Below are 144179 nucleotides of genomic sequence, written 5' to 3'. Positions count from 1 at the left end.
ATATGCCTGTTTGTTTACATTAGCCCATGTTTTTTTTAACAGAAAAAACAAAAAAACTAAATATTTTCCAAAAAACACATTTGAACCACCATGTGATTATTATTATTATTATACCCTGAGATGGGTCAAAGATTGGTAGCAACATTGATTTTCATGCATTGTTATTTTTTGAACAGGGTCAGATTTTATAAAAAACTTCCTTAAGTGTTCCTAAGGCCACAAAATGACACCTTCCCAAAAACGGCTCTAAAAATATCATACGTCAATATTTTTTTTCATTTTAAACGATGCAGTCTTTTAGAACTACTTCTGCCTGAAACATACATATCAAATATTAATATAATTTGTGAAAATTTTAACCCTTTATATGCCTGTTTGTTTACATTAGCCCATGTTTTTTTAACATAAAAAAACAAAAAAACTAAATATTTTCCAAAAAACACATTTGAACCACCATGTGATTATTATTATTATTATACCCCGAGATGGGTCAAAGATTGGTAGCAACATTGATTTTCATGCATTGTTATTTTTTGAACAGGGTCAGATTTTATAAAAAACTTCCTTAAGTGATCCTAAGGCCACAAAATGACACCTTCCCAAAAACGGCTCTAAAAATATCATACGTCAATATTTTTTTTCATTTTAAACGATGCAGTCTTTTAGAACTACTTCTGCCTGAAACATACATATCAAATATTAATATAATTTGTGGAAATTTTAACCCATTATATGCCTGTTTGTTTACATTAGCCCATGTTTTTTTAACATAAAAAAACAAAAAACTAAATATTTTCCAAAAAACACATTTGAACCACCATGTGATTATTATTATTATTATACCCTGAGATGGGTCAAAGATTGGTAGCAACATTGATTTTCATGCATTGTTATTTTTTGAACAGGGTCAGATTTTATAAAAAACTTCCTTTAGTGTTCCTAAGGCCACAAAATGACACCTTCCCAAAAACTGCTCTAAAAATATCATACGTGAATATTTTCTTTCATTTTAAACAATGCAGTCTTTTAGAACTACTTCTGCCTGAAACATACATATCAAATATTAATATAATTTGTGGAAATTTTAACCCTTTATATGCCTGTTTGTTTACATTAGTCCATGTTTTTTTAACAGAAAAAACAAAAAACTAAAAATTTTCCCACAAAAAAACATTTGAACTACCATTTGATTATAATTATTATTATACCCTGGGATGGGTCAAAGATTGGTAGCAACATTGATTTTGATGCATTGTTATTTTTTGAACAGGGTCAGATTTTATACAAAACTCACACTTGTGATCCTAAGGCCAAAATGACACCTTCCCAAAACCTGCTCTAAAAATATCATACATCAATATTTTTTTCCACTTTAAACTATTAAATCTTTTAACACTACTTCTTCCTGAAACATACATGTCAAATATTAATTAAATTTGTGGAAATTTTAACCCTTTAAATGGCCAATATGTTAACGTTAATCGAACCACAGTGTTCAGCTGATGTCGTAAAACCTTTTGTGGGACATCGTAGCCCAAATAGTGACCTGTCCTGATTTCTCACTCCAGAGACTGAGAGCTAATTAATTTTTTATCTGTAAACACCAGTCAGAATGAGCAGCCCCACATAAGCCTGCAGTTTCTCTGTCTCAAGATCTCTCCAGTCTGTGACTGTCTCCCATGTAGGTTTGTCATGGCCCCAATATGCTGCAGGATTTCATGCATCAGCATCAATGAAAAGCTTGAAGTCAGGGCTGATTTGGGGAGTGGCATTGTGTGCGAGCCCTGGGATCAAATCTCTGGCTGCTGGAAAGTAGCAGAGCGTCTCCATGTTTGTGGGAGACCAGAAGATTTTTCAATTTTTGACGTCCATCCTGCCGCCACTTCATCCATCTCCTCTCCGCTCTCACCTTCTGACAAGTCTTCTGAAGATCTCTCTAATGAATTAGACTCCAGCTGGTCTACTTCTACCACTGAGGCCTCCGTGTCGACCTCAGAATCCTCGGAGGAAGATGAGGAGCCATCCTCGCTCTTGAAGTGCATGATTATTTCAGGAGCCTTATGTGTGCTGTAATGCCTTGCCATTTTCACTACTTCTGCTATACTGTTCATACTTATAGCAGTGTATTTGTATAAACAACATGAGCGAGAAACAAAATGAAGATTGATTTTGTTTCGGTTCTGGCCTCTCATCGTTTTTATTACTGAATTAGTTTATAACGCAGAATGTGCCTTTCAAAGAGAGAAGAATTTGGATATGTTGAATATGCCCCCCTGCCCCACTCATCACCGACCCCACCCCGACATCACCCCACCCCCTTACCACTCAGACACACTTTTTTTACACCCACACCAATTTTCAACATTAAAGGTTTATCTTTTCAGCAGCTATGCGGTCCGCAGAAAACAGCAAAAATTGTGACATTTTGATGAATGCATGAAATGGTAAAAAGTAGCGCCACCTGGTGGACAAGTATAAAAATTAAAACTTCAAGGCCAGTAGTTTAAAATGATATATTGACATAAAGGTATGTATTAGTTTATGTTAAGATAAATGGGGGGTCAAAATGGTAGTTATAATGGTTTTCAATGGGGCATTTTTTGTCCGAAGGAACACATTAGTCGGTTTTTGCGTAGCTTAGCCATTTTAAGCTAATTTAAAAAACTGAAACCAATATTCTAAAATGTATCAAAAATGATTAACCTTTGGCAAGTTTGGGCAATATTCAATCATCACAGTCAAGATGGTTTAAAAATCAAAATCAAAATGGCACAAAATGTCCCTAGGAACTCTTAAGGGTTAATAAAGATCCTTTTTTGAAATGCAGTTTGTAATCTGTTTGTGTGCATTTGAACTGAATTGTTATATACAGTTTTTTACAATCACTTTGCTACTATTTTCAGAACCTTGATGTCATTTTTCACAACTCTAGATACAAAACTCAAAACGGTAATCACTTGTAACACAGGCTGTCTAGTGTTCAAAACATTGCATTGTGCATTCACATCTTTAAAGACATCTTGCACTTGCACAATCATTGTTTCAAAACACAAATTTACTGTGAAATACCATGGAAACATAACTATAGATCCAGTGTCGGCGCCAGAGAATACAGAATGAGGGGGCCTCCTATTTTACTGGTGGGGCACCTGGTTCATCTTATTATTTTATTATTATTATTACTACATGGCACTGTAAAATGCTTGGTACTGATTGGCCACTGGCCAGTCGCAACATTAAAAGGTATTTTATTCCTTGAACAACCGCCTGAAACACAGCCTCACCCGGGTACTGCGAGTGCGAGCGAGTCACGTTAACAGGGACAGTTTAATACCTACGAATTAATACAGAATAAATATGCATAATTAATAACGTATATGAGATTGTATTTACAATGATTAAACCAATTGTTCCTCTTTTGACTTTTAACTTGTTTTAACGCGTCTGGAAACGTTTTGCCAGAAGGTTTGCATTTCTTAAAAATAAGCTAATAAAAGACATCAAATCAAAATGTAGGGCCCTATAAAATCCGTTTTATTTTTTCCCAAATTCCGTTTTATTTTTTCCCAAATTCCGTTTTCTCCGTTTTAATTTTTGCAAATTCCGTTTTAATTTTTGGCAATTATATTTTTTACCCTTTACTTTTATTTTAGTCATAAAAAGAGTGTGCCTTTAATGTTAATGATTAAAATGTAAATGATTTGGGGGAAAAACTGGATAACAGGATTACTTAATGACTATAAAAGATGCATTTACACAAGCACATACACACCCGCGCGCACACACAACTCAATTCAATGCATTGTTTTTTTTTTAGTGTTGTTGCAGGAGGCTACAACACGGTGTTAAAGCAGTGGTGCCTTCAGAAGTGCCTTAAACACATCAATCCAGCGGAACGCGATCCATATTTTATACACAATCGCTTGAAATGCATATAACTTTACAAACATACACAGGATAGTGATCTGACTTAGGACAGCATGAGCACGCAGCTCTTTGCACGTGCGAGCGAAAGAGAGACAGAGAGCGGCGCCATGATGCAGATGATTATATTTTAAATGCGAGGGATAGTTAGTTTGCCTCAGCTCGATTGAAATGCATAAAACTGAACAAATACATGAGGATTTGTGTTCGCACTTCGGACAGATGCCTGAGCGCGTGCACGTGAGAGGTACAGTGAGACAGACATGGATGAGAGAGTGCATGTATCTTTGCGCTCACCGTGAACAGAGTGTTGACTAAACTTCCAAACTAACAGTTCTCCGGTCACATAAAAGTCATGTGAGACCTGCTCGGAACTAAGTGCTTAGCGTCGAATTTTTTAATTTTTCGCTGACGAAAGCAGAGTCGTGGAGAGCCGCTTCGCCATGGTTTCAGTGTTTTGGAGGAGGTCTGAAACGACGGGAGGGGGCGTGTCGCCCAGATTTACTTCCCCCGGTCTGCATTTCCCCCAGTCATACGTTCGTCTCCCACACAAAAACATAATTTTATTCAAAATATGTCCAATTCCGCGAAATTCCGCGTTTATACTAGATTCCGTGTTAATTTGCCAATTCCGCGATTCCGTCCGCGATTCCGTGATCGCGGAAATTATAGGGCCCTAAAAATGTTATGTCTATATATTTACTCATATAGCAACTAGCCGTGAAATTAGCAGGATTGATACAGCCAGCCAAGTTGTTGTCGCAAATAAATCCCTCACTATAGTAAAACCATAACTTATAATGACGTTAAAGTGCAAGACTGGATAACTCACGCAAATAATAAAGACCAGTACATAACCAAATAACAGCAAAAGAAAACAATGTTACTGACCGTACTGACATATCTAACACCAGAATGAACTATGCGTTTACCTTCAGAAGAGCTGCAGGCGACGAGAGGACTTTTTAAAACTTTTTATGAAGGTCCTTTTATTTGTCGCGAAATTTCTTTGTCTTGCTCAAATGCCAAGACTTACAAGTATACATTATTTAGACAGAAAATGAGTTGGCGATTGAGCCCCCGAACGTGACAGTAACTTTCAGTGCAGACCAAACACTGGGGATACCTTTAAGAATTTGTGTTGTTCAAATGTAGTGGCTGCGTGTTTGTAACTGGCTGACTATGTTAGCATTTGTTACCTTTTTATCATCCGCCTGGGCTATCGTGACGGTAGTTGTAACAGTTCACTTGGGTTTGTTTACACGCAGTGATGAGCAGACAATGTGGTTCCGAAGCACATTTTTTTTATTTTTAACGAAACAGTCTCCATCGCTTTCTTATCAGGTTTACATCATCTGAACACCCGGGTGGGAGGGCAAAACTTGCAAATAAACTTGAGATAAACATGAAAACAGCTCGTATTTCCTTCTGTGTGTATCACTAATAACAACGCACATGCGAACACAGCGCTCCTCGACTACATTACCCAGAGTTCAGCACGGTCTGCACTACAAGCCCCACATTCTTAAACATTGTGGGTTAGTATTTTAATTATTATTTTTTATTAATTATACTCCGAATTTTATTCAGTATTCATTGTATAACCAAGTGTATTTGCAGCACATTTTTTAAATTATTAAGTTCATTGTTATTTTGAGAAGTAAGGGGGCACAGTGACTCAAGTGGCCGGGCCATGCCCCCTAGGGCCCGCTCGTGGCGCCGACACTGTATAGATCACCCACACACAAGCAACTGATAGTTTCACTAAGTCATTGCAGGGAGCTACACTGCGACCAAAATGGTCGCATATGCGACCTTTTGAACTGCCGTTGCGACCCTAATTTTTAATGGGTCGCAAATGTGCTACCTAATGTTTTAGACAATATGCTATGATTTACTATGAGCATTTATTAAAACAGAAATGTGGATTTTAAGAATACGTTTTATAACGTGCTCTGAGCCATCAACACGTTGGCTTCATTTTGCGTAAAAGCACGTCGTGTCTCTCCCTATCAGTGTGCGTTTGCGTGCTCAGCTGTTTCTCAATGAATTAGGTGCGACGCGACGCAAGCGCAGTCTTCCATGTTTCTGAACTTGAGCAGAGGTCTTTCTTCACTGAGGACGCGGGACCCGTATGGTTCCGGGTTTATATTTTAAGTGGTCTGTCGGGTCCGGTTAGGTCCTAGTTTAATTACTTTGGGTCCCAAGTCTGATTAATGTTGTGTTTATAACCCGAGTCGATCGGAAAACGGCCATGAGCGCTACCGCGCTAAAGCTCGAGTGCATTTTCAGCGTGCCTTCGGTTTCTATGGCGATGGTTCTTTTTACGACCACGCGCTGCATTTGCTTTCTCACATTTTTTTTAATAATCTTATTATTAATAAACCATATCTTTTCTAAAACCATATCCATATTAAGTTTGGACAGAGATTGTAGCAAAGAGCAATGCTAATGTCAAGCCAATTGCACTGAACGAGCAAAGCAATGTAAAGTCTGTCACCGGGACAGCAAGTAGACTTTTAAATCTGAAAAAATGAGTGGATTAAGTTTTTTAAATCGGCAAGAGAGAAATAGAAAGATAGAGCAGAAGCAGTAAAAGTGCCTATCTAATAGTAATTATTACCATTATAACATCAGTCATAACATCAGTCACATTTATAATCTATAGACCTGCACTGTCTATTAATATACTATACATCGTATTGTATTATATTGAGTTTGATAAAAGGGGTCTAATTGCTTCATATATCAGTGCAAAAACAGTAAGTGTTTTCGTGGTGCTTTGACAAACAGTGTCAGCTTTGTTAATGGCAAAGAAAGTTTGGGGTGGTTAGATTAATGAAATATAATGTGAAATTAATATTAATTTTCAATAAATCAAAGTATTGTGTTGTGTCACACATTAGTTCTACGTCACATGTATAGTAGACCATTATTTGTCAGTGGGTAATAATTGCCCTTTTCACCACCAAGTACATTTCAGGTCTGTGGGAAACACGACTGCAACGTTTAAGAAAACAAGAAGGCATGTGGTTTAAAAGATGGCAAGTAAAATAAAAAGCATATCTGTATGCAATACAGTTTCATTATTGTTCATTATTATCCAGACCACCTTAATATAACTTGAAAAAAATATGTGCGACCAAATCATATTTTGCGCCAGTAACTGAAAAAGTTGGTAGCGCAAGTGCCACCAGTGGAAAAGGTTAGTGTAGTTCCCTGCATTGTTTGTACAATCATTAAATATTGTAGAACAAAATTGGTGATACAGATTTCATTATGGTACATGTAGAGCAAATACATATCTGTAAAAGTTCTGCAGTAGTAGAGAGAATACGACAGACACATTGGAATCATTGAACAAAGTTTGTAATGTATTGATGAAAACACTACAGTACAATCACAACATAGGTCACATCATTTCACAATCTGCACTCAATCATCAGTAACAAGTTGGCAGAATTGGACAAGCAATTACAAGGGCCTGCATCTATACAGTACAGTGATAATTGGTTCATGCTCCATGCTTATTGGTTACAATGAACCTCATTATCTTGAAACTTTCATGATTTTCAGTAAACATGGAAGATTCTTTGTCTGTTTCCATACAACTATTACGAATAATGCAACAGTTACTTATCATTTTGGGCAGTTGTATTGATTGATAGTTAGATCATTGTAAGAAAATGAATAGACACTTATTTGAAATGTGATGTGTGAATAGCCTTTTGAAACAGTAGTACTTTGATGTTAAGTTGTGTCATATTGAACATGTGATTTTGGTTGAATGAACAAATGATCCAAGTTTTATGTGTATTGTATCCAAGCAATTGAGAAAAGAGTTAAGAGTTTTGAAAAATGTGCATTTTGATCTTTGGTTGTGAGTTTTGTGTCGGGAGTTGTGAGGAGTGGCATCGATGTTCTGGGGGTGGTGGCAAAGTGATTGTAAAAAACTGTAATACACTTGTAGTGTAACAGCAATATTCATGCTTAAGTATAACAAAATGGGGATAAAAGTACAAATTAAATATACTTAAAATATAAAAAATACACTATAATAATATTGCATTGAAAGTACGTGTCTATGATGTTTAGGTTATAATTGAAATTCACTTTAAAAACATTATTATTGTCATAGTGGGACACTTTAAAAGCACTAAAAATAGTTAGGAAGTGCATTTGTAGAGCACTTGAAATATTACAGAGGCATACTAAATTAACATAGTTTATACTAATTATAAGTATGATAGCAGTATGCACAAAATGTACTTACCTGATAACCTGCGCGAGGGCGTGGATGTACTGAAGAGCTATTTATTTACATAATTTAAATTAATGTTAGTTTAAATGTACTTACATTAAACAACTATACATCATTAAAAAGTGTTTTGATTTAAGATTTAGTTTTTGACCTTTATTTTAATCTGAGAATCCTAGTAACAGTAATTTCTTCATTTTTGTCAGGCGTTATGAAAATGAAAAACGGTACATACCTTTAATTTGAAATATAACCCTCAGCCGCACTCATTGATAAAAATACTCCTCCGTGATCGTCATGAAAGCACTCGATAAAACAACATCTATCGGGGCTTTTAATTCAAAGTATGCATATTTGGAGAAATATTACTTCAATTTTATATGTTTACTTCAAATTTCTGCAGTGGGGCTAATATTTCACCCATTTTTATTGCAAACATGGCGATATGAGCAAGCTGGGGCCCGTTTCAATAAGGAGGTTCAACCAACTCTGAGTTTAAACTTGAACTCTGAGTTGATTTACTCTGAGATAGTAAACTCCGAGCTTTCGGCCACAGAAAAGCTGATCTGAGTTAGTTCAATCGACTCTGAGTAGGCTGACTCTGAGTTAAGCGCGTGCACAGCCACAATGAAAAGCCATCATCAATGGAGCTCAGATATTACGATTTACCATGGCAACAGCACATGACAAAGAGGTCTTAATCATTTTTACTACTAAAACTGAAAGTGTTACTGCAAGTGTGCAGCAACTACGAGCATATATTTTAAAGAAAAGAGTTGTTTTTGTAAATTGCTACTCTAGTAAATGCGTACATTTAATTTTTCATCACAGTTAAAATATCCGAAGTAAATAAACTGAGGACTGTACGTTATTATATTAATTTACATACACATGCAATCCCATGGACAAAAAGATGACAGCAGCTCAGCTAAAATAAAATTAAGCATAAAACTTTGTCATATAAGGCTACGAACTCTACAAATGTTTGTCATGAATAAAACAAAAACTCGCCCAGCCGGGATTCGAACTCCGATCGCCGACGGTACGTCTGGCCCAACTACTACACACAGCACTACCCACTAGACCAGCGATAATGACGAGTGGATTCGTAAGAAATGTCAAGGCAACTGTGTAAATGTAAGAGCACCAAGACTGATATTAGTCATATAATGATATTTATATATCTAAAATGACTGCAAAAAATAATTATTTCGCTCACATAAATGTAAGCGGATATGACAAAAAACACTCGGGGTCTCAAAATCCTCTCGCGACATAAATCTAACTTTCTACAAATGAATGCAACATCATCATCTACAAGATTCTCTATAAAAGTACATGACATTTTAGTCACTAAGACGATCTATGCACCTAAGTATATCATATTAGCTTTACAAGTCATTTCAATTTACTGTTTTAATTTTTTTGTTGTTGAAAGTTTAGTGTAATATATAAAAATATAAAGTCGTAAGTTAAAATGGTTTGCACTGGCAATTTAATTATAACTTAAAGACAGCTAAACATTTTTTTACAGTGTACATGATAAAAATGTGCACAATGAATGAATGTTCTAAAGCAACTAACAAGATTAAACACCGCTACTCCTTTAAAAATGGGGAGGAGACCACAAGAAACTCAGAGTTTACAGGATAAAACCTGCTCCCGACCAGGTAAGGTTCAGAGAGTATGTTACTCCGGAAACTGACTCTGAGTATAAGTTACCTCTCCTTCTGAAACAGGCTTGACTTACCCCGCTGTCTCAGGTTTAACCTACCTCCCTTTTTGAAACGGAAAACTCAGAGTTTCCCTTATTTCAGGGTTAACAAACTCAGAGTTTTCACTTAACCACCTTTTTGAAACGGGCCCCTGGAGTCTCTCGGAGTCTGCAGTCATTCACACTCATGCTGCGTCCGAAACCGCCTACTACATACTATATAGTACGCGAAAAGCAGTAGGCGAGGCGAGTAGTATGTCCGAAAACATAGTATTCGAAAAACAGTATGCGAAAAGTACCCGGATGACCTACTACTTCCGGTTAGATTTTGCAGTGTGCATACGATGGACGCTGCACTATCCCATGATGCCCCGGACGAGGAGTTATCCAACGAAGAAGAAGAGGCACGCGGCTGTTTTCGCGCTGAAATGACATGACGTGATGACGACGTATGTCACGTGATGTAGAAACATGGCGGATGTAGTACGTCCGAATCTCATTCATACTACCAGGATTCATACTATACATTACCTACTGTTTTAACGACAAGTAAGTAGGTACTTCATCTAATTCAGAACCTACTATACAGTATTCGGATTCTGACGCAGCCTCAGTTTGTTTCATTCTTACGTGAAGCCGGAGGGCGCTAAAGTCTGAAACTCTTTCATAAACTTTCATAGAAAGAATAAGACGTCAGTCAGCTCAGCAGCAGCTGTCAGTCAGACGTGAACTTGAACAGTGACCTGCAACGAGCGATCGCTGTTTTTATAATAACATGTAAATAAAGATGTTTTGATGTTTTAAAACCATGGAGACAATAAACACGATTAAGATTATATATGGTTTGTCTGTATTTTTAACGCTATGTCTATTATTTTTATAACAGTACTGTATATTATAATGCTATGCTAAGCTAACAGCATAAATAACATAAAATTGTTTATTTTCGGTCTTATTTTATGATCCAAAGCCACATCAGATCACGCATGATTGTTTAAGCACTCGACTTTTGATGTTATAAAGTGAGTTTTATTATAAATGCTTTTATTTGTCGTGTTTTGATGGTATGCTAAGCTAACGTACTAGCTGTTCTGTAAACATCTGCTGTCTGGAGATATGAGATATGTGTTTCTAGGAATAATTTTGACTGGTAAAGCTTCTTTAAGGTAAGTTTCTTTTTGTAAGAAAGGACTTTAATAAAAAGAAAGTGAACTGAGACAAAAGGAGGAAATAAAACACTAAATAGAAATTATGAGCAATTATTATATTGTTTATAATAATAAAATAAACATTTAGACAGCAATATCTCGGATTAAAAGTTGTTAATGACTCATCCGGATGCTTATTTAATGAGTCTGTTTAAAACACGGAGCAATAGGACAATAAACTGAAAGGATGTTGTGAGATATAATAAACAAACATTAGCTTAGCATTTTTGCTGTTTTCTCTAAATAAATTTACATGACATGGGTCTAAAAAACATAAACATTTAATAAAATACAGAGTTTTAGAGGTATCATCTTCAGATTTAAAACAGAACATGGTCATACCTGTGGCTTTAACTGCAGAGCATTTCTAGATTGCTCCAAGGCCAATTTCATTTAGATTTTCATAACAATATTTCATACATGTTTGGTGGAGTTTATAAAAAAGTATAATTTAAGCTCTCTATAACAACTTTTTTCATTATGACAGTAACTAATGTTCACCTCTTAATAAACTTCCAAGTGTCTGCTTTCAAATGAGACCAAACTTATGCTTTTAGTGCAAAGACTTCATAAACTGTATCTATTTTAGTTTGGCTATGACAGTTTTTGTGGGGGGGTTCAGAAAATGGAATGAGGGCTAACACAACTATAATTTGTGCTGCAATGGCTTTTTAAGTGTATTTCCATTAAAATTGCTATACAATGCAATTGTACTGTAAGTGTGCTTAATTACTTATAAATCTTGATTTTCAAGAGTGTATTTTAGTGCACTTGAAGTTTAAAAAAAGTTGTTCCATTTTAGCATACTATTTACACTTGAAGTGTAATCAAATAGGTGTTAAGTTGAAGTTAATACATAATTGAGTACACTTAACTATACTTGGATTTGACGAAAATAGTACAAAATCTAGAAAATATACTTAGTACACTTTTTTAAAGTATATTTTTAATATAATTTTTTTTCACCTGGGTCTAGCAAAACGATTGTCATTTTTGACAATAAAATAACAAAGATACACTTTTAAACCACAATTTCTCATCTAGGTGAAAGCGTCAGCGTGACCTCACGCAATACGTCATCACGTCAAGAGGTCACAGAGGACGAATGCGAAACTCCGCCCCAGTGTTTACAAGTTTGTTGAAAAAGGACCGTTCCGACGTTGTTGTATGTGGAATGATACTAAGTAATGACTTTGTGTCAGTTTATTGTTTACAATGTTCCGTAAATGTGCGTTTTATATATGTAACACGTGACCTCTCTACGTCACTACGCATTTGCGTAAGGTAGCGCTGGAACTGACCAAGACGAAAAGTTGTGGTTTAATAGTGTATATTTTTATTTATCTTGTCAAAAATGACAATTGTTTCGCTAGATAAGACCCTTATGCCTCGTTTGGGATCATTCATAGTCCTTTGAAACTCCGTTGAAAAAAAACTGTTAAGTGTTGAGTTAAGTGTTAAGTGTTGGTGTCCATTAAAGTCCAATAAAATTAGAAAAATCCTGGAATGTTTTCCTCAAAAAACATAATTTCTTCTTGACTGAACAAAGAAAGACATCAACATTTTGGATGACATGGTGGTGAGTAAATTATCTGGATTTTTCTTTTAAGAAAATGGACTAATCCTTTAAGAAGCACTATACCTTAAAGGGATAGTTCAAAAAAATATGATGGAAAGGAACAGTTTTTGGCTGTATGGTTCCATAAAAAACCCTTAACATCTGAAAAAAACTTTCATGGCAATTCATATGTATTTTACGAGATGATTAATTCATATTAATTTGTACGAAAACAACCATATGTTTTTATGCTTTAGCCCCTGTGACGTTGTTGTTTAGGAGTGTGGTTTCATGATTATTGTTTATAAGCAGCATACGTTTTTGTACAATTCACTTTGTACAAATTTATAATAATCAGTTAACACCTTGAGATCAGGCAAGGTGTTCCCAGCAGGTATTTTCACAATTTTATCCAGCAAGACTTTCTTGGTCACCAAAAAGATCTACATCACCAACCAAGTTTTGCTGTTCCACCTCTTATAATAAAATTATTTTATTGCAGCAGTGCCATAATAGCGCCACGTTTCGTTTCTTGGTCAAAGGTTTTTACAAAAACTTAGTTTTTACCCTTTTTAGATTGTAGAACCTTAATAAAAAACTTTTATGCAACTAAAAGGGTCTGTGATGTTAAAGGATCTTTATAGAAACAAAAAAAAAACTTTTAGGAACCTTTTAGTCTAATAAAAGAGTGTAATAAAAACCAGACCAGAATAATAAATCACACTGAACTAAACTGGCCTTTTCATCAAGGGTCAAATAAGGTAGATATACTGCATTTGTATAAGAATGACACATGCATACATAATACAGACCTTTAAAACTCTCAGTACAATCGGTATTGAGATTTAAAACAATTTCAAATATCCATTTAAAATCCAAAGCCAGGGGCTTTTTACATAGAAAAGGTCCAGTTTAACAGCCACCTTTATTAGACCCTCAGAGCCTTTTCAAGTTAATAGAGGAAATAAATGAGGACAAGTACATTTTAAAGCTAGTCTCAGGTTTTGCCCTGGTACTGTGGAGTATTTTAGTTCAATTAAATCGTGACAGCTCCAGTACAAAGAATTAATTTGTGAAACTGCAAAATGTCCCTGGGCAAAAGCTATCATTGCCAATATTGTGTCAATGAGGGTAATGGCATAATTTTTTTGGGACGTTCCAGAGACACAGATCTAGTTTGTGTAAGTTTTTGGTAGATAAAAACTTTTTTCCTGTTGTCTTCACGATAAACTATGAATGTTAAAAATCTCGCTATCTGTCCTATAAGAACACCGTGAAGCAACTAACATGGGTTAAACTCTAATTATAAGACACAAGCTATTAATCATGTGATACTTTAGACCTGCATTAAGTCTGAAATGATTTTTGTTTTGCATTTAGATTTTATCACTCTTTTTAACTGTCAACTTTTATCGTGGCCTAAAACAAATGTACCAGTGCATGTCCTCAATAAAGTTTTATACTGCTATTAATTTCTGTGGCATAGTTTAAAAGCAGGCAGCGTCCAGGGGCAGGGGAATTCTTAAAATCATGTCAGTTGTTGTTTGCACTAATGTTGCTTCAGAGGATGGTCTAGTGTAAATATATACAAATTTTATTTTTGTGAGTGGACTTTATTTTAACAACTTTGACCCTTATGACTTGTTATGTCACACATATAGTTATATGTGTTATGTCCAATTGTTGTATTTTGTTCAGCAAGTCAGTGAACTTACTGACAAAATCTAATATTTAAATGTCTGTCAGAAATAAAGGTAAAAATGGTCCCAAGCTGTCACTGGGGCAGCACCATTTAAAAAGATCCTAATATGTACTATTTAGGTAAAGTATACATTGTGGCGGTCGGTGACTTCTTTTTTCGAGGGCGCCCGATGCGAAGTTGTCACAACATGTATGTAGCCCATCATGTGTGTGGTTCGTAATTTCTAAATATGTGTTCTGCGCGTCGAGTTAACTTATGTGCATCACGTGTTTTGTCAAAATAAGCGCCCGCTGCAGACGCGTCCAAAGGGTTCATGATGAAGTGTTTGCCAGATACTCACTTAATCTCATGCGTAAACAGAGTTTAATGTTAAAGGAGTGTCTTGCGTGTATTTTGTGAACTTGAGCCTCTCTTTTATCATAAACGATTTTGACGCGTTTGCAGCAGGCACTTATTTTGACAAAACACGTGATGCACATGGTTCACATGGCGCAACAAACACATATTTTGAATTTGCGCCCCTCGGCTGAGCAGTCACGAGCCGCCACTGCATTATGTGCAGCTCTAAGGTACTTATATTAACTTTTAGGTGCAAAGTACTTTTTGAAAGGGTATAGCCCAGTGACAGCTAGGGATCATTTTCTGTGACAGTGTAGATAGATAAATCACAGATAGACCGATTTAATATTTTGTGAGCAAATGTCAACTTTTGTTCAAGTCTACAAACGTCTAAAAAATGAGTATCAAAACAGAAATCCGATGAGCAATAAAAGAATAACATTTGCACAATAACATTTCATCTGTGTTTAAATGTAAACCTCACTTAATGTATTTTTGCTATTTCTTACCTGTACTTCTACCAGACATTACAATGTAAAACAGAAAAAACAAACAGGGCTTATTTTACTTCTGCCATTTTTTTAATAGTTGGGTGGTGGCCCATTACTGAAACCCCCCAACAAGCCCCACCCGGCACCCCTAATAAATGGCCCAATTCTGCTTTGTGATGCTGACAGGAGAAGAACACTTAATTGAAAGGAAGTCCCTCTTCATTTTCGGTTTAATTGTCTCTTGCTCTCCTGTTCCAAATATTTGTACTTCATATTACACTTAAGTGTTCCGGAGGGACCGTTTGAGCCACTGACTCAACCCTCCCCCCCAAACATACCCAATGTCTTCAGCATATAGACAGGATGCTAGTTTTGACTGTCTGCCTGCAATTAAAGTGGCTATGGAGGATAGTGATGTTAAATTAGCCTGTGTTTATAGCTGTTGGTGTAGGCTGGAATGTTGAGCAACAACACTGAGGGACTCATTAGGTAATGATGTAATATATTGCAGCCTCTCTCTCTCTTTCTCTCTCTCTCTCTCTCTCTCTCTCTCTCAGCAAGCAAGAGAGAATTATGCATTGTATATACCTGTATATATAACCGAAACAAAACAAGCAATTTGTAAGCACTATTCAAGATTTCATTTCTCACACACAAGGTAAGTTTACAACTTATAATGAAATTATAGTATTAAAACACAGACAGTGGCAAGTGTTTAGTGTGACCTCCATATACACTTGATCAATAGCAAGAACCTGCAAGCTCTCTTGCACCTAACGAAAAACAATTTTTTAATGACTTCAGGACTTAAAGGAACAGTATGTAGGATTGTGGCCAAAACTGGTATTGCAATCACACAACTGGTGGCCAATACACAAAATGACAACATAAACATCAGTTGAGGGCTGCAACTCCACTTTTTAAATGACAATATCCTGGCCGGATCACTGTTGTCAGTGAAATTAGTATTTAAAATGAAAATAATTTCTTAATGTCTAGTGACATATCAGGGCCATTTTATGATTGATTGATATAAATTTCTTACATACTGTTCCTTTAAGACTCTTCATGTGTTTTCTCTTAAAATTAAACCCACACTCTTTGTGTTGCTATTGCAATGCTCTATAGTAATTCTTGCTTGCTGTTCATGTTATATAATAAATCAACATACAGTGCAAAACATATACAGTATGTATACACACGCACGCATGCACGCACACACTTTAAGGACTTTCCAGGTCTAATACCCTCAAATTCAAGGACTAAATGTGGGGACACATTTCAAGTGAGAGCAAGGTTACATCGTGTAAGCTTTTAAGATACATTGTTGTTACAGTTCCCTTTCAAGGGAACTCGCTGCGTCACTGCGGTGACACTTTGGGGATGCCTCCAATAGTAAGTCTGAATGTGTATATCAAATTCAGCCAATAGTGAGGCTTAACAACAAAGACATGGTGACGCGGGGGCAAGGAAGTAAATCGCTATCTGAAATATTGCCAAAGACGGCGTTACAGGGACGCAGGAAGTATGGCAAGAGAGACGCAGCGTCCCATTCCCTTCTCACGGAACAACACAGTTACATACGTAACCCGAGACGTTTTCATATGTCAGACTCAACTATGCAAAAAGCATTTTATTATGAATCAACATACAGAAGATATAAGCATTTAAAGCGAACATTTTAGCATGTGTGCTTAAAAAGTCTAGAATTTTTATGATATTATCCTATGCTACACAGGGAATTATATAGATTTTTTTTCAAGAAAACTTCTTGCATAAAATAGATTCAAGCACTTTAAATGACCTGTATCTATGTATGTATATTTTTTTAATAACTTCCCAGGGCCTTAATTTCCCTCCCCCCAGATTTACAAACGTTCAAGGATTTCAAGGACCTGTGAGACCATACAAACTGTATATTCTATTCCCTTCCCCTAAACCAAACCCTATCCCCAACCATCACAGAAAACTTTCTACTACTTCAGATTTTCAAGAAACATCATTCTGTTTGATTTATAAGCTTGTTTCCTCATGGAGACCTCAACATGTCCCCACAAGGTCACTAATTTACTGGTATTCCTAACTTTCTGGGGACAATTGGTCCCCACAATGTGATAATTACCAGGTACACACACACACACACACACACACACATATATTTATTTATTTATTACTATCTTACTTTCGCTGTCATCATGAATGCATTTATGTCTCTTGTAATGGCTCAGTTATTTTGATTGTGTAAAGGTACGAGAGTTCTGTCGCTCTTAATTTCCCCGTTCGGTGTAGGCAGTGAGGAGAGGCTGCTGAGCTCTATTAAGAACCGAATGAACGTAAACAGAAGGCAGATGCTTAAAGAGTCGACACCATTACCTCCATCACACTGTGAGCGTGTGCCTCATTGACTTTTAGAGGCTCTCTTTTGTAGCTGTATTATCCTTAATACCAGCAAAGCTGTCAGTAAGATGTGAGGAATGGCCCGGGTGAAAAAAAAATTAGCCCCCGTTTATGGTTTACGCATTTATGATGTCATTATCGCAGCCTGTCGGCAGGGTGGATTAACGTAAATGGTGGTTATTATATTAGTGACTGAACGTCAGCGGAGAAGAGATTGTAACCCCTTAGTTGAATGGCCCTCTATCCTGCTACAACAAACAATAACTCACATTACAGCGCTCTCTTTCTCTCTCTTGTTGTGGTACGGATGATTAGTGCTTTGTGAATGCTGTTAATGAACATATTTTAGATTTGAATATATCTCCAAGAACATGTTTACTGCTCACAATAAAGCCCTTGAGTATGAGGAACAGCCCGAGCACAACAGACAGACGAGTTCAAACCTAATGAGGATTAATTGGCAGAAACATTTTTATATCCGTTTGGAATATGTTCATAGTGATAAGGAAATCCAATACAAAAGACTATGATACTAATAATGTCCGTAATAAATAGATATTTGACAACATGTTTTCATAATTCTAAGTTCTGACATCTTAGACTAAGACTACAGCAAAGTAAGAAATCATAAATAAACTGGACTTTAAGATAATAACTAAGTCTGATTGAAAATTATTCATTGACTCCAATGTTTTTTTAGTTAACAGATTACTAAAAGGGAAATTTACCAGAAATATGGTCAACAATGGTACCTACAGCGGGGAAAATCTCACTAATTTCACTTATTATGACTCAACTTGTATATTTAAATGTTCTGATTTCTTTGTATGAATTCACTATTTGGCTTGATGGTTACATCTGGTGGAAATTTTGTGTCAATAGCCCACTTAGAAATCCCCTTACTGATTTGTGTCAAATACTTATTTTCCCCGCTGTAGCTGTCAATAGGGCAGTACACATTTACACCTGAAGAATTTATTTTAGTACCCCAGGTATAGATTAGAACATCAAAGGTAAATTTTAGTACCAAATGTTAACATATCTGTACCCAAATGGTACATACAGTATTAGGATCTATTTTAAGCAATTTGATCTCAGAGAAAGTCATGTTAAAGCAGTAACAACATAAACAAGCGGCTGTCGTGGTCCGCACGTAACTTCCGGTAAACTCTGCTAAGAATAAATAACAACAAAGTTCTTTAAATGTAGTATATTTATATAACAAGCAAAAAACAACACATAGATTACCTAGGAAACCAAAATATTTGTTATTTCAACAAGGCATTTGTTCAAGAGATCAGTTCAGCAACAAGTCAGACCATTAAAAAAACAAAACCGGAAGTGAAGTTCGGATCTAGACGTGTATCACGTCAGCGCACGTGCGTCCGATGAAACAGTCTATAGTCATGAAAAGTTTGATAAATTTATTTGTGTCCATGGCACGAAATTCAGCTTTTTCATGCCTTGCAAAAAATTGTCTTTTTCCTGCCACTCGCACAAATTTCTACAAATAGTTTTCGATTCCGTGGCACGACTTTCTTTTTCATGTCATTTTATGTATTGTTTTCTCATTTTCCCCAATTTTTAAATCATTGTCCTTGGGGTTGGGGTTAGATTTGAGGTTTGGGTTAGGATGTACTTTTATGTTTTGGTTTCTACATATTTTTCTTTTGCTTTTAAAACTATTCTCGCCTGGAGTTGGGGTTTAAGTTGGGGTTTGGGTTAGGCTGTCTAAAAATGAAAACAGAAAGTGATTCTAACCCCAACCCCAGTGGCGGCTTGTGACTGCTCTTCGGGCGCAAACTAAAAATATGTGTTCGGAGTATCATGTGTGTTTTCCAAATATGTGTTTGTTGCGTCATGTGAACCATGTGCATCACGTGTTTTGTCAAAATAAGCACCTGCTGCACATGCGTCAAAACCGTTTATGATAAAAGAGATGCTCACGTTCACAAAATACACGCAAGACACTCCCTTAACAGTAAACTCTGATTACGCATAAGATTATGCGAGTATCTGGCAAACGCGAGCGTCTTTTTTATCATAAAACCTTTAGATGTGTCTGCAGCAGGCACTTATTTTGACAAGACACGTGATGCACATAGGTTCACTCAACGCGATGAACACATATTTTGAAATTACGAACCACCCACATGATGGGCTACATACATGTTGTGACGAACTTCGCAGTGTTCTCGAAAAAAGAAGTCACTGGCTGCCAATGTAAAAAAGGAAAAAAACATTGAGAAAACAACACATAAAATGAAATGTAAAAGAAAGTCGTGCAGCAGACTCGAAAAACTATAGAAATTTATAGAGTGACACAAAAAAGACATTCGTGCTCTAGGCACAAAAAAGCTGAACTTCGTGCCATCGACACAAATAAATTAATCACATTTTGCGTGACTATGACACAACCTTCCATGAGATCAGTCTGTTTTAAAGGGTACTGCATTTTTGTTTACCAATTTTTCTGACAGTGAATGATGACTCTTGGTCTGTTTCTTACTCATATTCATCTCATGTCATATAGACTGGTTTTCTGATACCTGCTGCTTTCTTAGTCCCTATTTGCTGTACAGCAATGGCACGGCAACCAGGTCATTCTTTAAAATATGATCACATGAGTACAATATTATAAATGATGACAGAATATTCAGTTTCAGTCCAGCTATCCCTTTAAATTTACATGTGAGATATGAACACAGTGTTGAGTTTAGTCATGACTTATGAATGGTGATTGTGAGGATGCCGGGCGAGCACAATATGAGGAAAATGAAATGATGTGTAACAAAATGTGATGGCGGTGACAGAAGCGCCCTCCTATGCTTAATAATGTCCATTTAATGAGAAATCTGTCTTCATGAAAATTGCAGCACTTCTCACACAGGGAGTTTATTAATGGATTCATTATGGTGTCAGTATCACCATGCTGTTTGCAAAAAATACAATTTTCTGGTCCAAAAACAGGTCTGTGACACTATGGCACATTTAACAAAATAATGATACAACTAAACATTATTATTATTCAGCACTACATTCATCCAAAACAATCTCTAACTATTTCTTAAACAGAACCACTCAGTATACATGTTTCAGCCATTTAGTTATATTGAATAGGTTGTATTTGAATCCATTTATAACCATTTGTGGTGACAAAAAGAGAGAGATTTTTAAAGTACACATTTCGCCCAGTGTATCCCCACACAAAAGTGACCTCATTTTAAAGTACTATTATCAATGTGAAATCTCTATAATTGCATATTGCCATTTACCTGTGAAAGGAGTCAAAGATGAGTGCTTTATCATAGCATCAGACACCCCCTCAAATACATTTCAGTCAAAAAAATTTAAAGCCTCTCAATTGTTCATTTTTTCCCTTTGATCACCTGCTGCTGTAGGGAAGTTGACACTGTACACTGGTTAGACCAATGTGGTGCAAACCTCACTACTATAACATTAGATGTACAAGTTCTCAATAATGGTTCATTGAACAAGGGTTTTTCGTTTTTTTTTTCTTCACTGAACTGCCTTCTTCCCAGAGTTCTGCTATCTCTCCTCCAGGTATATGGCACACATACACCTACCCATCCACCGGTATACTGGTTGTCCTTCCTTGCAGCACTTTTAGGTGCCAACCACTCTATATCAAGAACACCCACAAGACTCTGAACCAGTCGTCTAGTCAGTTATTTGGCCCTTGTCAAAGTCAAACATATCAGATGTGTCTGCTTCCAACAAAAAAGTGACTGTTCATGGACAGGTGCCATTGAAATGACATACAGTATTCACTTCACCTGTCAGTGTTGTGAGTAAACAATGCACACCGATGCATTCAAATGTAATCATTTGTCTACTAAGTCAGTTGGCCTAATAAAAATATTACTGCAGGTAGTGTCTGACCCACCTATGTTTGCCTGGCCTGTAGGGATAGTAACAGAGCTCCATCTCACGTAATGTTCTCTTCCCAGCATGCTTTGCGCTCAAGGCCTAACCCTGCCCCACATACTGTATGTAGAGCTGATAACACTATTTTCTTTTTTACACTTTACTTTCATTTCTCTCTGTCTCTCTTTACCCTCACAGGACGTTACTTGATCTATTGTGTTTATTAAACCGTCTTTCTCATGGGGACAGTTGGTTGGTCCCCACAATGAAGGGGATTTCACTGCCCTCATAGGAAAAACTGCACGTACCTCACAGATACGATCATAAATACATAAATACATAATATTTGGTCTGGCTGACCAACTTTGTGACATCTTTAAAACGATGCTATTAACAAACCTACTTAAATGGCGACTACAGTACTTTTATATTCAAATCCTAGTAGACAAAATTCTCATAAAAACACTAAAATCCTTTACCTCATAAATATTTCAGACGCTCTCTATGGAGAGAGAAACTCTTCTGAATGTGGATTGTTCACGAACCCAGCAATTCTAAAATGTATGAATCAATGGAACAAGAAAGCAAAATGCTAACAAACTGCGCAAAAGGAAAGAGAGACGAGTAGGATTGTGTACTGATCAATAAGGATTGTAATAGCGATTACAGGGCCTTCAAAATTCAGCAGTCGATTTTCATGTGTCTACCTTGCACTTGCAGCATGGAGCGTTTTTTTTCCAGATGCCTGGAGGGTCAGAGGTTTGAAGCGATGAAGGAAGCCCTCCATTAAAACCTCCAGCCCAGACTCTGTCTGATCCCTATCAAATAATTTATCACATCACTATGATGGATGCAAGGGAAAATACCACCCAAATCAATAAATGGGGTGGTGCTGATAAGCATAGGGATGGACTGCTGCTCACTGATATGACAGGTCATGGGAGGAAATCTAAATATAGTACGCCCGCATATGTGTTTTAAAGGGCCACTATTATGCCCATTTTACAATGTGTAATTTCTCGCGAAATTAGACTTATGAGGTGTTATGAAACATTTTGATAAAAAAGTAAATGCTATCAAAATAAGAAGCATACAGTTACAAACATCTGTTCATGTACTATTTTGCACATGGTTTCAAATTACCGCAACGTGTCCATGAGTGGATTTGGGTTCTTTGATATGGAAATATTTATAATTAAAAAATCTAAAAAATAAAAAGCTTCAGTGCATGTTATACTATAAACATTTACAGTAAAGAAACATGTGGTATTTGGTGATCATTGGTAAGTGTAGAGACAGTAATAAGGAATATAAATGTGCCCAAAACCAATTTTCTCATTCTCCGCAACAATTTTCAATCATTGTTTTAAGCCCTCAAGGAACTAACATTTTCAAAAAAAAAATTGTTGGAAGGGACATAAGGGGGGACATAATTGACTGTGATGTCACATTGATAAGAAAATCCAAACGGCATGTTTAAAGCTACACTGTGTAATTACTTCTACCCACTTATCAAAGTATTCTCGTAAGTGTAGAATCTGCTATTTAAAATACATACGGTCGAGTCGCTCGACTGGCTGAATCCATGTTGTGCCTCCATCTTTGAAATACATTCGCCGACGAGGGACATTACTGAAATTCAAGCTCCGCCTTTCGCGCTTTCAGACTACACTCACGCTGGTCGCTAGCTGAAGCCTCCCGAGGTTGCATGTGTAGACGGTATACGTCATCAAGACAGCCTTATTTCAGAATATTAACAATTATAAAGCTGACAATTATTCTTAGTTAATTGTAAATTGATGCAATATGCTTATGACTTGCGAATGTAATGCTCAGTTAATCTGAATAAACCAGGCTTGATAACGTATGCAGCCCGCATATGCGACCTATGAATCCTTAGGATTCAACAACAGCTGCACGTACCGTGATGATCCCGCGATCTAATGCTTTGATTTGAGGCAGATTTGAAAGCCTGTTGAAGACCTATATTCGAGGACATTAAAACACGTCGCCAAGGAAGCAAAAAGGGGATTTAAAACGACAACGCGACAGGAAAAACAACAAGACCAAAGTCAATATTGGAGTAATGTTAGTTTTCCAAGATGGGGCTCAAGGGACACCGAAGTTGCCTACTTCTATCTTCTTCACAGGTAATTCAGTATATTTGTTTACATCTATACAGCCTATGTTGTAAACTTGAAGTATTATAGTTCCTTGGCTAACTATAGCATGGTTATGCATAACACTTGTTAGTGTAAACTCCGCTGATCTGCGCGTCTTTCGTTTCATTTTACAAGCGTGTGAAAGTTGAGCTATCTTATGATCTCAAGGATGTCGGTTAGTAGACACGCTCCTTACTGCTGATTGGCTATAAGTGTGTTTTGGTAGTCTCCTTTTCCAAAGCGTTTTTCAAACATTGTGCACTCCGCCTTTAAGTGAATTTAAGCATTAAGCATCCAGTGTTTTTTTTTGTAGTAGTCAATTTTTTAAATAGCACTATTAGCACTATTATGTAAAACACTTGTAATTGTACCATAGACTGTAAAAAAGATGGACTTAGTGTCTGTGACGTCACCCATAGGTTTCTGAAGATCATTTTTGAAGCTTAAAGGCCGGGGTATACCTTTTTTCTGCGTCCGCTTTCTGAGTATACTCCCCGCGGCTACACGCGGATGGCCGCGTTCGACACTATACGCAATACAAATGATTTCTTATTCAAATTATTACTCTAGTGCAGCACTGATTTGGAGACATTTACAGTACATTAAAACATTAGGATAGGTGAAGAAAAGAAACTGATCCACCATTGCAAACACAGTTTAAGGCAAGGCAAGTTTATTTGTATAGCACATTTCATACACAGAGGTCATTCAAAGTGCTTTACATAGAAATGAGAAAACAAAAAAATCAAATATACATGAATTTTAAATATCAATTAAAAGAAAATAAATGTGATTTTAATAAAAACTGTTTAAATGTATGAAAAAGAATAAAACAGGAATACAAGTATAAAACTGTTAAAAATAAAAATAAGAATAAAAACAAGAGAAATAAAAATAATTAAAATAGTGCATATAAAATATAGTGCAATCAGTTCGGACGCAGCATAGTGCTCATTCAGCAAATGCATAGCTATTGTTTAGAACAAACAACAAGACAACAAAGAACAAGAATCAAACAATATGGTAACAAACATGCTCCACAACTTTCTGTTCTTGGAGGAAATAAAAATTAAAGAAGAAAAACGATAGTATGTGTGCAAATGCTGTCTATTTCCTTTGTATAATTGTTTGTAGTGGAGTGTCCTGTCTAAATATTTTCACGCGCATGCGCTGTTGTACGCGGACTGTACGCGCACTGTCCGACGAAAATGACGTCATGCGGATGGGGCGCATACGCGGACGTCCCTATACTTTCGGCTTAAAGTAGGCGATGCCTCCCGTCACCATCTTGGCCGCGCATCACTTGCGGATATCCGAAAATGGTTAAAAAGGCGTGGGTGAAACTGAGGTGACTGGTTGCTGAAACCACGCCCGCCTAGCTCGATCCTAGTGACAGGAGTTGCTGTTCAACCATCACTCAAGTGGCCACGCCCTTAATTATGCAGAACTTTAAGGATTCATATAATTTAAACGGATGAGTTACAAAAAAATTGTTGTCATGAAGGGCAAAATTAGCTATACTAACAAGAAACACTTTTTTGTACCAGGCTGTAAACATATTACTTTTTACTGTAAATTTGGCCATGGAGGTCCATGGGAATTGACTCCCTTTTGAAGCCAACCTTAAGCAGCCCGTCGATGAATTGCAGTTTAAATCACTTCCGTGCTAAGAGATCGGAAGGTTGCCCCTCGAACTGTAGTTGTAATTTGATGGTGTAATTTACTAATTTTGTTTTTGCATATGTTAGACCAGATAGTCTAACAGCCGTGCTGTAAGTGTAAATGAATTAGAAATTCAAACTGTTCCTGGACCTTAAATAGATATTAAATCATCCACATAATCTGTGCTTTCACGTTTACTTATATTTCACCATGGTTGGCAAATCAATTTTTCCATGGTGAGAAGTTTAACAGCCTCCAAACTGAGATATTGCACCTCATTTTAATCACTTTGTGAGGAGAGAATCTTGCCTGTGCTGTGTCAGACTTCTCAGAGAATCTCTCCACGGGTCCTCAGGTACAAGAACGCAAGTGTCAGACACAACAAGATGCACGTCTTTGATTTTATAATCATGAGAATGCAGAGAACAAAGCAAATGTTGAGAGAAACAGAGTCCCCAGTGGCATGCAATGGGAATGAAATGAGTTCATGTCTCTTAGAAAAAAGATCTGATGCAAGAAAGTGCTTCCAAAACTATAAGTTCCTATGCAAAGCCTGTATCTCAAAATGAAAACTCTGTCATCATTTCCTCACACTAATATCATTCCAAACCTGTATTATGCCTTTACTAACAGATTTAGCAGAAATGTACAACAGAAATTGTCATTACCACCACTGTGCTAAGGTACCAAGTCTAACCCTACAAAGAGATTTTTAAAATAATTTTCCCCTCCAATGAGCTGCTCCACTGTGACTGCATTTCCGAGCCAGCTCAAGAACCAGATCAGTCCGATTCATAAACAAATCATTTAGCCTGGTTTTGTGAACTATTTTTTGAGAGTGTGTGCCTTATGAATACTATATACTATATGAATACTGCATGACTTTTTCTAGGCAAAAGTTTGTAGCTTCTGTAAAGAATATCTCTGTATCGCATAATGTCTATTATGATATTCAATTTCTTTTACATTTACGCATTTGGCAGACGCCTTTATCCAAACCTATACAGAAGCAATTTCAGTATGTTTTTAAAACAAGCTTCCTCCTGGTGCTCAGGGAGGGACATGTACAATTATGGATGAAAAATGGAAAATAAATACAGTGTTGTTTATAATGATGCACTGAATGTAGTGAAAAGGAAACCTGTCACTTCACCTAAATGAATACAACAGCAGTCTTCTGAAATTTTTGTATCGTGACCCTTGATGTCCTCCGCAATATTGAATTTTTGTGGATGAAGCCTTTAAATAGTATTTTACTGATGTCAATTAGAGGAAAGGGTTATTTGCGCTTTAGAAAAGGTCTTGCACACATTACACTGATGAGCTGAAGTGGTGTGTGTGTATGTTTGTGTGTGTTTGTGTGTTCAGCTGAGGTAGTATCTTTCAGGTCATGCGCTCTTCAGCTAATTGGACATTAAATCAAACTCTCTGTACCCGCCTGTCTGTGTGGTCTTTAGTGAATCACCCTGGGCCATTGTGTGGAACCAACTATGGACATTCATCAACAGCGGTGAACTTTATGCATGTGCCGTCTGCTGAGTTCAGTTTAAAATGCATTTAACTTGATGTGTTTGATGTATAAATATTAATGGGAAATACTGAAGGTCGACACTTGGTTTTAAACACTGGACTGCTATTGGATGGATAGCAAGTGTAATATCTGCTAATTATGTTTTTTCAGCTTGCACAACCTTGGTTACATCATCAGAAAAAAATATTCACTGATGCAGGAGTTATTACATTTTGATGAAAGTTTATGAAAGCGTACATTTATAAAAAAAAAAAAGGGCTCTGATGACTCAGTTACACAGGAGATATTACAGTATGACAGTAAACAGATTTAGTTTTGACTTTATGTAAAGTAGTCTGATATACTGTATATAGTACAGTAAGTGTCATATAGTATTATAATATGCTGCTGACATAACAGGTCACGAAAAACTTGAAATGAAACCGTATGTGTCCTTAGTAACTAAGGAATAATTGATGAATTATTGAATTATTTTCAATAATTGCCATTGAATTATTTTAAAATAATGCACTGCCAAGGTGGTAATGCATCACGATGCATTGCTTTGGTGGTTATTTTAAGACATTTGACAGGTCAGGTGTACTTGCCACCCTATCATCGCTGGGGATCAAGGGTACTTTTCTCCAATGGTTCAAATCTTATCTCTCTAACAGATCATTCAGGATGGCGTGGAAGGGTACACTGTCCACAGCTCACCAGATGGTCACTGGGGTCCCACAGGGATCAGTGCTTGGTCAACTTCTTTTCTCATTCTACACAAGATCCTTAGGACCTATCATATAGGCACATGGCTTCTCCTACTATCTTCTGCTATGCTGATGACACCCAGATCTTCTTCTCATTTCACCCAGATGATACCACCATAGCAGCATGTCTCAAAAGACATCTCATCTTTAATAAAGAAACACCACCTCCAGTTAAACCTAGCTAAGACGGGCTGCTTGTATTTCCGGCACAACCCACGCTACAGCACAACCTATCAATTCAACTTGGCAACACAACCATTACTCCTTCCAAAACTGCCAGAAACCTCTGTGGAGGCAAAGACAACACGATCATGGCGTTTTATACAGGAAGATCAGGAAGATACGGTTATACCTTACGGAGCATGCTGCACAACTTCTGATCCAGGCCTTGTAATATCTAGGCTGGGCTACTGCAAACACAGCAGCTCAGCTCATCTTTCAGGAGCCCAAAAGAGGTCATGTAACGCCACTCTTCATCTCTTTTCAATGGCTTCCGATTGAAGCATGTGTCAGGTATAAGGCACTACTACTCACTTACAGAACTTTCATTGGGACTGCACCGGCATACTTTTACACCTTCCTACACCCCTTCCAGAACCTTACGTTCAGTAAATGTACCCCACCTTGTGTTACCTTCACAAAGTGGCACTAAATCACATTCCCACTCATTTTTCTTTACTTCTCCCTGCTGGTGGAATGATCTTCCTATTGCAATCCGGTCAGCCACATCTCAAAAAACTATTAAAAACCCATCTTTTCCAAAAATACTTGACATAGATATTGACCGCATTTCTATCTCTTCTATCTTTTATAAAAAAAACACTAACTCTCTCTTTTTTCTCTCAACAGATATTGTTTTGGAATGGGGAAAACTTTTGTACTATTACAGTACCTCCCTAAGTTTTGTAAGTCGCTTTGGATAAAAGCATCTGCTACATGCCTAAATGTAAATGTAGGTGTGTATTTATCGAAAAATAATGCATACCACTTTATTTGTGAACATTTCTTAATCAGAATAAAGCATTAAACAGCCCCGCGCTATAAATAAGATTAATTCGGTTTTAAACTAAATGATATTCCAATTACATCATAAATTACACAATAAATGTTACAAAATAAATCCCCTTAATAAATGAACCCTGGAAGTCAAGCACCAGAGTTACATTAAGGCAATTTCGAGCCATAAAGTGAAGCTAGCGTGGGTCTGATTACCTCGTGGCGGCACAGATGGAAAAACTCAATTTCTCAAAAGGGTCAATCAAGCTGAATACTGCCTGCAATAACACTGACAAGCTCTATTGATCCATAGGAAGAGAGCATTAGAAAAGCATTAGAGGAACGTTAGCATTGTGTTGTGGCAGGCCGGTGTTGGTATTGATACGGCAGTGTGGTGAGAAAGTGCAGTGGATGAAGAACTGGAGATTACAGTATAGATTTACACAGGAGCTGTATGTCTGCAATTAACACTTCTTCCTAATGAGGGCCAATCAGTGCGGCAAAGCTCATTGCACAGCAAAATTACCAGAGAGGGTTGAAAATTGGCACGCCCACCGTCTCTATGCGATTTAAGATGTACAACTCCTGATCTTAGGCTTTGCCTTTGATCTGAGACAAAACTGATGTTTGATGATGTTTCATTGCTTCAAAGCAGTTCATGTCTTTAAAGGTAAATAGGGCTATGAATGATGGGAGGTGGTGTTAATACAGTATTTGTTTATAATGACCATAAACAATTTTTTTATGTGGTTTCACTTGCTGTACTTTGATCAACATTTGCATGCGCACACACACATGCACAAGAACAAGAACAGAAGCATCAAGTGAGATCAATTGATGCAGGTTCCAGTAGCATTTATAGTCATATTGGTAATATCTGATGTGATGTAAACTCATCTCTTCCTGTAGCATCAAAATGTCAATCTTTAATCATATTTTACTCCGGTACCCTATTAAACTTGTTTTGGGGATTTCATTATTTTATAGTTAAACCATATTTTACAAGTATCTATTGAGGACATACAGTAGAAGAAAACTGGTAGATAAGATTGTGGGTTTGATTCCCAGGGAACACAAGAATTGATTAAATGTGTACTGCAGAACTTAAAAAGCACTGCAAGTCACTTTAGATAAAAGCATCTGCCAAATCCATAAATGTAAAATATTGTGTTTGAGGGCACTGGTGTGCATCTGAGACTTAGACTGAATCAGCAGGAGAAATTTCACAGGAGGAATGTTTTGTGGGTACAGAATAATCTACCAATTCTCATCAAATGCGTATAAAAAGCGCGCTCAGTCGTGCAATACATACTCCAAAGTCCAATTTTGTGTGCATATAAACCAGTCCTTCCTGTTCTCTTAATACCATGCATCATTTCGTGTCATTTTATGTATTGATTACTAGTGTTGTAGTTCTCGAGGCCGGTCTCGACACCAGTCTCGGTCTCAAGACCGGTTTCAAGACCACTTTTTAAAAGTCTTGGTCTCGTCTTGGAATCAACCGCATTTTTACTCGGTCTCGTCTCAGACAAAGAGGACTCTGAATTTTATTTCAAGACCGGTCAAGACCACAGCTGATGCACACTGCAAAAAAGAAAAAAAATTATTAGTATTTTTGTCTTGTTTTCAGTAAAAATATCTAGAAATTCTTAAATTAAGATGTTTTTTTCTTGATGAACAAAACGACCCAAGAAAATAAGTCTATTTTTTTAGAGCAAAAATATTAAATTTAAGTGATTTTGTGAGGAAAAAAAACAAGCAAAAAAATCTGCCAATGGGGTAAGCAATTTTTCTTGAATTTTTCTTGAATTTAGTATTTAAGAAAAAGGTTCAAGATATTTTTTCTTACCCGATTGGCAGATTTTTGCTTGTTTTATTCACAAAATCACTTAAAATTTAGACTTATTTTCTTGTGTAGTTTTGCTAATCAAGAAGAAGCATATTAATTTAAGAATTTTAAAATATTTTTACTGAAAACAAGACAAAAATACTAAGAATATTTTTTCTTGAAAATCATTTTTGCAGTGTACATCACAAATGTATTTTTATAATTAATTTTATGCAGTTTATTCAGGTTATGATGTTGGCATTGTTTAAGTTTCTCCCAATGACAGTTTTTCTAATTTTATTACTAAAAACACCTCCATTGGGTTAAGTGGATGGCAAGCCATGGAAAGACAGTTCAGATTAACAGTGGACTTGCACTGGTCTTGGTCTTGACTTGGTCTCGGCCTGTCTTGGTCTTTCCTCGGTCTCGACCCTTTAAAGTCTTGGGCTGAATCCCAAACCGCCTACTTCCATACTATATAGTATGTAAAAAGCACTACTTTGCGTACTATATAGTATGAAAGTAGGCGGTTTGGGATTCAGCCTTGGTTTTGTCTCGGTCTCTGCCTGTCTTGGTCTTGGTCATGACTTGATCTCGGTTTAGGTGGTCTTGACTACAACACTATTGATTACTCTTTTTTTCTGTTTATTCGCTTAGCATTGGGGTGCAATTTGGTATTTGGGTTAGGATGTCATTGTATGTACACTGTAAAAAAATTCCGTAGAAATTACAATGTTATTGCAGCTGGGTTGCCGGTAATTTACCGTAGATTTACATTTATGTTATTTACTGGCAAGAGTTTGTTCAAAGTTAAATAAATTTTAAATATTATCAAGTCTTTATCTTTACAGAATAAAACTCTACAATAACAGCCTCATGCAAAGCATTCTGGGAACCAGAAATCATCATCAACCTTTTTCTGTTTTTTGCTTCAGATTTAGGTTCCCAGAATGTTTTGCCTGATGCTGTTTTTTTTTGGTTTTGCTCTGTGAAGACAAAGACTTGTGAATGTTTAATGTTCATTTAACTTTTAACAAACTCTTGCCAGTAAATAACATAAATGTAAATCTACGGTAAATTACCGGCAACCCAGCTGCAATTTCTACGGAATTTTATTACAGGTTTCTCAAATTTGTCTCTATTTTTAAGACATGCGCACTTGAAGTGTGGATTAGAATTAAATGCAACAGAAAGTTGTTCTAACCCCAATCGCAAGCGACAATTGTAAAAAATAGGGAAACCAATACATAAATCGACACAAAAAGATGCTTGGTATTAAGTGAATGGGAAGGACTGGTGTATCATATGCATGCAAAATTGGACTTTGGCATTTGTATTGCACGACTTTTCAAGTGCGTGCTATTTATACGCATTTGATGAGAATGGGTTGGAATAATAGTTATTGTAGTGTGGTGCTTCTCTTATGAGACTGGCCTGTATTGAGCTCTATTGGTTTTGATGCTTGAATGGGTGAAAGCTTGATTTGGCATTTAAATCCAGCATTTGCATCCAGTGCTATCACACACATTACTCAGAGCTTCTGGTTGGATCTCACACATAACCCACACATTTCAAATGGGAGCAATAAACCAGACTGTCTTTTTCTTACTGCTTTTATTCCTCTCTCTTTACTTTGTATCAGCTGTCACTATATAACTTTTTCTATCGCTTTGATTTAATTCTGCGCTTTTAAAAGAAACACTATATAGCGAAGTTAGGTTGCATACTGCTCAAAATCTGAGAAGAATTGGAAAGAGACACAACTTCTGGGATGAAAGAACTGTGATCCGGCACTATCAAGACAGGAATATGCAAGACTCTCACTCTGAGCATGATCCATATGCTGTTAAATGCAGCTGTATTGATCATCAGTCCAGTACATAAAATAAATGTGGTTACATTGGAATTTTGTAGGGATTTCAATGGTTAATGGATATCACAACAAAAATCTTATTTATCTGTGTTGACACCCCTTTGTGACTGTACTACTACACAGTAATGCTATTTTGTTTCTGTCCATGATTGGGTAAAATATGGACGGACCCAATAGTTTGTTTAAATTAACTTGAAAAATGTTTATAGCTGGGTCAAACCCATCAGTTGGGTTAATTTCAACCCCAGATGTTGGGTTGTTTCAACTCATAGCTGGGTAACAACAACCCAGCATAGGGTTATTTATAAAATTCGACCCAACCATGGGCTGAAACAAATCAGCATTTTGGGTTAAAACAACCCACCATAGGTTAATTTAAACCCAGATGTTGGGTTTGTCCACATTTTATCCAACCATGTTGAATCAACCCAGCACTTTTTAAAGTGTACTTGCATATAGTACATATTATATGAATTAAACATATAATTGCTTGAAAACAAACAGACAGTAATTAAAAATAATTAAATTATCAATCAAAAACGGAAATAATGAAAAAGTCAATAGTACGCCTCTAAGCAAGCATCATTTTAAGGACTGAAGCATCAATTTTTTATGGCACAATTTAACTCCTGACATTCCTGTTCTTTGGGCTCCATCACACAGATGGGCGTTACATTAAAATTTCATAAAGTCCTAATGAGAACAGTAATGTAATTATGAATACACGTTGATCATTCATTATATTGTTGTTAAGGAGCATCTCATAAATACTGTAAGGTCAATGAAAATGCTAATTCTACACAAACGGCTGCCTCTCACACCTGCGACAATTCTGTCTCCTTTATATTTCTCAAGAAATGTTATTAACAAACATTTCATGCAAAGTCAATGCTTAACTCTTTCCAGCGGCTTAAAAAAAATGCCAGCCAGCGCCAGCATTTTTTATGATTTTCACAAAAGTTTAATGCCTTCCAGAAAAAAACCTGTTTCATCTTACCCTTCATTAGTTCTCTTTTTATCACCTCTCAAATATGGGTAAGTTTCTTCAAAAACACAAAATTTGGAGCAAAAAGCTGAGATAATTCAATTTTTGTGAAGGACTTTTGTTAGAGATCAGGTCCAGAGCGATCCTCAAAGCATGCAGCTGCTTGACCTATGACGATACTTCTGGGATTTATAAGTTGCGGAAGAGCGCCACTTGGTGGATAATAGCTGAAAGCCGTTAATATTCGTCATTGGCAGGGAAGCATTTTCTCTTAATTGACAAGATAACTCGCCAATGGTGGCGAAAGAGTTAAAATCAAAGTACACTATAAGTATTTTTAAAGATCCGTTGTGTAGATTTTAGTGCCATCTAGTAGTGGTGAGACAATAAATGGCAACCTGACTATTATCAGCTTAAATTGAATTTAGTTGGACTTGATAGCAGAGGTGGACAATACTTAGTTACATTGTTACGTTTTCCAAGCATCTGTGCTTTATTAGGGTGTTTTTATTGGGAAAAAATTCACTTCACTACATTCTAAAGCATTGAATCATACTGTGTATTCTTTAATATTGCATATCAAAATTTATTGAATACCTAATTACATTAAAATTGTGTACTTTTACTTAAGTAAAAGTATGTTCATGTACTTAAATATTAAATGTACAACAAAAACTTGTATTTATAAAATGTAACAGAGTAAAAATTATGATATATGCTTTGGAATATATGCTTTCCAAAGAAAAACACGGACAAAATACAAACACTTGAAAAAATACTTTTAAGTAGAAAGTAAAACCTCGGCTTGATAGTGACCCTACAGTAGCAACTTGCAACCCACCTGTGGTCTGTGGACGTTGGCATGAACAATCTTTTGACTTCTCCTTTCTGTGTTTTTTGGCAGTCTGTAAAACGATAGCTCAGAATTCTTGTTAATCTGTTAGTACAGTCTATCGCACAACAGCCTTTTCCCATTTAGACGCGTTTTTCCCGTGTTTCTGCTGATTTCACACTGTACACAAATGCAGCCGCTCTCTATTGCCACTCAGTGGGCGTAACCGCAGTCACTTTCGCCAAAGGTCACGTGCATACCCTCATGGCGCGCGAAATGGCGACTTCTATGTAAGGAGACCCACAGTGTTTGTAGATAAAAATGGCTCATTCTGAGGTAATAAACATAACGGTTCATTTTGTAAGATATTTATACACCACTGATAATATAGTTATATCAAATTGCATTTCTGTCAAGAGACCCTACTGAAAGTTACACAATACACGTTTAAAACAAACATAAACAATCTCCAAACTTACAAAAAGCAAACTAAGCGATAAAGTTTTCCTTCGGGAAGGACACTTAAAAGCACATTTAGAAAGCCTTTCAGAACAGATATTTTAGTGCCGGTCATGATTTAATGCCGTTATCACACACAACCAAAATGCTACAGCAATCCAGAAGCACCAGTCAGATGCCTCTGAACTCTCTGTGTCTGAGCAGGTGATCTGGCTGTAGTGGATAACACGCGAGCTGAAGGAGATGTACGGCCATCTGATATGGTCTCAGAGTTTAGATTCTGGGCCTTGGGCCAGTGTGGTTTCCATATCTGTGGTCTGCACAGACAAGGTTTAAACGCATTGGGTAGAAACTAGAGTAATGGGTGCCCCTCCGTAAAACACCACAACTCTTCAATTTATAATGTTTTCCCTCTCCATGTTATATACTTCACCTCTATTTCTTTCGAATACAAAAACCCAGATCTCCTTTCTTCTGCTTATCCCCATCTCTGTCTGACACCCGTGTGATTAATGTTTTTCATTTGATGTTCTGCTCTTGCCTCCACCAAGTACCAACAAATAAAACTCCCAGCCAGAGCGTGCAAATGATCTCTCAAAAGAGCTGTAAAAAAAGTGAGATAAACAGAGGAGGTGGGTGAGAGCGAGAAAGAGATTGAGGCAGTCGGCAATACGTGTGAGGCGGCATAGGACAATGCTGCAGTTGAAATCCGGCCTCTGGAAAGGAAAACATTTGTGGAGGCATGTGATGGAAGTGTGTCTCCGTGTATTGCTCTCCTCCCTGGAGAAATTCCCCTGTTGCTAATCTGCAGTTATTGCGATTGCCAGAGGCACTTTCCAAATTAAAGAAGGAACTCTGGGAGCTTTGAACCCCCCCATCCAATCCCATAAAATCGTCATTTCTGCTCAGCTCCTATACTCTGCAGCCTGTTGTTACAGATAAATTATCAGCTGGATGTTCATTGATCTGATAGACGCACACTGATATGTTTCTCATGATAAACAAAGTTAACTGATACAGACACGCGGGATGCGGATTAAAATACAAATATTGATGTGGTGCTATGATCTGCTTGTTATTATTCTGCTCTTATTGACTTTCTGAGCTGTTATTAATAGATGATGCTGTAGATGTTCCTAGTTGGCTCAAAAGTACTTACTTTGAGGTGTACCCTACTGAAAAATCCAGCTAAAACCAGCATAAGCTGGTAGCTGGTTGTAGCTGGTTTAAGGTGGTTTATGCTGGTCCTCCCAGCCTGACAAAGCTGGTCATGCTGGTGGGTCAGCTGGTATTCCAGCATGACCAGCTTAGTCCAGCTAGACCAGCTTAAAATGTGACCAAAACACAGCTAGACCAGCTTGCTACACCAGCAAAACCAGTTTCCTACATCAGCAAAACCAGCTAAAACCAAGCTGGGGACCAGCTAAAACCAGCTCACCAGCTTATGCTGGTCTTAGCTGGATTTTTCAGTAGGGTACATATGAGGTGGTGCTCTTAAACTAGTATATTGCCGCCTCTCCAGGAGCTGTTTACGTATATTAAAAACGAGAGATCTGCATCTCTGTTTGCGTACTGGTAGAAGGTGAAGAACTGGACCTGAGGTTGAAGGCTTGTTGTAGGAAAGAGCAGATCTTTTATCTCATCTACATGAATACTGTGATTGTAGCAAAAAGGTTAATAATGAAGCAAGTGAAAAGGCCATTCAGACAACATTAAATGTACAAGGGAGCAAAAGGCAGCAAGAACAAAACGGACTGAATGTTTATTTGCTGTGCAGAAAAACACCACGCACTTACTTGTGTAACCGGCTCATACAGCACCTTCCTGGCAGCCCATAATTCTGATTAGGTGTCTATACAACCATTTGTCACAGCAGTCTGAGAGAAGACATTAAGGTGGCACTTATAGACTCAAAGTGGTAAGTTTCAGCGTAGGGGTGGAGTTAGTGACTTGTGAGCTCCACCCTCCATCCAAAGACTTTGGACTGAGACACATAAACTTTCAAAAAGTACACCTTAAAGGTACCTCGTATACCTTAAAGGTACATATTGGAACCTGACGTATACATATCTGTACCGAAATTATTATTCAGACACTCTTTGTGCAAGGTCTTTGTAACCAATCATTTTAAAAACATTAAAGTAAGATATACACTAATACGGACAACTTGAGAATATTGATAGAACATAGGAAAAGATAGTATTTTGTCCAGTAGTTCACTAGAAACTCTTCAGTTCAGACAGATTACAATCAGTCATACTCCAGTGCTCCAGTGATGGTATAGGGCTCCGTGATTCGAAAGCATTTGCTGTTCCAGAATCAGTTTCCACTCATCACAGGAGGTTGAGGTGATCATCTGGTCGTTCAAAGTCTTCTGCTCTGGCTTTAGGTGTTATAAATGGCTTTACTTGGACGATGAAAAATGTTGTGCTCATGCACTGATTCTGCACTTAGGATCGCATACAGATCAATCTGTCTTTCCTCCATGGCAACAGCACGGTAAAAGAGAAATAGGAATGTTTAAATAATGCTTTTAATGCATGACACCCAAGCAAATACTGACCCTGCCGTTGTTGTTTGACTATCAACATGTATGGTTCACACTGCAGTTTTTCTAGCTAAGCAGACCGAAACTGAACTTTTGGAAGACATGTTGAGTCACATGACAGGCAAAAGTAAATGCTATGCCTTTTACCCAACATACAGTATATGATTTATTCATGCTTGGAATAAAACAATGATTAACTGACAAAAAAACCTAAGTACAATGTCATAGTACTTAATATAACATTTTGTATTATACTATAGACCTTTTCATCTTTTATCATTTACTAAATATATATAAACAGCGGGGAAAATAAGTATTTGACACATCAGCATTTTTATCAGTAAGGGGATTTCTAAGTGGGCTATTGACACAAAATCTCCACCCGATGTAGCCATCAAGCCGAATATTGAGTTCATACAAAGAAATCAGAACATTTAAGTATACAAGTTGAGTAATAATAAATAAAGTGAAATGACACAGGGAATAAGTATTGAACACACTCTTGTATGGAGAGACCACTCGTCTGCATTGCTCAGGAGTGATTCTGGCCCATTCTTCCACACAAATGGTCTTTAAATCTTGAAGGTTCCTTGGGCCTCTTTTATGAACTTTAATCTTCAGTTCTCTTCATAAATTTTCGAACAACTTGATTTTCTTTTTTTTGAAACCACTTTATTGTTTCCTTGCCTTGTGTTTGGGATCATTGTCTTGCTGAAATGTCTACCCTCTTTTCATTTTCAGCTTTCTGGTAGATGGCAGCAGATTTTTTATCCAGAATGTCCCGGTACATTTCTCCATTCATCCTGCCTTCAATAATATGAAGTCTGCCAGTCAATTAGGACAAAATTAGTACTGAAAGGGGGCCGGGTTTCTCTCTCAATACTGAAAGATTTGATCTCCTGGCTTTCTATGCCATTTTGCACCTTGTTTCTCTTCATGTGTTCAATACTTATTCCCTGTGTCATTTCACTTTATTTATTATGACTCAACTTGTGTACTTAAATGTATGAATTCAATATTTGAATTGATGGCTACATCTGGTGGTAATTTTGTGTCAATAGCCCACTTAGAAATCCCCTTACTGATAAAATACTTATTTTCCCAGCTGTATATATATCTGTATATATATCACTTTGTTTCCTTGATTGGTTGTGATTTTAACATAGTATATTTTTTTTTTACTTTTTTGTCTATTGTATTAATAATTTTGTTGTACTGTAATTGTTTCTATTCTAGGATGCCTAATAACATCTGGCAAGGGGACTGCTGATGAAAACTAGTCTGTGGCTAAGTCTGGTTCACTTACATTTGTTACGAATGTGGATAAGTGTACATTGTCCCTTTTTCAAATAAACAAATAAACAATACAAGATATGTTTTTTTTTAGTAAACTAGTGAAAGTATTTCAAAGATTCACTCTAAAAATGTTGTGTTGATTTAACCCCTATATTAAGACCAAATATGGACTTTTGGGAAGTTATTGTTATTAATAAAAAATAAAAAAATACACCACTCCACCCTAAACACATTAAACAAATCACTACAGGGTTAGTACGGTGGCTCAGTGGATAGCGATGTTGCCTTACGGCTGCAACCTGATCTCACAAAGTTCCGTGGGATAGTCACAGAATTTTTTGCACATTTTTCCGTGGCATTCTCACGGATCTCCGGATTTTCCCGTGGCCCTGCTATGAACTGTCTTTTTCCGTGGCATTCTCACAGATTGGTTACTCAACTGCTTTTTCCTATTTTCAAACCATTTTCGCTTCGGTTTAGGGTTAGATTTGGTGTTTGCGTTAGTATGTTACTTTAAAGGTACAGTGTGTAAATTTTTGTGGCATCTAGTGGTGAGGTTGCAAATTGCAACAAAGGGCTCAGTCCACTGCTCACCTCTTGCTTTTGAAACACATAGAGAAGCTACGGTAGCTGCCACCGGACAAACATGTCATCGTTGGAGTAGTAAAAAAGTTTGTCCGTTAAGGGCTTCTGTAGAAACATGGCTGCACAAAATGGCGACTTCCATGTAAGGGGACCCTCAGTGTATGTAGATAAAAACGTCTCATTCTAAGGCAATAAACACATAACGGTTCATTATAAAAGGTCTTTATACACCCCTGATAATATAGTTTTGTATATTATTTTGCATTTCTGTCAAGAGATCCTTCTAAAAATTACACACTGCACCTTTAACTATTGGTTTATACTATTTTTTTCTGCTTTATTATTTTATATTTCCTAAACTTTAAACAATTGTCGCCTGGTGTTGGGGTTAGAGTTGGGTTTGGGTAGGGATATCATTTCATGTAAATCTAACCCTAAACCGAAGCAAAATGGTAAGAAAATAGGACAAAACAGTTGAGTAACCAATCCGTGAGAATGCCACGGAAAAAGACAGTCCGTAGCAGGGCCATGGAAAAATGCGGAGATCCGAGAGAATGCCACGGAAAAATGCGCCAAATATTCCATGACTATCCCACGGAAATTCATGAGATGGTCCACGTCTAGGTCAGGTGGCCTTTCTGTATGGAGTTGGCATGTTCTCCCTGTCTCAGCGTGGGTTTACCCCAGGCAAAGAAAATGCAGGTTAGGTGAATTTGTGATGCCAAATTGCCCCTACTCCAATGGATAAACTTGTATTTATCAACTGGTGTCTGGATTAACAGTCTCACCATGAATATAGCCATACATCACCCAGAACACACACTGATCACATACTCTAACACCTGACACTGCTAGAAAATAACCAGAACAACAGGACTTTACTGTATAAAACACCCAACGCACATTACTCCACATTCAGCAAACATCCACAACACATTCTGGAGAATCGGGAAAGGTTGAAATATTACTAGCTTCGTTTTTAAATATTGAATATTATCACAAAGCCAACATTACACACATTTATAAAATTTAGGAATGTTCTAATGGTTGTGATATTGACAAGTGCTGTGTGTTTCTGGTTTGTAAGACCATAAAGCATTTAGTGAAAGCAGATCCTTAATCAGGGTAGTGCCGGCAGGAGAAGTAGGTTTTCTTTAAACAAGCCGTGAACTAATACATGAGAGCACATTATAAATCATCTCCATCAGTCAGAATGCACTCTGAGATCAATCCATCACCTTCAATGGCACCTCATCCCATAAGCATAAAGCGCTGTTCTGAGATCAGTTTCCTGTCATTTCATTCATTAAAATGTGAACGGCAAATGCTTATCTCGCATCAGCCAAGTTGCTTTTAGAAGTTCAACACAAATTAGTAAGACAAATCTATATTTGCACGCGTGCACGCACAGGCACCCACGCACACACAAACACACATGCACGCACAAACACAAACACACACACACACACACACACACACACGTACACACACATACACTCAGTTGTCTGTTTGCTGTTATGCATCATGTTGCATAAGTCAAAGAAAATCTTTTTGTACACTTAAGTGCAGCTTTATGGCTTCATGACCAGCAGCAATACCTTGGTGTACTTTCTATTAAATACAGCCCTTAGGAGTTTAGTAAAAATGTAACATTTCAACTAATTAAAGCACTTCAAATATATAAGAAACAATGTGATGCAGACTAACTTTTAACTTTCAAAGTCAGTTTTCTTAAACAGACCACCTTTAGGTGTTTTTAGGCATGGCTGTAAATTAAGATAATGTAGTGCAAGTGTCTCATGAGTACATAAAGGGGGATTTCGCCAGGATAACTTGACTAAATGTCAATGTTTGCCCAAACAAATATAAGTTATGTAAGCAGTTTGTTTATTTAGTCAGGCACTTACAAAACACAAATGATGTAGAAACAAATTGACATTTTTAATATAGGACCTCCGAAGGGATCTATCTCCCTTCTGAATCTTTTTTTCACATATGTACAAGGTTTGCCAAATAATCTAATGATTTTATTTATAAAGGTAAAGTCTTCTGAAACTATTCTATCCATTTTGTCTTTATATACTGGAGAGCCATTATAAAACATTATAAAAAGGTATATTGGTATGTCAAATATACATTGCTGTACCTAGTAGATTTTAGGACCGTTGTAAAGGGTACCGTCCCAGCGACAATGTACTGTACATATCATATACTAACAGTTGATTGTTAACCATTATTAAATTATATATTTAATTATATCTGAAAATCAAAAACAGTTGAAAATCATAAGCCAGGGTCTATTCAATTCTAGTCTAGCCTGGTTTGGGTTAGTCTGCTGCAGGTCTAATGGGAAAAGTACAAAATGTAGCTTCTATAACTAATACATTAGCATAGTTTGCCAGGCAAATCTTGCTTACTAGAAATATGCCTTGGTTTGGATATTTAAGAAGCTCAGAGATCGACACCGTTATTATATGTTGAAGAGCAGCATCCAACACTCACACAGCGTTTCTGTAGCTCAACTGCTAGAGGACTGAAGGTCAAAAGGTCATAGGTTCAATTAGAGGTTGACCAATGTGGTTTTTCTCTGGCCGATATTTAGAAATCAAGTCATCCTCTGTAGTATGCATCCTATGAAGGATGCGTCCTTTGTAGTATGCATCCTTTGTACTATTTAGGCGGCAGTGGCTCAGTGGTTCATGTAGGTAGTATTATACACCTCTGGTCAGAATCCTTTAATTTTGAACCCTTAGTAGTTTGCACCCTTTGTAGTACGCGTCCTGCGTCAAACTTCTTCAATTTTGCATCTTTTGTAGTATGCATTCTTTGTAGTATGCATCCTGCGTCAAACTTCTTCAATTTTGCATCTTTTGTAGTATGCATTCTTTGTAGCATGCATCCTACATCAAAATCCTTTAATTTTGCATCCTTTGTACTATGCACCCTACGAAGGATGACATACTACACAGAGACATACTACAAGGATGCATCCTTTGTAGTATGCATCTTAAGTCAAAATCCTTCAATTTTGGATCCTTTGTAGTATGTATTCGGCATACATCATAAGCAGATATTTTCATGTAAACATTTGACTATTAAAAAAAAAAATGATTACTGGTCTTTCTAAAGAGTTTTAAAACCTCCTCCACATCATGCATTTATCAGACACAGATATTACCTGCCACACTACTGTCATCATTTCTTGCACTTTGCTGTTTTGTACCATGGCTTTCATTGCTTTGGATAAAATCCTTCTTTGGTAGACCTGATAAATTATTTAATCATCATAAAGTTAACAAAGTAAATCTCTTTTTTTTAGTTTAAGTTGTTATTTGAAGCACATTTACATTCTCATTTCTGAGGTGCTGTTAGTGACTGATTGAGCTTGCAGTGACGTCTTGTGAGTTCATTGTTGGACAAATCTGTTGTTTCAACCGTTCGTTCAAACGAATCAGTTCGTGAATCTGACTTGTGTGCCAATAGGCAACCCAAAACAAACAAAGTGTTACTGTAACAACACGGAATGTAACATCATGGAAAACATTTTCCTCGCTGTATATAATTTGGTCTTCCAACCATTCGCCATCGTGTCAGTTTTGTTTTGAGAAATATGCGAGGAAAAGAGAGCACAGAGACAGTTTGAAGACAGAAAGAGTGCGCACGGCTCTCTGCTCATTCTCTGTCCTGTAAACATCAAGATCATCACTCATTAATCACATTAAATGAGCCCAATCTTTGTGACCACACGGACAGTGGACCGCGAGACATAAGCTCGTCGCGCTGTTGTACAGGCTGGTTAATTCTCGCAATACAGACATCGTTTACTAAAGCTGTTTGTGAACAAGGCATGGCTGCAGATGCTCACAAGCAGCCTCAGGGAGAGATCTGCTTGCAGCAGAGGTGGCGTCTCGTGTTTTACATCAACGTAAAAGCTGCTTGCAGATGTGCCTGCCTATTAATCGGCCTAATTTGCAGCACAATATGCCATAGCCGATTTCTAAAAATGCCAAAAATTCTTCTCTAAAGACAAAATTTACATCGAAGCCTACAGCAGTGTTTCCCAACCCTGTTCCTGGAGGCACACCAACAGCGTATGTTTTAGATGTCTCCCACATCTGACCCCGTTATTTTCTATCTTGGAGTCTCTACTAATGAGATGATGAGTGGATTCACGTGTGTTTCAATAGGAAGAGTCGGAAAATGTGTAGTTTTAGTTTGCCTTCAGGAACAGAGTTGGGAAACACTGGCCTACAGCATAGTCTATAAATCGTTATTGGACTGGATCCCTACAGGAATGTGGAAGTAGACTTTCCATTTCTGTGTCTTGCTGTAAGTGTGTATGCATGTGTAAGAAAGGGGATTTAGTTTTGGTGACTGAACTAGTTTAAATTTATTGCTGTAGTAGTCCACGGGTCATGCTGTTGGGCTAGGCTTAATCATTCCCCGTAAAGCTATAAAAAATGTCACGGCATAGATTTAATGCACTCTTAGCATGAACTTTTACTTTTATTCTCTGTCTCGTTGCGTCTTCCTTTCTCACCCCCTCCACCATTCTCAGCCCATCCTTCTCGAGTCTGACATTTAGAAAGAGGTGTCTGTGTCTAAGAAACAGAGTCATCATCTCTGCTTTGTATCTTTAGCTGTACACCTCATTCATCCGGGTTGTCAGAGAGTTTAAACATTGACTGCTTTAAACGGCTTTTATCTGAGATTGTGAGGGATTTTCGTGTGAATGGCGTCGCAAACAATCTCTCTGGCATTTCTGTATTCATTCTGTCTTCTTTGATACTTCCTTCATGTCTTCAGAACAATACAGCTCAGCGTGTGTGTGCTTCTCAAGTCGACAAGCTCAATTTAATAAATTGCTGTTTTGGTGCAAATATGCAGCTATTACCTTAAAGCGCGCATGCAGTGGCCAAACACAGCGAATTAAACTTTACTTAGACCTGTTTACTGCGTGTACATGCTAATTTTATGAACATTAAATCCGTATCTACTGTAATGCTATTTGCTTTTGTTGGTTTTTGATTCTTAAATAATACAATTTTGGATCTTCAAATTTTGAGTTAATTCAAAGGGCACCTATTATGGCCTTTTTACAAGATGTAATATAATGCCGCATTCCAGGCAACCCGTGTCTTTCCAACCTTCTACCCGTGAAAGCGCACTGAATGGCAGTCAAACCCGTGACTTCCCATCCGTGAACTCGTACTAGATCAATGTACTCCCAGTTCCGACCTCTGACATCACATAGACCGCGAAACCATACAAAACAACAATGGCGGCCCCCACGGATGTAGTGTTTCTGCAAGTGGTACACGGTGGGAATACATTTTAGGACAATATAACGTTGCAGTCAAATTAATAATGATATAATAATAATAGTAAATAATACACACAATTATGTATTACAATGTTATGTGTCTAAAACAATAAGTATGTCGTAAAAGTATATCGCCGCATGGACATGTTAAGGTGACGTAAATTCCTTGCGCTCAGGTAGTTTGGGGTGACTTGCCTGGAACGCTACAAAGCCGTGAGTCGTGATTTGAAGTCGTAATTTAAGGGCTTAAAAACCTGCCTGGAACGCAGCATAAGTCTCAAGTGTGCCCAGCATGTGTCTGTGAAGTTTCAGCTCAAAATACCCCACAGATCGTTTATTATAGCAAGTCCAAAATGCCCCTATTTGGGTGGGAGCAAAAACGCACTGTTTTAATGTGTGTACCTTTAAATGCCAATAAGCTACTGCTCCACACTTCCTCATGCTGCGTTTACACCAGCCACGATAGAGGCGACAAGCGCGAGTGATTTCAATGTTAAGTCAATGTGAAGAGGCGTTGACGGGCGTCTAGAGGTCTCACGGCACAAATGAGGCATTTAGCGCAGCGCGGTAGACGTGATTCCGCCACATTCGCGCGAATGCCGCAAATTGAGCGTCTGGGGTGGTACGCGCGAATGGTGGATTTTGCGTTTGACGTGAATTTGCGGCTGACGCCGAGTTGAAAAATTAGCACTTTGGCGGATTTTGCACCGCGTTAACCAATCAGGAGCGTGCTTGCTGCTGTGGCGGCAGCCCCGCCCGGAGTCACTCATTCAACATGAAGGAACGCTTGATATTGTCCGTAAGCAGTCACCCGGAACTATAAGACACAAGTTCTTATTTCTATAGAGACAGGAATAAAAAGGACCTTGCTTGGAAGAGTGTCAGTGAGGACATTTGGCAACTTGGTAAGTTGTAAATACACATTTCAGTTTTGAGTCACGTGACGTTTATCAACCCGCGCCATTTATTTTCCCCCTATAGTAAGGTGACCAAATACAAACCGGTAACTCTCTAAATAAATGCACACTTAACATCAGCCGTCTTGCAAACAGACAACCGCATAGCACTTACCCCTCCCACAAGAAGCGGATTTCGCCTTGACGCGCGCAAAAGCTTGCTTTCTCCGTGCATCTACTTCACTCTAGACGCGTGAATGCATTCAAACTGTTCAAGCGGCAAACTAGGCGCGGTAGACGCAATTTTGATGACTCAAATGTCAATTTGGAAGTTCTCCACATGTTTGAGCCACTGGGCTTCCGTCGTGACGTGTTATATTGTGCGTTAACAACAAACAAGGCAATCTTGGTCCGTTGCAGAGATTCGCTGTCTCCTGTACGTTTGAGCTGATGATTTATAAATACATAGCTGTCCTCCACACACAAAAATAGTGATGGCTCTGTGAGAAGGGCTTTTAATAGAACAGTTGCGCAATTTCGCGTAAGGGCAAAGAAACTACGCAAAGACTGTTGTCACGTGGTGTACGGTGCGGCGTTTCGAGTATGGTAAAAACGGAAACATGTCGATTTTTTTTCATCTTAGGGTGGTTGTGTTCACACACTGCCAACACACATTATGTCCAAACACCTTGTAAAAGTGGATTTTGCATAATAGGTGCCATTTCAACTTAAAAATATTAGTTGACACAACATGTTTTTTTTTTAGTTAACTAATATTTTTAAGTTGAAATGACTGAAAATTTTATAGCAACCAGGTAACTTACTTTTTAAAGTTGAGAAAACAAATCTTTTTGTTTAGCGGCACATGTGCATGATTGATTCAAGCGCTAAGTATACAGTAAGCCACAAGCATTTAACAGGTTGTATTGTAATATGAGCTTTTTCACTGAATCACTTAAATTGATTAACCTCTCGACTGCTGAATGTGTAATTAGAGAAGTCTGTAGTAAAGACTCTGGCACCCAATTATGCATCTAATGCACAGAGTTTTAGTGTCAGGCTATTTTCTAAACGTTTTCTAAATGTAGCTTCCTTCTAACAGCTTTAAACCATCAGGAGTTCCTGGCACTAAACGTCTGTCTGAGATTCGGCTTTATACACTATGCAAAGAAACATTCCCCAAGCAGCAACCATTAATTATATATCAAGAATACACAGGAAGAGAGAGCTGTAAGGATTTTGTAATTACCTTCGCTTACCATGCTATTTAAAGGTGAGTGATATCTTTTCTGCTTAAAGTAGTGTACTTGTTTTGACAAAGTCAAAGATGTTGAAAATTATAAAGCGGCTAGTCACCTTAACTTAGTTATTCATTGGGGCGGTCAAATATTTATAGTAGGCATGATGAGATCACATGACAAGATGTCTTGCAATTAAACCAATTTACAAAACACAAACATACCTCAAACTCCAGAGAACATGAACTTATGTTGCGCAAAGGTCAGCCTGCGATAACTCAGAAAAATGTTGTGTTGGAGAAGATGGGGGCCGAGGTGCAGTACCCCGCAGATCATTTACCTTCAATGGCATTAACTAATATTGCATGTTTCCTTTACTAAAACGCTTGTAATTGTTGATGTGTCAATAAATGTATAAACAATTGCTGTTCTTGTTGCTTTTGCACAGCGGGTATAACCAGCAGATGTCCTCAACATGTCCTCAATATTATAGTTATCATTATAATGTAAATGCATGTTTAGCATTGTCGTTCCTATAAATGGCAGTTGCTTGGATATAGCATAAAAAAAAAAAAAAAAAAAAAAAATTCTTGGTACTGTGCAAGCTATGAGCTATGAGACATACTTCCGGTTTCACGCTGAACAGATCGTGCATCGGAGCTCCGTCGAGTTCTTCGTCTAAAAGCCTTTTTTACTATCTTTACTATCTTTTTTACTATCTTATTCCTATTTATATATTAAGTTTTACCTAGGAATACTTTACCGTGAGGATTATTGAGCAGTACTACCACGTGAAACTATTTATCACTAATAAACACCCACAGTGTTAGCATATAGCCCGCTAGCTTCAACAAACGCTGCCGACTGAAGCTAGCATTTTCCGATCTAATGGCGGATTCATCTGATATATGCTTTTCTGACCTGTCCTCGCCTGAGCGGGAAGCTGCGAAGGAGTTGATCGGTTTGAGCAGATCCAACGCGAGCTACAGCGCCCACTTCACCATGTCTCCGGACGTCCACAAGCGACCGAGGAATGCGACAAACGAGTGCTCCACGCGATGCAGCTTTACGGACCGTAAGCGAGTGAACGGAGACGCCATTGCTCAACATGAAAGCGATCGGGAAGCTGTGGAGGAGCCGCTGCCCGGCCTTCGCAGATTCAGCATGCCCAACATCACCCTGGACCCAGACGTTCGCAGGCGACTGAGGCGTACCACAACCAAACCCCCAACGCGATGCAGCTCCGCGGAGCGCGTTCGGGTAAACAAAGACGCCATCGCCCAGCATGACAGCGGTAAGACTCCGCTTGTTATTGTAACATGTACTACTTGCTACATGTATAGTTTAGCTTCTGCCGTTAGCATAGATGGGTTTACATGCACTAAGTGTATTGAAGTATTAAGATTAACTGAGAAGGTTGCTGAACTAGAATCGCGCATCCGAACGCTAGTTGAGGATAGCAAAACCGCTAATGTTACTGTTGTAAATACTGTATCGAGCGAAAAGACTAATGGCTCGGTTCCGACATCAGATGCTAATGTAAACATTACAAACAATGTATCGAGCGCACATAGTGTTCCGACATCAGATGCTAATGTAAACATTATAAATACTGTATCGAGCGCGCATAGTGTTTATCATAATACACATGGCTCGGTTCCGACATCAGAGTCAAGTCGGCGGTCTAACTGGGTGACTGTCAGGCGGCATAGTCATATACGGCGTCCATCTAAGACCCATAACGTTACGGTACTTTCTAACAGATTCGATCCCCTAAGGAATACACTAGCTGAAACACCTGTTAAAAGTGCCCTGGTCATTGGAGATTCTATACTCAGGAACACTAACATTGAGGCACCAAACACCCTAGTCGACTGTATACCGGGAGCCAGAACGTCTGACATTAGATCCAAACTTAAAGTGCTGGCTAATGCTAAACGGAAGTTTTCTAAGATTGTTATTCACGCCGGAACAAATGACACCAGACTCCGACAGTCGGAAATCACCAAAGATAATATTAAGGAGATGTGTGAAATTGCAAAAACAATGTCAGACAATGTAATATGCTCTGGTCCCCTCCCCGCCTACCGGGGAGATGAAACACATAGTAGATTAGTGTCTCTCAATGGCTGGATGTCAAAGTGGTGCCCTCAGCATAATGTAGGGTTTATAGACAATTGGAAGCATTTCTGGGGTAGACCATTTCTCCTAACCCGAGATGGCCTTCATCCGACATCAGAAGGAAGTGCTATACTCACCAGAAATCTGATTAATATTCTTAATTCTGATATAGTATGACTATCCAGGGCCCAGGTCAGGAAACAGACGGATCAGCTTAACTGTCCGTCTGTTAGCTGGCATGATATGTCTAGATCACATATATCCCAGAACTTCGAGTCGATCTTACCAGAATATCAACACATTTCAACTGTATCTGTTCCCCGAACAAGCAAATACAGAGCACCGCTTGCCACATCACGTACAAATTTGACCAACATAAAATTAGAAAACAATACATTACAAGATGAACCTCGAATGTTAAAATTCGGCCTTCTTAACATTAGATCGCTTACCAATAAAGAACCTATTGTTAATGAAATAATTAATGACCAAAACTTAGATGCACTCTGTTTAACAGAAACCTGGCTTAAAGCAGACGACTACATTAGTTTAAACGAATCCACCCCACAAGACTATTATTATAAACACGAACCTAGGTTAAAGGGGAGAGGGGGTGGTGTAGCTACAATATACAACAAAATTTTTAAAGTAAACCAAAAATCTGAACTAAAATTTAAATCATTTGAACTAATGCTGTTAAATATGGAAATAACTGATCGTAACCACAAACAGCTCTCTTTTGCCTTAGCTACAATCTATAGACCTCCGGGCCACCATGCAGATTTCCTTAAAGAAATAGCAGATTTTCTGTCTGAGCTTGTAGTCACTGTAGATAAAGCTCTTATCGTTGGTGATTTTAATATTCATGTGGATAACCATAAAGATGCATTAGGACGTGCGTTTATGGATGTTCTAAATTCTCTCAATATTAGACAAAACGTGACAGGGCCAACGCATACTCGTAAGCACACATTAGACTTAATTCTGTCACTCGGGCTTAATATTAATGACATCAAAATATCACCTCAGAGTGATGCAGTTTCTGACCATTACCTTGTGTCATACACTGTACTTCTAGATAGGATCACTCAATCCACAACATGCTACAGATTAGCCAGAACAATAATTTCCACCACTAAAGATAGCTTTATTAGCACTCTTCCAGACCTGTCCCAAATTAAACATGCAGATAACTGTGATGATCTAGATATTGTAATAGAAAACCTAAACAATGTCTGTTCTAACACATTGGATGCCGTTGCTCCCATTCGAAAAAAGAGAATCAAAGAAAAGCCGCCAGCTCCATGGTATGATCATCACACCGCAGCTCTTAAAAAGGCAACTAGGAAAATGGAAAGAAATTATAGAAGCACAAAATTAGAAGTATGGCGTGCAGCATGGAAAGATAGTGTTAAACACTACAGACAGGCTATTAAAACCGCCAGATCTACCTATCTTAGCAAGCTTATAAATGAGAATCATAATAACCCTCGTTTCCTCTTTGGCACCGTTGCAAAACTGACTAGAAACAAAGAACAAACAGAAACCAATAGTAAACTCCAACACAATAGTAACGACTTCATGAACTTCTTTTCTAACAAAATTACGGCTATAAGGGAAAACATCGTAGCTACACAGGCAGCCACCACTCTACCCGTTAGTTCACTTAACACTAGACTACCACACGAACATCTTGATTCATTTAAACCTACTACAATAGAAGAGCTCTCTAAACTAGTAACGTCATCCAAATCATCGTCCTGTATATTAGACCCCGTTCCCACAAAACTACTTAAAGAGGTATTTCCTGTAGTGTCAACCCCGGTTCTAAATATCTTTAACTCATCGCTAGAAATAGGATACGTTCCAACATCTTTCAAACTAGCAGTTATTAAACCGCTGATTAAAAAACCACAGCTTGATCAGGGAGAGCTTAATAACTTTAGACCAATCTCAAATCTCCCTTTTCTTTCGAAAATATTAGAAAAGGTAGTGGCAAGCCAGTTACGCACATTTTTGACAAATAATAGTACATATGAAAAGTTCCAATCAGGATTCAGGCCCCACCATAGCACAGAGACAGCGTTGCTTTGAGTTACAAATGACCTCCTATTAACATCCGATCGTGGTGAAATCTCAATTCTTATATTATTAGACCTTAGTGCAGCCTTTGACACAATAGATCATACAATCTTACTCAATAGACTAGAAAACTATGTTGGTATCAGTGGTCAGGCGCTAGCATGGTTTAGGTCGTATCTAACCAATCGCTATCACTTTGTTTATGTAAACGAGGAAGAGTCATATCACTCCCTGGTTGAATACGGTGTACCGCAGGGATCGGTTTTAGGTCCTATCCTGTTCTGTTATACATGTTACCTCTAGGAGACATTATCAGGAAACATAACATAAGTTTTCACTGCTATGCGGATGATACCCAGCTTTACATCTCCTCACATCCCAGCGAAACACACACGTTTTCTAAGCTAACAGACTGCCTTAGCGATGTTAGAGACTGGATGGCACATAACTTTCTTAAGCTGAACTCCAATAAGACAGAGATACTTATTATTGAACCGAATCGCTACAAACATAATATGTCAGATTACACGTTGCACATAGATGGCTGCACTGTGGTGCCATCTTCCACGGTAAGGAACTTAGGTGTGATGTTCGACAGCAACTTATCCTTCGATAATCATATCGCCAACGTCTGCCGTACAGCTTTCTTCCACCTTAGAAATATCTCGAAAATACGCCATATACTGTCTACATCTGACGCAGAGAAGCTTATCCATGCTTTTATGACCTCTAGAATAGACTATTGTAACTCGCTACTCGGGGGATGCCATGCAAATCAAGTAAACAAGCTTCAGCTAGTTCAAAACGCTTCCGCAAGGGTACTTACTCGATCTAAAAAGTACGACCACATAAGCCCAATTCTGGCATCTTTACACTGGCTACCAGTTAAATATCGCATACAATTTAAAATATCACTACTCACCTACAAAGCTTTAAATGGCCTAGCACCCTCATACCTTAGAGAATTACTATCAGAATACAATCCATCACGCACACTACGGTCACAAAATTCTGGTCTCTTGATTATCCCTAGACTATCAAAAGTGTCTAAAAGTGGAAGGTCATTTTCCTACTTAGCCCCTAAGCTCTGGAATGATTTACCAACCGATGTCCGAGAATCAGACACAGTCGATAATTTTAAATCTAGACTTAAAACTTTTCTCTTCAACAAAGCATTCGCATAATTTGTCTAGTAAAAGTACTTAACTCGAAATAGTTATTTGTACCGAACAAAGCACTCGCGGTCATAAAACAGACCAACCAAATAAATAAATAAAAACCTTATCTTAACGTATAGTCGGATTGCGATTTTGGAACTTTCGTGTTCTTGTGAATAGTATGCCATACAAACCCGTTTGCCACTGAACCTGCATTAACGACGACAGTGGGGCATCCGGCCTTAGTCAAACGGGTTGGCACGTACGATTGGGTTGGGCTTTTGGCGCTTTCTTTATATTGCAAATACTATGCCATACAGACTCGTTTGCCACTGAACCTGCATTAACGACGACAGTGGGGCTTCCAGCCTTAGTCAAACGGGTTGGCACGTATGGTCGGGTTGCGATGTTGGCGCTTTTTTGTGTCTTGTGAATAGTATGCCATACAGACCCGTTTGCCACTGAACCTGCATTAACGACGACAGTGGGGCCTCCAGCCTTAGTCAAACGGGTTGGCACGTATGGTCAGGTTGCGATGTTGGCGTTTTCTCATGATCTTGTAAATAGCATGCAATATAGACCCGTTTGCCACTGAACCTGCATTAACGACGACAGTGGGGTTACAGGCCTTAGTCAAACGGGTCTACAGGTTTCATTTTCTCTTTCTCTTAAAAATCAGAAGGTGACCCTTAGTTACCATATATACCGTCGCAGTGGGCCCCCAATTTGCAAAATCCTCAACTGTGTATAATATAATTATGCCGCAATAGTTAGTCTGTCTGAAACTAAGCTGATTAAACCACAACACTGTGTGACACTTGCATTACATGTGAACGGCCCCTACGCTAATATGATTTTGTTTTTCTCTCCCTGTCCTGTCCTCGACCCTGAGGACAATGGGACAAACAGACCCAGTTCCGGTAGATGTGAAAGTCGACTCACCTCTGATCTACTGGTCGTCCATCACTGTGATGCCCAGCTGATGCCTGACCAACGACCACCGGCAGAACCCGCTTAAACCCCGCTTAATCCCCGCTTAATCTCCTTATCCGTTTATATGTGTTTATATACATATATATCTCCCAAGGGTTTTTCCCTCCTAGGACTTTTTATTTTTTTTTCCTCGGCTCAACAACCCGGGGTTTTTGTTTTTTTTCTCCTAGGGGGTTTTTTACCCCGGGGAGGTAGCCTGCTTGGGCTTAATTTAGCTTCTTCTCCTAGACGTTACATTAGTAATACGCTCGTTCATAATGTCGAGTCATAGCCTCAGCAAATTTGACAGCTTATGCTATTGTGTATTATGTTGTGCTATCTGTCATTTTTCTGTGCTTTTACTGCTTCTATTAATGTAAAGCTGCTTTGAAACAATTGAGTATTGTGAAAAGCGCTATATAAATAAAATTGAATTGAATTGAATTGAATTGAATTGAATTGAATTGAATAACCACATAATTATATGCATATGACACACAGTCAACGCTGACTGGCTAAAATGCAACTTATACGAGGCTTACAGTTTACTAATAGAATTCATTTGTACAAATTTGCTAAATCCTTTCAAATGGCTGTCAACAAAGATGAAATCTATCTAAACCAGCAGGTGCCAACTACACTTGCCTGGCACCCAAACCTTAAAGCCCTGGCAAAACGAAAACATACTTTTTTCTCCAAACAGAAATATAGGAAAACACAGTGCACAAATTGTAACCCTATCTTAAAAATTGCTGGCACCTTCTATGACAAACATGACTGAGATACACTGAAATTTACAAGACTGGTAAGAAAAGAAAGCCTATTGGGACAGAAGTGCATTTGGGGTCATTTGGGACTCGGGTGTTGTTTTTACACTCAAATCTCATAAAGTGTCAGGACAGCCACAGGTGACATAGAGCCCGGATGCTGCACCTCACTGCTGGTGCCACTAGAGGGGTGAGAGGAAGCACTATACAGACCATTAACCACACTGGCATGAGCACATGTTCACAACACGCGTTCAAGAAAAACTTACTGACATTTGAAAGAGTGCACTCTCTGTAAATCTCATTAGGTCTCTGCCATTTCAATATTGGTCTTTTTTCTAAAACTTAAAATGTCACTAATGTAACAGAACGCACATATTACACCAAGCAGGATTTGGATCATTATCTATGAAACATCATATCAACCAATCAGATTTTAGGATTAAGTTTAATGTTAGGGTTAGGCTTACACTAAACCTAATTCAAGCCGAACTGGAGTTGGACATACACTTTCATAGACACACAAATGAACACGTTTATAGCTTACATATATCAGAAAACCTGTTGCCCCCCATGTGATTATTTTAGCTTCTTAGCATAGACTTTGATTTCACTTTTGAGGTTATAAAGGACAAACAGGATGAATGGTAGATGATGTGACAACACTCTGGGTTAGCTGAATCAAAACGCACAGATTTCTTGATTCATCACATATGTACGCATGCACGCACGCACGCACACACACACACACACACACACACACACACACACACACACACACACACACACACACACACACACGTACGCATGCATGTACGCACGCATGCACACACACACACACACGCACACTCTTGTAATGACGCATTGAGTTTTGGAAGAATCAATATGAAATTTTACTTATTAACCCATGATCAAATTAAATCACATTAAATATGCATATTTTTCTGTAAGAAAACAGAAATGCTTCTGACCTGTTTTTTTTAAATTTGTCTTTGTTTTTGTCAAGCAAAAAAAAAAACAGCCTAAAAATCAGATGTGCTGTGTTTTAAAAACATTAGCACTAAGTACTAAAATAATTGCTGAGCAAATTAAAAGTATTATGTGCAAAAGAATTATATTGCATCTTATTAGCAACAACAAATGCTTCAACAATGGTGCTGTTTGCTGTTGCATTGTCTTATCTGTAACAAAAAAGCTTTTTACAAAAAACAAATGATCAGATCAGTTACTTTATTTTATGTCGTTAAGATCATAAAACAATACATTGAACAATGATGTAGCCCCTTATGGAACGGCTGAAATTCCACAAGGGGGCGTATTTATTCCTCAGACGTTTGCACAATAAACTTGACATCCGAATATATTCATTATAAATCGTGAATGAAAAGTGAGATTCGAACGAATGTCCGTTAGTGAACTAATTGTATACGCTATTTATATCGTAATTCGGTCAGAAACGCCAAGATTGTGGGATGAACAAATCGTTTTGAATTAAAAGGCTTGGATATTCCATTTCCTTGGACTTTTGGGGATTTATGAACAATTTGTTTTGGACAATTTCACTGAAGCGGATCAAGGGAAGATTTTGAAGGTAAGTAAATATCCTAAATCGGCGCCGCCCGGTTCAGGTAACTAACAACTAGATTACAGTTTTATGACTGCTAAAAATCATATTATGCTTTGTGTGTGCGCTTAATGGAATCCCGAAAGTCTAAGCTTTCAAACGATGACCGTATATTTTGAAGATTTAATGCTTCAAAGTTACAATGAGGTAATGCAGCCTCACGTGCAAGGGAGGGGGTGTACCGTGTACGGCACAGTGTTCCTTATCAGGTTAAAGGTGCAGTGTGTAATTTTGAGAAGGATCTTTTGACAGAAATGCAAAATAACTTACAAAACTATATTATCAGGGGTGTATAAAGACCGTTCGTAATGAACCTATGTGTTTATTACCTTAGAATGAGACGTTTTTATCTACATACACCGAGGGTCCCCTCACATGGAAGTCGCCATTTTGTGCCGCAATGTTTCTACAGAAGCCCTTAACGGACAAACTTTTTTGCTAAGTTGTCCCCGACGATGACATGTTTGTCCGGTGGTGGCAACAGTAGCTTCTTTGTTTCAAAAGCGAGGGGTGAGCAGTGGACTGAGCCATTGGTTGCCATACACAACATCACCACTAGATGCCGCTAAAATTTACACACTGCACCTTTAAAACCTTATCTGCTGTAAGCAAATCAGTCACAAGACTCTAATGTAAAAATTTGATCGAGACAAAGTACTAAACATATTCAATCACCTGTTATAGTCAACCTTCTCCTGCATGTTTCTGAATGCTGATATGTTGACATCACAAAAAACAGTCTGACAAATTATATACAGTATACAATGTGGATTGTATACTGATTTTAACAGTGATCATCTAAACAATAGATAACTTTTACACAAAGTAAGAGTACAGTATTGTACAATTTCATTTATAATAAAAAAAAATGTAAATCCAATTAAAATTTACAAAACTACAAAAAAATTCCAAAAAACTTTGGAAATAATTACTATTATAAATATGAAGTGACCCACAATTTTGTGACGTTTGGTTCTACTGGCAAGAGTTTGTGTTATTTTCTACTTAAAATCTATGACTGTACTTACTTAATATATTTATATTAACCGAATGCTCTCGACGGGTACTAACCGTATATCAAATACTTTTGCGTCAAATCCGCTTAATCCCAACCTTAGGCCATATAGAAATACCAGGTTTTAGGCAGAATCCATTGAGAATTCCGAGGTAGAACTTCCGAGGTAGATTGTAGGAATGTCCATTTCTTATTGTACTTTAAATGTTAAATATAAATCAAAATAAGACAAACCAATAACCAACATTTTTGGCTGTTCTGGCATGACCACAAACCTATTTCTTTTATTAATAAACTAAATGAATTATAGTGTCACACCACATTTATCACAGAAATACCAGCGATACTGATCTAGATCTGTCTATTTGTCATTTTTTTCTGAATGGTTGTGCAGGTCATGTGGAAAGGCTTTTGGTCTGTTCAGTCTTTGCTGACCCGAATGCACCCTGTAATCTGCACCTTTCTGTTTTTTCCTTTTTCTTTCAGTATTATGTCTGTTTCTATAGCAATGACTTTTTCTACACTTTCAGACCCTTCTCAGGTGAATAATGTGTTACACTCAGAGTCTAGAGGCCTTGTCAGGAATCTTAATCAAAGGCAACATCGGGTGTCGGGCAATTTAAGGTCCGTCTCCACTGCCTGAAGATGAGATTATTGAAATTGTCTGGGCAAAGATCTTCGCTCAGAAATAGCTTAAGGTGGTCTACAACACACCTGCATGTCACAGTGAATGCGATTATTAAGTCTTTCCTTTTCAGATCTCTTTTGGACATAAAACGTACACCAAACCCGATCTATGCGGATTGAAATGCAAATATATAAATCAGTGTGCAACCACAGGTGTGAATCCATGTGTATGTGGATCTGTAAATGCCAGATGTGTGGAGATGTGTGTCAAAGGAGAATGGTAATACGTCATGATGTGCACTTCAGAATTCAGATGAGAATAAAAAAGCACAGCCAGCCTGTAAAACAGACAAAATAAAATTAAATCTTCTCATTAACATCTCACTGACATGTTATTTCCGCAATGCAGTTAAAGAGAAGAGCAAATGTAAACTTTTGCACATGTCCTGCTTATCCAATGTGTCTCTTCAAAACAACCCCCTATAATCTCAAAAGTCGCCTCTACGCTGTAAAAATTCCTTGTTGCACTTAAATTTAATATAAATACTTAGGGCCAGATTTACTAAACGGGGCAAATTAGCACGAGAGCGCAATTCCATAAAAGCGCCAATGCGAGTGGTAATATCTGTGGGTTATTTACTAAAAAGGTGCAAATTAGGTAACACAAACGCAACAGGTGATTATAACCAAAGCCATCTACTAAAAGCCGCGCAAATTAGTTCAGGACGGCAAAAAAGCAGAGCTTATGCGAAGCCATAGGACACTGAAAAGTGAAGGTTTACAATATGTTTTGAAACACCTGGTATTGTGTGACTTCTCCTAGTTATTTCCTCCTGCAAATAAAAAATGGCTTGCAAACAATATTTTTAATAGTATGTTACTCTGGCATTCCAAAAAAACTGTTACATGTTAAAAAAATCCGATCTGCCTTGTACCACGCGCTCTCTGGTGCCTCTTCTATCATTCAATTTTAGTCATTTGAAGCGCAAAATTATTTAAGACATGCTTTTTTCAGCGTTAAATAATGGCGCAAAAACCAGTAATATCACACGCGCTAACATTAGTAAAGTGCGTTGCGTGAATCATTTAAATAATCTCCTCCTATAAATTTTTAGTCTGAAAGGGAAACTCCTAGAAATGCAAATGCAATAAGGTCAGTCGCAAAAATAACTAGACCACACTTTTTCAGCGCTAATAATCCACTGCGTGTCTTTAGTAAATCCCGACAGAGTTGGTATAAATTAAAAACATAAAGTTGAAATAACTTAAGCTAATTCAACTTAATTTTTAGAATGTATAGAAACTCCCTACAGGTCAAGAAAGTTTAAATGAGTTGATCGAACTTTTACATTTTAACTTAAAGGAGCATTTCACCTGTAGAAACATTAATCTTTATTGAAAGTGCATCATATTTGTAGTCGAAATGTAACATACATTTCGAATTTGGTGCCTATTTGACAGAGAAATGGGTGTTTGTAGGCTCACCGCTTCAACAAAGATATTCCACTTCCTGCTTTCAATGATGCAAAATGATGATTTTTACATCATTGAAAGAAGGAAGTCCAACACTGAAATCTGTATTTCTCAAGTCTCAGCCGCAACTGGGGAAATGATGCACCACCATTCAAAAACATGACTGGGGTTCTAACTATACAAAGCTTAATGCAAATGGGTGAAGTGTTCCTTTAAAGGGATAGTTTACCCCAAAAAGAAAGGTACAGTAATAAAACATCATCAAAGTAGTCCATGTGACATCAGTGGGTCAGTTAGAATGTGTTGAAGCATCGAAAATACATTTTTGTCCAAAAAGAACAAAATTTACGACTTTATTCAGCATTGTCTTTTCTTCCGCGTCTGTTGTGAACGCGTGCATGAAACCGAAGTCACCTGACTGCAGTGACGCGGCTGACATACGACACAGCAGGTGCGTGGTGCTTCCCCGCTTTTTATTTTTTTGTGCGCCCTTTGCAAACATGTCTGAGGATAACACGTCAGCCGCGTCACTGCAGTCACGTGACTTGAGTATCGTGCACGCGTTCATAACAGACGCCGAAGAGAAGACAATGCTGAATAAAGTCGTAATATTTTTTATTTTAAGACCAAAATGTATTTTCGATGCTTCAACACATTCTAACTGACCCACTGATGTCACATGGACTACTTTGACAATGTTTTTATTACCTTTCTGGACATGGACAGTATACCGTACGTAGATTTTCAATGAAGGGTCAGAAAGCTCTCGGACTAAATCTAAAACATCTTAAACTGTGTTCTGAAGATGAACGGAGATCTTACGAGTTTGGAATGACATGAGGGTGAGTCATTAATGACATTATTTTCATTTTTGGGTGAACTATCCCTTTAAAAATGTAAGGATTTTTTTACGGTGTAGAATTTCAGAAACGTATTCAGTAATGTCTCAAGCTGTGCTTAAACTCAAATCTCATCATTTTCTTACAACATTAAATGATCTGAGATACAATTTGCTACACACAGTTATATACTGTAGTTTTACACACATACAGTTTGTCTACAATTTTATTCAAAATTCTAAAAAACATCTAAGACTAAACTAATTTAGTCTCCTGAGCTTTGCAAGAGCCAATTTTGAGCAAGTGGCACTGCTTGAAACAAAGTGCTGTGCATCAATAGTCTGTGTGTGCTTGGAAGTGATAGTGAACATATGGCTGCAAGTGCATATGTGTGTTTATCTTAAAGGTAAAGCCTATATTGCGTGCCTGTTACTTTAAAGAGGTTGTTAGAAAAGTGGCTGTTGAATTTATAGTATAATTTAAAGCCTAACTTTTTGCAAAATAGATGAGTTAAAATTGAATTTCTTTGAGTGAGTGTATGAGACTTTTCAACCACTTTCCCGCTTAGTATTCTTTGCTATAAACAAAATAATAATCATTTGATATATAATAATAATCAAATTATAATCAAAATAATAATTAAATTAGTGTTACTGTGGCTCAATCGGTCGAGCATTGTATAAGCTACCTATATACTGATAAAAGAAATGTACAGATTTAATGAACTGTAAGTGGTTTTGAATAACAGCATATGCCAAATGTAAAAATGTAAATAAAAAATACCATCTGTTTCAGTTCCTACTAAAGTTCCTACTAAAACTCAGTATGAAAGCTTACTGATAAATGTGGTAGCTACACTATAAGGAAACCAAGGTACTGTTAAAAAGTTATTCAGTCTATTATCCCCACATAATCGCTAAAAGCATTCTGGACTTTCATAAGGAACTGAGACCTATTAAATTTGAACTTCAAAGAGTTTCTGAAACTTCAGAATAATGATGGAAGCAAGCAAGCAGATACACCCTGTAGGGTGTCCATTGTGCTGTTAACTATATTGGGCTCACCACTTATTGTGTGGCAAAATGGCCCCTCTTGTTTTGCTCATCAGCAGCATCTCACTAACAGATAGAGTAGATGTCCTCATCTCAGTCCGGTTGTCATGGCCACTGTCTTATTGTTGTGGCAGCTATTTGTGTCTCATGTTGTGTTCAAAGTGATCTGCAATTATTCCACCTTTCAGGGGATTATTAACAGCTCTGAATATTGAGAATATTGAGCGCGACATGTAGCTTTCCTCAAATTACCCAAGGCCCATTGTTCTGTTGTTTTGAACGGAGAATAGAGTCTGACCACACTACATCGAATGAATGCATGAATGAAACATTTGTTAACCGTCGAAATGACACTCTTGTATGTTGCATATAGGGCCTTTGTATCTACAACTGATTGTTATTCATATATCTTTTGAAAAATTGTCTACTCGACTATTGATTTGACCTTGAATGAATCAGGAGCTCAGATGTAAAAGCTGCTTAATAACACCTTTAAATCAAAAATGAGATAATATTAACCAAATGCTATTGGCACCTATTTTATGGTCATCAAATAATTTTGCTTCAAATCCGCTTAAACCCAGCCTAAGGTCATTCATAAATACCTTTTTTTTGCATAATCCATTAAGAGTCTGATAAAAAATGCTAATTTAAGAAAACTTTACAGATGCACTTAGAGGGTTTTGCATCTGAGCTCTTCAAACTACTATACTGGTTTCAGTGCATTTAGCTGCCGTTTCAGTAGACAGATCAATAAATCATAATTTAGCTGTCACTGTTTCAAATATAAGCATTGATTAACCCTTCAAAGTCTAAAGAATGTCTTGATGTATTGAGTGCTATTGAGGATTTTATTAAGGAAGTGACAAGTAGAGTTAGGGGATATGTCATATAGAGACTTTAATGCTAACAAACAAGCTCTACTACCGGTAGTCAAGTATGAAGCAAAACAGATATGGAGGATGAAGCTCGTGACGGATATGAGTTTGATAGGGGCAGGACCAAAGGCAATTTTTTAATAAATACATTTTAAATATACTGTATGCATCCTATTATAAGAGGTGAACAGTCATTCAAGTAATTCATATTTAATTTGTTAACTTTGACACGTTTGGCATATGGCATATACATTCTAATAAATACTGGGTTGTTTCAAACCATTGTTGCATCAAATATAAAAAATTCTGGGGGATTCTTGCGAAATTAGACTTATGAGGTGTCATGAAACATTTTGATAAAAAAGTAAATGCAAAGTAAGAGTATCAAAATAAGAAGCATATAGTTACAAACATATCTTCACGTACTGTTTTGCACATGATTTCAAATTACATCATATAAACCAATTTTGTTGTTTTTTCCACATTTAATGGGAACATTTTCATTACCGCAACGTGTCCATGACTGGATTAGGGTTCTTTGACATGGAAATATTTATAATAAAAAAATCTAAACATTTACAGTAAAGAAACATGTGGTATTTGGTAAGAAATATTAAAGTGTCCAAGACCAAGACCAATTTTTTTCATCCTCCGCAACAATTTTCAATCATTGTTTAAGCCCTTAAGGAACTAACATTTAAAAAAAAAATTGTTGGAAGGGACATTATTGACTGTGACACTCATGATGGGTACCAGGTAAGCAGTTCTTATTTTTTTCTCTCCAGATAAAAGTTGAAAGTTTGTTTGTCATAGTAAACAACTTTTTAGTTCTCATTACCGAAACATGAGTTTGTAGATGCGTATATTTAGTGTAATATCATGTTGCGGTAATGATCATTTTTTATAATGATAATCTAAAAATGTAAATAATTCTATAGGAAATATTTTTTAAATCCTATTAAAATAATGGTTATAGTAAGTTCAGACCTTAATCTTTTATGTGCAAATAAAAAAATGTCTTAAAGGGCTTTTTTTTAATTCTGATGCTGGTCACCTTCTCAGTCTGAATTTCGTGAGAATCACCCATCTGGGTTTAGGTCTGTCCCTTTTTGACCTAAAGCTGGGTTAGTGAACTAAGTCTACTTGATTCAAGCCTAATGCTTTTGACAAAGCATTGACAAATCTAGTGATTAATTCTTTCCCAAAAGCTTTTATTAACATTTTTAAACGTGTACTCTAATGTAATAAACACCTAAAGCTGAGAAAACCGGAATGGATTCTCCCAAAAACTTTATTTAACACAAAATGTTAAGGACTCCACTAAACTCTTATTCATTAGCATAATCTCTAATTAAAATTCACAACAAAGGTAAAGCATAATCAGGCCCTGCCCACGGCCTCGCCTTTGACTTCACTTCACTTACAATATTCACTAACTCAAAATAACCTTTAATCCTGACCCTTAGCCTTTGGAATTATAAGCAGCTAAATGGATGTGATGTTATTCCCCTAATTTTCAAAGACAATAGACTCTGAACTCCCCAGTATTTGCATATGATGATATAATTGTCTGAAGTCAAAATAATAGCTCAATTAAAGTGAGACAGATAAGACTTCCGTTTCTGGACAAGTTTAACTAATTACACTTATCTAATTATTTCAGGTTATGAATGTGTCTAAATTGTTATTGAACCTAGAATTGCTGTAGTCGTTGTCATTGTCAGCATTAAGGGTGTTTATATTGAAGGCTTAAATCATCAATGTGGGGATTACGCAGTAATCCTGTGTGAGTAAATACCCTGCTTGATACATACAGAATATTGTTATTAACTTACTCAGCAAAACTGTTTAACTACAGGTTTCACTTAAATTCAGCATGTAGTAAAATAACTGATCACATTTACAGCACGCATAGTATTAAAACTGACTGTATACTTACATCGTCCATGCTTATTTTTAACCCAATCTCACAATTTAATATGCATAAAAAACATATTACAAACTGTTAATAAAATGTAAATAAAGTTATATGGTCAATACAAGATGCAAATTTATTGAGAAACTTGATCAAGAATGCAATTTTTACAGTTTACGTTTTTATTTACTGTACCGTTAAATGCCTTGACTTTACAAAATGTATTGTAAAGTATTTCCCATAACCTACAATCATCTTTTCCATTACAGCGAGTTTAATGTCAGTCTGGCATCCACCATTTAACAGGAACCCATAATGCAAACACACTGTAGATGAACTCTTTCCAGATGGTAAGAAATGCACTTCTTCTTAAGTGCATTTTCGAAAAGATGGTAATAACAATAAAAAGTCAAGCTTGCTGGAATTTGCTGAACATTTGCTCTTAAGCCTAGATATGATATGCCGTACTGAGCTTTAATAACTCTTATTTATCTCTTCGCTTTCTATTTCTGCACACACTTGATTTACATTGGCACAATTTAGGATCGCACTTGTGTTATAGGCCGTCTATGGCCTTAAATATGATTTCTCCATACACCACAAATTTCAGTAATTCTCACTCAGAAAATGTCTTGCTGTACAAATTGATATACACCATCCTCTCAACGTGCATAAGCACATGAAAGCACACATACAAGCATGCAATCTGTCATGTGCACACACACACGCAAGCAAACATGATAGGGGTTGAACCTTTACAAAAACGAATGCATTTCAAGCATGCTTCTTCATTAGGGCAGTTTTAACAAAGCCCACTTCTCAAACGCACAGACTTAATGAGATTTCCCGCTGTTGCCTGGCAGTCTGCAGACATATTCTTATTCATGTTCAGCGGGGTAACACATAAAACCAGTAATATGGACCAGATCCTGTGAAACAAACATGAATTTAACATTATGTCTAATGCATGCTGAAACACTGGCTTTTTCTTTGTACATCCTTCCATTTCCCTTTCCTTATATGATAAATTGGTGAAGAAGATCAATTGTCTTGCAAGAAGACTTTCTGTGCTTTGTAAGGAGGAAAAATGTGGCATCCTATCTCATGTAATTTGGAGTTTATGGCTCTTTTGCTTCAGTAAACCTTCAAACACTGTATTAACCTTGGAATGAGAAACTGATCTCTTCCCCTGTGGAAAATAATGTACACTGGTTGAGCTTTCGAGCTGAGATTGGGAGAGAATTGGGGAGAGGATTTCTTAAATGCTACATATTTTACTTTAAATGACGTCACGGGCCTGTCAGCTAAAGCAGGACTGGCAGGTTGTTAGTCAGAGTAGCAACTGAACCGTCCAGCTGCCCACGCTGCCGCGGGGTCGCTCGGCGCATCCTTGCCCACTTTAGAGGAGAAAACAAGCACGCAACTAAGAGGGGACAAGACGCGTCCGCGTTTTCCGAAATATTTGGCATCGGCGCGCTTTGGAGAGACCTGAAGCTATTTCGAGCTTTCGCGGGATATAAAACATTAGAATGATAGCATCCATAACATTTGGAGTAAGGTGTCTAACTTAAGGTTATCATTACGCGTCGACGTTTGTTGGACCGCATAAATGGACGAATACCAGGAGGACTGACTGGGAACTGTCTGGAAAAATGTGGCTGAAACGGTGTGTCACACGCAGGTAATAAATATCCCTTTTTTAAGCGCAAGACTTTGATATCTTTCAAATGTAGGCATCGTCTGAATGTATTATACGCCCACTGCCACTATTCAAAATACAGAGATATGTGAAGTTTTTTGAACAAGTTAATGCGTGTCATCGTGTTTTGACCCGTTGTGAATGCGAGGTCTTACCTTAAACTTGCATATAGCTTTGCTTTGTTGGTATTTTCTTCAGCAAATATTATAAGTGATGCTGGTTGTGTGAATAACAAGAGGACTCGCAATTAAGATTACGAATGAAGTTGCGAGTTGTTCAAGCAGCGCTCGCTAGGGGTCGCCAAATAACCGCACTGCACGAAAAGACAACAACGCTCGCAAATAGGTCGACTAAACTAAACATAAACCACACGCAGGAACATAGTCTTTGCGTTTTGGAAATGCATGCCATGATTTTAAGTTTTCATCAAGTTGCCTTTCTGTAGCTTAGGTTTTAAGGCAGTGCGTTAGCAAAAGGTTGTGGGTTCGATTCCCATAATAATTAATTACATATATAGATTAAATGCACAGAATTGTACGTCGCTTTGGATAATGCACGAATTGTAAATGGTAAAGGTATTAACTTTAGATAGACAATGTTCATCACATTGTTATAATCTGATCACATTGCTTAAATCTGTGTAAATTGCATATAAAAAGTTAGACTGAAAGTAAACACGTTAAATCTGTATGAAACAGACGTTTGTTTATTACTGCATGCATGCAAAATAATATGAGGTGTGCAAGAAGTATGCTACTGTAAATTACAGTGAATGCATGCAAGAAAGAGTTCGGGTCTAAAACATTGCACTTTTTATTGACATCACTTTGATATATTAGTATCTGGTGTAGTAAGCATATAACCCTCAATCCTATAAAGATATAGTCTGCACATCTGCAGTTCCAGATGAGACCGAACACAGGGATTGGCTTTAAAGTGGAAAAGATGATGCCGAACATGACATGTTTTTTAGTTGTAGTATCATGAGACATGTTATTGAATGTCACTTTAAGTCATATGTTTCATGTATCATCTGTACAGATATGTTGGTGTTGTACACTGATAGTCACAGAACCAGAGTGCAGAATAATTGTCAAACAGACGAGCAACACAATTAAGCCAGATTTAAATGAAGGTTTTTGAGGGTTACGGTCAATTTTCAGTTGTTTTATCTTCTTATATAAGACTGAAATCAAATGTTAATAGTCCTTATGAAATTTAGTGTCACCCAAGCATTATATATCCACAATTTTTAATACAGTGTGGCAATAAAATGCATACTTGATTGCATTCCAAGTTTAAGTCAGTTCAGCTGTCAGGATATCAGAGCCTCTGCCTTTGGCTATTTCCAACATTCCTTACTATTGCAAGTTAGCTGAACAGCCTTGATGAAGATCATTAGCTGCATCTCTTAATTGCTCCATCAACTTCTTTAATATCAGCACATCAAGGTTATGCGATCTCTCGAGATCCTTCCATGTCCACTGTGGATATCCAGCATCCAGCCGAATTTCCTCATAAAGCCAGCAAGGCGAATTGGTCCTGATACAACAGACTGGGCATGTATCTCCGTGTCAAGTTTACTGACCTGGAAGCAGTTACGAGCTCATGAAATACACAGCGATATGCGAATGTGGAGCCTGTTCACTGACCTGAACAGCAGCTGGTTCATTACAAAATCTGTCAGTGGAAAAAAATTAGCTTGTTTTGCTTTGACACAAGCTGTTTAGTCAATTTCATTTCTTGAATCTTTAAACTGGGTAATTTGATCGTTTTTACATTTTTAAATTCCCGTGCCAAATTCTCCCCGCCTGTCAAATGAGACTCTCCAAGTGCACACTGCACAAGCTTCAACATCTTAAATGACAGCATGCAACTATCTCATTACCATGTACACTGTAGCGTGTAATAGCGTAACACTTCTGTCATTTTTATACCACTTTTTTTTCCAAATGTAAACCACTGGCATGCATGCCTGGTTAGTTTGAAGAGTGCTCTGCACTCTTGATGGTCTGGTATAATGGCAGAACAGTTTGATTGCGCCTACTGCTACTTAAAGTGTTATGTAACAAAGTCTTCAAATGTTCAATAAGCCAGAAATGACTCTCCAAACCAAAGCTAAGGGCGCAAATGTCAGTGAAGTGTCTTAATCAGCGAAGATTTTCGAAGGCCAGGGTTGTTTGAGTCTTAAAGGGATAGTTCACACAAAAATGAATATTCTGTCATCATTTACTCACTCTCATGTTCGTATGTAGGATAAACAAATACTATGGATGTCAATGGGTACCACCAACTGTGTGTTTACTATAATTGATCAAAACAACATCTTTTGTATTTAACAGAATAAAGAAACTCATACAGGTTCAGAACAACATGATGGAGAGTTAATGATGCCAGAACTTTCAATTTTGGGTGAACTATCCTTTTAAGACTCAACCCTGGCCTTCGAAAATCTAATATAATAATCAAAAATAAAATGTTTTTAGTTCCACTAGTAGTTATTTTATAATTTTTCTAAATGAACTTTTACTTTTGCCAATTTTACTTAATCCTTTCATGTAGTGATTAATTAAAAAAAAAAAAAATCAATTTTACAATGTGAAATTAATTTAATCTAGTTCATTCAACAAAAAAATGTGTCTTAGCATTGTGTCATAACATTGTTGCATAAAAGTAACAGATTAATAAAACCAATACAGACTTGCATCCCATTGGCTGAGGATTTTGCAGTGTATTATGGGTAAATGTTGTTCTGGCACCCTCTTGCAGAAGTGTAGCACCATTAGATGTACGTGAGCAATAAGTGGCCAAGTATGAGTCAGTGAACTTGTTCTGATATATTTTAGAACAAAACAACAAACAGTTTGCAATGTAACATTGCATTTCAATTATGTTTGTGATATGTTTGATAAACTGTGATTAAAAAAGGTCTATATGATGAGTTGTATTGAGCAGCTGCACTCTGATTGATTTATTCAGTGTTATGGACTTATTAAATCCTAATTAAAGGGGGTGAAGTTTATAAAATGGCATTATTCAAATTTTTGGTCATCATTAACTAAAATTTTCATGTTTAATTATAAACATGTTGTTTGTTGACTCTACTAAGGTTTGTTAAGTTTACTTAAACTTCTTTTGTAAAATGAACTAAATTATTGTTTGTTGAGATTACCTAAACAAATTGTGTGGAACCTGTTGACATAATATTTTTAATTAAACCCAACATTTCATTTTTTTGAGTAATTGCATATTAAAGGTCTTGTTTTTCCTGATCCAATTTTTCAAACTTTAGTTAGTGCAATGTTGCTGTTAGAGCATAAATAATACTTGCAAAATGATAAAGCTCAAAGTTCAATGCCAAGCGATATATTTAAATTTCCCTTTTAAAGCCTACAACGAATGGCCAATTTGGACTACAGCCCTTTACTTCCTTATTGAATGACTTCAAAATAATAGTTTCTGACTAACCTCCACCCACAGGAATATGTCAGCTTAAACGGCTCTGGCTAAGCTAAGCTGCTGTCGAATCACAACACACTAAACAAACTACACAATCAGAACTCGTTACGTATTTCTGAACGAGGTACTTCACAGAACAAGGAAGACATCAGTACGTTTTTTTGAGGACAGTAAAAACAGCGCTATAGAGATACGTAAATTGGTGAAAATATTGTGTTTTTTACACATGAAACATGAACACTTGTTATATTGCGCACAATAAACACAAGCATAGCTTCAGGAAAAATAGGACCTTTAATGCGTTTTTGTTATGTAACATTTGAAGAATTTGGTTCCAATTAATATCAATCAAACCGCAGTTGATTTGTTTTGATTTAAGCCTTCATAACAAAAAACACAGCTAAGTAGCAAAATAAAACACAATCAAAACATGATAACATAATAATCAACCCCAGTATCACGAAATTACATACCTAATTTGTGGATCTATTCTGTGAGACTGACACGTTTTTTGCCTTTTTGTGTGAACATGTCACGCATTTCTGTTTACGTGTCACTGTCACGTATTTGTTACTCAAATGTTTCGTCCTATTTTCTTACCATTGTCGCTTCGGTTTAGGGTTAGATTTACATAAAATGACGTCCAAACCAAACTCTAACCCTAATGCCAGGCGACAATGGTTTAAAAATCATAAAATATAAAAAAAGAAATCATGAAAAAAACAATACTTAAAGTGACATCACCAAATCTAACCCTAAACCGAAGCGTCAATTGTTTAAAAATAGGACAAAACAGTTGAGTAACAAATGCGTGACAAGTTCACGCAAAAAAGGCGGAAAAAACGTGTCAGTGTCACGGAAAGACTACAGGTACATAATTTTGTGATACAGGGTTGTAATAATAAACATGTTTTGACATTTAAAAAATAAATGGAGTTATGTCCCTGCTGAAAAAAACAATAAATCCATTACAGAAAATTATTTTGGTTTTATTGGGAATTTTATTGGTTCTAATGAAATATGGCCCAAAACACATTACAGTGTAGTGGTTCTTGTTGGTCTCTAATGGTATGTATTGGTTCTATTGGTTCTATGTATTGATTCTAATGGAATATGGCCCAACACACTACAGTGTAGTGGTTCTTGTTGGTCTCTAATGGTATGTATTGGTTTTATTGGTTATATGTATTGGTTCTAAAGGAATATGTATTGGTTCTAAAGGAAAATGGCCCAAAACACACAACAGTGTAGTGGTTTTAATAGTAAAAGCTAATGGTTGCTATTGGTATTTAATGGAAACCATTCAAATTTTCTGTAATGGTTTTATTGTTTTTTCAGTAGGGCTCGTTTTGGAACCAAACCTTTCATTTTGCTGTTTCAATGTTTCTATGATTGGAATCAAAAAAGTGTTACAGTATATAGCATCTTAATAGAAATTGCCCCCATAATGCATTTACGAACAACGTAAAGCAGCAGTGTTTAATGTAAAGACTCTTGAGACTCACGCGGTCAGTGTTAGCCAAGTTGAATCACCATGGCAGCAGTGAGCCTTCTGAAAAACACACACACTCCTTCTTACACAAAATTCATGTAGTGCATTTTGTTCAATCAATACCACCTTTATAAAGCCTCAACTGTATCCGTCATGGCACAAGACCAACAGAGTCGCTGCTATACTCCTGGGCCATGTTTACACCCTCTCCTGGTTTCTGCACACAACATTTAAAAATGACCAGTAAACAGTTTTATTTGAGTTTTAAAGACTCTGAGGATTTCTATACTTTAGCATTCTAGACATCCACGATTTGTACATTCGGCCTGAGAAAACCGCTCATTTAGTAATGAGGCTTGTTGTGTTAGCTTTTACATTACATATGTGAGCCTGTGGGCCATGTACACAGTTGTGCTAAGGGATTTATTATGGTTTTAATTGCCTTTGGCTGTTGAAAATCTTTTATCTGTAAACTTTCTGTCCCTGCTGTACAGATGCAATGTTGTTCTTTTCAGCCATAATAACAGCTGATCCTCTCCTCCAAGGCATGTTCCTTACTACAAAGACAGCGGATGTCTGTTTTTTGTTGTTGTTTACTGTGATGTGGAGGGACTTTACTGTAGTTACTTGACCTACTGTAACACAAATACACACATACAGAGTTACCCAGTGTTGGACATACTCTGTTAAAGTCCATTAGGAAAAGGATGGCCAACAGTTTCTGTTTACTTTGAAGGCAGTTTAAATCATTATAGATTGACTCAACCCTGCTGAGAAATACAATGTTTTAGTCGAGTATTTTCCTCTTGTGTGCATGAATCACCTACTGGGAGAATAAACATCTGCACCACACAGCTGTTTGTGAAAATGTAGAAATGGATTTGAAATAATTTTTGTCTTTTTTTAATGACACAACGCTTTGTTTTGTTAAGAAAATGTTCATTAGCAATCCTTTATTCATCATAAATCAAATGGAATAGTTGTAGCTCCATTCAGTTTGCACATTTGTTTAAGAGGAGATTCACATTTTCACCACTTTAATCCGTTTAATGGTTTCAATCTGCCAATCGCCATAATTACTGGATTCAAATTTGGATCATTCATAAGGTTGCTCTTTGGCGTTGGCTGTAGTGTTTGTTGGATCTGATTTGAGGTTGGTCTTGGCATTTTGCATTTAATGGAAGTAAACAGAATGTAGAAATATGACATTTCACGATTCAGCCAAACAGCTGTCCTGCGGGTGATGCGAGTGGCATCAGTCCATTATTCATTCACTCAGGAGGAAAGAAAACCATTCAATTTATTACTATTAAAATATGTCATCATTTTCCACTAATCTGCTAGAGGTAAAGTTAGAAGATAACTGTAATGGCTCATTTATAATTCAAACCTGGTCCTTCCTCCAACTACACAGGTACTTTTATTGCATTGAATAACACTTCTGAATGTTGATAAGTTTCAATTTCATTTATGATTGGTTATAAACATACTTATAATAGGGCTAGCTAATAAAGCTTAAAATGAATCTTAATATTTTTCAGCATTTTATTGACCCATATCTCAATATTTATGTATTATATTCATTTTAACTCAGAAGGACCATGATTGTAACCAAACTAGTAGATTCAAAATGTTTAAAGGGGACATATCATGAAAATCTGACTTTTTCATGTTTAAGTGCTATAATTGGGTCCCCAGTGAACTAGAAAATGTGAAAAAAAACCACCCTGTAACTTGGTTTTGGTGAACCATTTTCCGCAAGCCTGTGAAAAATGGGTAATTGAAATTTGGCTCCCCTTTTGATGTCAGAAGGGGATAATCACACCCCTTAATGCGCACTATCCAACCACGGCACTGCCATTTAGTGCAGAGATCAGCTCATTTGCATTTAAAAGGACACACCCAAAATGTCACATTTTTGCTCACACCTACACCTAAGTGGCAATTTTAATATGTTATAATAAATTATTTATATGGTATTTTGAGCTAAAACTTCACTTGCGTACTCTGGGGACACCAAAGATTTATTTGACATCTTAAAAAAAGTCTTGTGAAATGTCCCATTTAAATCAAGAACTAAAGTTCATAAAAAACACTCTTCCCTTATTGTTTAAAAAAAGTTTTTGAGCACCAATATAAAAAAAAGACATTTTTGAGCGTTGACACAAGAAACGAAATCAATAATTTTCGCAACCTGACCTCACAAAGTTCTGTGGGAAAGTCACTGAATTTTTTGCTAATTTTTCCGTGGCATTCTCACGGATTGGTTACTCAACTGCTTTTACCTATTTTCAAACCACTTCGGTGGCCGGTTGCATAAACTTTAAAGACTGGTCTTAAAAGTTAGTCATGTATTTTTCTTCATGCCTGATCATAGCTATGTTTAGTATGTTACACAAAAAGGTACATTGATCTAATTTAAATCCAAATAATAAGACTGATTAGCCCTAACTAATTGCTAGTTAGTCAGAATCATTCTTAAGACGCAGTCTTAATGTCACGGCTATGTTTATGCAACCGGCCCTGGGTTAGATTTGGTGTTTGCGTTAGTATGTCATTTTAAGTATTGGTTTATACTATTTTTTTCTGCTTTATTCTTTTATATTTTCTAAACTTTAAACAATTGTCGCCTGGCGTTGGTGTTAAGAGTTGGGTTTGGGTAAGGATGTCATTTTATGTAATTCTAACCATAAACCGAAGCGACAATGGTAAGAAAATAGGACAAAAAGTTTGAGTTGAGAATGCCACGGAAAAAGACAGCCCGTGGCAGGGCCACGGAAAAATGTGGAGATCCATGAGAATGCCACGGAAAAATTAGCAAAAAATTCAGTGACTATCACACGGAAATTTGTGAGATCAGGCTGATTTTCAACTAGCAAGCCGTGACACAAATGAATGAAACGTCTTATTAAATAACACTGTAAAAATACAACATGAAGTTAAAACAACTTGGTTGTTCAAGTCAATTCAACCTACTATTTTAAGTTTTGACTTATGGGGTGTACACACCAAACGCGAATGTAGCGATTTGCATGAGTAAATTACATACAAAGTAGGGCTGTTCCGAATACCATTTTCTCTAGTAGAAATCAAATCGAATATTCGAAGCTTCGGAAGGAGGGGCTGAACATATTTTTCTCTTTAATAAAGGCAGGAATCTCTCTGTGTGTGTATATGCGTGTGTGTCTGGCTGTCTACAGTTTTATTATGTGGCGGATGTGTTTGCTGCCGACCCAAGGGAGTGTAGTGCCTTTTTTTCGTGCAATATGGACATGTGACACGTTTAGAATTAATAAACTTTAAAAATACTACAGAACAGCGCAAGTTGGAAGTGGCGTGCCTGTCACGCGTCCTGCGAGAACAGCATTAGTGAAACAAAACACAAGAGCATTACTTTTAATAAGGTAGCCTAACATTTTTCTAACAAACAAACATTCCCGTATCAAAAATTAACAGCACAGTAATTACTGACATCGTAAAGGGTACGCCATTTAAATAAAACAACGAAAATAAATGAACGAAGTTCAACAAGCTGTAATAAAACGGTAGCATACTTTCAAAATCAAGTTTATTTATAACACGTACACCATCCAATATGTATTTTTCATCAGTAGAACAATCAAGAAGATCTTTTGCAAAAACCCCAGTGCTCCGTCATGCAAGTCAACCGATCCGCACACTTTAAGAGCTAAAGCATATATATCCAAATCAAAAGTAATCCCCCATAACTCCGTGTGACATATTGACGTCTTGTGAAGCAAATTAATTAGTTTTTGCAAGAAACTGAACGCTATTTACAACATTATTAGCGTGAATGCCAAAGCAGGAAATGCCACTGGTGGCGTTTGGTGGCTGTTGGCTATAGATGTTGGTCTTTCTGCGCCACCTATAGAGCGGGAGCGTGAAGCGCACTTCCTTCTTGGCAAAAACTCTGCATTAACCCTGAAAAAAAAAATATATATATATATATATATATATATATATATATATATATATATTCGAATCTCAGAAATGAAAATCGAATGTCAACCCATGGAACGAATATTCGAATATTCTGGTCCAGCCCTAATTCAAAGTCAATGCAAAAAGTGAATATACGCGAACTCACGCGGGGCGATGCAAATGACATGAATTGGGCTGCGAGATTGCCTCGAAAACGCGTTATTCACGTTATTCCCATCGATCGTGTCTTCACGCAAGTTGAAAATATTCAATTTGAGCGAAAAATTTGCATGACACAAAGGTAAATCCTGCTAGTAATCTAGAGCGAGGAATGCGATGCTTCATGTTTGGTGTGTACGCAGCATTAAGACATAACTTATAAATGAAGTTGAAATAATTTAACTTAAATTGTTACAAATTTTATTAAAAAAGTACAAATTTAAATGTTAAAGTAATGTAAAAATATATGTTGATTTTGTTGTCATTTTTACAGTGCAGGTGAATTTAAATCCCAATGTCCATTTTGTTACTAAATTTCATGTTATTCAAGATCATCACAACTAAATCACGACTGTCGTTTAAATAAAATGGATGAATGAAAAGTTCATTCTCATGCCCCCCAGAGTTTCTTGCCGGTTCATGTTTTTGCCTGTGATAATGACTTGCGCTTGAGATCCCATAACACCACATCAGAGCAAGCAGACAGGGGAACTTTAGCTTACATGCTAATTACAAGTCTCAGATAGTTTAGAAATGTAATTGGACAGTGTAATTGCTAACTATGCGTGACAGCAATATGGACACTAGGGACACATAAACTGCCACAGAGAGTTCGGAAAGCTCACTAGATGTTTCACATACACCGTGACTTATTGAGGTCAAGCAGGGATCGTTTATTTAGCGTGACGAGGCAGTAATTTGTGCCGAAATGCAATAAATCACGTAAGTACAAATACACGTCACTGCTGGTATATGAACAAACAGAAGCGGTATAAATTGCGCTTTGTGCTGTATAGAATCCTTTGAGTCCATCACAGCTGGCACGCAAAGAGTTGTTTGCGTAGCCATCAAGTCTACAGACTCTGCAAACAAGAGGGTCTGGATATCTCCGTAAAGTCGTTTTAAATTCAACACAGCAGATAGAAGTCAATTACAATTCTTTAAATGTGAACAATTAACAACTTCAAAGCTAATAGATTTGGATTTAAAGAAATAATCTCATGGTGTCTTTACTGTAAAACAGTTACACTACACTTTAGTCTAAACTCAAAATTTGTGAGTCAAAACACATTTGGAGACTGTGTGGCGCTTACAATGTCTCAACGGAGATCTGATTGACATCACATTTGATTGGACATGAGCAATAATGACAAGGTGCTTCTGTCGGGCAGATAGCTGTGGTATGATGGAGAGAAAACAGTCAAGTCTGTCCCCAAGGCTTGGCACGCTGTGAAAGATACAGAGTTGTCTGATAGACACTTTTGAGGTATAAATAGTCATCTCAGGTCAGGGGTCAGTAAGAGTTTGACATGCTTTGGTGCAGTGGTTACTGATAATTTGACCACAGATTTCTTTAAAAGGTCTCCAGTGTTTCGATAAATCTCGCCTCTTTGAAACGTGATACCCAGATTCTCCCCTATCCCACTGTTTTTACTTTGAAACCAGACTTTGGCAAATAATCAGCTTTGGTGGAGGTTTCTGCACCCCACAGGGCTCTACACAGCGTTTCGTAATTGCCTTCAAAGGAGAGCTTTCAGTTTAAAATATGATTCCATCAAACTGGTTTTATGCCTGGCTAACCAATTCATTTTCAAGCAAAGACTTCAGTATAAGGGAGATTTTAAGTTCTTTGCAACACACTTATTTTTTTCTATTTAAGAAAAGAAGATGTCTGCCTTTGATGGAGCTCTATCTCAGCGTTTATTCTTGGATAGCGGGTGGTCATGAGGTTCAAGTGCCATATTCTAGTTATCTTGCCAGACACTGAAGCCGCCATCTATCCAGACTTCTTAAAAAGACATTGATCCTTTCTCAAAGTCGTGTTTAGCTTTAAGGCCTTTAGCAGTATGAATTTCTTTGGGTTTTCAGTGTTTATGTTATACTTGCTTGAGCTTAAAGGATTTTGCAATAGAGCATCTAAGTGTGTTTGGATTCTTGCAGTTTTTGGAATGCAGGTCTGTGCTTTAACTATTATGCAATGCAGCAACTAAACATGAATAATTTTGCAAATAATAATTTTAAAATAATAATATAAAAGCTTAATATAAAAGTTTTAGCAGGTGTTGTCTGTGTTTGTTTGGGGTCTTTCATGGAGTGGTTCCGGAACTTACCTCATTCCCTGACAGTTTTTTTTTTTAAAGTTGCCCACTAGCATTTATTTTAGATTTTTACAAAAGTTTCACAAAATGACTTCCAGGAAAATTTTCTTCTATAAATATATAAACATACAAATGAAGAGTTTGGTTCCAAAACGCAATAAATGCCATTTTTGAAAAAAAAAAAAGAGTTACTGCCAGAATCAGTATTATATTAGATCAGTATTTAAAAGTAAATTCTTAATTTTTCGCCAAAATCCAATATCCGCCGCGTTATTCTGTCATCTTTTCTTCCTTTTTCCCAAAATGCAATAAACGCCACTCCCCCTTTTCTACAGAATGCCATAAATCCCCTCCACAGATTACAGCACACCATAACACGCACCATATCACATTGACCCCAGGGGATCTTATGAAAAACTTTACATTATTTTACGCAAAGTCAACGAAAATCGAGCAGGACCAAAACATTTTACAGCTGATCGCTGTGAAAAACGTTAAGCGACAACGTCAAGTATAACCGCAGCAATGACAGTGATCTTAATATGATAAAGTAAGTGTTTTGATTAATGACATTAATGTTTATATTTTTAATTAGTGTGTACAACTAGTCAACTAAATGAATATAACATGGCAAAGATGAATGCACATTTATATAGGCTATTGATTCAATAGATTTATAGCATTTTGAATAAAAACTTGTCATGGATTTATTGCATTTTGTGGAAAAAATAATCCGTTTTTGTAATAAATCTTTGAAAATCAAGTTATGGATTTGAATTTTTAATGTTTTTATAACCTAAAGATGCTATGTGAAAGTTTGTAACAGAAAATAGTTGTTTTCATCTTGTCACTTTCTTGGTATAGAACACACGTTTTTACCTAAATTTGTCAAAATGTCCAATTTATTGCGTTTTTTAACCAAACTCTTCAAATATACCAAATGAAAGAACAGACCATCTGCTATCAAACAAACAAAATGGTAAAAAACTGTTTCATCCTATCTTCATTTGTTCTCTCTTTATAAACTCTTAAATATGGGCAGGTTCTTTTTCAGAAATACCAAAAAAGCAAAAAGCTGAAATAATTGCATTTTTGTAAAGGAATTTTGTTAGAGATCAGATTCAGAATGATTATCAAAACATACACAGAGTTTAAAATTTGAAAAAAAATTGTTTTTGCCTCAGTGTTTTATAAAAATTGGGTAAGAGCATCTAGTGGATAATAGTGGTATTACAGATTATGGTAAAAACTTTCAAGTGTCATTGGCAGGTAAATGTTTTCTCTTAATTGACGAGATAACTCGTCATAACTTTTTATGTTTAAGTCCTATAATTGGGTCCCCAGTGCTTGTATCAACCTAGAAAATGTGAAAAACTCAGTTTTGGTAAACCATTTCCTGCAAGCATATGAGAAAAATAGGTCTGGCTCCCCTTGTGATGTCAGAAGGGGATAATACCGCCTCTTAATTTGCACTATCCAACAACAGCACTGTCATTTAGTGCAGAGATCAGCTCATTTGCTTTTAAAAGGACACACCCAAAAACGGCACATTTTTGCTCACACCTACAAAGTGGCAATTTTAACATGCTATAATAAACTATCTATAGTGTATTTTGAGCTAGAACTTCACATCAGGGTTTCCCGCAGCACTTTGCAGTTCGGGCGACCCACCTAAGCTGGGAAACTGTACGGCCTTAACTAGGTCGTCCAAAAAAAAAAGGCCGCCAAGTGCATCTCGGAGAATAGCGCGGATGCGCTTCACACTGCGAGCGTGCATGCGCGCCACACGACTGAAAGACGTGGTCAGTCACTGTCTGGAGGATAACACGTGTCCGTGAGAACTGTAAGTGGACTAATTTTTTCGGTTTATTTAAGCCTGTTATTGTATTCATCTATAGTTCTTGCAAATTTAAATTAAGTTAGCTGGTGATTTTGTTGTTTGAGCAACCTGCTAGCTAGGTTGCATGTGCCTGTTGATTCGATATAATTGTTAAGCGCTCTTGCATGCTCACGTTATTTAGGTGCATTATTTACATGCTGCAGTAGTTACACTCCTTAAAGATAATGTAATTAATAGTGGGAATTAATCAGTTTTTACAATCTTTTACAATCTATCATTGTTCGCCAGACGTTCTACAACATCTGCGATCAGTTTGTGTTTATTAACCCTTTAGTTTCACTTCATCACGCAGCTATTCCCATTACAGGGTATCTTTAAAAACATTTAATTTATTAACTCTTTCACCGCCAGCGTTTTTTAAAAAAAGTTGCCAGCCAGCGCCAGCGTTTTTCATGATTTTCACAAAAGTTCAATGCCTTCCAGAAAATGTTCTTCTTCAAATATATAAACATACAATATACCAAGTGAAAGAACAGACCCTCTGTTTTCAAAAAAAAAACGTTTCATCCTACCTTCAGTAGTTCTTTAGTAATCAGCTTTTGAATATGGGTAGGTTTCTGCAAAAACACCACATTTTGAGCAAAAAGCTGAGATAATTCCATTTTTGTGACGGACTTTTCATAGAGATCCCATTCAGAGAGATCTTTAAAACAGACACGGACATGCAGCAGCTTGCCATAGGGCAATACTTCCGGTTTTAAAAAGTTGCGGAAGGGCGCCACCTAGTGGATAATAGTGTATTGCGGAAAGACGGAAATACTCGTCATTGGCGGGGAAGCGTTTTCTCTTAATTGGCGAGATATCTCGTCAATGGTGGTGAAAGAGTTAATAATCTAACACGGTCTCACACCCATGGCGTCAATATTTGACGACACTTGACCATGCGTCAATATGTTGACGCGGAGGGTATACCTTTCGCGTCATTTTTTGACGAAGTGGGGACTTCAATACTATTGGGTACGCGAAATTAAACAGTTGTCGCCTGGCATTGGGGTTAGGGAAAGGTTTGGGTAAGGATGTCATTATGTAAATCTAACCCTAAACCGACGCGAAAATGGTAGAAAATGGTAAGAAAATAGGAAAGAGAATGCAACGGACTTAATAGTATTGAAGTCCCCAGTTCGTCAAAAAATGACGCGAAAGGTATACCCTCCGCGCCAACATATTGACGCATGGTCAAGTGTCGTCAAATATTGACGCCATGGGGTGAGACTGGGTTGAATAATCTAGTATGTGTTCATTTTCTGTCATAGTTTCTTCAAAATGAAGTTTTTTTTAGTGTTTTTAATAAAAATATTTTAATTTATATCATGATGCGTATGTCCCGCCCCTTTGATTACCACGCCCCCCGGCCCAAACCACCTTAACTAACAAATTTTCTATGGGAAACCCTCCACATACATACTTCGGGGACACCAAAGATTTATCTGACATCTTAAAAAAGTTTTGTGAAATGTCCCTTTTAAACCAGAAAAAAGGGACAAAGCCAAACACTGTGTTTAATGAACCTAAACATTTCCATATTTCACCCAACCATAGGTTGAAACTACCCGGCATTTTGAGTTAATACATCCCAGCTTCCAGTTAATTTATAACCTAATAATTGGGTTAGTCCCTTTTTGACCCATCCATGCATCAAATAATTTTAAGAGTAAATGCTCATTCCCTTGTTACATACCCTATGTGCAATAGTTTTTAATATCTTTATTCAGTTCAGACAATTTCACATAAAATCAATCATGCATAAAATGCTAATTTTTAGGTTCAATATATCAGTGACTGCTGATGGTAAAGGTCCCTCTTAATAGCTAAAACAGGTCAGAGAGGATTTTTGCTCTGCGAGAACATGAAGTTCACCGCTGTTCAGGAGAGATTTTACTTGTCTGTACAAAATTTATGCATTAATGAATTTTCTGGAATGGAGGTTTTTCGAGTCATAAATTGCTTTGACCATTGAGTGACTTTAGATTAGAGAGAAACTCACACACACATTCATTATCTTAGCTGTCTTGAAGCTCCCACACCTACACTGAACTATCAGTATGTTCATTGGTTTTTCTGTCACTGTTCGCCAGTCTGTAAATCTGAGGTCAGTAATCTCATCTTGCAGATCTGGTGGGCTGCCGTGTGAATATTAGTGAGTTCAACGTACGTAAACTCTCTCTCTCTCTCTCTCTCTCTCTCTCTCTCTCTCTCTCTCTCTCTCTCTCTCTCTCTCGCTTAATTAGTGGCTTGTCTTTAATGCTGCATATGTGTGGTACGAGACCTGCAAGATGTAATAGGAGGATTAATCTCGGTTCATGTCTTTAGTGAGCACAAGCAGTGTTGAGGAAAATGCTCTCAGGTCTTTAAAGCCTTGCTCGTAATTTTCTCTGTGCTCCTCAGGACAGACATTTTGCTCAGACACTTGAGCCAAAACTGACCTTCAGGCTTGAAAGTGATGCAGTGCTGACCTGTCTTCTCTAGCCATTATTATTATTTTGGGCCACTCTGCCTTAAAGGTACAAACTCTTATAAAGGCAATGAAAACAACACGTACATGCATCTTATCTATTGAGAATCTTTCCGCAATCTTTCTTTTTCTCTAGGGTGGCATTTGTGAGTCTTATGTAAATGTAAAAAGAGAAATTGTAAAAAGCTTTAAATGCATGGTTTCTTGCCTTCCTTTCACTCATTTATTGTATTCACCGGCTGGTTAAACTTGCATGGGAATTTTCCCCCTTTTATCCTGCTGTGTTTTGTTCTCTTACTGCCTGCTGTTAGGCCACTCTCTAAAGAGCCTGTAGGCATTTGAGGCAGGTTACAGGTGGGGCTCGTGCAGGTTAGACAGCACGTTTTTTGTCTCGCCCTCATGCCTGAATGCATGAGACGACCTCAGTGTGCATCCACGCTGAAATGAAAGATTATTAATAGAGCAGATACAGCCCGTGGTCTCAGGACCAGAATGAAACAGATGTTGATGGTTGCCATTCAGAATTATTTCAGCCACTAAGTTTTAAAGAGGCCCATTTTACAGACAGGTACACAGTGATCTGGGGCAGACGAGGACATGTGGACAGTCAGTTTTCAAATGTGCAGAATAGGGGTGGGCAATAAACTGATTAACCGGTAGAAATTTGTCAACTGGTAAAGATTTTGCGCTGTCGTCTCTATCGCGGTTACGCGCCCACGTCACGCTCCTTTGTGCGTGGTCACGAAAACTTAACGTTTGTACACGGGGCTTCAGACTAACTTTTTTCACTAGGAGCACAGTGGCCCCCAACTGAAAATTTTAGGGGCGCAACCAGAAAATTTAGGGGCACACACAGTGGCGGTTCTAGTCAAATTTCACTAGGGGGGGCAAGGAGGGGCCAGTGTTTTACCAGAGGGGCACATAAAAAAATGGCAAGAAATTATATTTAAAGATTATAGGGGTGGTTACAGGAATTAGTTTCAGACAGGACTAGGTCTTAGTTTAATTAGGAAATATAACAAGTTTTAACAAACATGCCTTACTAAATACAGTACTTGTGTGCATTTTGAAGCAAAACAAAGGGCACTGATGTATTTTAAGATATGGCATTGCAAGTTGTTTTCAGTTTGGGCAGCTCTTACATTTATTTTGGTCTAGGACTAGTCTAATCCCTTTCCGGGAAACTGTAAAGTAAAATAAAGTTTACGGGGCAATCATATAAATATTTATTTAATACAAGAGTGAGTGCAGGTGCAAAAGGAGAGCTTGGCTCTTTTCTAAAGCCCCCCAACCAAAAATCATGGGTGCATACTTAATAAACTTTATGAAATGCAAACTTTTATAAAGACAAACGTTTGTTTTAGTTTACATATAAACACACATTGCTAGACAGTTAGGGACCACAATCTAATCAGTATTTAAATAAAATTTATTTTATATTGTAAACATTTTTATATGTAACATTTAATTATATTCCTCCAATTTTATGCATGTATATGTAAGAGCATAATTACAGTGCTTTGTACAATGTGTAAACTTTAAAAAGTTAGCGAGATGTTGTTTTTGCCAGTTGTTCATGAGTAACAGCTGTGAATGATCACAACGCGCTTATGCAGCCACGTCACAGGAGAAAAAGTGAACAGTGTCCCAATGTCAAGTCAGCTAGAGTCCTTACCACTTACCAGTGCCCAAACCTGCATACACATTCTCAACATCGGGAGATTGGGAACGAATTTGAGACACACGCCGAGCAGCAGCCGCAGCCTGCTACAGTGATTGGGTGCGCCGCTCTAATTTGCCCGTGTAGAACGTTGAGTCGCATTAGTTTTGCTTTTGGTGCTCGCGTGTAAAATCAAAATAAATTTACTTTTTATTTGGTCAGCACGGGGTGGCCACAGGGGTGGCCAAGGACATGTCTACAGAGGCAGGGGCCACCCTTGGCCTCCGTGTAGAACCGCCACTGGGCACACACTGTAAATCAACATGATAACCAAATATTCACATTTCTACTAATTTCCACTGTATTACTAATAAATACTTTAATGATAGATGCAGAAAGGACAATGTGCCGTTTCAAATTCAGTGTCACATCACAAAAAAGGTCAAATTTACTGATCACACATGTGCGACTGGATGTAAAATTCAGTGGCACACTCTCAAATTTTGGTGGCAAAATGCCACTATTTGGTGGCAGTCTGGAGCCCTGGTACACGTATTTAAGCATCGCAGTTTTAAAACAAGTACTTTAAAGGCATTAAACACACACAACAGATCTATATGCATGAGCTCTTTCTGTGTGAGAGGAGCGCACACGTCGCGCAACCGCTGTTCATTAAGCTTGTGAGCATTTTTCCCGCTCTATTTGCCTTAAATACATATATGTGTCAAAATTCCTGTCTTTGCAAGTATCCTCATAAACACGACCATTTAGGGCTTAAGAGAAAGTGAACAGTTAAAAGAGTAACATAGGGTCCGGACTTTGGTCTTAAAGGGGAAGTTACCTAATTTTGCTCCTGTCTGTCACTCATGTTTATGAAACATTAAGAGAAAATCTCTCAGGTTTTTGTGAGAATTATGAACATTTCTATGGTTTTAAAGATTTTAATAAAAGAAAAACCTTATTAAAACATAAAAAAAACTTCTACCGTGATACATATCGTTATCATGATATAAAATGAATCCTATCGTGATAGAAGATTTTGGTCATATCGCCCACCCCTAGTGCAGAAATCACATTTATTTTATTATTCTCTCGCATAAATTCTCAGAAATAAAGGTACAAATAATGTCCCTAGGATGGAAATTTTAAATGGTCCTAATATGTACTTTTACTTTTAGGTACTTTATTGTACTTTTGGAAAATGTACCGCCCCAATGACAACTTTTGTACATTCTTGTACCTTTTATTCTGAGAGTGTACTTTGTTTAGAGGTGTCAGTGTTATTCCTCGCAGGCACTAAAATCCATTATTTACTGTCCCAGTGAGGAGAAACCAAACTTTAAAGACTTATTCTGTGATTTTCTTCAGGTGTAAGAGAGAAATGAGAAATCCATTAGAGGTCATACTTTATCATTCTTCAGACATTTCAGCAAATGTTACTGCCAGAAAGGCTTTTTTAGTCTAATGTAAATTCACATTTTACACATTTTTCAGGTTTATGGAACACCAATTTATCTTACAACACACTGCCAGAAAAATGGTCAGTATATGATCCCAAGTTGTCACTGGGGCAGTACTCCAGGTACAGATATATACATTTTGTACCAATACAGTATGTAGCTTTGTCTGAGGTAGTACTAATATGCACTCTTTAGGTGCAAAGGTGTACTTTTTGAAAGGGACCAATTTTTTGGACAGTATATTAAGTACATTTCATATATGTTTACATTAGCATGTCGCCTTTTTAGAAACACAGGGAGAACACGATGAGCTCTTTATTTACTGCTTAACATACATTTTCATATTATTTTTTTAGATTTGTTATATTAGTTTTATTTTTGTTTCTTGCTTTTTGTATTTGAGGGGAAACTGCCTCCTGGTCTCCTTGGAGAAAACGGCCCCAATGTCAGTTAAAGAAAAACATTTCTTGCTCTCTCTCTGGTTAAGGTTTCTTTCAATCTATCTTCTTGTCTGTACATCTGTCTTGTTCCCTCCATTCAGATAAATGGGCATGTTTGATCACTAAGAGTTTCCCCTGGAGCAAGAGATGGATACAGACATAGAAAGAGGAGAGCAAAGACCCTCACGGACCTATTCGTGAGTTTACTCTACCTCTATGCAAATGAAAGATCTCTTGTATCTTCTGAGTTCTATTTTAGGTGTTTGAAAAGCAGCATGGAGACTTGCTCAAGGATATACATGCTATAGATTGCAGGAAAGACCGGCATAATGCATGAGATGTGTATGTATGTGTGGGTTTGTGCTCCTGCACACATGAATGCCTGTTTCGCAAAGTCTGAATGCTCGAAGGATCTCATCATTTCAGGGTTTCATCAATCCACTCTTCTCACTAACCCTCAACACTAAGCCACAAGCCATAAAGCTTATCAAAAATCTCCCACCCGGTATAAACACCACGCAATGAATTATAAGTGCCGTTTACTTCAGAAATTATGGCATCAGTTCAGTTTAGTTCTCTATAGAAAAACTTTGATGCTAAATGTACCTTGATCGTTTGCTGTTTCTATTCAAGTGAAGATCGCTTCAAGTATGTGACCATGATCTTAGTGGATCTTTCGCTGATCCTTTAATACTATTCTTTATGTGCCAAATGTTCAATATTGCAGTACAGTATGCATCTGTATAATGTAAGTTGAAATAACATCTTACGCCGATTATGCTTAATAAACTGATAACATGTGGGGTCATGTAAACACGTAAAATTTGTTCTTTTATCGAGGAAAGCCAATAAACGGCGTAAGCAAAATCCGATCAGCACAGGTAGTTTTTTGCTCATTACCCTGATTTCGCTTGGCATGTAAACACCTTAACCGGCTTTCTCACAGTTTTGTCCATGTGCACATGTCTCCGCATGTGAAAGATAAACGTCAGACGCGGAAGTAAGCGCAAAGTAACGCATAAAAGTCTCTGCTCGACTAAAGCAGTTGGCAGAGAAAGCTCATGTTACATTTACTGCAGACATGAGAAGAGATACAACAGTATAACTTAAGACAAATAGCCATCAGCTTTTTGAACGACTATTATGTACTCACTATTATGACTTCACTGCCTGCGAAAAACCTGACAAATGTCCAAGTCCCATGTAAACGCAGTTGTCTGCATAGCTGGCTTATTGATTTGCATGTAAATGCACGAAAACTATAATAAGCAGATTTTTGATAGTTATTCACTTATGCATATAAACGCACTCAGTTAAGGACCCCTCACCTTAACTAAAAATGTGAGTCTGGTTTTTAAGTATGATTTGATATAAAGACACATTTGACATTAAACTGTGATGATTTCTCACCCATGCATTTCCAGAAGCAATATATATGACGCTGTCCAAGGTGCTGAAAAGAAACCTGCAGCTCTCTCTCTCTCTCTCTCTCTCTCTCTCTCTCTCTCTCTCTCTCTCTCTCTCTCATGTTGTGGGAATGATCTGAAAAGTATGACATGGTTTAAATGCCTAGTTGCCATGGATACACTCATATAGGTGTTATTTTCCAGAAACACAAGTTACTCCAGCAGTTTTGTCATGAAAGTTTAACAGTCGGCTTAAAGCTTTTGGAGAAAACTGTGAGCATAATGCATGTGTTTTCCTAAGGTACTTTCCTTCAGTAAGTTGGCTGTGTGTCAGTGGCTCAGTGCACAAACTTTGTCCGGCCTAGCTCATGAATTTTAATGACATTATCTGACGTTTAGTTGAACTGAACTGTTGAAAAGTGGACAGCGGTGGGTAAGTGCCAGCGGGAACTCCTGTGCATCCGTTCAGCCCAAATCCGAAGCAACCGGCTGGCAGAGACTACAGTTATCTTAAAATAATTGTTTTTACACAGCTAGCATTTTTTTCTAGCATATTTTTCTACACCCCACGAAGCACAAAATGTCTTTAAACACAGTGATTACCTCCCAAACAGCAAAAGTGAAGGCGACATTTTAGTTATAGTAGTTAGACTTTTATATTTTAAAGGGGACATTTCACAAGACGTCAAATAAACCTTTGGTGTCCCCAGAGTATGTAGGTGAAGTTTTAGCTCGAAATAAAATATAGATAATTTATTATAGCATGTTAAAATTGCCACTTTGTAGGTGTGAGCAAAAATTTGCTGTTTGTGGGTGTGTCCTTTTAAATGCAAATAAGTTAATAACTGCACAAAATGACAGTGCCGTGGTTGGATAGTGCAGATTAAGGGGCGGTATTATCCCCTTCTGACATCACAAGGGTAGCCAGATTTCAATGAGCTATTTTTACATGCTTGCAAAGAATGGTTTATCAAAACAAAATTATTGGGTTGATCTTTTTCATGTTTTCCAAGTTGATACTGTAGAAGCACTTAAACGTGGAAAAAGTCAGATTTTCATAATATGTCCTCTTTAAATCTTTCCACCAGCTTCTAGTTCACCCCTAAATCAAGGTCGTTTACATTTTATTTACATTTATTTATTTTGCAGTTGTTTTTCCAAAATGATCTTATGACAGAAATGCAAAATAATATACAAAACTATATTATCAGGGGTTTCATAATTAACCGTTATGTGTTTATTACCTTAGAACGAGACCTTTTTATCTACATACACCGAGGGTCCCCTTACATGGAAGTCGCCATTTTGTGCTGCCATTTTTTTACAGAAGCCCTTAAAGGACAATTTTTTTACTAAGTTGTCTCCGCCAATGACATGTTTGTCCGGTGGCGCCTACCGTAGCTTCTCTATGTGTTTTTTTAAAAGCGAGGAGTGAGCTGTGGACTAAGCCGTTGGTTGCAATTCGCAACCTCACCACTAGATGCCACTAAAATGTACACACTGCACCTTTAACATTTATTCTGAAACTGGAACTGGAAAATGTTAATTCACTGATTCTTATCATAAACCCCTATTCCCTGTATGTTTGAGAAATACCATTTATGGATCAAAGTTTCCGTGCATGACTTTGAAAAACTGTGAAGATAATCTCACTGATTTGCTGTATTACTTAAGACTGTGTCAGCAGATTACTGCATGAAATCCTTCCTATACCGAGTTAATGGTGCGGCTTTGCAATGACGTCACATTTCCCCAGACAGCGAGCAGGGATTTGTCCTTTCTTTGGCAAAGCCTCATTATACACACTCACAATCACAGACAGCTCTGTCGTGTCTTTCTAGCCTGATTCTGATTGGACTTTTTTCCGTATCCGTGTATGGACTAAAACATTGTTTCTAAACTGCACACAGTATTTCGTCCTACATTTATGCAGGCGTTTTGATCCATAAGGACTGACAGTGCATTCAAGCTAAAGATTCAATGAGTTTGTATGTTTTACTGGGATCTAACCTTTGACCTATTGGCTTTGCTTGGGCCATGCTCCACCAATTGAGTATCTTTTAGGTTCTCTGCGTTCTCTTTCTCTCTCTCTCTCTCTCTCTCTCTCTCTCTCTCTCTCTCTGAGGCATTTTATGTGTGTGTGTGTGTGTGTGTGTGTGTGTGTGTGTGTGTGTGTGCGTGTGTGTGTGTGTGTGTGTATGTGTGTGTGTTAAGAGGGCGTATGTGTGAAGAGAGAGTCATGTTCTGTCATCAGTATGGCAGGGATATAAAATGTCAGTGCAAGGCTGTTGGTAATACACTATCTCCCCCACAGTTACAACACACACAAACACACACAGCTAAATTCTAGCAGTTCTCATGCATACACATAGACACGCTGAATCTGTGGCTCACAGATCAGAGCATGTGAAACAGCCATTTACAATGCAGTGATCTGACAGGAAACATATTCTGACGTAGAGCTGCTTATACCCTCGTGTGCTTATAAAAGCCATGGGTTGACGACAAAAGTTGACTGCTTTTTACACATTTAAGGTCTGAATGCCATTGCAAAAACTTTACTTCAGGAATTTAATGTGTGATGTCCAATTCATTTAAAAAGATAATGGACTTGATACAAGAAGTCATCAACATATTGTAAGCACCCCTCAGAAATGTACTAACTGTAGTGTCAGATTATAGCTTGAGGTTCATGACAGCATGTCTTTTATAGACTTCATTTGTATTATTTAGCCCTCTTGTAGCTTGGCTAGGAGAGCATTGAAGTTCATTTCAGATGTAACAAGTTAAAGGAAAACACCACCCCTTTTCTATATTTTACTGTTTTTTACTTCAACGTAGACAAAGTAATACATACCTATCTTTTTTAATGTGTGAACTTAATCTTTGTACAGCGTGTTGTGAATGTGTTAGCATTTAGCCTAGCCACATTCATTCCTTATGATCCAAACATGAATTTAGAAGTTACCAAACACTTCCATGTGTTCCCTATTTAAAGACGTGAGTAGTTACACGAGTAAGTATGGTGGCACAAAATAAAATGTGGCGATTTTGTTAAGCGAAAAAAAATTTGAACTGTATTGTATGGCGGAAGAACACTTAGGGCCGATTCACACCGGCTGCGTGGTGTATCTGTTGCGTGTCAGTTGTGTGGCGGCTGCGTCGCGTTTTCTGTGTCTGTACATACCAGAAGCGTGGCTGATGCGGCGCTGACGCGCTGCTGCTGCTCTAGGTGGTATATATTTTGCCTGGAAACGCTTCCAAGACGCTTGCGTGTGGCATGAAAATAGGCGTCGGTCCTATTCCTAGCATGCACGCGTGCGTGTCATGCAGGCGGTGTGAACTGTCAAGCCTGCTAACATGGGAGCCTAAATAAAAACGGACATGCCACGCAGCTGAGACGCACACGCCATGCAGCCGGTGTGAATCGGCCCTTAGTTTGCAGCACTTCAACCTCAGCGCTCAGTAACATTATCACCCGCTCGCTCAAACTTCCTTCAATACTACTGCGCCCAAGGTCGAAGTGCTGCAAACTAAGTGCTCTTCCGCCATATAATATAGTTCTCATTTTTTTCTAGCTTAAAAAAATCTCTGTTTTATTTTGTGCCACCATACTTACTCGTGCAACCCCTCATGCAACAGTCTCCAAATAGGGAAAACATGGAACATTGGTGGCTTCCAAATTCATCCCTGTTTGGATCCCAAGGAATGAATGGGGCCAGGCCAAATGCTAACACATTCACGACGTGCTGTACAAAGATTAGATGCATGCATTGAAGAAAGATAGGTATGTATTGATTCGTCTAGGTTGAGGTAAGAACATAGTAAAATATTGAAAAAATATTAAACTCCAAGTGGATTTACATACTAACAAAATGTATAGCTTGAATGAACTTTAAAAAACAATTAATGTATGTAATTTTTAATAGAGGTCTGTATTAGTTTAGATACACATTCAATATTTTTATCGTCACTATTAGATCATGATGCATGAATGATTTTGATTTTCTAAATACTGAACATTCCATCTGTTCAATTACATTTCCTCAGATTCTGACTGCTTAGGATAAACCGACACACTTTTCTGAGGATTCAGTTTGCTGTACGCAGATCCGACTGACTCACATATAATCTCCCTTGCATATTTGAAATACAGGCACGGAATCCATATTTATTTGCAACACTTCTCTGAAGTGTAATTCAGCTGAAAAAATTGGCCCATGAGTCATATGTCAGCGAGCATTCGTTTTCCCATCAGAAACCATTCCGGTCGGGTTTCTCTGGTTCCCTTGTGCGTGGAGACTATGTGTTATGTTTCGTAATGGAACGAATGAGATGACAGCATTCGACTGTCCTGTGTGAAGACTTTAGCTCATCGGATGTGAAAAAGCTGACTAATGCACAGTACTAGATGTTCCTGCCCATATGCTCATCTATCAAATCTCTGATCACATTATAGTAAGCCGGGACATTGCTCACTATTATCCCACTGGATTTATAGAAGGCACGGTATGTATCGCATTTTTAGAAGAATTATTGTTTAATGTATTTGTATTACAGATGGGGTCTACATGCTGGATAGCATTCTGAGATGTGTTTGTTTTTCATTAGCTGTATCAAGTTTGTCAGTTTGTTGTTTTCTGTCCCCTAAAACCCAGCTACAGTGCTGTCTGTTACTCTGACAGAGACTGATTTTGACATTTAGTCTGTGGGGCAGTAAATGACTGCCTGACCTGTAAGAATGAATACATGAGATCCGCCCCAAAATTCACTTACGTATACAGTACACTCATACATTTATACATACGACCTAAAAATATAACCAAGCCTTTCGAAACAACATTTTTAGACTTTTTATTAGAAATGTTTAGAATTCACCACTGCTGTTATAATGCATTACAATGTTAGAGGTAAAATAAAATAAAAATCTCCCATGAGCTATCCTCATCCAGAAGCGTCATGCCCATTCAAACTGAGGGGGCACTTGCCCCCTCGGTTTTTTAAGCCAAATGGATTTTGCATGCAACCTCAAAATCAAAGAAGCGTCCATTAATCTGTCACTTGTCTTTTAATCTGATTAATATGCAAAATATTATTAATTCCGGGTCTCCATCCTTGTCACTTTTCAGAGATTTTTGCCATTTTGATAGTGTTTTGATCATGTTACATTACTTTATTCTGGCGGCAGGTGCTGCAGACAGTGCAGTCGCAGACGTCATCAGCGTCTGAGCGTGCTCACAAGCTTTTTGCTGTTGCATTTTGCTATCTGAGGAATTAAAACGTGTAAGAAACGCTCACAACATTTCCAAACCCCAGTACGGTTATGTGCAGTTAACCTCCTCTGTGTAGAAAATGTATGGTTTAAAATGTGACAGTCTTGATGTTATAGTAGATTTCTATTCATCTTGGTACAACGCCAAAGTTCGCCACAGTTCACGGGGGCGCGAAATCACACATGCTCACATATGAGGTTATAACTTTATCTAAACATTTTTTTTATAATTATTGAACATTTAAATCAATCCCGTGGCTATAGCTTAAGTAATGTTTTTGTTTTGTTTATATACTTTATGGATTTAAAATTATATTAATTTGATAGGATAATGCAGTTGTTGTGCAAAATGCATTAATGACACAAATTAAACAAAACGTAAATAAACTAAACATGCCGTTTAGATATAAATATGATGCCAATATGTCATTATTCTGATTGAATAGTATTTGATATAAAAGTTAGTCAACACTTTTATTTTGGAGGATTTTGGATAAAGGCAGGGGCGCTCAAATTGTTAGAAATGTAAGTGCCATGGAAAAGACTGAAAGCTATAATATTTCGTTTGATGTCTGTGTATGCACAAATTTCTGTGAGCTGTGCACACTGTGCCCCCTTAAAAAAAATGGTGCACGAGGCCCCTGCCCTCATCGATATACTTTCTTTTTGTAACATCTTAAGCTGAATGTTTGTCACAATTCACTCTCATTGCCATACAATTCAGTTGCGGCTGGTGACTGCTCTTCCAAGGGGCGCAAATTTAAAATATGTGTTCGGGGTGTCATGTAAGTTGCTTGTGTTTTGAAAATATGTGTTTGTTGCTTGCGTCATCTGAACCATGTGGATCTCATGTTTTTTTTTTTTTTTTTAAATAAGTGCCTGCTTCACACGCATCAAAACCGTTTATGATAAAAAAGACGCTCACGTTCACAAAATAAATTTTTTGACAAGACACGTGATGCACACTCGACGCGCTGAACACATATTTTGAAATTACGAACCAAACACATGATGGGCTACATACATGTTGTGACGAACTTCGCATTGTGCGCCCTGGAAAAAAGATTTCATTAAAAAAAAAAAAAAATCCTGTCATAATTTACTCAGTCTCATGTTGTTACAAAACCTGTATAAATTTCTATGTTCGGATGAACACAAAGGAAGATATTTTGAGGAATGTTAGTAACCAAACCAACCAAAGGCCCCATTGACTTCCATAGTAGGAAAAAGAACACTATGGAAGTCAATGGGGCCTCTGATCATTTGGTTACAGACATTCCTCAAAATATCTTCCTTTGTTCATCAGTAAAAAGAAATTAATACAGGTTTGTAGCAACATGAGAGTTAGTAAATAATTTATGAAATAATGAGAATTTTCATTTTTGGGTGAACTATCCCTTTAATACAAAAAAGAAATGTGGAGAAGTAAAGAAGAGACATTAGACAGACAAAGAAGAAATGTGGTTAGATGTGGATAATGAACCCTGCATATGACATCATTCTTTATGATTTGTTGCATCATCAAATAAGGAGCATCTGTAACCTTTATTTTCAGTGTCCAGGGAATTATTGCTCTGTTGTACTAGACTCTGATATGAGTCAATGAGGCAATATAAAGAGATGGCATTCAATTGAATATACATTACAACACTCAATATACTGTGGGAAAGTAAGCAATGCTTTTTAATGACAAATCTCAATCATCTTGTTGTTAACAAGGGGTCAGACTTTGACTGATAAGCATGGGCATGTTAAGCCCATTACAACAATTTTGACTTCTTACAGAATGTAACAAATTCTCCCCATCAACTAAAAAAATTGAGCACAAAGTATTTGTTTTTTATCGATTATTTGTCATGTTATTGAAACGCAAGCTTGGCATGCAGTTTCTGGAAGCTTGGAGAGATTACAGTATTTCCCCAGTAGATGCATTCAAGAGCTTTAGCCTACTTGTACGGCTAGAAATAGCTGCCTGGGGGCGTTAACTACGAAGGCCGAAATAAAGCTTTGCTATGATAAATGCAGTCCAGAGTTATAATATTGTTCCCTTTACCGCTTTTTCAATATTTATTGTGTCCTCCTTTGTATTTCGGTTCATGTTTAGAATTACAATGCCAGCTCTATGGGCTGCACTGTGTTGATCTGACCTGAATTGTAGATGGTGTGTTATTATTATATTAGTATAAAACATGGATGGTTTGTTCATCTGCACTCTCTTCTTCTTTCTCACAATGTCACGCGACCCTTAATTTAGCCCTCATTAATATCACAGCAGTGTGAACTTGCATTACCATAGTCATCTAATTTCATCACAAACCAGCAATTGAGAGATCATTAATAGCACAACATCCCTTCCGATACACTGCCTTAAGTAAATACAGCGATGTTCTTGACAGGAATTACATTTTAATGGAACACATTAACAGAGGGAGTGTGAGTCAGGGGCCCCTGGGGGCCAACCCGAAGGGATCGCAGAACCTTATTAGTGAGGTAAAATCTCTCAGATGAGTGGTCAACCCAAGGTCCTGACCTAGTTCAGTCAGACCAGATCCCACAAGTACGCTTTTTATTTCAAAAGTGGAAGATATATGAAGAGAGGTTGAAAGAGGCATATAAATGGACTGCAAGGGCCCTCTGCTATAGCGTGCTGGGGAAATCCATCTTACTTGCGAACAGATGGAGCAGCATGCCGAACAAGCTCTAAGTGATCGTGTTCTTAAGCAGAGGTAAATGGAAGTGCTCTTCAGATGAAAGGAAGTTTATTCTCCTGCAGTATGGAATGGTAATTTAGCTGAATTCTTGTTGTTTACCAAAGTCTTATTCAAATATGGGATTTTAAAGTCTGTGTTAAGTCATTTCAGAGAATTGTTTCTAAAACACATTATAATCCTTTAATAACATTGATTTTGCCGTCAAGGAGAAATAAATATTAAGTCTGTGCTTTTTCTTTCTTGGGAAGTCATAACCATTAACATATTTCGTGTTTACGAAATATGCACCACGTAGCTTGTGCGTGGCCATGTGTGGGTTCATTAATTCTTTTAAATTAGCTTTTGACCGCAACCAATTGTTGAAGGACAGGGAAGATTACGAGCATTCCTTGATGAACTCTGTCTGGATCAATTCAGTTCTTGGTTTATAAGATTGCGTTTATCTGCTGTTATGGCAGCTTAGATCAATGTGTTCCCAAGAAGCCCTTCAGCCAAAAAAAACAAACAAGAACATAGTGGAGGTATTGTAAATGCGGCAATTTATGGTTTACGGGCTTCATTGTTTTACTACCTGCTTGTAATCAGTTAAACCACTGACAGGCTATAATTTAAGAAATTAAAAATGTATCAGACAGCAAAGTCGATGATAAATGTAAGGGCTACGCCTTATAAAGTACATGCCTTTGAAAACAACATTGAAGTATTGTACTGTTATAAAGGAATCAAACATCTAATTAATATTGGAGTTCAATTTATGAGAATTTAGTGAGTCACAAAGCAGAACGAAGCCTAGAGCGAAAATCGCTAGACTGGAAAATGGTGTTGGAAATAAGGACATTAGAAAGTGTACTGCACAGGTCTATCTATTCAGCCCTTGAAACATCTAACAAGGTAGTGTTTAAGGTAAAAAAAAGTGTAAATGTTGTTGAGTATGTTCTCTCTCTCTTTCTCTGATGGAGGGTAAAACAAGCACTTTGATAAAGGTCCTCCGATCTGACAGATTTTTCTCATTCTTTCTCTGCTCCACAGTTCGGCAGTTGCTTGGAGACCTGGGGGAATGCTGGGATGTAGAATGTGGATCCTTTTCATCCTTGTCCATCTCACAATGGATCTGTCTCTATGTGCACCAGTAGGCCAAGGACTCGCCGTCAAACTACTGCCCAGGTCAGTGCCCCGTCGGCAGCCGCACCCGTCACCAACCCGGGACGCACTCATTGGCCAGCATTTGAGGACTCTGGGTATCTTGCAACGTGGTGTTCCCCCTCTCCTGCCATCGTTGGGCAACCACAGAGAGCTGGGGGATACCAAAACGGGAGGGCGTGAGCACCGCAGCTCAGCCCAGAAACGACAACTTTGTGCGGAGTGCAAATTGGCCGCCTCCGGAAGTTGGAAGTTGAAGAGTAAATCTGATTTAAACCTTCATTTATCTCGTTCGCGGAGGCAGTCGAGAGGTGATGGCTTTGACTCACTCGAGGGAATGGCCATCACCGTGGCAGGATATATTGACTGGGGTCCCACAGGGGCTTATGAGGGAGTCGAGGAGGAAGCGAAAATGACCCTGAACACCACAGTCAACTCTTTACCCCCCTCCACAACCACAGTTAGCGTCACTAGCACCACCACACCCAGCCCCCAAAGGACGTATGCGGTAATTACAACCGCGCACCCTAAGAGGCACAGCACCACACAGCCAAGCACTAACTCTAGAGTGACTGCCAAACCACAGAAACCTTTTGGGGACACACCAGGTAGGAGAGAGTTTTCATTACTCTATCACTTGATTTAGCTTGGGTTTTGTAATCTGTGTAATGGTTCTGCACAAAAACACTATAAGGAACGGTTCACCCAATGTGGTTATCATTTGCTTACAGTAATATCATTATGTTAAAAAGCCTGAATGACTTAATATAGCCCATTTTTAAAGTGTACACGAGGGTCCGCGTACATTGCGCGTGATGCAATTTTCGTCATCAGAAGAGTTCTGTTGACACAACAGGGTTTCCACGGGTCCTTAAAAATCCTGAAAAGTTTGTGAATCAGGGGGGAAAAATTCAAGGCCCTGGGAAGTTATTGAAAATATACATACATAGATACAGGTCATTGAAAGTGCTTGATTTTGTGCAAGAAGTTTTTTTGGTAAAACATCCATATTATTCCCTGTGTAGTGTAGAATAATATCATAAAAATTCTAGACTTTTTAAGCACACGTGCTAAACTGGGGTGCGTTTCCCAAAAGCATTGTTAGCCAACGAACATCGCAAGGTTCATCGTTATTAACATCGTTCAACGATTTGGTGTTTCCCGAAACCATCATTCAATCGAACATTTGCAAACTGCATCGCTAACAGCTCTTCACCTGTCGTTAGAAGCATCGTTCCTTGTTATTATCATATGTAGACTTACGTTGATCATGCTTTTAAACAAAATAAGCAAAAAACATGCAGTACAGTATAAATCCATCATTCTAAATATATTACAATTTTATTTTACGTCTTTAAATTTGTGAACAGAATGAAAGCGCTGGATTTGAAAACTGCGCATGTGCGTAGAACTACGAGCTTTAAGACCCTGGGGAATCCCTGGGAGGAGTGACGTAAGAGGGAACTTGCGTGTGTATTAAATATCTTGAAAATAAACAACAGTTAACTTAATCACGATAACAAAATACGCCTTCCGATGCAATATATGTTATTTACAGCAATAATCTGACATTAAATCGATTTGCACAGATTAATTAGTACTTCACCTCCCACGTGACATTATCAACTATGTTGTTAAACCAACATGGTTCAAACGACGAATGCGCGACAAAGTTACTATGCTTTCAGGAAACAGTCGTGACAAGATAGTTAGTTTCTCCAACGATGCATCGTACCCTGGTCGTTCAGCAACGAGTTACGTTGTTGTTTGGGAAACGCACCCCTGTTCGCTTTAAATGCTTATATCTTCTGTATGCGAATGTTGATTCATACCAAAATGCTTTTTTGCATAGTTGTGTTTGACACATGAAAACGTCTCGGGTTACGTATGTAACTGTTGTTTCCCCAGAAGGGAACGAGATGCTGTCTCTCCCTTGCCATACTTCCTGCGTCCCTGTAACGCAGTCTTTGGCAATATTTCAGGTAGCGATATACTTCCTGGCTCCTGCGTCACCCTATCTTTGTCGTTTAGCCTCAGCATTGGTTGAATTTGATATACACATTCAGACCCCTGGAGACGTCCCTAAAATGTCACCGAAGTGACACAGCGCGAGTTCCCTTGAAAGGGAACTGTAACAATGTATCTTAAAAGGTAACACAATGTAACCTGCTCCCACTTCTTGTCCCCAAATTTAGTCCTTGAATTTGAGGGTATTGGACCTGGAAAGTCCTTGAAAGGTCTTTGAATTTGAAGTTAACTAAGGTGTGGGAAACCTGCACAAGCAAAAATTTAAATGGGTATAGAGTCATTAAATGATAACCAAATTTACTTAAAACATTTTGAACTATTGTTCGGTTTGTCATATGCATTTTACACAAGGTGAAATAAATTCTTAAAAATGATGGCATAAGGTGGTTTAAAGTCAGCAAATGGTGTCTCAAAAACACTGTGTGGGTAATTTTTTTAGAAAAACTGAGGGTGTTCAATACTCACGAAGCTGTACTTGGCAAAGAAAGTGGTTCAATTGTTGGAGGACCGGGAGCATGCATCTGTTCAAGCATCGCATGGGCTTTCTCTTCAATTTTACTGCAGATAAAAGCCTAGCTTTAATTATGTAAAATCTGACAGACACAATATACTGCTGCTAAAGTTTTGTGCTTAATGTGATTGGTTAATCAGCTAATTGTGAGACATGGGTTATGTTGAAACTGTGATGTTGATACATACAGTATATACAGTAAGGCTAGTTGTTTATTCAGTATAGAGCCCTCTGGGTACATCAACTATTGTGCTCCATAAGTCTGTGCAAAAAGGGGAACAGATTTTATACTTTCTACAAATTGGTTTGACACTATCCGTGTATGCTGTATGCTGAGATTTGTTTCTGTCTGCAAATTGGTCATACTTATAATGCACAATTAGGTTTTACACAAGAGCACACTGCAGCTACAGATGTAATAAATAACAGATACCCCCTCCACCCTTATGATCGCAGAAAAGGATGCTTTGATCCCATCATTTCAAACTTCAGCTGTGCGCTACTTTGCACTTATTAATCTTTAGCGGTTTGAGGAGTAGCAATAGATTACATTAGCTGAGAAGGATATTAACAATAAAGACTCCCATAAAATTAGATTCAGGGTACTTAATATACAAGCGAGAACCATTTTATGACTTCCCTGAATTGGCAAACTTGCATACGTTCATGCATGTCAAATTATATTTTAATGCAAAGGTCAACTCCCATTCAGATATCGCAGCCTCATTAAACATAGGAATGATTGGCTAAATGAAGTCTATCTAGAATGACGACAACAGTCTCATTACATGTGAAAGACAATTTCCATTATTTTTCTATTTCAAGTGCCACTCCAATAATCCCCTTCTCCATTCATTTATGATTTTCATAGAGCAGTGTTAGCTGAATACAAGACTGGCTTGTACCAGATTGACAGCTTACAACCCATCTGTCCAAAGTAGAGGAAAATTGGTAATTTTAGACATTATTAGATACTAAACTCATAACTTGTATAATTGAGCAATTCCAGCGTTATGAATGTGACATTTGCAGTCAAAAATTAAAGCATAATCTCTCATAGAATGTATTTATTACCAATATATTGAACCATCTGTTTAAACTTTCCTAACCACAGACATAAGAAAAATTTATAATAGAAAAGATACACTTGTTGTGGATGTGACAAATAAAGTGCACACGTAAACCAGAAGCAATAATACCCAACAAATAGAAAAGAGAGATGGCTCCTCAAAGAACAATTTTATTTTTCGTGTGTGCATTTATGAGGAAGAAATAACATTATGGATGTGACAATTCTGAAAGCTGCACTTATTTATAGAAAATCATTTGAAAGAATGTTTGAAACTTAAACAGAGACTTCACACTAGTATTTAAGTCACCAAATGTTGACATCTGAGATATCAATACAGTTAAAACTTATGGTAAAAACTGGCATGGATTGCATTATATTGCAGTTCTTGTTTTCTGCACAATGACAATAAAGCTGAATCTAGATTTAATCTAATAATTGGGTTTTTAAAAAATTATTAACAGCTAAAAATATTATTTATTTAAATAAAACATTATTTATTTTGACCAAAAATGATTTAAAATAGGAATTTTTGGAAGGAAGTACATTTCTGTTACTGAAGAATACATTTTAGGTTTTAGTACTTATGATGGTCACATACTATTGGGCTTATTTTAACTATCTAAGCGCATGGCCTAAAGACCAAACGGGCATGTCCAAATCCACTTTTGCTAATTTAACAACGGGAAAAATGGTTGGTGCGCCAAGCACACAGTCTAAAAGGGTTGTTGTAATGAGTAATGGGTTTGTTTTGGGCGAACGTGCAATAAACCAATGAGAGTCTCAGCTCTCATCCCCTTTAAAAGCCAGTTGCGCTGACGCAATGTTGATTCCCTATTTAGATGGCAGAATTTGTAAACTGGAAAACTAAGTGGAGGAAGAAGACCCCAGTTTATAATTGAAGTTAAAAAAATTGCGTTATATTCATTTGTATTGAAATGTTATTTTTTTGTATTAAAACCTTTAAAGGTTGTTTTCTTTCAGTCATGGAAGTAAAATTAGCAGGCTTTTGGTTGCTGTAAATGGAAGGATAGCCTAGATGATCTGTGTTATCAAAAAAATAATTTACGAATATGCAAGAAAAGGTTTGTACTCTAAAAATACTTTATTTGTAACAAACAGGAAATAAAGAATTTACAAACGTGTGAAGAGCCGCAACGTTTCAGAACTCGGACAGTGCTGTGAGTGTTTTGAAAAGCAATTACTTTAAAAGGAAAGTAATTACTTAAAAAAGGTTCTCATCTCATCATATCCACAGATACAAAGTCACCATATACAATAAATCTGTGGGGTAGCATTAAAAAAATTACAAATAGATGCAATTTTTGCATTTGTTTAAAGCAAAACATTTAATTACTCACCATGCTACAGGTGAGGCAGCACTTTACGCCTTCTAACGTCTCATAATCGGTCCTCATTTATGTCCAAGAGACTCAATAATAATCTTTTACAATTTAATTACAAACGTTTGTGTGCTGCTGCCCATCCATGTGTGTGATAAGCAAACCCGCATCCCGTTTATAGGCGCACATTACTAATGCGCTCATTAAATAACAAAAACAATATTGCGCCATTGACTTTAGACTTTAGATCAGGTTTTAGTTGGTCAATGGCGTAGTATATTTTAGTTGTCTCAAAATAGCAACGCACCAACCAGTGTTAATTTCGTTGACGAAGACGATGACGAAAAATATTCGTCAACGAACCTTTTTCACGGACGAAAACTAAAAAAAAACTAAATAAAAGTCAGATATGATGACGAAGACTGTAACGATATATAACTGACACTTTAGTCAACAAATAAAAATAAGACGAAAATGTTAGGGAGGGACGAATGGAGAAGAGATGCAATCAGAGCTACTCACTTTGTGGGACAATTTGGGAAGAAATCCAATCAGAGTGAATCTTTGAGGGTAGGTTGATCTATGCAGAAGCAGGCAGCAGAGGCATTTTAAAAACCCGCGGCAAAGTTCGTTTTCACAACAGAGATATTTGCGGCGGGTTGAAATTAGCAAAAGACACTTGCTCCACACATTGCGCCGTTTTGGACAAGGTGTATGATAGGGCCCTATAAGCGGTAAGAGGTGGTGGTGCACTATAGTGTGTATATTCATGTGCAGTAAGCAGTTTAATCCAATATTTGCTGCTAAATTAATTTGAGTGGTCTGTTTTTTTGCTCTTGTGTGTGGAAGCGAGTGTAATTGGCTCATCCAGACAATGCTGCAATGTTTTTGCATATTTTAATTATCTGGTGAATAGAAGTAGTACCAGTGTTAATTGCAGTTTTAATACAACCGAGGCGTGAAAACCGAATCATTTGTTTGCGGCGCACAATCCGTAGCTCTTTTTAAACTGCTGTTTTGCCATAAAGAAAATATCATGGAAAGTCACCCATCAATGATTCCATCAAAATAACAAGCAACCTCCGAATATTAATACCTAAGCAGATAAATAATAGAACGACAGCCAATCTTGTACTGCAAATGGAAAGCTGCATTATTGACAATTTTGGGCAAGGCTACGTGATGGCTACCAGGAGCTTAGATTTACTCTCTTTGATGTTGTCGACAGAAAGAAACATAGCCTACTTTAAACATTTAAAGCTGTAGATGTGTCCCAAATCTCAATGTATTATGTAGCATACTTCCTTGGTGTGTCTTTCATATGAAGCATAAAAGTGTATCATGTGTAGTGCCCTACAGGCGTGCCATAATTATCCTTGTCCGTGAAGCCGGGTTTGAACTTGTCTGATAAAACGAAATCCTTGTCAAGGTGATATCCCTCCGCTTCGCCTTTTGGTGAACATCTCGGGTAAACGTGGCCCATCGCATACACCTGCACCAAACTGCTTCTGACATGTGGAGTAATGGGAAAAAAGACCATGGGCCATGAATATAAAACTGAAGCATTAGGCATCTATACTAGCGGATTCCTGCCTGAGCGTGTGAAGTGTGCAGACATTATTACGACTGTTTGTGCATCTCTTTTTAAGTCCACGACACCAACAGTGTTAATAATGCAACCGTCTTTCTTCCTAATGAAGATATCAATCAGAAGAATGTGTTCCTATTGGAAGTAAAATCGTGCAGTATATACAGGACCTGAAAATGATGTGTGATAAGTGCTGATTATGTAACCTTTAAATGACTAGAAAATCAACATATAAAATCAAGTTTTTATTTATTTTATAAATCCAAACACAAACAAGAAATTAAGTTCTGGTTGCTGGATTTACCTTAAACATTCTGGACATTCAGTAAAGGGGGGAAATCCAGATTTAAAAGGTGTCTAGCATCAGATTTTTTTTAAAAGCCATTGAAGCCATTTTTTTGCACATATAAGATTAAGGTCTGAACTTACTATAACCATTATTTTTAGAGGATTTAAAAAATATTTCCTATAGAACTATTTACATTTTTTAGATTATCATTATTAAAAATTCTCATTACCGCAACATGATGTTACATTAAATATATATTCATTTAGAAACTCATGTTTCGGTAATAAGAACAAAAAAGTTGTCTAGGTACTATGACAAACAAAATTTCAATTTTTATCTGGAGAGAAAAAATAACAACTGCTTTCCTGGTAGCCATCTTGAGTGTCACACTCAATTATGTCCCTTCCAACAATGTTTTTTAAATGTTAGTTCCTTGAGGGCTTAAACAATGATTGAAAATTGTTGCGGAGGATGAGAAAATTGGTCTTGGACACATTTATATTCCTTATTATTGCCTCTACATTTACCAATGATCACCAAATACCACATATTTCTTTACTGTAAATGTTTATAGTATAACATGCACTGAAGCTTTTTATTTTCTAGATTGTTTAATTATAAATATTTCCATGTCAAAGAACCAAAATCCAGCCATAGACACATTGCGGTAATGAAAATTTCCCCTTAAATGTGAAAAAAATTGGTTTGTATGATGTCATTTAAAATCATGTGCAAAATAGTACATGATAGTACATGAAGAGATGTTTGTAACTGTATGCTTCTTATTTTGATACTCTTACTTTGCATTTATTTTTTTTATCAAAATGTTTCATGACACCTCAAGTCTAATTTCGCGAGAATCACCCAAAGGCTCAAATGGTGGCATCTATAAATGTACCCAAAATTAATTCATTGGATATAAAATTTTGCTTTTAATAATGACAGTGAGCGTCCACGGACGCACCTGAACCAATTCACATTTTTGACCTACAATGTCCAAATATCAAGTTCGAGGATCTAATGATAACGAGAAATTGACAAAGTAAGTCAGTCAAATAAGGTCTTTCATATTGTTGAGTAGATACTACAACAACATATTATAAGGTTGTTATTTTTTTTTGCAAAGAACGTCACACCACACATGATCTGGGGTGGCTCTACCTTTCATGCAAGCTGGTGGCAGCCTCACAAAACTTGAGACTTGAATTCTGTCAAGTTACCTTCATTTTCCGTGCGGGCATCTTTGATAGCGCTCCCCTCATTTTAATGATGAACTATATCTGGCATTTCCCCAAGGCCCACTGCTTCACAACCGTGTGCAATGCATCATGTACGAGCTGCTTTCCATCAACTGAGTGCTGACTTAACTGTATTTTACAATTACGTATTATTCCCGCCTCGTGACAGCCTTGACTTTGTGAGTGTGCTGTTATAGCGCACGGGGACTTTATTGCAACTGACATCATGTGAACTGCAGCTGTTTACTGGTCAATTTGTCTGCGTACGTGCCTATGTGCCCATGAGTGCTTGTGTTCACACAGTGGTCAAGGATTTTCTGTAAACTACTACACAGCTGGTAGATAATAACCACATCACTTGCCTCCAGAAAGCATCCTTCAAATGATAATGCTAGGCAATATCTTTCTCCATGTAGGGGGCAAAAACTAACACGAGGTTAGTTGTAACACGGACTGTTTACATTGTTGCACAAGGTTGACAGTTTTGTTTACTGGTATTTTTTTCACGCTGCCAAAAGATGATCTCACGCAAATTATTGAAAATGTATAAATGTTTTCCAGAGAGTTATTTATAGACTGAACGAGTGTTTTGGTGGCATGTAAGTACATTTTTTTCATTATATGTTTGTTTTTCGGTGTCTTGGGTGTGTAAGGTACCAAATCCAATGCTATGTCATATTAATCAGTGTCTTGTTGACTAAAACTTAGCATTGTTATGAAATATGTCTGCAGCTCTTAGAAACTTTTTTGGTGGGCTTGAAATATTTTAACCCAGTGGGGTTAATTGTAACGCTGTGTTACAACTAACCCCTCAGCACTTACGATATGAAAACGGCTAACCTTAGCGTAATTCTTGCCGTTGTTTTAAATAGGCTACACACGAATGGTTGCTGGCTAAATAAATAAAAATGTGCCTGTCTTTTAAAAATGATGTGTTAAATTAATTTTTGTTCATATCTTTAATATTGATTGAATAAGGTCACGTCAAAGGTTGAAATAATAAATCATTATCTCAGAATTAGGTTTCTGAACTGTAGTATGGTTATTACAGACTGGGTCACATATAAAATACATTTGTCATAATTGTGCTGCTTTTTCTCGCATATTTAGACATTTGTATCCATTTATAATTGAACTATTGTTAGAAAAGGGCTGGATGAATGAATACACTGTGGATACTTGTCTATTATAGACAGATATATAAACAATATCCACTTTATAGACAAAATAGTAGTGAAATATTTGCCTGCAAACTTAATTTTAAGCAAATGTTACAACTAACCCCCTGCCTGTCACAATTAACCCCACCTATGGGGAAAGTTTTAACGTTTGCACTTCTGTCACGTTTGGTGAAATTGTCCAATGGTAAGTACTAGAAATAAACTTAAAATGTTAATTTGTATTAGTAATGTGTGTGTTGCTTGTGTAAAAATATAATTAATCAAACTCAATATTGTTTGAATGATTGAGCCAAAACCAAAAAGCGTTAGGTTGTGCCCCGCTCCCCCCTATTCAATGTAGAGCTTGATGCACACCTGTGTTTGTGTGTCCTTTGCCTATAATGCGAGGGAAACCATGAAGATCACAGACAGTGCCAACAGGTCAATTCGGTGTGTAAGAAAATTGAAATGTCTTATAGTTTTGCTGCTCGGCACTCCAAGCTTGTTATCACCTCCCTAGACTCAAAGGTTATTTGAACATTTAATAAAAAAGACAAAAATTATACATTTACTGTATCCAAGACTCGACCGTGCTTAAAACGTAATGGTTGGAAAGGCAATTTTTTTGAGTTAAAAAATCTCTAGTGAGACAACCTGCTCAATGAAGTGTGCAATGGTGAAATAAAACATTTTAATAATTACTCGCAGGAAATATCTTTTCCACATTCCAGCAAATTCTCATCTAATCACCTAATCTTTCTCCTGTAGCACCAATACATTCAGATTTACATTATTGATCTCAGAGAGGAAATATAACCCTAGTGGGTATTGAAACTTTCACCATTAAAGCACAGCCATTTAGGATGTAATGATATAACATTGTTTCTGTCAATCCGCCCTATAAACGACCATTGGTTTTTTGGGCCACTAAAAGAAGCACATCATTTCAGTTCCCCAAAGAGTCTACCCAAAGACCTAATGTTCTAGATGCGATATAAGTTTGCAAGATATTTTCAGATGCTCCAACTTATCTGTGATAAAAAGTTATTGCCTTCAGTGTGCAATTTCACGTGTTCCAGTTTTGTTTTTTCTCGTAAACCTGTGCTAAATTCACTCGCAAGCCCAAAGGGATCTGCCTTGCACTGTAGTACACAAACCTTATTACGTTACGAGTGCTGTCCTTATCAAAAATGCTTGTCCAATACGACCGTCCACTTTCGCCAAAGTAAACCTTTTAAGACGCCGTCAGCTCGCAGGGCTTCTCTGACAGACAGCAATGAAGTAGTACCACCCCGGGCAACTTCATTACGTGTTAAGTAATACAATCACTGCGTCTGGAGCAATAGCCGGACCACCTCTCTTTCCTTCCCTGTACAGGACGATTAAATTATGCAGGGAAGCCTTTGACACCAGGAAAAGGCATTTAAAAAATTTCTGTTTTCTCTTTGCATTCTTGCGGTAAGTGTCTTCAGATCGGGGTAGCTCAGCTAAAGTCAAGTGAGATTGACATCTTGACATCTGCGTTAATTGGCAATCACAAACCGTCAGCAGGTGCAACAAGAGGTTTCCCTCGACCAGGTGGGCCGTGTGGGAGGACAGCATGGGAAAGAGGTTAACACTGAGAGGAGGTAAGACTTCATCTACCCCCCAGCTGCCACCTCCACTCCTCCCATGCAGCTCTAATGCATTAAAAATTACAGCTGGATATTTACAGTTTGTGGGCGTCCGTTTGTTAGCAAGACCAGGCTCTGTTCTCCACAAAGGATTGCGAGACGGGCGCTAAGCAGGATTCACATCTCTGCAACCATAAAGCTGATGCAACCAAACGCAAACGTAACTAGTAGGGGTGTCACGATTTCGATTTTAAATCGAAATCGATCGAAATTAAATCACACTTTCGAACTTCGAATTAAAAAATGGGATCGTCGATGCTGCCACGCCCCCATTTCACGTCCGGTCGGCTTGCCAAGCGAGGAAAAAAACTCTCAGAGATGCCTTTAAAAACATCTGTCCAGCGGAACGCGATCATATTTTAAAGACGAGGGATGCTACAACTCCTTGAAATGCATATCATAAACAGGATTACCAGTGATCTGACTTTGGACAGAGTGCAGCTCTCTGCATGTGCGGGATAGCGAGGGAGGCGCAAAGATGCAGCGGGTTATATTAAACAAAAGGATAGTTTGCCCTTAGCTTGCATGAAACGCATAAAACTGAACAAATACGTAAGGGTTACTACTTTAGTTTATGTTCAGACGTCGGACAGATGCGAGCACGTGCACGTGAGACAGAGAGAAGCGCAGCTGCTTATTATGCTGGATTTATTTCAGATGCTATGAGTCCAAGATACGCGCATTAAGTCCATGTTAGAGATGCGCGGATGGACTATTATTTCATAGCCTGCACTGGTGTCATCCTAATTTACCACGTTGTAAAACTTATTCCAGGCAACCCTTTCTCACATTCTATTTCCTTTGTTTTTAATTCTCATTTTTTGAGTTTGCCACGTACCTCCTTCGCCAGCGTTGATAAGAGCTGTGTCAAAATGCGTCCTCATTTCTCCGCGCTGTAAATGATAGAACGAATGGATCCTTAACAGCCGAGGATATCCCAAACAATTAAAAGCTTTATTAAATAAAAGTGTGTATTTATTAGAAAACTTTTTCTTGTCACTGTTTTAGTATTATAAGTTATGTTTTGTGTTAATATTATTCTGTTTATGTTGCGTATATTTCTAGGTTGATTATTTGATATGCTGTTGAATAGATTAATCTACATCAATGTGTCATATGTTCTGAAATAAATTAATATTTTTCTGATTACATATTTATTTTAATAAGTCAGAAATGTCTCCGCTGTTTTCTGCTGACAGGCGCGTTGGGCGCTACTGGGGGCGTGTGCAGCAGGTGACGCAAATTTTGGGTCCTCAGAAGGCTAGACCGTCTCATTTCAGTTCTTTTCTTGAACTTCTGAGGCTGCCACTATGAAAGACAGAGATGTCGCATGCTTAGAAGGACAGAGCTAATAACAAGCAGTCGATCCGGCACCCGCCCGAATTTAATTAAAATATTATTTTTCGTCACGTCATCCGCCCGATCCATTAAGCCAACCGCGCATAGTCATGTGCGTGCAAGAAGGAATCCTCTCTCTACAAGCTCTCGCGTTAAGTGAAGCCCACAAACCCCCATGCGAGTTTTGCAATGTGCATGTTAATGTTAAAGTATTATAATAATAATAATAAATAATGGCATATAATTTTTGTCTAAATTATATGCCATATAAAAAATATGTAAAAATCGAGAATCGGATCGAATCGTGACCTTAGAATCGAAAATGTAATCGAATCGAGGATTTGGAGAATCGTGACACCCCTAGTAACTAGATTCAAAAGGGACAAATTCGCACAGCTACGTCTGCCAGGATAACACCGATGGAAACTCTTAAACTCATCACAGTGTATGAGGAGAACATGTTTTTTTTTAATAATGTACTGAGTTTGCAGGAGAAACCTGCATTTGTATTGCTATTCAGATAAATAAGTTATGTTTCATTCATAAATGAAAACATCTCATTCAAATATAACTACAGTATGCTTTTAGGTATACTCATTTACTTTTAATGTCATACAATTCAATGAGCATCAAGCATAAATAAACACATACAGTGCCTACTTTGAACTGTAATGCAAGCGCTGTAAGGTTTTTGTGTTCATGTAATTCATGAGAGAATTTTCTTGGGATTCTGGTGTGTAAATCAATATTGATCAAGTCATAAATGAAAAGATGGCTATGTTTATCTGATTTGCTGATATTTATACTTTATATAAAGGTAGGGTTAACATTTTGAAAAATGCTAACGGTAGCCGCCTAGCAATGCAGTTCCGATCCCACCCTCAAGTCAAATCGCCATCCAAAGTCACGCCTCTTTCAAAACACATGAACATGCACAGATCAGACGGTCACATCTCATGTCTCATTTACCAGTGAGAAAACTTTGCAGTACAAAGTGAATAACATTTCCAAAATAACCAACATAAACAACTGGTTTACATCAGAATTAGTCAAAGCACACTTTCGGCTGTGTAGACGTAGTAACTATATCGTTGCGCTAATCCTCAAAATTTGTGCTAAACACAAATTTCATAAGCAACACAATGTTTCATCAAATTAGAATATCTGAATCCATCTCAATACAAACATATTGCGTACCTACCTTACCAAAATAAAAGTGCAACGACCCTTTCAGATACTTTGCCTCCTGCAGCTGTTTGCATCTCGTGGTAAAGCAGTAAAGTTGCCGTTTTTGCTCTTGCTGATCCAGGCAGTTTTTGCTGTTGTTGTTATAAAATATGTCTTTTATTTTGTTGCTCCTGTGTAGGTTGTCAATTCAGCAGAAAAGTTTGCCATTCTTGCTGTTTACAGACAGGAGGTGAGCACACGTGAACGCGCCAATGACGTATGGTGTCTGCGTGGACTCGCTGCGCGGTGGGCATTCAAATTACGCTTACGTATGAGGCACAAAAAAGGAAACGTCCGTTCGGACCGAAATCTATGATTGGTTGAACATTTTTTGCTCCTACGCCTTTCATAGATGACATAAATTTCTACAAATACATTTAAACAACTTAACACAGTGATTGCTATCAGGATGTGAGGAGACTTTGTGTTAAAATAATAGACATATCAATTCTATTAAAACTCAGTATCAAACTGACTCTAGTCAGTTTTTGATTTCAAAGTTTGGCACTTTGAAAAGACTCATGTGGCAAAATGCGGTAGCAGAAAAGATGCCCTCAGTGGTCATTTTTATTTTTAAAACTTGCATTAGAAAGATGGCTATACAAAGAGGCTTAGATTTTAAAGTTGACTTTCCGGTGCAAATCCCCATAATACAGAAAATGGAAAATTATTGAAAAATTTATTTCTACCCTAGCAGGGGTGCCCAAACTTCTTTCTACCAAGGTGCAAAAGTCAAACCTGACTGAGGGCCGTGGGCCAAAAGTAAATGTTGCTGTGTATTATTAAAATTAAAGTTGCCCTAAGTCTCCTAAGTATAATTTTTCTAATATTTAAAAAAATACATTTTTCAAAGGTTACTGTTGTAAAATAGAAATTATTTTCCAATCATTTTTTAATTTCCTTTTATCTGTGTGCCACTGCCATGACCTCTCCATTATTAGCACATATAGCATACCCAAGTTTTTTGAGTTACGTGATGCATGCTATACACCTTCAAATATGCATGTATATAAACATGTATTCACTTTAATTCCTTGCATCAAATTTTAATTTACATTTCTGTAATGTACAAATAAAGCAATAAATGTTACATTCTAAAAAGCGTTTAATTAGAAATATGAACATCTGCGTCAATGACGCCTTCCTTATCTCACGTGGCATGACAGGCCAAATTAAAGGTCATTGTTTGGGCACCTCTCCTCTATAGATTCTGTGTATATGCATACATTCAGACTTCAATACTTTTAAATTCAGAGCCAAAAAGAACATTTGCAATCACCATTGAATGATTTTCAGGGTCCATATACTCTGTCTGTCTGTCTGTCTGTCTGTCTGTCTCTCTCCCATAATTCATTTATAACAAAATTATATCATCCCATTAAAAACTAAATCGACTTCTTAAATTACTGTGAAAAATCTATGCTGTGAGTGCCGAGAACAAATTTCAAGGTGTGATTTTGTGGACGAGAGAGCGATGCTTCTATAAAGTCAATTTAAACTTGGCAGCCGCACAGCAGTTCATTAGAAGTTTGATGGATTTGGGTACTCCTGCATACAAATTCTAAAGATCCTTCAAGTTGCTTGAGATTAACAGAAGTATTTTAAAAGGGTTCTCAAAGCTGTTGCTATACCACGAGTATTCCTTCAGCCAAACCACACCATGATTGAAAGCAGTCGGTGAAGACTGATCTCCTTTCCACTTCATCTCACTCGTCCTTTTAAGCCATCTGTAGCTGCAGATGCCAGGATTGGGCTGCGCTAATAGAGCATTTAGTCGACAGACCCACCCGATGTCCTGCTCCAAACTTGAATGTCCTTTAGGTGGATGGTGGTCCCTGTATACCCCTAACCTTCATCTACAATACTGGCCCCTGGGTGTGTCTCCTTTGCATATATTTCTCAAGGTCCTGATGTGTTAAATCTGTGCTATTTGGGTTTTCTGTTTGTCCTAGTTTTTAAAAAAAACTATTTTCTTCCACTACTGTCCTATTTTAATCGTTGTCTCATTGCAGTTTACTTGTTAGTACTAAATTTGGTCTGGAACAGTTTGCTTGCTGTATATTGCTGGCCACCATTTGATAGTTAGATACTATAATTAGCAGTTTTGTGCATCTTGGATCTTTTTAACACTGCTGCTACTAAGAAAACATTAAACATTCCTTTATAGGAGCCGCAATGTGATGTATTTCCAAGTGAAACAAAATATATACATACAGTATAGTATTATGGTATTATAAAAATGTTATTACAACTTTTCTTCAGAATAATGTAAATTGATGAAATATATAAAGTATCAGTGTCTATAATCACAATTACTGAACCACAATTGCTGAAATTGAATTTAGGGTCACAATAACAGCACCCAGTGTACTTCATTGGTAGTGGCAGATGTGTTTGCAGTATCTTTGGGCAAGAGGACTTCATGTCTTTGTGTTTTTTTAGAGTTTTGGAACTATTGCCTCTGAGGGTTGGACTCTTTTGTCCTGATTATTGGAAAGGTGCCAAGGGAAACAAAGGCTCACCCCAACCGAGCACCTACAGCAAGGTGACTGCATCACTGCCACAATTAGGAAGGAGGGTGTCTGGTACCACAGCACCAGGCTGCTTTCCGCTTTCGACACATTCCCTGATTGGAATTGGTGCACCTATCTTTCTTATCCCCCAAGTTCAGGTGATACAAGGTTATACAGATCCTGTATAATTCTCCCAGACGGGGACCCCAGTAATAAGAAATGAATGGGGAGCTCTATATTACATGAATGTGATTGGTTAGGTGTGACAGAAAGGCAAGAATGAATCTTTCAAACAGAAATCGATACATAAAACACCAGTCCAAGAAGCCAACGTGAGTTCAACTTCCAGCAAGGTCGAGGGCGAAGAGCTCGTCTCATAAAATTTCACAGATGCATAAACACCTGAATATATAACCTGATACTCAATCCAATCTGCTAGCTTATATCTCAGAGGGTCTGAGAGAGAGAGAGAGAAATTTAAATAGCTGTCTGATATGTTTATGTGCTGGTGCGGTAAGGGGACTTCATGGCAAAGAGCCGCGTTCAGACCAGCGACTGAGATGAAATTAATCCAGTTCTAACCCGAACGCAGGACACGGCAAGTGGAAAGCGAGGCCAGCTTTTCCCAGATGCATCTGCATGCTTTCATCAGTCATAGTGCCAGCTAAGCAATTAAGAAGGGTCAGAACATCAATAAGATCCAAATGATTGACCGAGCTCCTCTGCACAGCTTAAGATAATGGGGGAAGTGCACCACGCAAAACATCTTTAACCGAAATCTCCTCTAGGTCAGACAAATAGCCTGAAGCACTGACCAGTGAAACTAATTCTGCTTTACTTAATCATCATTTAGTAGGGCAGCATATGGGGCTCAGTGGGTAGCACTTTGGCATCATAGCGAGAAGGTTCCCGTTTCGAGCCTTAGTTGGGTCAGGAGGCCTTTCAGTGTTCGCATGTTCAGCATGGGTTTACTCCCACAGTCCAAAGACATGCAAGTTGAAATAAAGATGCCAAATTGTGTAGATGAGTTTTTGCCAAATATATAGCCATAGATGTTGGAATGGCATTAAGAAATAAAAAACAAACTAGCTGATCTTTTGGTACTTATTAAAATCCCGTTCTTTTTGTTTTTTGAAGCTTTGATTATGTTTACAGTGCGCAATATTACATTTGTTTGTTTCACGTGTAAAAAAAACGTGGTATTTTACACACAATTTACTTATCTGTATAGAGCTGTTTTCACTGTCCTCAAAACAGGCTGATGTCTTCCTTGTTCTATGAAGTTCCTCCTTCAGAAATACACATCGAGTTCTGCTAGTGTAGTTTGTTTAGTGTGTTGTGATTCATAGCTTGCCATTAGCTTAGCTTGCCGTTAGCTTAGCTGGCGAATGACGTATTCCTGTTGGTGGAGTTTAGTCAAAAAACTGTTCTACTGACGTCATTAATGCAGGAAGTAGAGGGCTGTACTCCAAACCGGCCGTTCGCTGTAGGCTTTGAAAGGCGAATTCTGTTAAAGAAAATATATCGCCTGGCAGTGAACTTTGAGCTTTATTTTACAGGTATTATTTATGCTATTATAGCAACATTACACACGAACTAGGGGTTAAAAAATGTGATCAGAAAGAATGTGACCTTTAAATCAAGCCGGATTTACAGTATTGTGGATATTTCAAAATAGGTGAAACCATTTTGGATTGCTATTAAAAAAAACATTTAAAAAAGTACCTTAATTGTTTAGTCACAGTGCATTTGGTGCAAATTTAAAAGATAGAAACATTTTTGCATTTTGAAGTCATTCAGTGTGGTTGTTGAAAAAAGGCTGGTTAATCTCAAAGGTTTACTGGGAAGGAACACAAGTAAAATATTTTCTGAATGCCACTTGGAGCTGAGCTTTGTATGATGGCATTAACAACGGCCCTCAGGGCCAATGTAATCAGTCAGAACTGACCCTAAAGCTTTATTGCACACACACACACGCACGCACGCACACACACACACACACACACACACACACACACACACACACACACACACACACACACACACACACACACACACACATTCTGGTTTCCACACACATTCCATAGAAGTAATGCATTTTATATTGTACTGTATATTCTATTCCCTTCCCCAAACCCTAACCCCAACCATCATGGTGATGGCGCAGTGGATAAGACACACGCCTTTAGTGTAAGAGACCCGGGTTCGAATCCACTATGACACACCATTGTGTCCCTGAGCAAGACACTTAACCCCTAGTTGCTCCAGAGGTGTGTGACCTCTGACATATATAGCAATTGTAAGTCGCTTTGAATTAAAGCGTCAGCTAAATGAGTAAGCAAGTAATAAACATCATTCTGTATCATTAATCATTAATAATACTGGTATTCCTGTCTTTGTGGGGACAATTGGTCCCCACAACGTGATAATTACCATGTACACACACACATAAATAGTACTACTACAATCAAAAGACATTTTCTTTGTATCATTAACTGGAAGTGTGGATTGTTCAGACAGAATTTGAAGGCTTAGCACCCCAGAGGTCAGATGGGTTAAGCAAAACACTTCAGTATTTTAACAGCAACACCATATACCTCAATGTGGCTTTTCGTGCCAGAGCTGAAATATGTCTATAATTGGGTCTGAAATGAGACACACCTATACAAGGACAAAAAGATGGAAAATTATGTGCAGACTGTTACCTGCACTCACACTTAGGCCCTGTTTACACGAGAACGCTTGAGGGTGAAAACGTAATGTGCCTTTCGTTTACACGGCGACAGCGTTTTTAGGGCTTTAAAACACAAAACAGTAGCCGTTTCTCAATGTCAAGGATACTTCCTTGGCAGGACTAGTCCTTACAAGTCACTTCCTTCAGAGGCTAGACGAGGCTCCTCTAAGCATTCGGAGAACACGTTAAAAGGAACAGGCTAGCAAGTGCACTTCATTGCGTGATTGAAAGGTGTGCTTTCGTGCTGCGCGCATAGGATTGTGGGTGATTTCAGCACGTGAAGAGTGCGAAGGATACACATATGCATCCTGTTCTGAATATGGGATATTTCTTGAACGAAGGACTCAGTCCTTGGCTGAAATTCCGAGGATCCTTCCTTGACATTGAGAAACGGCTAGTGAAACCACCCTCCAGAGTGAAAATCTTAAAAACGCTCTACCGTCGCATTCCTGCCTAAAGGGTAAAAACACAAAAGTCTGCTTACGGTGGCAGACAGGTATGCGCCAGTTCAGAAAAAGTGGCTCAGTGGTTCATGTAGGTTTTCTGCAAATCGGAAGGTTGGTGGTTCAATTCCCGGTTTCACCTGATCAAGTGTCGAGGTGTCCATGAGCAAGACACCTAACCCCAGCTGTTCCTGAGCTGGATGGTGCCTTGCATGACTGACACCGCTGGGTAAATGGGTAAATGTGAGGAAAAAATGTAAAGCACTTTGGATGGCCATATGTCTGTTATTAAAAACGCTATATAAATGCAGTCCATTTACCATTCAAGTTGCCATATATATTTGGTAAATATAGAATAGTCTTTCCAGCAGTTGTACGAAATATTCACAGCTAGTATTACTGATCAGAGAAGGTGCATTAATTACCTCTATCAAATTGTTGATGCGCCAATTCGTCGGAGGCAAACCAGACGGCTTTGGACGAGACCTGGGAGAACAAGAAGGTTGTACGCAGGCGTGTGGACTTGGTGTTGTTGTAGCCTAATGCTGCGTTTACACCAACGGCGGTAGAGGCGTGAAGCGCGAATGATTTCAATGTTAGGTCAATGTGAAGACGCGTTAACGCGAGTCTGAAGGTTTCGTGGCGAGTATGAGGTGTTTGGTGCGGCGCGGAAGACGTGTTTCCGCCCTATTCAGGTATCTAGTTCGCGCGAATTGAGTGCTTGGCGCGGTACGCGCGAATGGTGCTTTTTGTGCATTTTGTGTTTGACGCGAATTGGTGGCTGACGCCCAAGTTGAAAAATGTGAACTTTAGCGGAATTTCGTGCTGCGTTAACCAATCAGGAGCCTGCTTGCTGCTGTGGCGGCAGCCCCGCCCAGAGTCACTCATTCAACATGAAGGAATGCTTGAAATTGTTCGTGAGCAGTCACCCGGAGCTATACGACACAAGTTCTTATTTCTATAGTCAAGTGACGTTTATTGACCCGCACTGTTTATTTGCCCCCTATAGTAAGGTGACCAAATACAAACTGGTAACTCTCTCGATACATGCACAATCAACATCAGTCATCTTGCAAACAGACAACCGCATAGCACTTGCCCCTCCCACAAGAAGTGAAGTTTGCCTCTGACGCGCCTCAAATGCTTGCTTTTTCCGCGCGTCTACTTCGCTCTACACGCGCGAAATGCATTCGAACTGTTCAAGCTGCAAACCAGGCGCCGTAGATGCGATTTTGACGCCTGAAACGCGGTTGGTGTGAACCGATTGGGGTCAGGACATCTCAACAGCATGGCTAAATAACATAACAGTAAAATAAATAATACACATTAAAGTATTTGCTGTTTCTTTTTGATTACACTGTCAAAAAAAAGGTAAAAAAGCTGTCACTGGGGCAGTCCCCTTTAAAAAATATGTGCCATTTAGGTACAAATATAGATACAAATATGTATCTTTGAACTGCCAGTTTTTACCTTTGAAGTACTAATATGCACTTTTTGGGTACACAGTGTACCTTTTTAAAAGGGTACTGTCCCAGTGACAACTTTTGTACTTTTATTTCTGAGAGTGTACTTAACAAATAATAAGTAAATTTGTGACACGTTTTTTTTTCCTATAGAGCTTTTCACAATTTTTGCACTGTAGCAAATTGGCTTTGCAGTAAATACATACTTATAAAAGAGACATATGAAATGTATGCTATTTCTGAGATGATATATTGCTTTTATTTCTGTACACTGAATAATGCATACAGTTCACAGTGTGTTAGCTGCACATTGGTGACAGTGGTGAAATGAATTATTTTGTTTATCTGGAGGAAAAGCAAAAACATACTTTTATTTTAAATAAACCCCCGAAAGATCAGACTAGATTACTTTCTGCTGACTTTATGCAGCTTTTGTCTTCATAAAGCAGATATATTTTTATGAACGTTACAGTCATTCACTGTAAACATTTCTTCAGTTTCAAATGTCCATGGCTTTATTACATCATAAACATCACTATCTTTCTTGAACTGTGTGTTCTCTCTCTCTCTCTCTCTTTCATTCTTTCTCTCTCTCTCTCATCTCTCTTTCTCTCTCGGAACGAATGGTGGATTGTTTTGTCTTGTCACTTTCCAGTAAACAGAGATATTTCACCTCTGTGCTACTCCATGTTTATAAGCATGTTGGTTTATAAAGAAACACATCAGCAATGTCAAGAAATACTATTTTGTATATGATTTAAGATACTAAAATATTAATTTATTTAAAATAACATTTTGACACACTAGAAACCAAGTTTTATTTAAAGCGTATATTAACTATACAATCTATCTGTAAGTGCATTCCCTGGTAATCAAACCCACAACCTTTGAACTACTAATGCAGTGTTATGCCATTTAAGCTTTTATTGCTTTATTTTTTGAACGAGGTTTCTACTTTGGCTACATGGGGTGCATTTTCCCACCCCTGACCTGACCCAACTCAAATAGGAATGTTAATTTCATTCATTACAATGTAATGGATATTAAAATATAGATTTTTTTACTGCAAATCCTAAAGCTCTATTCTGTATTCAGGTGGACAGTTAGTCTAATGTGCCACTCCAGCCCGACACTACAGTGTTATTACTCTGATATGGTTTCCTGAGTAAATTAAACCTGCAACTTGGGAATTCCCTAAGGCACTGTAAGCTTTCCACTCAAATAAATGCATCAACATGTACTGCGGGTCTCAGATTTCCCCATCCGCATGGAACTCCCGATCTTTAATATGGATCCTGCTATTCCTCACAGACTCTTCCACACAAACATGTTCTTTAATATTGATGTGGAAATCCATAAATTTGCTTCCCTCTCTCTTATCAGTTCCAGCAAGAAATGGAAGTGGTCTTTATGTCTAAAAGTCACTAACCGGTTCCCTGCAGACTCTAATTTCTGTCCATTTGGTAGTATTTGAGTGAGAAGCATAGAGCAGCTCATAAATCTTACGACAGTCTTTTGTCTGGAACAGAGAGTTCTTGTTCTGCATTAATTGTTCATCATTGACCTTTAGACAGCTGGTGTTCTGTCCATCTCTCTCCTGTTGCTTTCTGTCAATCTGAGGCAATTTGTTTTATGGCACAGACTTTGAGAAAACTGTCAAATAAATGGAAATATTGAATTACAAGAGGTTACATAATGTTTTTATTTAGACACGCCATCTCGACCAGATGAAACTTAATTATATTTTGTGCAATAAAAGCAAATCTTTTTGTTCTAACCACCTGTAATCAAATATGCAGTTCATACTGTCAAAAGTACACTGTCAAAAAAGAAAAGGTCAAAATATGGTCCCTGGTTGTAACTGGGGTGGTACCCTTACAAAAAGTACATACTGTAATAGTACCTCAGAAGTACATATTGGTACCAACAAGTGCATTTTAGTTATATTAAAATTATATTTTGTACATATTAGCATTTTATTAAAGGGTGCTGCCCCAGTGACAGACATTTTTTTTTGTTACACTGTAGACATACCCACTGTAAAACTGGTCTGAAATTCAGCTCTGTTTATTAAAGGCTCTCTAAGCGAATAATGTGCGACGTCACTTCCTGTTGATGTTTGAACTGTTTTCAAACAAACGGAGCGTAGCTAACGCCTCCCCATCCCTCTACCGTCCGTGCTTTCATGAACGTGCCCAACCCCCACCCCCAAATGCTTCTTGTCGTTTATTGGCTGGAACACTTTGTTATGTTTTGTTGTGCTAGGTTTGGCCACTATGTTGATATTGCCGTTTGTCGAGCCTGAGCTGTCTACAGAGATCGCATTTTTTTTTACAGTTTGATCAGCGGACAGGCAGCAAGCAGATAGTGAGGAGATGTTTGATGTATGTAACAAAAAATGTTTTATGGTCTAAAACGCGTCAATTCGCTTAGAGCGCCTTTAAACATAAACACAAATATGTTCTGATTGGCTGCCATTGTGTTGCATCATGCCTATTGCATTGTACTTATGATGAAAATATGATGAACTCTATGTTGTAACAAAGTGCTTTAAGCGATCCTCCGGGGAGCTATTTCAGTCACACAAGACCAATTCCTACCTAATTAAAGGGATAGTTCACCCCAAAAATAAAAATTCTGTCATCATTTACTCACTCTCATGTTGTTACAAACCTGTATTAATTTCTTTGTTCTGAAGAACACAAAGAAAGATATTTTGAGAAATATTTGTAACCAAACCGTTTGTGGACCCCATTTACTTCCATTATTATTATTTTTCCTACTATGGAAGTAAATGGGGTCCACAAACGGTGGACAGAACTTTCATTTTCATTTTTCAACTATCCCTTTAATGTGAATTATATCTTTGACTGATATCTTTAATATCGCTTGCAATAAAACAACATATTTCTGACCAAGAAGGTAACCTGACACCAACTACCCCATATTTTGTTTCTTATACTCATATCACACAAAAAACACTTTATCCAGCTTGGAAAGTAACTCACCACACAGTACAGAGCCCCTCCTACAAAGATTCGTCAGTCTTTACCCATTAATGATTGGGTTTTTTCGGGAAGGAGGGAATTCCTTTGCTTGAGCGGCCATATTGAGTGTAGGAATTTTTCCCATAATTGAACTGTGACATCTTCCTAATATCTATTATCTTTGGTTAAACCAATCAAGTACAGTACAAAAACATAAAAAGTGCTGTAAAAAACAAAAAGAGTTTGTAGCAGATACAATATATTCTTAACGATGTTTGCTTTGTGTCCTTAGGTCTGGCTGTTCACCAGATCATCACCATCACTGTGTCCCTCATCATGATCGTCGCAGCCTTGATCACTACACTAGTCCTTAAAAACTGGTAGGAAACATTCTTTTCTTGCATGTCTCCCTGTCTATTTGTCTTACTTCCTGTCTATCCGCCTTTGTCTGTCACTCCCTATTCCTCTACCGCTAGCATTTTAATATCCTTACTTTTTCCCAGTGTTAAAGCTGCTGTAAGCATGCAGTCTTAGTTTCTGACAGACACCCGCTCGATCCAAAACCTGTTAACTTAAACTATAAGTTAGAGATGAAGAAAGCAGCAACATGTAATATTACATAAAGATAACTCAAATAAAACAGATGAACTTTGCTTTACGCTAACCAACAAACTGATGAAGTGCATATACACTCACCTAATGGATTATTAGGAACACTTGTTCAATTTTTCATTAGTGCAATAATGTAATTAACCAATCACATGCAGTTGCTTCAATGCATTCAGGGGTGTGGTCCTGGTCAAGACAATCTCCTGAAATCCGAAAGAAAGGTGATTTAAGCAATTTTGAGCGTGGCATGGTTGTTGGTGCCAGACGAGCCGGTCTGAGTATTTTACAATCTGCTCAGTTACTGGGATTTTCACTCACAACCATTTCTAGGGTTTCCAAAAATGGTGTGAAAAGGGAAAACAGTATGCGGCAGTCCTGTGGGCAGAAATGCCTTGTTGATGCTAAAGGTCAGAGAAGAATGGGCCGACTGATTCAAGCTGATAGAAGAGCAACTTTGACTGAAATAACCACTCGTTATAACCGAGGTATGCAGCAAAGCATTTGTGAAGCCACAACACGCACAACCTTGAGGCGGATGGGCTACAACAGCAGAAGAACCATCCTCTGATGGCTACTTCCAGCAGGATAATGCACCATGTTACAAACCTCGACTCATTTCAAATTGGTTTCTTGAACATGACAATGAGTTCACTGTACTTAAATGGCCCCCACAGTCACCAGATCTCAACCCAATAGAGCATCTTTGGGATGTGGTGGAACGGGAGCTTCGTGCCCTGGATGTGCATCCCACAAATCTCAATTGCAAGATGCTATCCTATCAATATGGGCCAACATTTCTAAAGAATGCTTTCAGCACCTTGTTGAATCAATGGCACATAGAATAAAGGCAGTTTTGAAGGCAAAAGGGGATCAAACACAGTATTAGTATGGTGTTCCTAATAATCCTTTAGGTGAGTGTATAGGCTTAAAAGCACAAGACTGGCACACAATGACTGGCGCAATCTGATTGGCTAGTCACTGAGACAAGATTGATGTTTTAGGACACCTATTTTAGTGATGTCTGTTTAATAAAATACATTTATTATGAGAATGTTCATTGGCGAGGAAGGCACTAATAATTTACTACCCAAATACTATTATTTCACAAACTCAGGTTACACAACAAATGTTTTGTTGTTTTGATTGTCTTATTAATACATTTATTAAAATGTTTTATTTGCTGTTAATTTACTAATCCTTAGGCAATCCAAGATGTAGGTAACATTGTATCTTCAGCAGAACAGTTAAGATTTATTTCTGAACGAAATGCAAGTCCACCCAGTGTCTTTGGGAGTAGAAAAATAGGTAACACAAAATTAACCCCTGTGGTTCCTGACAATTTATCAAGGTCTTATGAAGTGAATCATCTGAAAACTGAATGCTACAGTATTTACATTATTAATTGTATTTTACGGCCTCAGTCCACAATGCATCTGACACTTATGGATAAATTCCTGTCAGGTCTATGTGCCCTACTAACTGATGTGGGAGCTCTGGAGAGAGATGGGCAATTGTATCTTGTAATATAGCCACTTGCATCACACTTGCCAAAAAGAGTAATAAAAACAAAGCCATTTTCTTTTTATCTGAGATGACCATTTGTGTAATGTCCACTTTATGCAGTGCCTTTTATGGGAGCAAAAGCAGTGAACCATGCACTTCCTGCCACATTACTGACGCATGTGCTGCCCATTTGTCTGAGGCTATAGGTACCTGTGATAATCTATGTTGCAGAGGTGTAAAGTACTCAAGTGTTTTTACTTCACTCAGGTACATTTTTCAAGTATCTGTACTTTATAAGTGTTTTTCTTTGGCAAGCTTTTACAGTACTTCACTACATTTCATAAATACAAGGCTTTTTACTTTTAATACTTAAGTACATTTTAAATCTAGTACTTTTTTACTTGTACTCAAGTAAAACTTTAAGGTACTTTTACATTTTTGTATTTTTTTGTGTAATTAAAGTCACAATGAAACTTATTTTCCCCGTCCTGACGTATATCCGAGTGAAACGGCTAATTGCTGCTATTTTTTCCTGGTACCCGCCCACTTGCCATACCCCGTGACTGAAAGTAAAGAGAGATTTGCATTTTTGAAAGATTATGAAGACAAATACATAAAAAAAATAATAATAATGAAGCTCACAGATAAGTCATTTGTAAAAAAAAAGACCACAATATTCCAAAAAATTAAAGTTTTTAATTTCATTTTCGCCAGGTTTTGGCCTACCCAATTTCAAAAGCTTCCCATACCCACATGCAGAGGTTTACATACAAATGTTTGGTATCATTTTACAGGAAACCCTTTGAAATTACATAAAACACTGTTGAAAGTGCTAAACATGGTTGTATGTGATGTCAGTCCTCTAATAAACACAAAAATAAATAGGCGCTTTTTGATGTTTTTTTTTTAAAGTTTTTATTTAAAAGTGTATAACTCTGGCCCTGAGTGCCTCAGCTCCCTGCAGACAGTTTTGTTTGATTCCAGCAATTGCCAGCTTACAGAGGAAAAAAGATTTTTTTCTCTATCATAATCTATGCAAAAGTTATTTTACTCCAACTGATGGGAGGAATAATACGCATATGGAGTACAATTTCTGCCAAAAAACATTTGAAGTGCTCCCATAACCACATACAGTGGAATAAATGCAATTGCTTTATATCATTTTAAAGAAAACCCTTTGAAGTTACATAAAAAGCTGCTGTTTGTGACAAATAGTGTTATTTATGTTGTTTTTCATATGATGAAACACCAAATTTTCTTTTTATATGTTGTAAATACTGCCTCTGATAGTGTATAACTCTGGTTCTGGGTGCTCTAGCAGACTGCAGACAGTTCTGGTTGTTACCAGCAGCAGACAGTAAACACCCAAAAAAAGAATGATCTCTTTAGCATGTCGCATTCAAAAGTTATTTTCATTTTACTGAAGTGTCCGAAAATACATTTTCATATAAATATTATTTTTTTGTTTTGGACATATAATAAATAACAAGGGATTATTCATGCACACAACCTAAGAAAATGCTGTGAATGGACTCATTTTTTAGAGTAGGACCTAAGAGAAAAGATGGTGTATCATTTGTGGCTATATGTGCTATCTGAGGCAGTCCACACTCAAGTTTCCCATATGTTTACAAAAGACGATTTTTTACCTTATTATTCATTCAACTATTGTTGGATATGTGTTGATAATAGAACAAAAATAACGCTGTAGCCTTATTCCTGAGAATGAGAGCTTTCATTTGATATAAGACTTGCCCATTTTTGTCATACTTGAAAAATAAGAAATATGTGAATATTAAATCATATAAAAAATTATTTTGGTGTGTGGTTATATTGTAAATTAAGTGTAAATAAAATTATTAAAGTAAAAGATTTATAAAATTGATGAATATCTGGAGAAAGTAGAGAGTCTAAGCTTTCAAACAGTATCTCATATGTGTTACTGGGGTCCATGATGGACCATTAAAGATTAAAAGAATATTTTATTTGAGTCAAAATACGAAATTTTGTACCCGGGACTGGGTCCTCAGGGTTTAAGAGGTTAAGCATTAAACGATATTTAATATGAAATGTAGTGGAATAAAAAGTATGATATTATGATATTACACTCTGATAAAGTACAGATGCTTAAAAATGTATTTGATTAAAGTAAAAATACTTTACACCTATGTTATGTTGTAAACTATGTTAAGTTTCTTGCACAAAGTGATTGTTTTGCTTCATAAGACATCAATATAATATAAGGAGCCACTGGCGATTTATTCTGTGCTTCGGTTTTTGGACTTTCAAAGTACTGGCACCTGAGGACATTCATTTTATAAATCACCATGGACCACAATTTCAGCTGTTCTACTGAGGAAACAATGTCGCCTACATCTTGGATGGCCCGAGGGTGAGTAAATGAACAGCATTTTTTTAAGTCAACTAACCCTTTAAAGGCCCAGAAATGAATATGCTATCAAAACAAAAATTCATCAACGTCAACACCCAATTCAGACACTTGTACACAACATGTCTGCGTCCCCCAATCCATGTTAAATGTAGGACAGACACGGCGGTTCAAGGTATGATTTTATGTTGGCTTTGTGAATTTGGTGCGTGTTTTTGTAGTTGTGCGCAGTCCGGGAATGGCCGACACAGCAGCCATCAGAGAAAGATCAACCAGCAGGAGGAGAGCTGTCAAAACCTGACCGACTTTACGCCCGCACGCGTGCCCAGTAAGGTGGACATCTTCACCGCCTACAACGACAGTTTACAGTGCTCGCACGAATGCGTGCGGGCCGGCATACCGGTGTACACGGATGAGATGATCCAGCACACACCCATATACAAGACATCTTACAATGGAAACAGGCAAGAGTCTTAAGTTCTCTATTTTTACTGGTTATGAGTGGATGTTTGTGTTAGATGTGCTATCTCTGGTTTCTAAGGCTTTGTAATATATAGGAGCGTGTTCATTTTACATTTACATATCGGTTATGTGTGTTTTCTAGTAACTGATGTACCAGTTAAAGGGACACTCCACTTTTTTTTGAAAATATACTAATTTTCCAGCTCTCCTAGAGTTAAACATTTGATTTTTACTGTTTTGGAATCCATTCAGGTGATCTCCGAGTCTGGCGATACTACTTTTAGCATAGCTTAGCACAATTTATTGAATTTGATTAGACCATTAGCATCACGCTCAAAAATGAGTTTAGATATTTTTCCTATTTAAAACTTGACTCTTCTGTAGTTACATCATGTACTAAGACTGACAGAAAATTAAATATTTTTTAAGAGGTAGGAAACTATACTCTCATTCCAGCGCAATAATCAAGGACTTCACTGCCGTACCATGGCTTCAGGAGGCGCAATGATATTACACAGTGCCCGAAAATAGTCCCCTGCTATTGAAAGCTACCAAGGGGACTATTTTTGGGCACTGCGTAATATCATTGTGCCTGCTGCAGCCAAGGTACGACAGCAAAGTCCTTGATTTTTACGCCGAAATGAGAGTATAGTTCCCACCCATATCGTCCTAGAAATCACAACTTTTAATTTTCCGTCAGTCTTAGTACACTACATAACTACAGAAGGGTCAAGTTTTAAATAGGAAAAATATCGAAACTCTTTGGTTATTTTTAGCGCGATGCTAATGGTCTAATCAGATTCAATGGATTATGCTAAGCTATGCTAAAAGTGGTACCACCAGACCTGGAGATCAGCTGGATGGATTCCAAAATGGAAAAAAATCAAATGTTTAACTCTAGGGGAGCTGAAAAATGAGCCTATAAAGTGGAGTGTCCCTTTAAACCAAAGGAAAGCCTTCTTGTTAAACTGGACCAACAAAGCAAAGCAAAATGTATAAATGTATGAAACTTCAAATTTAGTATACATCATATTTATTTCTGCTTGTATTTGCCATTTTAATTGGTTTTGAAACAGCCGTTCTTAAAGGAATAGTCTACTCATTTTCAATATTAAACTATGTTATTACCTTAACTAAGAATTGTTGATACATCCCTCCACCATCTGTGCGCGTGCACGCAAGCGCTGGAGCGCGCTGCAACGCTTCGATAGCATGTAGCTTAGCCCCATTCATTCAATGGTACCATGTAGAGATAAAGTTAGAAGTGACCAAACACATCAACGTTTTTCCTATTTAAGACGAGTAGTTATACGAGCAAGTTTGGTGGTACAAAATAAAACGTAACGCTTTTCTAAGCGGATTTAAAAGAGGAACTATATTTTATGGCGTAATAGCACTTTTGGGAGTACTTCGACTCGCCTGAAAAGTCCGCTCCCCTTCTCCCTCTCATAATGGGAGAGGGAGGGTGTTACTGCGCCGAGTCGAAGTACTCCCAAAAGTGCTATTACGCCATAAAATATAGTTCCTCTTGAATGAATGGGGCTAAGCTAAATGCTATCGAAGCGTCGCAGCGCGCTCCAGCGCTTACGTGCACGCACACAGATGATAGAGGGATGTATCAACAATTCTTAGTTAAGGTAATAACATATTTTAATATTGAAAATGAGTAGACTATTCCTTTAAATGTATGCATTTAACATATTTCCTTTGCTGACATATTTAATAAAATACCAATTTAGTTATCTGCCTTTTGGAAACCCCGTTCAAACTTGTCTTCCAAGCCATTGTTTTCAAACAAGGTTAAAATGTAATTGAACAAATGCTCAATGTTCTCGAAGAAAAGACAAATCCCATATAAGCTTTATCATACTAAATATGTCTGTGCTGGGTGCTTATGAATACAAACCCTGGTCAAGAGGGGTTTAAGGAAAAGCTACTGTAGATGCTTATGTTTGCTGTATAACACACAGTGAGCCACATCAAAATAGTGTGAGACAGAAGTGCTTTAATCTGGAGCATTGAGGAAATGATCTGTTTGTCTATTCTAGACCATCATCCACCGAAAGGCAGCTAATCCCTGTGGCCTTTGTGTCTGAGAAATGGTTCGAGATCTCTTGTTGAGGCACTTTTACTACCTTCGGGTTGAGCCCACGTCTTCAATTTGTGCCCTGGTACGTACTTCATTTCAGGTGGCTTTGAAGTCCACATGATGCAATTTTACAACAGCGTCTTTGTTTGTGGCAGAAAATTGCATTTCTTTGGGCTTGGGGCTCACATTTTTTGTCTGAAATGTAAAAATACACCAAGAGCAGAAATGTATTGCGATGCTGAGAATGACACTATAACTAATACTGTAGCAAAGTTTTCTATCTAGAGATGGAAAAGTTTAGAGCTAAACTTCTATCTTTTCTACTTACAGGATCCTATTGGAAAATCTGTGAAACAAATATAAAATGAAAGACTGATACACAAAAGCAAGAACAACAGCAAACAAGCAATTACAGAGACTGGAACAAAGACGGACAGGTGGTTTTGTACAAACGTTGGATCTCTCTAGAAATGGACTGAAGAAGTTTATTTTTCTAGACTGATTGAATTGCTATGGATGCCACTCCCAAATTATTTTCCATAGACATGTGATCGTTTTAGAAATGATATACCTAGAGCTGATATATTATATACGTATATAACTGCACATGTGGGTGCGCTGGAGTGACATTCAGCTGCCGAGGGTCTACCGAGGCTCTCTCTGATGGGATACGTCATGCGGAGGAAAGACTTTTCTGAACTTTGTGCCAATAATGCCATTATGTGCCACTACATATATAGATGGGACGTGTTCGGTTTCGTGGATACTTACAGACACAACGTTGAACAATTTGAGTGACTGTCCCCCAATATCAATCCATCAGTCGTTTTTGTATAAAAAAAAGTATGAATATGTATTTGAAACATATGTTTTGAAATAGCTGTGTTGCATATGTCCAAAAATATTTATATGGAGCACTATTCATTTAGAATAAAATAATGAATCCATTAATGAATAGTAGACCAGGTTTTAATTTCACTACATTGTTACTAGGCCCCGTTTTAAAGGAATAGTTCTATTTTTATACTAATGAGGTTACTTATGTGTTCGACAGACCCAGTTCACATGGACTTTTGGGACTGTTAATCTGCAAGAGTAGAAGATTTTTTAAAAAAACAATCAACGTGGAAATCAGATTCAGCATATTGAAGCTTATTTGATTTGCCAAAGCCATGCTTCATATGTTTAATTTCTTTTATTACCAGTTTTTCCTCATTAATGGAGGATTACAGGTATTAATCATGTTTACGGACTCACAGATCCTCAAAAGGTGTTTGATACCGTGCATTTACCAGACAACAGCTGGTTTAGGGGTCACGTTTAAGTAACGCAACAAAAAAAGGGTTACTTTTAAAAATTAATGTAATAAATCACCAATCAACGATCAATATTCAGTTTATATATTTATTTTAGTGCCGTTTTTTTAGTTGTGTTTATACTTATTTATTTGAAAAATGAAATCTGAACTGAAAATGTTCATACATCTCTTTATGGGATATTTTGTTTTTATTCAAGGTAACAGTTTATTATTTATTGTCTTCACATTTTTTCTATCAACAGAAACTTGTGCAATTTATTTAAATAGAAATCAGCAGTGCAGTCATTCACAAAACACTAAACTTGCCAATCGGATTTGTGTGTGTTTGCGTGTGTGTGAGCATCTATGTGTGTGTGTGTTTAAGATCGCGACACCAAACCAAAGAGCTCTTGTTGGTAGCAGTATGTACAGTAAAGGCCATTGTACATCTCCAAAACAGAGATGTTTATGGATTATGTTTAGTTATGTACAGGTACAAAACACAGGCAAACACCGTGAAAGAGTAAAATAGTCGTTTGCAATAGTTTAAAAGTAAATCATGTTGGAGTAAATTTGCTGATATGACTTCAAATGTTTATATCCATTAGTGAAATCTGCTTTCATCTCGAAAGACAGCAATACACACAAAGAAAATACGTTCACACACCTGTATGTTTTGTCCTAGATGATGTAAACTGCACTAGCCAATGAATTCAGCCATTTACAACCATTATTACTACTAACCACTAAAGCTCTGGATTATGTATGTGTAAATGTGTTTTCTTTATATTTACCTCTGTTGTGATATTTCAAGCTCTCACAGTACCAGTGGATCCGTCTATTTTGTTTACATCACACTGCAGACGTTAATGACAGATGAATATACATTGACTTTGTGCCAAGGCTCGATACAGACAGTGTTGTTTTGGCTGTAGCTGTGGCTCTCCTATTAATGAGGAAACACCAGGTCATTTGTTTTGCATTTTAATACGAGGAAACTTCATGGAATCAATACCCTTAACAAAGGAACTTTCTTAAGTAACTCATGCAGTAGGAGAGATGTTTTTCCTTAATATCTTTTTTGAAGAATGTCTGAGATGAGTCTGGGCTGCTTGAAAAGAATGAAAGACTTGCGACTCACGGAAGACGTTTTGGCTGAATGATAACTATTTTCAGCTCAATATCATCGTTCACTCCGAGAATGAATGTTGTTCCAAAAACATCTCATTCGACAGCTTAATAAACGTTACGTCAATTAAAATAAAAAACAGACACCTGGTCCGTGTAACTGCCAGCACAGGAGAAAAGGTTTTTGCGCTGTGAGTCTGATAAACATGAAGCTTTGAGTCAGCAGTCAGAATCAGTTGAACCAAAAGCAGAAGTTTAGTTGACCATTTTCATATGTGCATTATGCTCGAATGTGCTTTTCATCTGTATCATAGCTTTCTTTAAAGGAAACATCAAAAAAACAGTGCAATATCTTTTTTGTTGTTGTTTATGCTTTGATGTATACGTATAAATCAGAGCTGTCCTCATTGTTTGGCATGTAAATGACCACAGCTTACTGTAAAGGCTTTTATTTATGTCACATTGTATTTTCATGTGGTACTATACTCAGGCATCATCAGTCTACTACTGTTGTTTTATAAAAATCTAATGTTTACGGGAACAAACCTTTGTTTGCCTCGGTTTCGTTTAATTTTGATTTTGTATTGCACAATTGCAGAGTCACATTTCACTACGACAGGTTTCATATGGTGCGGATCACATTTAATATATCCCTGACCACCCCACCCTCCCAAAAAGCCAACACTTGTCTGAGAGATAACGCCAAATTTCTTCTCATGTGACCCGTAAAAGCAGTTCGACTTAGAGGCTTAGTAAGGAAGCATCAGACAGTCCTTGACTTTGATTTGTTGCAGGTAGAATATAACATCGCTTCATATATTCCATACAAAAACAACCTGATACCTGTTCTCTTGTTGCCATAGAAATAAAAACTTTGTACTTTGTGTACCTTAACTTTTTTATATTTGTGTCTAATATATCGATGAGTACCTCTTTTTCTTTTTATATAAGATCTATGAATATAGTACACAACGCAATGTAAGGTACAAATAAAAAAACAACACACGAGAACACACACGGATACTGTATGACCTGACAGTCTCTGTGTCGAAATAGTGCTGTGTACTTTTTATTTTGTGTCTTTGAGCATCTCTCTCTCTCTTTCTCTTTTTGTAGGTATTGGTAAAGTTACATTTCCAGGTGACATTGATTTTGATTCTTGTTCTAAAGCTCTCTGTGTTTTTGGCCACTGTAAATGCCGCTGTGATCAGAATCTGTACATTTAGTACTCTCTGCTATTAATAAGATGTTAAATGAAATGGGCTGTCTTTCTATAAACACCATCAAATGTTTGTAAAATGATTATGGGGTGTTATTTGGACCGGGAAAATGATATTGAAAATAAAAGTCATTCAAAAAAGAAAATTGCTGTACGTTGGCATATTATGGTTGATTGTTTTGTAGAAACATTTACTGCATACTTTAAGCATCCAGCTGTTTTTATTTTGTTTGTTTGTTTGTTTCAAAAATTGCATTTCATAAGCAAGATTGTCCCTTACATTTTATTATTTCTATTGATTGAGCTTAGATGTGTTTGTTGTCCAGGGGCTTCATTTATAAAAGTGCGATGTAGGAACTATCCTACATTTCATCTAAGACCATTTCTGAAATGAAATGTGATTCAGAGAAAATGAGCGTACGCACTCTTTTCCAGATGTGCAGTTTATAAATCACAAATGATCTTAAAATTGCGTGCAGCTGAATGCTCTTAGAACTCCGCCTTTTAATTCATTAGCATATAAATATAAAATTATCAAAGGCCAAATTCTCTGCCACAATGGCGAGTGGTAAGAAAACATATTTGTGGTCGTTTGCTTAAGTTTTTATTATTTCTAAATTCTAACATGGAAACTTTATTGACATCACTTGAGTTAAGGCGATTATTAGTGGACCTTTTAATTCACGGGTTTCATTTAAATATAGTTTTACACTTAAACATAATATTTGTGTTTCAGTTTGTGTTTCAGTTTGCCATGCCTCCTTCACAGTGGTGTAAAATAAGATATTTTCGACTTTAAAATCCAATGATCGTATCTTAAACTGTCGGAATATATTCCATATGGATTCATTTGGAATTACAGATGTTTAACATTAAAATTGATGCATGGGAATAATTTATATTAATTTTTGAAATACTCATCACTCTTAAATGTCGCATGTCCCTTATTGTAGATTGAGGCTTTACAATTTAGTTCCTTTCACGTCTTTTTTAATCATTGAATTCAATCGTTTTTATTTTCATTCAATAAAGCACATGTCCTGTACCATTAACATGTGCGTTTTACACCGCGAAACAATTTAGCTATATTTTAAATATTTTTTGAAAAGATGATGAACTAGACATTCGTTTCCTGAACCTATAGCTTGGGCGCCACCTTTTTGCATTGGAATAGGCCTACATTTTGAAATATCAAATTGTTTAAAATATATTCTTAAACCTTGTTAAATTATTTTGGAGTAGTAGGCCTTCTCCTATAGGCCTTCTCTACAGTTCATTCTTGTTCATTTTCTGTGTGCATCATTGTTGCATGTTTTTTATTAGGTTTCTATTCTGAATAAACACTGAAAAAAATTATTCATTCATGTGGTCACAATCAATTTATTTAAGCTACATTTAAACAAAAGTTTTTTGTTTGTTTTTTAATCTTTTTTTGTTGTTGTTGTTGTTGTTGTTGTTTAAATGTAGCTTAAATAAATTGATTGCGACCACTTGCCTTAGAAAAAATGAGTAAATTGAATGAATCATTTTTTTCAGTGAAGCAGCGCAGTTAACATGCTTCGTCCTTGTTGCATTAGTTCATAAAGATAATTCTGAGCAGATTTCTGTAGTTCAAAGAACTCTGAATTGTAGTTGAGAGCGTCACGGCGCACTATTAAAACAAAAATTTTAATTGGGCTCAGGCTCATACTTACAGTTAATTTGTCGGTCGGGCCGGGATCGGACAAAACGTGCAGGGGCTTCGGTTATGTTTTTTTTGGGGGGGGCCTATCTAAGCTCTAATACAGATGATATTGACGCTGTAAAAGTTGTGAATATGCCTACCTGCAATACTGCAATATTACCACAAGGAAATGTACGTACGTCAAGTCGGAACCTGACATGGAGGTAAGTACTTTTCTATGTCAAAGACAAGTTTAATAAATCTGAGCGTTGGAGTGTCTTAAGATCAAATCTGTGCGTAAAACGCTTACTAAATGAGGCCCCAGATGTCTTTTTTAATAGATGCAATCCGCACTGTGATCCACACAGACTCCGAATCCTCCCACTACTGTTTCCCATAAAATATTTCTTGCTATCTGTCAAAAACACCAGGCTAAGAAAACCCTAATGAGCAGCGTTCTCTGATGATAGAGATGAAAACGAAAACACTCCATCATGCTCCAAAGAAACAACACAGGGGTTCGAGGGAATGAGAGAGAGATTTTGGAACGGATTGTGTCATGAAATCAACACAAGAAAGTGCCAAACTGCTGTCCGTCTTGATGGATAGCCCAAGAAGCAGATGCTTCAGGAGAGGTAGTTCATTGAAGTTGTTCTGTTCAGCGAAAGTGTCAGATGGAAACTTCAAGGTAGCTAAGACTCTCACAATCTTCAATCGCATCTTGCAACAACGCGCATTTTACAGTTTTATTAAAAAAAATCTGCAGATGGCTGCAACTTTTGGTGCGGAGAGTGTTTGATGACCCAAAAGTACAATTTGAAAGCTTGCATTAAGCCAATGTTAAATGTTCAATTTATTTACATTTAATTGTTGCTGACCAAAGTCCAATTACGACCATCCAATCACCTGTCATCGAAGGCACATGAGAAAAGATGAGTTTAAAAAAAAATGTGTGCAATAGGCCTACTTATACTGTATATGACATGTTTATTTCTACACTACAGTACAGCACCCATCAAAGGTTGAGTTATTATACTGTAGTTTTCACTTGATAAAATGGATGTTCTCGTCGTCTCTATATCTGATGTCCCCGTCCGAACAGGACAGCATAATCTGATTGGTTCTCTTGACAGATCACTTCCTCTCTGGGGTGACGAGAGAGCTAGAGGAGAAAAGCACCTGCTGTCAGACCTGTTTACATCTCCTCATGGGGCTTTAGACAGGAGACGAGTCCCACAGCCCAGCAAAGACCAGACGCTCACAGCCAGAGCTTTGCTCTCATCCGAAAACCTCACTTATTTATTGATCAAATTCAGGCACAAATTAGTAATGAACTATATGTGCAGATGAACGGGCACACGGGACGGACTGATAATGAACCAGAATTGCATCTTCATTGCCTACATTCACCACTCAGCTCTTCATTAGCACTGCAGCGGCAGTCCGGCGGTCTCAACAGCGAAATCCCAGCGGCTCCTGTGACTAGGGTACCAACACCTAACACACTCAGTTACATTTGCATTATGCCACGCTAGACTTTCTGTCTACGCAGCCCCTTGGATATATGGGTAGCATCCAGATATTGTATTCATGCATGGATTCTGACATTGCTTATAATATTATTGTATAAAATAGGATTGTGCGATACTGTTTTCTGTTTTTTCTCCATCTGATAAGGTCACGCACTGTATCTTTTATCTACTGGTCACACGACTTCATTTGAAACGAGGTCACAAAACTTGAAATTTGGAGCAGCCGAAATGTTATATTTTTTACACGAGCTTACGCATGCGTATGAATGCAAGTCAATGAAGCTAAAAATCCCATAGCGGCCACAGCATTAGCCTGTGGAAACAACGCTACCCATCTTTCTGTTTTGCCTTGTCTCTCTCCTTTTAACCAAAACGCAAAATCCAAAAGCTTCATTCAGCTTTTGTCCTGCTAAGGCAATTGTGTGTTATAAAATCAAAGTAAATATTATGAACCATAGAAGTCATTAACTTTTCCATCTCCATCTTGTTCTCGTCCTGCTGGTTGCTCTTTAAAGGGACACTCCACTTTTTTTAAATATACTAATTTTCCAGCTCCCTGTGAGGTAAACAATTGATTTTTACCGATTTGGAATCCATTCAGCCGATCTCCTGGTCTGACGCCATAGATATGTACACTAGATGTCGCCTTGAAACAAATTGGAACAAATGCGTCAAATAGAGCCGCCGTCTTGAAACAGGGGAGGCAAAGGTGTGACGAAAAATAAAATCGGCATAAATCATCATGAATGCGATTTTCTAGGTTTCCTTTGGTTTGTTTCAACAGTCAGATGTATTTAGCATTAAGTCCAGAAAAAAATTAAGTTTTGATATTTTGAAAATCTACTTTTTCTAACTATAATGCATAGTGCTAGTAGCCCTTACATCCATACGCAGCACAAAAGTCCGGCATGGTCTATGAATTCAAAGTACAGGCGAAGATAGCAGCGTTACCTAGCTACTTCCAAGATGGCGGCGGTTTTGATGCATGCTTAGACCCCAAGGTGACATCTAGTGTATATACCTATGGTCTGGCGGTATTATAGTTAACATAGCTTAGCATAATCAATTAAATCTGATTAGACCATTAGCTTCACGCTCAAAAATGACCAAAGAGTTTCAATATTTTTCCTATTTAAAACTTGACTCTTCTGTAGTTACATCGTGTACCAAAACCGACAGAAAATTAAAGATGCGATTTTTAGGCCGATATGGATAGGAACTATACTCTCATTTCGGCGTAATAATCAAGGACTTTGCTGCCGTACCAAATAAAAACAAACAAACAAACAAAAAAACAAACAAACCATGGCTAGGGTGGCCATTCGTGCCAGTTCCGCCGGACACGTCCCGAACAAGTTTTCGGGTTCGTTCTCCGGAAGTCGCGTTGGTCGACCGCATACATCATCGAGGTTCTCACATTTCAGTTAAAATACATTAGAAAATTAAGATTTATTTATTTTAAGACATACAATCATTGTAGTTTCATACTTACCTTGAAATGTAACGGTTGCTTTTCTGAAATTAAACCCGAAATGACATATGCGGTCGACCAACGCAACATCCAGAGAACGAACCCGAAAACCTGTTCGGGACGTGTCCGGCGGAACTGGCACGAATGGCCACCCTAACCATGGCTGCAGCAGGCCACAATGATATTATGCAGTGCCCGAAAATAGTCCCTTGGTAACTTTCAATATCAGGGGACTATTTTTAATGTTCTACAGAAGAGTCAAGTTTTAAATAGGAAAATATTGAAACTCTGGTTATTTTTTAGCGTGATGCTAATGGTCTAATCAGATTCAATGAATTATGCTAAGCTATGCTAAAAATGGTACCACCAGACCTGGAGATCGACTGAATGGATTCCAAAATGGTAAAAATCAAATGTTTAACTCTAGGGGAGCTGCAAAATGAGTATATTTTCAAAAAAGTGTCCCTTTAAGCAAGCAATGCATGGCACACACACACACACACACACACACACACACACACACACACACACACACACACACACACACACACACACACACACACACACACACACACACACACACACACACACACACACACACACACACACACACACACACAGGATAATGCATTCACACACAACCACATACACTGATTCTGCACATGCATAGCACACTCGGAAAACCTGGATACCAACTGACAGCATCCTTTTTACTCCCTGACAGCTGCATACATTCTCCAGAGTACCTGACAAAAGGCCACCGTCACACACACACACACACACACACACACACACATACTCACACAGAGACCTTTGAAGCTGTATTAGCGGGGCTTCTTACAGACAATGGTTTTCATATTAAGATAGTGATATACTATACCCCTCAACATAACGCTCACAGAAATATGTTGACATTATCAGAGTTGATTTATAAGCATTTTAAACCGCAAGGACCACTTTCGACTTGTCCAGCCATCACGAGTACAGCACACGCACACTCTTGGTAAATATGACAGACGTGTACAGAAAATCTGCATTTTGCACAGTTCTGCTTACTGGCTACATCACAAACACACAGTCTTCCAGATGTTGGTCCACGTTCTCATCACTGCCGTGGACAGCAGCTGGAATACTTTCAGCCCACCGGATCTGCTGTCACTCTTACTGTGTTCCTGACAGTCACGCCCATCTGCTTCAGAGATGGTTTTTCACATCCACATTTCAGCTTTTCCTCCTCTATATAGAAAGTTTGTTTTCCGTTGTTCTACAATCTACAATTCGACTGCTCTTGTTCAATCTGGCACTGAGGAATCAATGAGGAATTCTTTAATCATCCCAAATCTTTCAAATAAGTGCAGCATATTTGAAAAATATGTTGATTTTTAAACTTCTGCTGCTGCAAATGTTAAAGAGCACCTATGGTCCTATTTACGATTTACATTTCCTTTGGTGTGTACTGTAAGTGTGTATTAGTACATGTTAACAATATGCAAAAGGTACATACCCCAAAGTAAACGATGATGCAAGTTATCGTCTCCAACGTAAATCTCTTTTCTTGGACTACAACAAACATACGGATTGTAGGCAACAGTTTACTTCCTGGGATTGTTGATGAAGACAAGACCGACATTATCATAATTCTTCCCACTTCAGACTCACAGCCTGTAAGTAACTCCTGTAACTGTTAGCACTGCATTGTGCACAAATCTTTTAAACATGGTAAGGAGCGTCACATTTCCGTCTGACGTCAGAGGTATTCAGGCGAATGACAATGTACAGATTAGCTGGCCAGTCAGGGACACGGCATTTTTAAAATTTTTACAAAATCTGTGCTTTTTGGGAAGAGAGGGAAATCTGAAGCTACAAAAATGTACGATATGTGGAAAATAATGTGTTTTTTAACCATAAACCACGCAAACACAGTGTATTATACCAAATACACAAAATATTGTTGTTTTTAGCAATGAAATAGGTGCACTTTAACATGTTAACGCTGACTGACAGCGTTTTATGGTCTTATGCCTTACACAGACAATATACATATATATTTGTAAAAAATCATTGAGATCACTTTATATAGTCATTTTTATCAAGATATGAGAAGAATTTGTTTTTGTAAAGAATTCCCTATTACACTTTAAATGTGACTAAAAGTAAAAAGCTAGCTAGTCAATGTTAAATCATCCTACATAATTTAAAGAACATTGTGTGAAAATATAACCTTGATGCCTTAAATATTTTAAACCAATGTGAAATCTGAGTGATTCTCCAATAGTCTGATAATTACATTATAAGGCTTTAGCCTAGAATTCACAGACACGGTCAAACAAATATGTGGAAAATTAAAACTTTAATCAAATTGTGGGTTTAAATGTAGGCCTGAATTTGTTAACGCTGGGTTAAAATTAAGCCCATTTCTTTGTGAACTTCACTAGCAAAACATTTGTCCACAATTGTCACATTAACCCTGCTCTCTCGCCCACAGAAATACATGCAAAACACACTCTTTGACCTAAATACATCAGCCCCTGGCAAACTTCATCAGACTAACCCAAAAAGATCAGCTTCTCCGCAGCGGGCATTGTGCATGCTCACTAACCACAGATCTGCAGATCTACATGACAGTAAAGGGTCACAGATCCTATTTCCACCAACTGTTGTTTAGTTAGAGCGACTGGTTTGCTGCTATCGCCTGGTGAGGACCCTTTGGGACAATAAACACTCATCTAAATCTTATAATCACCATCTGAAATCAGCCATTCTCGGACAGCACAATAAAGCCCGATACGTGTCTCTAGTTCCCATTTTAAAATCAGTCTTGTGATTGCTGCCTCCTGACGTGATTCCATCCTCTTGGAGGGGAAAGTTGTGTGATAGCAATTGCAAATGAGAGATTTTAATATTTCTCAGACACGACTCAGCCATTGTGACCTTTCCCCTGTTTTCCTGGGACCGGAACGGATCTCAGAGCAGCACCCGGATGGACCTATGGGGATACAGCGTCTTTCTGTGCATGTATTAGGCTAATAAATATAAAACGAGCCTCCTGCACAACTAATTCAAGATAGCACTTTAGGGAAACCATGACCCTCTTATGCAAAATACACACACACATGTGAAAAGAAGTGTTTGCATTGTTTGCTTGTCTTTATACTGCCTGTCATAATAGGTTTTGTTTTCATGCTGTTTCTTGCGTACAATCGAGGCTTGTAATTTAGCATGATATATTTAGCTTTCACTAGTTTGGTATTCAGGACAGACAATATCAGTCAAAAACAAGATTTTTTATGCTTTCTGAAGCAAAGCTCACATCCATGATGCAGAGTTGCCCGGTATTGTAATGCAGTTGCCAAAGCCCAAACAAAGTCTCTATTATATAGGTTACTGATCCCTATACGGCTCAGGTCCCTACAAATCCATGAAATTCTTCGCATGTTATACACTAGGCAAAAAGCATAGATCATAAATTCATGTCCATACTTAGGTGCTGAAAAGTCATATACCAAAATGTCTTTTTCTACAGTATGACTTTAACAGTGATGCTTTTCTTATAAAGACAACACTGACACATTTTAATACTTTTATAATTCGATAAAGACATTTTTGATTGCCGAAAACTTTATCTTTGTTTAGGCCCAGAGGATGTTTACAGGGAGGTTTATGAAAAAAACACAAAAAATTATTTTTATCATTTATATAGATAAAGTATATCACAAAAACTGTGTGTGTGTGTGTGCGTGCGTGCGTGCGTGCGTGTGTGTGTGTGAGAGAGAGAGAGAGAGAGAGAGAGAGAGAGAGAGAGCTTTTGATGTTCTTTTAAAACACGGCACACACCAAAATATAATTACACTGCAAGAAATGACTTTCTTGCTCAGTGTTTTTGTCTTGTTTTCAGTAGAAATATCTAGAAATTCTTAAATTGAGATGCTTTTTCTTGATGAGCAGAGTGACCTGAGTAAATAAGTCTAGTTTTAGGACAAAAAATTTAAAATTTGGGTGAAATTGTCCTTAAAACAAGCAAAATTAACTGCCAATGGGGTGAGAAAAAAAATTGTGAAATAAGATTTCTTTTTTCTTAAACACTTAATTCAAGTAAAATTTTCTCACCCCATTGGCAGATAATTTTGCTTGTTTTAAGTACAAATTCACTTAAATTGTATATTTTTTGTCTAAAAACTAGTATTATTTTCTTAGGTCATTTTGCTCATTAAGTAAATACATCTTGATTTAAGAATTTTTAGATATTTCTACTGAAAACAAGACAAAAATACTAAGAAAGTAATTTTTTGCAGTGTAGATAATAAAAATAAAAAAGATAATAAAAACAAAACTGGTAAATTGTAGATTTTTTTCATCATGTTTGTGGTCTCTCACATTTCAAAAATCTTTTGGTGTGGCCCTAGCTTATAAGTGTTCTGCTCTGAGGTAGTTTAATAATCCAAAAACGCTATTTTCAAACCATCTCCAACCAATGCAGTATGATTCATTTCAGTGTGGGCATGAATAACACATGCATAGCTCTCTGTTTACTAATGTCTGAATAACAGTGAGTATCAGCTCTCTATTTCTCTGACCTGAATAAACTACTACTGTACACCTGTACTGTTTCCTTAATGTTTTGTTTATGTTGCAAAAAAGGAAGATATTTACCACATATCAAGATTAGCTCTGAGTGTAAAAGTCTGGCTCTGTCTGAATGACGGGAGGATGAGTTGTATCTATAAGAGCTGTCGTGGGTTTGATGGGTGTGAATGAATGATCGTAGCCTGTGTAGCATGCTAAAATGTGTTTGCATGAATCTGTCGGCGTGATAAACCATGCACAACAGCAATCCTCAGTCACTGCTGTGTGTCTAAGACAGTACCAGACATTTATCCGTGTTGTGCAGGCTTCACATTTACTTCGCTTTAATGGAATTCTGCAATGGCAAAAACACCTGCCACAAGCACTACGCAGAAATCAAAAATGTAATTCGAAGATGTCAAGGGTTGAAGAGAAAAATGTTTGGTAGGCATAATATTTTACATTTACTCAGTGAAAACTTTGAAGAAAGTTAAAAAAAGAATATAAAACTTTACTAAAATTTGTGGCTTTAGACATAAATGTACCATAGATGGTACAGTTCGCAATTTTCTAAGTTGGAATTTGGTCTTTTACACTGTAAAAAATGATGTTGAATCAACATATATTTTTTATGTTACTTTAACTTAACAAATTAAGTTAAACAATTCAACTTGTTTTTATAAAAACTTAAGTCAAAACTTAAAGAGCAACTATCATCCAATTCACGATTTTAAATTTTCTTTGGTGTACTGGATAAGTGTGTATTAGTACATGTTAACTATATGCAAAAGGTACAAACCCCAAGGTAAACGATGACGCGAGTTATCGTTTCTTCGAGTTATCGTTTCTTGGACTAAAACAAAGACACAGGTTGTAGGTTAACAGTTTATTTCCTGCGCCTGTTGACGTAGACAAGACCGACATTAACATAATCCCTCCCCATAATTCTTGTAAGTTAACTCCTGTCAGCATTGCATTGTGAGCGAATCTTTCAAACATAGTAAGGAGCGTCATATTTCCGGGTGACGTCAGAGGTATTCAGGCCAATCACAACGTACAGTACAGATTAGATGGCCAATCAGGGACACAGAGCTTTCAGATCAATGAGTTCTGTACAAAATCAATGCGTTTGAGGAAGGCAGTATATCTGGAGCTACAAAAATTTACGGTATGTGGAAAATAATGTTTGTTTTTAACCACAAACCACACTAACGCATTGTATTATATCAAATACACAAAATAATGTTGTTTTTAGCTATGAAATAGGTGCACTTTAAAAAGTAGCTTGAATTGACTTGCATTTTCTTTTGCAGTTTGGTTCATTATTTCTCCAGGCTTAATGTTGTATATTCAGAGATGGTACTTACTGACTAAGAGAATAAAATATTGATCTGGTCGAACTCTAGCATATGAGATGACGCATACTCTTTTGACTTATTTTGGTCCCTCTGTCATATTTTTAGCAGAATGAGATGCTTTGTGTTTGGTCCATTTCTATAAAAATGATGCTGCCACAGATTTGGGACAAAATGGATGGGCCAGTCAACTGGATCTATAATTCACAAACACACACTCAGACCCACAACTCTAGTAGGTTTTTGATACATACAGTGGGGTCAAATTCTAAGACAATACTAAAAATCTTAGATTTGACATCTAATTCAAACATGCAAATAAACAGGTTTTAATTTTTCTTAAAGTTTTAGTATTTTAAAGCATGATATGATGTAAAATCAATATTAAATAAATATGAATTTGCACTTTTTTTCTAGGTCACCAATCAAGCAAACATATTTGTGATATTGACCATGAAGGTCAGATTTTCTTGCTGCCATTGAGGCAACACCAGATGCTTTTGGGAAATTCTCAGAACATATTGGGATGATTGAGTGCATTTAGTCTTTAAAGGAATAGTTCACCAAGATATAAAAATCAGCAGCTTATTTACTCACCCTCAGGCCATCCTATATGTTGGTCCCTTTTTCTTCAATAAAACAGTAAAGAAAATATTTTGCAGAAACCGTAGTGCTCTGTGATTCACAATGCAAGTCAACAGTTTGAGAGTTCAAAAAGCAGATATTCAATACAAAAGCAATCCCCGTGACTCCTGCTGATATATTGGTGACATATTGACTTCTTGTAAAGCCAATTGATTGTTTTTTTTGCAATAAACTGAACATTATTTACAACATTATTAGCGTTAATGCAGAGCCTCTGCCAAACATGTGCTGCGTCTGAAAACTCAAGGCACGTCCAAATCCAATGTTTGTTTACTTCCTGACTCCTGAGTGAGATACCTCCATCGTCCTGTCCCACAATTCTATACGTAGGCGTACATTGAGAATGCGACTGGTCGAGCCTGGTCGAGTTTGAAAAAATAAAATGGCGGCCAAGGAAGCGACTACACTCTAGAAAAAAGAAGGTTCTGTGTAGCACCAAAGCTGTTGCTTTGGATCGTAACGATGGAGGAACCATTTTTGGTGCCATGTAGCACCGGTGGAGAACCAGTGAGGCACCGGTGACGCACCTGTGTAGAACCATATAGTGCTATGTAGAACCATATGTGGTGCTATATGGCCCCTATATGGTTCTACACTGGTGCTTCACTGGTGCTTCACTGGTTCTTCACTGGTGCTTCACTGGTTCTTCACCGGTGCTATATGGCACTAAATGGTTCTTCTATCGTTACGATTGAAAGCAACAGTTTTGGTGCTATATAGAACCGTTTGTTTTTTAGAGTGTAGAGCACAAATTGTAGTGTAAATAAAGGTATATTTTCACTTTTTACACCTTTTAATTGCATTTCTAGCGAGAAATTAGTATTTTAGTTTTCAAATACGTGATTAGTTGTCTCAAAGGCGCTCTCTGTTTATATTTTAAACACGCTGCCTATGAAGTGTGTCCGAAAACGTTTCTGTGAGCTGCCTTCATACCTCCAAAGTCAATGCCTCATTAGGCAGCGAGGCAACAAGTGTTGGTGGTGGTTGGCAAACCAGCCACTCAGTGCCACCTATAGAGCGGGAGGGTAAAGCGCACTTACTGTATAATCCTTCTTGTGTATGTACAGTTTATCTCATGTTTGCCAGAGGCTTTACAATAACGATCGATTGGCTTCACAAGATGTCTATATATCACCAATATGGAACCTAATTATTTAATAAATTGTGACGATTAATTGGCTGTTTTAGGGCTTTGAGGTTTAATTCTCATACCTTTTTTTTTTGTTTGCTCATGAAATAATTTTGCACACATTGTTGTGACTATTTGAATTAAATCTTTTGCAAGGTTTACATGGCAGTAAATATTAATTCACATAACACATATTTAAAAGTAATTAATGAATATATCTTTCAAAAACTGAAAAAATCCCTGAATTTGAAATTGCTGCTTTGGAAATGTATGTTTTACTCTGCAATTTATACTACTGAAAGTTACACTGCAGCTCCCCCTTGTGTGTTTTAGGGAGATATGCAATCATTGCGGTGATCTGAAATCATTGCGATGAGGTCAAACAATCGCGATGAGATGATTATTTAATCATTGTGACAGCCCTATACTGTCTATATATATATTTGGTCATATATATAATGCTAAATACAAATATTTTACTGTTGGCCCAAGACTTTCGTTTGTGCATATCGTCGCTGCCCGATGAAACTCACGTATATCCAAAACGGTTACTTTGCAGGAAGTGAAAAACAAACACAGTATTTGAAAAGCAGTTGAATGTAGCGTTGTCATACTTGGTACGGCATCTTTACATGTAACCATATTCTTGCCAGTGTAATGATATAATCCAAATTTGACCAAAATTGAGTTTAAATGGACATACGTGCATATTTTACAGTAACGGTGGTCGATACGTGTTCTTCCGATCATTAATTAGAATGGCCAAGTCGTGTTTCATATTGACAGATGAATACGCTCAGTTTATTAAATAGCCTCTGTCTTAGTTTATTAAATACGCTTAGTTTATTTAATATTAATTACAAATTTATTAAATGTCTCTTGCAAACTATGAAGGGACAATGAATCAATACACTGACATGGTAATGACAGATACTTTGTTTGCACAGTCCTACCGTAATTTTGTCACTCCTAGACGTACGTCTGGCGTCAGGGGGGAAACGTTTACCTCGATGAAGGAAAGTCATAGTCTCACCAATCTATGTTTATTCGGCTATCCAGTGCTGACCTTCGATGAAACTTCACGAGATCGGCGAGATGCTTCCACAGGGTGGGAGATACACGGCGTGATTGACAGCTTTGACACCAAATGGATATACGTGAAAATCAGATGACATGATTTCACAACTTTTCATTGGCCATTTAGATATGTGAAGCATACTGTATACGGAAATGAACCTGAACATTTAATCCATCGAAAAAACTCAAAATCTGCAAAATGGACATGTATGTACTAAAAGCAGGTTCTAATACGTAAAAGTGTCCAATATGTAAAAGGAAGTTCATGGCTGGGTAATTTGTGGCAGACAAACATTTGCAATTCATTGTTCAATTTCATTCCACTGAGTAGTCCAATAAACTTTTGTCTAAAGAATATCCATAAAAAGCATTCATGCTGTATCGGACAACAGACTGATCAGACCAGACCCTGTTATTGCCATACTTCAAAATCCATCACTCCTCCAATAGGACACAAACACAAGGACAGACGGACTTTGCTGGAGGGCACATTTTCTTACACATCAAGAAAAACAATGCCCACCTGCTCCATCACCATGGCAACACCACACTGAGAATGCCATTTTGGTGCACCTGTCTAACTTCTGTCTAACTAAAATATCAAAAAATCACTGTACGCTTCTCAACAAAACAGCATGCATCATTAGCTGCAGTCACTCACATTAACTATATGGATTTATTTTATTTTGTAATACTTGATTTGTCTGGTCTTTCTTGTGCAAATGATTTTTAGAATGATATCATTTAAATGTGCGTATCTCAGATGAGTTCATCTTCTCTTTTCTGGGAAGTGGTAACACTTTTCTCATGTGCAATATCTTCACAAATGTTTCATCTCTTCGTCATGTTCAGAAATAATCTGCATTCTTCCTGTTTCTTTATGATGTGAGTATACAGTAGATTCTCTCTTAGCATCTACTTTGAATAGCTGCTGTAGATGATGAAACATTTTGAGACTATGAGAACCATCTTTATGATAACGGTTTACAATGACAAATGTCTCAAGTTATATACTCTTTCATTCATGTCAGTGTCGAGTTGATAACTCAGAAACTCTTAGCTGGAATCTAAAGATGGTAGAAGATTTGAGGGGTTTCTAGCTGGACATTATAGTCAATGTTCGGCCTGAGCTAGATGCTTGGTCAACTCGATTACCAGCTGGTGAGGCTAACGTGAACCTGTTAGACCATCTGGAATTTGCTTTTCAAGCACTCTCGACTCAAAATAGTGACTATTTTATAAAGACTTGCTGGATTGCCGCAAGCTAATATGACCTCTTTTATCCAGCACAACCAATCCAGTAGAACAGATAATAGTTTCACTCCATTACACTCGTAATAAATTTCTTTCTTTCCACCAAGGTCACACGGCAGGCACAGAGTCAGAATCACAGACTAATAACATGTTCGTGAGTGAACTAGTTCATATCATTATAGATAAACAGATTAAGCGTGCTCTCTGTAATGGAAGGAGCACATAAGTCACCCTGACTTTCTGAATAAAATTAAGACAGAGATATTAACAGATAGAGAATTAGTAATTAATGATATAGCTGAGAAAAAAAGGTGAAGCTGGGAAGGTGAAGGAATTTTTGATGGAGGAATGGAGTAAGGTAAGCACCCTTCTTATACAGTTTTTCATTAAAATATGACAAAATTAGATCAACAAGCTCCTCCCAAACTAATGCTCATGACCTCATTATGTCTGAAACAAGGGAGCAAGTTTAATAAAACATGTTAAGGCTAAGGTTTTGGGCAGTGTCTTTAAAACCTAAGAAGTCCTCACAAACACACACAGGCTATAGATAGATTTGTCCCATCCATCTGGCTGTAATATGCTGAAATGCTCTATACATCAAATCTGGCAGAAGAATAACAAAGAGCGAGACGGCCAGCAAAGATATGTATTCATAAATCACAAACACGCACACACGGAGACACACAGGTTTCCATGTTTGATCGGGACTGTATATTTCATCCCCTACCCTTAAACCTAACCCTTCTCAGAAAACTTCTGCAATTTTAGATTTTCAAAAAACAACATTCTGATTGATTTATAAGCTTGTTTCCTTATGGTGACCAAAAATGTCCCCCCAAGGTCGAAAAAACGACTGGAAATACTATTTTTGTGGG

At 37.5% G+C, this 144179-nt stretch overlaps 1 protein-coding gene across 2 annotated transcripts; it reads left to right on the top strand.

The window, feature by feature from the left end:
- The first annotated feature begins 64300 nt into the window (after positions 1–64300).
- Positions 64301–128398, top strand: ajap1 (adherens junctions associated protein 1). 2 transcript variants are annotated; one of them, XM_055168355.2, is made up of 7 exons: positions 64301–64642; positions 83885–83980; positions 94202–94920; positions 118209–118296; positions 122639–122881; positions 124928–125050; positions 125299–128398. In XM_055168355.2, the coding sequence occupies exons 2-6, from the start codon at positions 83931–83933 to the stop codon at positions 124998–125000; spliced, it is 1173 nt and encodes a 390-aa protein (XP_055024330.1). In that variant the 5' UTR covers positions 64301–64642; positions 83885–83930; the 3' UTR covers positions 125001–125050; positions 125299–128398. The 2 variants fall into 2 exon arrangements, with proteins under 2 accessions (XP_055024330.1, XP_055024331.1); XM_055168356.2 differs by lacking the exon at positions 83885–83980.
- Positions 128399–144179: the final 15781 nt, after the last annotated feature.

Source organism: Misgurnus anguillicaudatus, chromosome 5, assembly GCF_027580225.2.
Source record: "Misgurnus anguillicaudatus chromosome 5, ASM2758022v2, whole genome shotgun sequence".
NCBI classification, from domain to species: Eukaryota; Metazoa; Chordata; class Actinopteri; order Cypriniformes; family Cobitidae; genus Misgurnus; species Misgurnus anguillicaudatus.
The sequence above is the reverse complement of the archived record's forward strand: the minus strand, read 5'-3'. Positions and strand labels throughout refer to the sequence as shown.

Excerpts from the sequence above, each read along its gene's own strand:
- ajap1 (XM_055168355.2), top strand. The coding sequence starts at position 83,931 with ATGGATACAGACATAGAAAGAGGAGAGCAAAGACCCTCACGGACCTAT. Across the intron at positions 118,297-122,638 it reads ACACTAGTCCTTAAAAACTG|TTGTGCGCAGTCCGGGAATG; the intron begins GTAGGAAACATT and ends GTGTTTTTGTAG. Across the intron at positions 122,882-124,927 it reads ACATCTTACAATGGAAACAG|ACCATCATCCACCGAAAGGC; the intron begins GCAAGAGTCTTA and ends TGTCTATTCTAG.